Source organism: Fusarium subglutinans (assembly GCF_013396075.1).
Source record: "Fusarium subglutinans strain NRRL 66333 chromosome Unknown NRRL66333_c0000047, whole genome shotgun sequence".
NCBI classification, from domain to species: domain Eukaryota; kingdom Fungi; phylum Ascomycota; class Sordariomycetes; order Hypocreales; family Nectriaceae; genus Fusarium; species Fusarium subglutinans.
The window spans coordinates 1-137,213 of record NW_023502110.1 but is presented as its reverse complement, the minus strand read 5'-3'; the positions used below and the strand labels follow the sequence as shown (position 1 = coordinate 137,213).

Below are 137,213 nucleotides of genomic sequence, written 5' to 3'. Positions count from 1 at the left end.
ATTCCAGTCAATATTCTACGCGAATCACATCTTACTCGCTACCAACAAATAGCCCCAGGGTCAAATGGCTCAGAGATGGGAATACTTTACCTGCTCCAAGACCTCACCTCAAATCCCGATTCTGTCACTGCTGGTCTTGCCGAAGCTGCTCTACGATCCATTGTCTCAGATGCCGCTATACTTGAGGATGAACCACTAACTGTAGCTTGTCAGAAGAGTCTAACAGAGTCTCTCTTAATAACTTCCCAATGGGGCTCGCACAGATCTCCCCCGTCTGACAAAGCCCCTGTTACTCCTTCTTCACCAGATAAGCAAGATGTGTGGTCTGTGGAAATCACTTCGAAAGAATGGCTCCCAAGCCTGAGCGCACACCTTGCCCAATGTGTTCCAGAATCAATCATTCTCTCAGTCCTTGCCCCTATTCTCGCCAGAGTGGAGCACTTTGCGGAGAGTGCGTTTCCCTTCGTTGCTCATCTTGCGCTCTACTTTCCGATAAATCAGCAACATTCCCCTAAGCGACCATTTTCTGTGGCGATCAAGAGCTGGCTGAAATGCACTGATCCTGCAGCCAAAGAAAGTCTGAAGCTACTCATCAATATGCTTCTGTATCTAAGGACACAGCAGTATCCCAAAGAATCTTCAATAGCTGATCGGTCGTATTGGCTCGAGGTGGATTCCGCGACGGTTGCATCAGCGGCGTCGCGATGCGGAATGTATAAAACCGCCTTGCTTCTCGCTGAGTATGTTACTCCGGAAACCTCGCGGTCCTCAAGAAGGTCCTCGGCCGCAAAAGAGGTGGATATAAGCGACACTCTCCTCACGATCTTTGAGAACATCGATGATCCAGATGCATACTATGGGCTACCCGAAGAACCCAGCCTTCCTAAGGTTGTCGCTCGCGTAGAATATGAGAATGATGGTCCCAGAAGTCTTGCATTTCGAGGCGCCATGTACGATAACCACATATTCTATGGAGATCCAATGACTCAGTCAGACGAACAGGCTTTAGTTAGAGCCCTGGGTACACTTGGGTTGTCAGGACTTTCGAATTCACTTCTTCAGACGCAACAAAACCTGGAGTCATCCCCAGCTGCTCTCGAGGACACTTTCAATACTGCTAGAAAGTTAGGGATTTGGAACCTTCCTGCTCCCCCAAGTGATCATCACGCGGTAACAGTATACAAAGCGTATCAAAGTATTTCTGAGGCAGCCGATGTTACGAATATCCGAGCAGCTGTGCATGAGGGCTTCAGCCGCACGATGAGGAGCTTGGCTGCCCTCGATGCGAACGCAACTTCATTGAGGAAACGGCTTGGAGCTTTGGCATCCTTAACAGAGCTTGATGACGTTATAGGGGTTTCTGACACTGCAGAGATGGATGGTCTCATCGAAAAGTTCAAAACTCGAAGCGATTGGATGCGGAGCGGACTGTGAGTATTCCTTAGCATTCGTAGAGTAAGCTACTAATTATCATTAGGTACGGGAGTGTCAGCCAGATCTTATCTTGCCGTGCGTCTACGATGAGCATGGTCAGTCAGCAGAATACCCTTCAAACAAATATCAAGCTTTCCGCGGCTTCTGCACGGCATATGGAGGTAGAAGCAATGATCACCGCATCTCAGATCTATCGCTATCACCAAGCGACACAAGAGAGTCTCAGAATATCCACTGGGCTTACCAAGCTCATCCCGACATGCGCCGCCTTAGACGTTCATGTTGATGCAGCGGTCAACATCGAGACAGCTAATTCTCTCTGGGATTATGGTCAGATGAGCACATCCATCCGTATGCTCCAAGGCATAGATAGAGATGCTTCGCTCAAAAAGCAAACTCTGCCGGTCAGCCGATCTGACTTGCTTTCGAAGATTGGGTACCAGGTTTCTGTCGCTCGCCTTGAAGAGCCACATGACATTCAGAAAAACTACCTGGAGCCTGCACTCAAGGAGCTCAAAGGCAAAGGCCAAGGTCGGCAAGCAGGTGCTGTATTCCATCAGTTTGCCATGTTCTGTGATCAACAACTGCAGGACCCAGATGGCCTGGAAGACTTGAAAAGACTGCAAAGTCTAAAGAAGGCCAAGGGTGATGAAGTGTCAGAATTGAAAACCCTAGTCAGCGGCACAAAGGATACTCAGCTGAAAACAAGATATTCACACGTCTTGAACAAGGAGAAGCAATGGCTAGATCTTGATGAGCAAGAACTGCGGCGAGTCGAGCAGACTCGCAGTGAGTTCGTTCGGCTGAGCCTCGAGAACTACCTCCTGTCTCTTATTGCCTCTGATGAACACAATAACGACGCCCTTCGGTTCACGGCTCTTTGGCTGGAGCGATCAGAAGAGGAGACTACTAATAAGGCGGTTATGCGGCATTTGTCCGACGTGCCAACGAGGAAATTTGCTGGTCTCACGAATCAACTGACGTCCCGACTGCAAGACCAGGACACCTCATTCCAGAAATTGCTGTTGGAGCTGGTCTACAAAATCTGTGTAGACCATCCTTATCACGGGATGTATCAGATCTGGTCTGGAACCAAGGCAAAAGCGCAGCAAAAGGATGACGTAGCTGTTCTTCGTGTCAGAGCAACAGATCGTATTGCGAAACGGCTTGCAGAGACGCAATCTGTTGCCAACATTTGGCTCTCGATTGACAAGACAAGCAAATACTATCATGCTCTTGCTATGGACCGGAACCCGAATAGATACAAGTCGGGTGCGAAGATCCCGCTCAAAGAGTCTTCGCCCGGGCACAACCTCATTAACTGCTTGATCAAATACCGGATTCCATCTCCAACTATGCACATCGAACTCTCCCATACAAAAGATTACTCAAAGGTCCCGATCATCTCCAAATTAGAGCCAACCATGACCATCGCTTCAGGCGTCAGTGCCCCAAAGATCATTACCGCCATTGGAAGCGATGGCGTGCGCTACAAACAGCTTGTCAAAGGAGGACACGACGACTTGCGACAGGATGCTATCATGGAACAGGTCTTTTCGGCCGTATCGTCTCTGCTGAAGCTTCATAGGACGACTCAGCAGCGCAACCTAGGAATCAGGACATACAAGGTATTGCCACTCACTGCATCTTCAGGCTTGATTGAATTCGTCCCCAACACGATCCCACTTCACGAGTTCTTGATGCCCGCCCATGAAAGATACTACCCAAGAGACTTGAAGGGCTCCCAATGTCGTAAGGAAATATTTGGGGTTCAAAGTCGGACGGTGGAAACTCGAATCAGCACCTATCGCAAGGTCACGGAGAAATTCCATCCAGTCATGAGATACTTCTTTATGGAACACTTTATGAATCCAGATGAATGGTTCCTAAAAAGACTAGCGTACACAAGAAGCACTGCGGCTATATCGATGCTGGGACACGTTCTCGGTTTAGGAGACCGACACGGACACAACATTCTCTTGGATCACAAGACAGGGGAAGTTGTTCACATTGACTTGGGTGTTGCATTTGAGGCTGGCCGTATTCTGCCAGTACCGGAGTTGGTCCCCTTCAGACTGACAAGAGACATTGTGGATGGAATGGGGATCACCAAGACAGAAGGCGTCTTCCGAAGATGCTGCGAGTTTACGCTGGATGCTCTAAGAGAAGAGCAGTACTCGATTATGACAATCTTGGATGTGTTGCGGTTTGATCCGTTGTATACGTGGTCGATCTCACCACTCCGACTTGCCAAACTCCAAAAGGCGAGACACAACGACGAAACCCCAATGGACGATGAACAAAGCGAAGCAGAGACGAAGAAGGGCAAAAAGGCTGCAGGCCACGTCAATGAACCATCTGAAGCTGACAGAGCCTTGGAGATTGTGAGGAAGAAGCTCTCGAAAACGTTGAGTGTGACTGCAACAGTAAACAAGTTGATCAACCAAGCTACGGACGAGCGAAATTTGGCAGTGTTGTATTCTGGCAAGTTAATCAGATGTCACCAACTTGAGTTCACAGCTAACAAACCCCTTTTCCTAGGTTGGGCAGCATATGCTTAAGATGTTTGGCCAAGGCTAACTTGAGGCGGAGGGAAATGTAGTGTCAAGTTATCATGTATTAGTTAGCGACGTACCAAGGACTGAATCATAATAGCCGGCAGAGCGAATGTAGGCATATCAAGCGTGGCTCAAGGTGTCAATTGCATTCCAATGTTACCAGTGTACAGCTGAAGACATGGAGATCAATTAATGATACTTCATGAATGCTTGCTATCACTCAGGGAAGTCTAAGCTATCAGAACGTAGATGTAAGTCGGGAGTTGCTAAAACCCAATGATTACCCTAAATAATCATATACTGAATCAAAAGAAGAGCTCAGAGAGTTGAAAGTTATTCAGAAAAGGCTTAGATGGAGCTCGAATGCCAACCTTGTGTTCTTTCGAGGAATATAATCACATTCTCGTCTTGAAACATTATGTATAGTAAGGGTAAGGTACGCAAGTTGTTGCTTTGTTTTTATCACACAAACCGATGACGCTCTTTAAGTCGGAGATAGATGTCGGTAGCTCCAGTTTCTTATCTTATCATGGATTCAATCACCTTCAATCAATCAACACACCCGCCTCATCCATTATCCAGACTTACCATCATCTCCAAAAGCCTTGCCTTGACGCTTTTTCGAGCCAGTTCATTTTCGTTTGATTCAAATCAAGAAACAGCCTGATAATCCACTTCTCGACTGCGTCTCCTCACGATCGAATACTGCAACCAAACACCGGACAGTCCGAGAAACCGAGGCCTGCGCGACAGCTCTTCTTACGGTTGTTCCAGGCCTCGTTCTTTTCTTGATATATAGCCTGGGCTCACTCCATGCAACCGTTGGCGTCGGAAACAACTTCTCCCTCCCGGCGAAGGCCGCGGTTAGACTCATCATCCTCAACATCACCTCCCCTTGCGACCTCTAAGCGGGCGCGCTTCGAAATGACCACCGCTAAAGCGCGGGGCAAGCTCCCCGAGACCATCGACCTGACGCAGACACATTCTGCGTTCAAGCCTTATTCTGGTTCCAAGAAGCTTGTTATCAAGAACCTGCGAGTGCCCACGAGTCGAGATACCCAGGTTGCCGAGTACTATAAACGGACGGAGAAGGAGCTCGAGGATTCCCTAGAAGCTGTCTTTGCGGGCCGGACACCCAATGTCCCCTTGGAGCGGCTGTACAGAGGTGTTGAGGATGTCTGTCGAAAGGGAGATCCCGCCAAAGTGTACCAAATGCTCAAAGAGAGAATTGATGTACACTTGCAGCGGATTGTGCTACCCAGAATTCAGAAGAATGGACATGCTTCGAACCTCGATACTGTGAGGAGCACACTGGCAGAATGGAAGACCTGGAATACACAAACGGTAGGCTGGATGTTTCTATATGGATTTGAGATGCTAAGAACCACTTGCAGATATTGATCAGATCAACATTCAGCTATCTCGATCGAACATACTTACTACAGAAGAATCTTGCATCTATAAACGATATGGCGATTCAGCAGTTCAGAAAGATGGCATTCCCATCCCAGAGTCAAGCCTATAGAAACTCCGTCGGCGTGAGGCTAATCGCAGGTGTTTGCGATCTGGTTGAGCACGATCGAAGAGGCATCGACCAAATCGAACCTGTATTACTGAAAGATTCCATCATGATGCTTTATGTTTTGGAGGTATATGTGAAGCACTTTGAGCCCTACTTCTTAGAGCAGTCTGAGAGATACTTGAAAGAATTTGGCGAAGCTTGGAGCACGTCAAGTCTCAAGGACTACATTTTGGTTTGCGAGAAGTTACTGAAGAGAGAAGACTATCGCTGCATCCAATTCAACATCGACAGTACGACGGAGAAGCAACTTATGGACTCTGCGCATGCCCATCTCATCACCAACTACTCAGAAAAGCTCCTCAACGGTGGCAACCTGGCGAAGCTGTTGGCTGATAGAGAAGTCGAGTCAATGAAGGCTTTGTATGACTTACTTCGGTTATCAGGGATTCAAAAGAAGATGAAAGATCCATGGTGCGACTATATTCGATCAACCGGTTCGGCAATCATCAGCGACAAAGACAAGGGTGACCAAATGGTTTTGCGCTTATTAGAGCTCCGTCGATCACTCGACTTGATGATTCGAGATGCTTTCAATAAGGATGAAGACTTCCTTTGGGGCATGAGAGATTCTTTCGGGAAGTTCATGAACGACCGCAAAGTTGCTTCTTGCTGGGACACGGGGACATCCAAAATCGGTGAGATGATCGCCAAATATATCGACATGCTTCTGCGAGGTGGCCTGAAGTCTCTGCCTAAAGATCTTCTTTCAGACGTGAAAGATCGAGCGACAGCTGAGAAGGAAGGTCAAGCCAGCACGGGCGATGAAGATGCTGAGCTTGATAGACAGCTTGACCAGGCGCTCGAGCTGTTCCGCTTCATCGAGGGCAAGGACGCTTTCGAGGCATTTTACAAGAAAGACTTGGCTCGGAGATTGCTCATGGGGCGAAGTGCTAGCCAAGACGCTGAGCGCAACATGTTAACAAAGCTTCGAGGAGAGTGTGGTGCAAACTTTACACACAATTTGGAACAAATGTTCAAGGATCAGGAACTCGGCAAGGATGAAATGGAGTCTTTCAAGCAATGGCGTCAGGGAAGTGCTGAGCGCAAGAATTCTCTGGACCTTTCCGTCATGATTTTGTCCGCTGCTGCATGGCCAACTTATCCGGATGTTCGTCTCAACCTGCCGGATGAGGTTGCTACACAGATCGAGAGGTTTGACAAGTATTACAAGAACATGCATACAGGACGAACCTTGACGTGGAAGCACTCATTAGCTCACTGCTCCCTCAAGGGCATCTTCGCCAAGGGGCCGAAGGAGCTTCTTGTGTCTGCATACCAGGCTGTGGTTCTGATGATGTTCAACAGCGTGCCGGCTGATGGATTCTTGGCATATGAAGAGATCGCTACGGGAACCGGTCTTTCAGGCGGTGATCTTGATCGCACACTTCAGTCGCTAGCTTGCGGCAAAGCGCGAGTGCTGACCAAGTTCCCGAAAGGTCGTGATGTCAAGCCTACTGATACGTTTACTTTTAACAAAACATTTACGGATCCCAAGTACAGAGTCAAGATTAATCAGATCCAGCTGAAGGAGACAAAGGAGGAGAACAAGGCTACACATGAAAGGATCGCGCAGGACCGACGCTTTGAGACACAGGCGGCCATCGTTAGAATTATGAAAAGTCGTAAGAGCATGGGTCACAGTGATCTGGTGGCAGAGGTTATCAACCTGACAAAGAAAAGAGGTAGTGTTGAGCCGGCGGCGATTAAGAAGGAGATCGAAAGGTATGTGATACGCTACGTCGATAGTACTATCCGGAGTTGGCTAACGCTAGATACAGTCTTATTGAGAAGGATTACATCGAAAGAGAGGGCAATTCCTACGTGTACCTGGCATAAGGCTTGGATAGTAACGCAGACTGGTGAGGCAAGGCTATCAGGCTCAACGCTGAAGACGGCAGTAGAACGATATAGAGGTATAAGGCAAACTGAATGCTGCAACGACACAGACATGTATGTACCCGTACCAATGAATTCGATTTCCATATCAAAATTTGACTTCACCTTGGAGTAAAGGACGGACGGAATCCAAAGAAGCGAAGCAAGGTGGGGCCATAGTCGGCAAGGTAATGGTTGAGTAACACATTGTTGACTGACTGAGCTACTCGCCGAACGAGTAGACAACTACTTTGATACATAGCCAGGTGGTTCATGTCTGCAAGAAGCCATTGATTGGTAAGAATGGTGCCTTGGGGATGATGTGGCGTGGCCTCGTGGGTGTCTAGAGGGCTAAAGTGATATGCTTACTGTTTGCGAGCTTCCTCAGTTCTCCCAAGCTTCCTAAACTACTCTGCGCTTCAGTGATTTTCATATGAGAGAGCTTTGGTTTCCAGACGTGGAACACCGTCAATGGGTTGGGCATGTAGACCTTCTGATCGTAAAGAAATCTTGAGATGGAAACATGCCCATATCTATAGCACTCTTGCAGGGTTAAAGGTAGCTAAGACATAATTGAAACATGAGACTGCGACTGCAGAGCTAAGGGGCTTCAGAGAGCCCTGGACTAAACGATGATGCTGCATTGGCCATGTTTGAAGAAGGTCATTTGATGTCTTGTATTGACATCGTGTGAGAGGAGACCCCCAGCAGATTGCTATGGATAGTGGGAAAGTAAAAGTCCAAGACCAAGTATAGCGTATGAGTGCCAATCTACTATGATGAATCTTTACCAGCACAATAAGCTGTGTCCTCTGAAACGGACGAGTTACATAACAGGGTTAAAGCTGATGGATCGCAATCGTGATAGAAGCTTCCTGATATTCCTAGGGTTATGATTCTGCAACAAGACGAGAATACTCGAAATTATTTCTATCTTTTCCCCTGCTCTGAACAGATGTGCTCTCAGTTTCTCAGCTGAACTACTCGTTAGAGGTGCCTCATCTGTCTACGGCACCAACGCCTCGGAAGATCAAGAAGTGCGTTTTCAAAACTGGAAAAACAGATTGAAAATAGAAACCGAGTCATGGAAGCGGTATTCGTGGCTTCTTGCAGAGAAGAAAAGGCTGACGAACTCGGCCTTAATGAGAATGACAAGGTCGTTGAGAGGCAGAAGGTTGAAAAGGCCACCTAGAGACTCACCGACGGCATTGAAAGGGATAAGAAGGAGAGTCTAGACTCGACACAGCATTCTCCTGGCATGTCATCAGTCATACAATGCTCCGAAGATAACCAGTTTTGGTATCTATTTCGGTCTCTAGACAAACACATCTATAGTAACTGCAGGCTTAGTGGCCTCATGGGACATTGGCAAGATGTTGTATCACTCGAGATCTTGGTGCTTTACATTGGGCGTGTTGGAGACGATATGCGGGTATTTCCTGAATCTCTACCGACTGACTTACCTTAGTCACGGAGACATTGGAAGATGTGGGTGTATCAATTAATGCTCTGATTCTTGGGCAAGTATTCTAAAGGCAAATGATGCTGTCGACCATTGACGAATGTCGCCGGCGTGAACCAATGACCAAGACTTACTTACACTCGGATTAACAAAAAGAGTAGTCGGTCGCCTGCCCTCAGACCAAGAAAAAAGAAAGAGAAAAAGGATAAGAAAAGAAAAGCAAAGCAGAGTAAGTGATCGACCCCTCACGAGGCGTCCACAAGGCAGCCATGTTTGGGCGCCCGGCCAAAGTTGGCAGACATGAACTGAGGGTGTGAAGGAGAAACGCCTTGAAATGTACTGTAGAACAGAACAGAGAGACATGCCCGTTCTGAGTTGAATTCATTCTCAGTGTAACCTCTGTTTGACAGGCGGCCAGTTGCCTCATCATCGACGGTTGTATCGCCATCGGGAAGAATCGATATATTGGACAGGTCACACTACACGGCCACGCGGTAGACACGCCTTTGTACTATCGTCAACTGTATGTATCATTGTGTTGTGTTGTGCTATGCTATGCTTTGCTGTCTCAAATCAAGCCTGATAAACCCCGTATTCATGTCTCAGAATCCAGACACAATTCAGAACGACTCCAACATGAAACATGTTCACTTTCGCCTCATTTTGTTGTCGCATTGTATCTCGACGTATAGAAACCCTCATAGGCCATCCACCATCGATAGCCTGCGCCGCACATGCACTTCTACACTGGATCATTCTACCTCTGCATCCTGCATCCTAACTGAGTTAACATGTTCGACATACTCACATAGACCAGACTTATCTTGTTGCAACTGAACTAATGCGCTTCTGGACCAAACTGCTGACTATATCGTGCATAAGATGGGATGGGGCCGTGACGCGGTGTAAATGGATGGATTGCGTTACCACCATCCAAGTACTAATCTATCTACTGTACACTTTGGACGCACGCACCTCCAAGGCAGGCAATCCAGGCTGATTGAGTCATTATGCCTTCATATCCATTTTCAACCATGTCAATCCCAACTGCCGCTGACATGGCGAACCAACAGACCAAGTACTATGTAGTAGTAATATGTATGCACTTTGGCAAAGCTGTCTTCCTGTCTGCCTTATGAGGACCATATCAACCAAATATGCACATCATTCAGCTCGCTACTGTACATTCTCTGTAATCACTTGCATACCCGACCTTCCCGTGAAGCTATTCCTTAGTGCAAGTCTCAACTTGTTTCACCGATTCCTCGATATGTCCGACCTGGACCTGTCGCTCTCACTTTTCGTGCTATGGCGGACAAGGCCTAATTCCACGATAGAACTACACTTCTAGATTGTGGGCAACACGCTGCGTCTGTGTCTGTTTCTGTGTCAGCCCCCTCATCCTCAGTAGCACAGGCTTCGGACATATCGAGCGACATCAACGCCCAACGAGTTCGTGGTGGTTTTTTTGAGTCCAGCCATGGTGTCTCCGAGGCAATTCTCTGATTCAACAGCACAGCAATGCAGGGCCTCTCTCAACTCGAACAAATGGTTACGCAGCGTAAAAGATCTCCAGATCATCGTGTCAAACTCTCACCGGGCGACCGAGGGCCGCAGAGTAACACACCCAGACACTTAGTCATAGTGAATAGCATAGCATGGCATGGCATAGCATGGGATGCTGTATCTTAGAAACGGCGATCGCCTTCCTGCATATCTGGGCGCTGACAGAACGGGCTGTCGGTGTCGGGTCAGCCTCTCGGCAACTTGCCTCATCGTTCATCGTCGGTCGCCATATCGAGACAACGTGCGGTAACACACAATGGAGGCGCCGGTTGAAAGGGCCATCTTTAGTCGTTGGTTTCTGCCGATTGCCTGATGTAAGTCAGTCTGGCCGCGTCGACCAGGCGAATGGTGCCGTATCTCAGCAGAGGTCGGTAAGGAATGCATTTGCCGATTATTTAGTTCGCTTCGGCTGAGAGTCCTATTGTATGCTTATTCATTCATGATATCGTCATCAATGTGCGTGCGTAGTTGGCTTGCGCCAAGCTGATGTGCTCTTGGTGGAGGTTGATGGGCGAACCACTAACTCGAGCGCAGAACAACAAATGTATGGTTCGCCTTCAACAACAACCTTCAGTTTCTCAGTAACACAAAACTGGCTTTCATCATCAAGATGCCCATCACTGCCGTGTTATGTCGGAATACCAGATCAAGCAACCAACGCCAATACGTACTTGTCTTGAGCAATGCCTGTCCAAGTTCAAATAGACCCTCACTCGCCCTTGAGTTTCCCACAGAGATCCAGAGACACTCCCAATCCAACTCCAACAAACAGCTATTCCTTTCCTCATATCTGCAAGCAAAGCAGACTTTCTCCAATTGCTTGACACATCTGCTTCAACAAGGCTGTACTGCGCCCCTCCTTAGTCCTCAACCTTCCATCCCCCCCTCCATCTTTTTACTAGGACGCATCCCTTTGCTATCTCGACAGCCTCACTTTTTATTTGCACAAATCTTTGGACGCAGGAGATTTCGAATCCCTCCCAAGCTGCGCCCACCCAAGCTCTCCATCTCCAGTCGTATATATCATAGCCCTGTTCTTCCCCTCAATCGCATCAATCTCAGAATTGGAATTCCCCATTCACTTAGCAGATACCAATCACACTATGGCTGGTATTCCTCCTGTCGGGGCTATGCCTCGGAGTATCCCAGCACCAATGCATCATACTCAAGCTCCCCAAACACGACCTTCAATGCCCCAGCAGACCGGAGCCCCTGCAGGGCTTCCTGCATTCATGCCTGCCAACACACGGCCCTATAGCCATCCTCCCCAGCCTCCCATGGATCTGCGACTGCAAGATCACGCTGAGATCAAAAATGTCCGAAGCGGGGAGCTTCCTATGTACAGAGCTCTCCGCCTCGAAAAGACCCCTGTTGCCTCCAGTGGTGGCAAGGCACGGGATACAGAATATGACTGGGAGACCATTACTCGTACAGACAAGAATATGTCCCAATCAAGGATCAAGGAGAGGATCGAGCACTTGGATAGAACCACAAGACCTGTCTCAAAGAAGAAGCAAGACAAGAACGAGACTATCCAGCTTCAGCTCGACAGGGCTCAAGCTGATCTGACCAAAGAGGACCGTGACTTCCGGTTCTACTATAAGCTGGCCCAGATCGAATCAGAATGGCGGGCCGCAGATGATCCAAGGCACCGGGATGACAGAAGTGTGCGAAGCTCCAAAAAGCATAGAAGCCACTCGAAGCGGAGCAAATCTCCTAGGCTCGAGAGAGTGGCAATCAATGCATATTTCCAGAGGATGCCGGCCTCTAGTCGACATAACTCCAGAACTCTCGATACACATGTATCGATGAGACAGCCAAGGCAAGCCCAACAAACACATACCCAGCCACACATGGGAGGGTTACCGCCTGTCACCCTCCCCCAAGGATTTGGGCCCCCTCCTCCTCCTCCTCCTCCTCCTCCTGCTGCTGCTGCTGCTGCTGCTGCTCCTGTTGTTGCAGCCCCTGTCGGGCCAGCGCCTCCTCCAGCGACTGATCCAAGATTGAACGGTCAACTCAGGCCTCCTACGGGGGAACAAAACGTTCCTCGTATGCCTCAAGCGCAATCCCCTCGACAGGGCCAATTCAACAACGCACAGCAAAGTGGCATGCCACCTGCAAAGCCAGGCAATGCGGTCCCTCATAATGCAGGTGTCGTGCCGCCAGTACTAAGACCAGTACCAGCACCAGCACCAGCACAAGGACAAGTTCCAGCTCGACCACCCCCAAGGCTACCAGCGATCAATGTCCCCATCGATCGACCACCACATGGGCCATTTCCAGGGGCGAAAGCTCCTCCACAGATGCCCTCGTCAGGTTCCGGTGCACCCAAGACTTCATATGAGGCAGGCAATCGCTCACCAAAGAAAACGGCACCAGAGCCAGGGTTCAAGTTTGAAGATAAGGTCAAGGCTTATGATAACTCGGGCCGAAGTTCCTCGCCTTCTAATGGTGATAGTGACGAGTGGTCAGAAGATGAAAGCGAGGACACAAGGCCGTCGTCTGTTGATTCCGGCAGCAGCCCGCAACGGGGTCGAGGGCGTAGCCCGAACCCGAAGCGTATGCCTTCCGACCATCACGAAAACATTATCATCCAGGATCCTCGCAATATCAGAAAGGATGCTGAATATATAGCCGATGGCCGCTCCTCTCGACATTCTGATCAGCAGCATGTGCGGTTCAATTCCCCCGGCCGCCGCTACCGTGACGAAAGTCGCTCGCCTAGAGGCGAATATCATTCTCCCCGGGAACAGCCTTGGAAAGGAGAGCCGCCACGAATTATCCAGGCAGCGAGACCTAGTGTCCGTCATGTTCGCGGCACTGCGCCCCGACGAGATGATTCTTATGATATCCGACCCAGTCGCACCGACAAGCCCCTTGAGCGAGCAAGATTGGACGACGGCCATCGTGACCGTGACGTTCGAAGAGACAATGATCGCTTCAAACATCTTGAAGAGGATCTTCGACGGCGCCGTGAACTTAAGGAGAGGCGAGAAGATCGAAGGCCCGACGACTACAAGTACGTCCACCCTGAACCTCGCTGGAGTGATCGACGGGCTCGAGAGTATATGAGCCACAGTGGGCCACGCTTTTCACGACAGCATCATGAAGACCGTGAGGATTTTAGGAGATACACTGGCCGACGAGACTGATAGCATGGGTCGGCAGTCTTCTTTGTTGCAATTACTGTGCTTTTACATGCTGTTTGAATGGGATCAGTTCATTGTACTGGCATACGGAATGGATTGTATAACGTTAAGGTTTGGGAATGGCGCTTTTATCGTTTCTAGGGGATGCAGCTGAGTTGATAATTCGGTATCCTGGAGCAAAACATGAATATTATAATGATGAACAATATCAGTGCTGATAATTAATTGTGCATAGCTACCTATGGTTCATTACCTAGGTATGCTGAGAGGTATGCATGAACGGCATATATATACCACGTGACTGAGTGAGTGCCGGTAGTGCGTTAAGTGAGGGGTGTCGCGCCTGGAACGCGTCTGGTACCTAGTACTGTATTCATGTGAAGACTTCATTCGTCGTACCTGCCCGACTGACCAGGTTCGGGGCCGAGACGCGTCCTTATCTTGCAGGAAATCACAATCCGCATCTACCTAATATGACAGGACCGTGGGGTACGGATGCTTCCTCGATAATCTCGTCTTCGTTCAATTGAGTCTTGCAACTTCCTGCCTCGTTCTTTTCATCCTCGGCTCCTCCCTCGTTTTCCTACCTTACCTGCCGAACCTTCAGCGGTCGCCACCTCACGATATTTTATGAAGGTTGGTATCAACCACCTTCCTTTTCGTTCCTCGCCGGCACGGGCGCTCCTTCTTCGACAAGCTGTGCAACAGCAACGAGTTCAGGTGCACTCAACTGGTCCGACATATTCACCAAACCTCAACGCAATGCTACAGCGTGCAAACAGCCAATACGAGGCCAATGGCCCTCCTCCCCAACAGAGGAGCCAGCCCAGAAGCCAGTCGTTCCTTCCTCCCAGCAGCCCAAGTACTCATAATGCTACTCATAATGCCGATATTCGACAACAACTAAAAAAGCCAAACGCCCCTGCTGTGTCGGCGAGGACCATGCCACCATTCTCCAGACCTCTTCAAAATCGACCCTCTAACATGAACCAACTCTCAAACAATTCTCGGCCGCCAAACGGTGTTGGCGGTGGATCACTGGCTTCTCTTTGTGGAGGGTCAAACTCATTCGGCGGGCAAGCAGATGTAGTTGATCTTACTGGACCTGAAGCTCACACAAAGGCCCAAGCAGCGGTCTTCTTCACGGAAGACGACTTTTGTGACGATGACGAGCTCGATCTGGATTTTCAAGCCCCTTCAGCACTACCACCACTTCCTGTAAATACTCCAGCCAAGCGTATCACCAAGGAGAACATGCCGCCCCCACCGCCAACATCGACACAGACAGACAGGGCTCTACCTTGGTCTTCATCACCCCCCTCACATTTCCTACCACCGTCCCGCAATACATCTGTCACTTCAACGACGGCCAATATTTCAATGAAGCGCGATTCTTCTGGTGACCAAGATGACTTTGATATTCCGGTCCCTAAAAAGGCCAAGAAACGCGTACTGCCTCAAAGTTTCAAGCAGGAAGAACCCGAAGATGAGAGTGATTTTCACCCTCAGGTCGCCCTAACACCGAATAACAAGCGGAAGGATTTTCTTAATCCAACGGCGAGCGCTGTCAAGGAACAGAAGAAGCAATTTCGAACTCAGCGTCAGCAAGAGCAGCCAACGGGCAGCACCGATCTCTCCGTGGATGAGATCAAAGAAGTCACCACTTCGCATTCCAAGGGCAATTTTGCCATATCGCTCAGTGAAGAGCAGAGACATGTCTTAGATTTGGTAGTGAACAAGAACCAGAGTGTCTTCTTCACTGGTGCGGCTGGAACTGGTAAATCTGTCCTCATGCGAGCCATCATCACGGAATTGAAGAAGAAGTATGTCAAAGACCCAGAACGAGTTGCGGTTACTGCCTCCACGGGACTTGCTGCATGCAATATCGGTGGCATTACGCTTCATAGCTTCTCTGGTATTGGACTTGGCAAAGAGGATGCCCCAACACTAGTCAAGAAAATCCGAAGGAACCCCAAGGCAAAGAACCGCTGGCTGAGAACTAAATGCCTTGTCATTGATGAAATTTCCATGGTGGACGGAGATTTGTTTGACAAACTGTCTACAATTGGAAGAACGATTCGAAACAATGGGAGACCGTGGGGAGGCATTCAGCTCATTATAACTGGCGACTTTTTCCAGCTTCCACCGGTCCCAGAACAGGGTGCAAAACGGGAGACCAAGTTTGCCTTTGATGCTTCAACCTGGACCACCTCCATAGACCACACTATTGGACTTACGCAGGTCTTTCGACAGCGAGACCCAGTATTCGCCAACATGCTCAACGAGATGCGCCTCGGTCGCATAACGGAAGACACAGTTCGGGCCTTCAAAAAGCTGGAGCGACCACTCAATTTCAACGATGGACTGGGAACCGCAGAGTTGTTTTCCACCCGGAACGAAGTCGAGATGTCAAATGAAAGAAGGTTAAGAGAACTTCCTGGCACGATCAGGAGGTACGAGGCTCAAGATACTGGCAAAGAAGATATTCGGGACAAACTACTGATGAACATGATGGCGCCCAAGAGTATCGATCTGAAGGTCAACGCTCAAGTAATGCTGATCAAGAACCTTGATGAATCACTTGTGAACGGATCTTTAGGCAAGGTGATAGGATTCTCTGATGAAAAGACGTTCGACATGGAGCCAATTGACGAATTCGATGAGGAAGAGAGAATGGCCAAAGCTCGAAAAAAACTACTCAATACATTCAAGCGCGAATCCGAATCAGGTTCCAGTGGTACCAAATTCCCGGTGGTACAGTTCATGGCAACAGATGGCACATCACGCGTGATTCTCTGCCAGCCTGAGGAGTGGAAGGTCGAATTGCCTAATGGCGAGCTCCAGGCCAAGCGAACTCAGCTGCCCCTGATCCTGGCATGGTCATTGTCAATTCACAAGGCCCAAGGTCAAACTCTCGAACGTGTTAAAGTTAATCTTGGACGTGTATTTGAAAAAGGTCAGGCTTATGTTGCTCTTAGTCGAGCGACTACACAGGATGGTCTACAGGTTCTGGGCTTTCAAAAGTCCAAGGTCATGGCACATCCTCGAGTCATAGACTTTTACAACAAACTCTACAGTGCCGAGGAGGCACTCGGAAAACCCAAGGCTCAATCTATCACTAGTTTTGTATCCAATCGTATTGGAGCGGCGCCCTCGAAAGCCCCATCGCCCAAGAAGTCAGCCCACCAGGTGATAGATTTAGACGATGAGGAAGAGGCTATGGCTTCCTTCGGATATTGAGTTTTCGAGCCGGTGGGGTTGCATTTAGATGCCAAAGAGCTTACAATCTATTGATACCATTGTATGATACGGGAGACACTGTCGAAACGCGAAGTTGCGATAGACGCGCACAACCATGGGAAAGGCGTTAAGGCGTCAAAGGGGCAGTTTGGTCGGGATAGACACACCAAAGGTCCAGTAGATATTGAGACTTGTATGCACCAAGTTATGATAATACAAATGATGAACCGCTCTCTCTAACTGTTATGACATCTGCTGTGACCATTGGGCCTACATAGTAACAAAACGTCTGCTCCGTTGGCTCCTCATTCAGCGTAGATAAGTCTACTCATGAGTCTGAGCATACCTAGCTAAGGTACGGAGTAAGAGAACCAATCTCGTTATCAGCATTCCAATCAAGCGATGCTTACTGTGCTGCCCCGTGGTCGCAAACGCAAACACAAACACAAACACAAGAGAGGCTAAAAGGTAAGGTAATGTGATTTACCTACGTTACCTAAGTTAAGTTGTGACGCACACCGAGGGAACCACCTTCTTATCGATAACAAGATTTGGCAACTTTGTTCCCACGCGAACTTCCCTACCTATTACTAGCTTGCCCCATGTTGAAATGGAAGTTCTCCCACCAAGAACAAGCCCGCATCACACAACATTAAATTACAATACGAAAACCCGCTGAAGGGCCTGCAGTAATACCTGGTCGCATACGGTATAGAAGTCGGAGAGTTCGAGCTTTACAGCTGCCACTTTTCGAACCTCGCGCCATTTCATCGCTGGGCTCCAAGTCTCGATCTCCCCTCGTTTTGCCCCATCCCGCCGCTTCGAAACTCGCCTGTAATCAGTCACTCCGTTGACGAGCCCAACCACCCGGTCCTCTCGCCTCTAACTACTTCGAAACAAAAGCAGTGCTTGTTCGCTCAACAAAGTAACGCATAAATCTTGGGGTCTCGATTCTGCGCGGCTGGAGATTGGTCTTCAAAACCTTGTTAAAGGACGTTCATGACATCTGGACTTTGCCGATCTGCCATATCCAATAATTTGTGCCAAGGAGTACAACCTTTTTCGAGTCACGTATAAACCGCGAAATCTTACCGACCATGGCAACCCAGTTCATCGGTTTGCATATGCGGGTGGTGTTGAGGGACCCTCCCGGGAGCGAACTGACTGGGACAGTGGGCAATGTTCAGGCAGGGAGCGGCTTAACATTGACTAACGGTACGCACTGAATCCTAGCCCTACACTTCCAAGAAAGATGCTAATCCCTGAGTTGCAGTGTTCGTCTCGGATACCAAACAATGGCTTCCTCACTTGCAGGTCCACGCCGCTAACATCGCCGATCTTGCTGAGGTCAAGAACGACAGGCCAGCGACATATGCGCCTCCTCCAGCCGAACCCATCGTTGCGCCTTTGATTTCGCAACCACCACCGCAACCAGCTTTTGTAGACCCTGCGATCCTCAGTCTGGGAAGACCGCCAGCAGCATTGACGCCGGCAGGCTCCGATTCAAAAGGACCATTGGAGGATGTGAGAGCTGAACTACAAGTCGCTCCTACGAGTGCCGCTGCCTCAACGCCGGGGAGACCCACCCCTGATCACGACCTGACTGGTTCTGTCAGTAATTTGGCCATCAACGAAGCGGTCCAAGAAATGGACAATGGCCAGCCAATTGAGGGACAGGCCCCGCGATCCGCCAAGAAGAAAAACAACAACAACCGACGATCTCGACAGTCCAAGCAAGGAAAGGGCCAGCGTGCTGAGGATGATGGTCAGGTTATTGAGGGTTCACCCGCCAGCGGCCGAGGCAAGGGATGGAGGCAAACACCAATTCTGCAGAGTACATCATCTTTCCAACCATTCCATTCTCTAAAAAAGAGCTCCAAGGGGCGTAAAGGCCTCCTCGATAACGGCTGGGCATCCGAAGATGTCACAGAAGAGATGGGCGAGTTCGATTTCGAAAACAACCTGGCCAAGTTTGATAAGCGTACCATTTTTGATCAGATGAGAAAGGAGGATCAAATCGACGATGCCAGCCGCCTGGTTTCTCACAACCGAAAGCCAAAGCCTGGCACAGCTGGCGGAAAGAACCTGCATTACACGGAAAATGTGCTGGACCTGCCGTCCTCAGCCAAGAAGGATGCAGACTTCTGGAATAGTGAGGCAGATGATGGATTGAACGAGGCTGAGAGACTTTCTGGACGGGAAGTTCGGAGTGGCCAAGGTAATAGGAGAGCTGATAGCAAATCGGGTCCCTCGCGAAGATCACAGTCACGCAAGGCGAGTGCTGTTGCAGTATCTGGCGGCCTTCCGCTAAGCCGTGTCAATTCTGGCGTACGTGCAAGCCACTTGTCTCGGTTGTCGATCTCTCGACCAGAATCTCGCAGTACTAACAGTAGACAGCAAGGTCACCCGCCTGGCTTATACCTCGTCCCGTCGCATAAGCGTCTTGAAACCGTTTCAGCCCTGCAGATGCTTAATCTTGAAAACATAGCAGCGAACGAGATCGGCTTAACAGAGCAACTTATGGCCGAGAATGGAGGGCGAGGTATCGCTGAGGTTGCTCTGGTAGCCCTTTCAGACCCTGCTATCAAAGTACGGTTCGGCCTTGCTGGTGCAAATCCCTCCTCCAGTGCCACATTGACGAGTCCGGTGGTGGTGATCCTGGCTGGAAATAACAAATCAGGTATCCGAGCTATTGCTGCAGCTCGCCATCTGCGGAACAAAAACGTTAGTATGCTCGTATGCTTAGTGGGTATTGAGCGTGAGAAAGACTTGCTCGAAGACCTGCGGCAACAGATTCAACTTTACCGAGCTTTTGGCGGTAAAATTCTCAGCAAGGTAGATCTGTTTGAGCATTTGCGCAAGGCATCATCATCAGGATCACCTGTCTCAGTGTCACTCATCATCGATGCTCTTCTGGGCTTGACCATATCGTTTGAAGAATTGCGAACTGGTGACCAGGCTGCTGTGTATGAGTTGATGGAATGGGCGAACCGAAACGAAGCGTTCGTGCTATCGGTCGATGTACCAACAGGCATCGACCCAACTTCGGGTAAAGTGGCAGTGATAGATGGTAGCCGCCTATTTGTGAAACCCCGATACGTTATTGCCATGGGTGCTCCCAAGCGAGGCTTGCTTGAAGCCGTGACACCACCTGATGAGGACGACCCTCAGAAGATGAACAACGCTGGACACGAAGAGGAATGGCGTCTATTTATTGCGGACATCGGCCTTGGAAGTGCCGTCTGGAGGAAGGCTGGAACCAAGATTCGGAGAGGTATCGACTTTGATGAGAAGTGGTTACTGGAGATGAAGTATCGGGACGGACAGCAGGACGGAACCGACTCAGATGAGGAATGATATACCGCACGAAGCCAGCGAGAACATGGACTCATGACATGGGGAAGGGGAGAAGAAACAGAAGAGAGCAAAAAGTTGAGCGATTGATTTACCTGTTGCATGGGAAACGGCCAGTGGGAATATGCATTTTCGGGAATATTTGGCGTTTGGTGGGTATTGTTTGGGCGCTTAAGAGGATACATTATTGCATTTGAGGTCAAAAGGGGACCAAATACCCAGGAGTTCAGTCAAACTAGGATGCTTTTTATATGTAAATAGCTTTTCTGATGGTTCCACTATTGCTGATGTAGCTACAGTGAAAATAAATATTCATAGCTGTGGTGGTTATTCGTGTTTTGATCGAAGATTGATTAACGAGACGAGCCAAGTTCGCCAAGAGTATGGAGAAGGTTGCACAGAGGCCAAGTTTAAGTTAACTAAGCTACGGGGAGAAAACTAAGCTTTGCCAAGCATATTGTGAACTCGTTGTGCATGTGCAGGCTTGGCACTTTATAAAAGCTTGATTAGGTTAATGCCATTCCTGTTATATGACGTGAGAGCTTGTGGAAGAAGGGGGAGGTCAACGGGCAGGTTTATTTTGAGTCACTGTACGACCTAGAGGTAGTGTAGTGCCTAAAACAAACTGGTACGTGGTGTCAAAACAGAGTAAATAGTCCGATATTGTTAGTTAGGTATCTATCCCTATCCGTACATTCATAGCTACATCAATCAATAGCTTGAAAATAGCGCTTCTGATTTTGTTTGCCCAGGGCAATCAATGGTCGATTGATTGATTGGTACAACACGTGGTCGGAGAATTCCTGTGGCCTAAGGTAGGTTCAGTCTTATTTTAGGTTTGTTTTTAGGTTCGGGTTCATCGGCTGAGCCGACGAGAAGCTGGTGATGTTAGATCAGTAGTAGATATTCAAGAGTGAAGACTCTTTGGCCGAGGCTGCCAGGTATTTTTGGTCAACCTCTTTCAGATGATTTACCTGTCTCTCTTTCTCTCTGGTCATCGATTGGCCGTTTCATGGTGTTAAAGGATCACACTATCGAGAGTCAATCTTGATATTTTGTGGGAAACCCGGGTGATCTTTTCCGTACTTATTCCCCAGAGTGCACAGTGCGGATGGCTGTGGTAGTGTGGGCATTCGACGTTGAAAACAGCAGACACTTTCAGTCCAGAACAACAAGGAGCGCTAAAAGAGGCTTGATAGTTACAGTCATTCATTGTCAGTCTCTATTTATTTATTATCACTGATACTATAGCGAATCCTTGTGAGCCTTTTGTATACATTCACACCAGAAAATAAGCATATCTGTGCTTGTCAGCACCCTGACTCCTTTGACATAAAGAGGGGTCACATTGGTTTGACCATTGACTGAGAGAATTGGGGATGAGACGAAAGGGGATAAATTCAGCGCACATCAGGGTATTGCGGTTTGGGGGCTGGAAGAGGGCGAGGGCGGGGGCCGGGTCTTTAATTCTATTCCATTCCACTAAAGCCACAGGGCTGACTGTGTAAGTTCGTTCAGTCAGTCCAGATGCAAGTTTTTGCCGTTGATGATGAACGGTCCGAAAGTTTGACTGCATGACCCGGGAACGGTTGTGCATATGCTTCGTTACAATTAACTTTATCCGACTTCCAATCTCATGATCGGTCAAGTGCCCTTCTCAAAGATCCAGTGGTTTAGTTGTAGACACGTGCCACTGACAGCCCAGGTGTTACTCAAATACCACTTAACAATGGCTGCAAAGGATGCGAGCTGGCTACAAATAGAATCACTACGAGGGCTAGACTTGCCTACCTGATTGCTACTTTAGATTAAGCTGAATCATATAAAACTATCATGGGCTATGAATAAAGTCGAGATCTATATTGCCCAAGGACAGCCTAGCACCTCAGTTTATACAGTGCGCCGCTTTAAGACGAAACATCCATAGCCCACCTCATCCATGGAATGAACCGTCACTAAAATACTCAGAATAAACCAGTTTCCCCAGTATTTCCCCTCTGTCATACTGTTCCACAAACAATCTAACATTGCAATTTCTCAACCACGCGAGGAACGGACCAGGAGCTTATTTCTCTCTACCCAGAGGCCAGACTCAACCTTTTTCTCCTCAGCTTCTTAGCTTCCAATCTATGAGACTTCTTCGACCCTTCGAGATCGCCACCTAACGTTGCCCGATCCCCCAAGACCGGTCTTTCTGCATACCATCCACGCGACAATCGACGACAGTGGGAAAAGGCCAAGACTTCTCGGCGCCCAGTGTCACAGCCTCTGTTTTACAGTATTACGACCACGACCACGACCACGACTACGACTCCAAACTCCCCGTGTCATTCCCAATTACTTTCGCCTAAACAATATTTCTCGTCTCCGTGTCTTTCAGAACTCCCCAACTCCGCCTCCTTAGGGCCCCGCCGTATTCAATCACGCCCCCGACACTACTTACCAGGAACTGGAGACCGGATCCAATCAATCCGCGTTTGAATCCTCCTGTTCCTTTCCCCACGATCTCTCCCCCAAATCGCGCCCCGAACACACTCGTTTTTCTTAACCAACCCATAATCTCCAACAATTACCACGTCTCGTCGAATTCAGGTCCAGACTGAGAGATATCCGAAAATCACGAGCTGCTGCCGGTCGAAACTACTGCGTCGCTTACTCTTCGAAACGTGCCTCTCATGGCGACCGCTTAAACGACCCCCCCCGATTCATAATCCTCGCCCCGACTGAACTTGCGAACCTCGTCGCTCGCGGCTGGCCATACTATTGCGTGTTGCCTCATAGGATAACCGGCCAGCCGCAATCATGGCTGCTGCCGCCGCTCTCGACATGGCCTCCGCGACCATTACGGGGCTGCCTTCGCTCTGCACGACGACTCTTTTGCCCGACAGTGGCATTATGACACTAGGATTCGACGGCGTCCCTGTACCATTGACCGAACCGGCTGTGTATCAAGTCCCATGTCCGACCCCCGATCTATTGCCTCGAGCCGAATACTCCGTGACGGTTGCTGCTTCGGGCGACGAGAGCAGCCTCACTCAGCATGACGCAGCTGATAGCAGCCCCAAATTCTCCGACTTCCGCGATCCCTTTTACGCCTCTACTTTTCCGATATGCTACGCCCTTGCCGCGACTACCGTTACCGCCTACATGCTTGTTATTATGCTATTTGTCACACCGCGGTCGTTTCTGGATGGAGGAATCGTTTACCTGGGCCGACGATCCGCTTTCACTCACAGCTCATCCAGCAGTGTCACGATTGGTGGCCGACCATGGCTACAGAAAGTTGCAGCTTTAACCGTTGCCATCTCGCTAACAATTGCCTCGGCCGACACCTTTCATGCTGCCAAAAGTCAGTACATGTGGGGGATCCAGAACGCGAATCAACTTCAGGACGAGGTGATGAATAGCGTGGAACTCAAAGTTATCCGGCTCGTCTCCGATACCTTTCTATGGTTGGCTCAGGCCCAGACTCTAATCCGACTCTTTCCCCGGCACCGAGAAAAGATCATTATCAAATGGGTCGCGTTCGCACTCATCACTCTCGATGTTGTCTTCAGTGCCATTACCAGCTTCAAATACTCGGAAAATGGCATCAACACCACCGCGCGACCCAAAAACTTTGTTCATCCCGTGCCCGCTCTCAGCTATCTGTTTCAACTCTCTCTTGGGCTCTTGTACGCCGCATGGGTTGTTTACTATGCGCTGATGAAGAAGCGCTATTCTTTCTACCACCCCTTTATGAAGAACATTAGCTTCGTCGCCATCATCTCGCTTATCTCAATTCTGATTCCCGTCGTATTTTTCATTCTCGATATCTCTCAGCCTGATTTCACTGGATGGGGAGATTACGTGCGATGGGTTGGTGCTGCAGCTGCCAGTGTAGTGGTCTGGGAGTGGGTGGAAAGGATCGAGGCTCTAGAACGAGAGGAGAAAAAGGACGGCATACTTGGACGTGAAGTCTTTGATGGAGACGATACACTCGAAATCAACGCATCCGAGTTCCCATGGCTCCGCAATCGCAAGAGCCGAAAAGGAGGCAGCTCAGGAAGTAGTGGCGACGGCGATCGACAGCCAATGTCTTCGTCTGCTGCCAACGGTTGGCCAACTGTTTCCTCTATTACCAACAGATACCGAGGACAGAGTAATGGTGCTTTTGCTGAGACTACTGAACAATCCACACAAAGAGGCACAGGCAGAGGTTTGCGACCTAACATCTGGCCAGCTCGCCCGGCACCTGCTGTGACCCCTATTAGCCGAACAGATACTGCCAGCGCTGCCAGCACGGTTTATGCCGTGAGATATCAAGCACCCTCAGAAACCACGTCGCGAACACCAGACCCTCTACCGCAACCGAGTGTGGTCGATCTGAGTCAACACAGCAGCACTCCCCCAAGCCAGCACACACATGATGAATCCGGTTTTTCAAACCAAGCTCCAGCTTCTGTACAACATGGGCATGTCGTGTCATCACCATCACAACAATCTGCCGATCTAGAAGCAAACTCGACAAACGCGCCAGCTCAGGGCGGTTGGCGAAGTCTCGCATTTGCCGGCCCGGGGTCTGGTCGCTCGGGTGAGGATGCGACAAGGGAGATGACCCAGCAATCAGACAACAATCCAGTCGCGGAACGCGAAGGAAGGGCAAATAGTTCGAGCCGTTGGGATCTGAGAGCTCGCCTGGAAGATTTTGCGGCCAATCAAGCAGAGAAATTACGGGACCGCATGCGCACAGCTCCCAATACTGAGAGTCTTCCTGTAACGGTTATCCCGGCACCTCCGCGAAGGGGAGCAGCGCTGCAGCAGGTGCTCGAAGAAGAAGAGCTAAACACATCCGAGCAGGGCTCGCCAGGTCGGGAACCCTTTACGTCACAGAACAGGAGCACGAACAGTCCTAGCAACGCATCGCGAGACGCAACAGGAGAAATCGCACAACTAGACAGGAGTCGAAGCACGTTCTCGGGCAGCCAGGGCGATGGGCCGATTCCACCGAACAACCCACCACTATGGCGGGGTGTGCGGCCGAGAATGACCCCCGACGAAGATTATTATGATGATTCTGACGATGGATCACTGTCGGGCAGGTCATCATTGGATCATCGGAGGCAAGATTCGGACTCATCGGGTCTCCACCGGACGAGTTGAGGACTTTTTGTGTTGGTAGCTGTGCACTTAGCGAGGCGTTATTTGCTGCTCTAACTATGTTTTGATGAGCATCTGGATGATTTATATGAATGATACCCCAGGAATGAGTGTAGTAGAGTTTTGCGTGTATATATACGGGATGGGAGGTGACAGACATGGGCGCTATGCTTGGGATTTGATCCTGTCTATGCTAAATCGGCCGACCTTGAAGGAAGGCAACGGCATTGATATTGGAAGTATACAGTACATGGTTACTCATAGTCAGGATAGCCTTTTCACGCGAAAAGGACATGCCGAATATGGCGTGTGTTAGTGCGATAAATAGACTATTGCAAGAACAACACGATGAAATCAACGGTTATGCAATTATAGGGACATATGTTTAACAATGGCCAGAAACATGAGCTCTGGTGCCTCTCGTAAGCGGAGGGTGTTGTTTAGAGGTTAGAGGTTACATTCGCTGACGGGTTTGAAAGACGTAGGAAATAACGTTCTGCATGACGTAGTGATGCATGTCAGCTGCAACGTCTGCAAATGAAAATGGACTTTAGACAATCCCGTGCCAAAGCGAAAAACATCAATTCTCGGCAAGCTCGGAAGAGGAGAGGACATGAATCATGGCAGATGAGATGATGATAGTGGTAGGGGGGTAGGGATAGGGGAATGAGAGCACTATCGCACGTTCCTTCACATGTTTACATTGATTGTATCCAATGGTTGTTACTCCGTAGTAGTTAGTAGTTATTATGCCTGGGCACGGAGATTAATGAGAAAAACTTGGATTGACTAATTGATTTTTTAAAGTTTGTATGGCTCCACCATCATTACATGACGATGCTCAATGATCAAGTAGAATCCAGTATCAGACAAATCATGGTACATACATACATAATAATAATATCTACCACATATTGTGAGGAATGATAACTAGTTACTGTGCAACCAACAATGGACTCCGCGGGTCACCGAACGCGACATAAAAGTCAGCTCTGCAGGTAATGAGATCCTGTGAGGCCCTTGGATAATCTCAATTTTGGAGCCCGCGGAGCCAGGAGGCCTATTTCGTTCTCCACATCGTGGGAAGTTGACTGCTTCTACGGAGTGGTCTAGAGGGGGCTGAGGAAGAATTTGAAGCCATGTGCGTGCGACACGAAGAAATATACGAAAATCCGGGGGGAAACAGGTCCGTTTAAACTCTGTTGCAATAAGCTTAAATATGAGTTTCATGTGCATTTATATAAAACAATACAACTATTCCAGTGGCATCCGCATAACAGTACCTACCTTAGTAGGTAGACAGCAGTCAGTGGGTGGTGGTACTGGCTTACAGTTGCTTCAGCATTGAGATGATGGACGGAATGGAGATGGAAGAACCAAGTCCACCCCATATTTCCCAATCTGACCAATCATCAGATCCCTTCCCGCCTCGGCTTACCCACCTTCAAAATCTCCCCCTCCACTATCCACTAACTAGCAACTCCCTCTAATACAACTTTGCTGCACGCGACGATCCCGCACAATCCGCGACTCTCCTTCATTGCTCTTCTTCTGCTTCCCCGTTTTCGTCTTTGTTTCTTCGTTGCATTGAAATACGGGACAAGTGCCGTGAATTCAGCTTGAGCAAGAAACACGTTCCTTCCTTTTTCCTCTCTACAACGACTGGTCACTATTTGCGACTTCCGTCCCCTCCTAAACCGACCTTGACCTATACGCGGACTCTTTGCGACCAGAAAACTCCACTTCAAGGCGTTCAACGAAATAGGGGTGCAGCGTCTACAAGCTAGTCTACCACAGAAATTCTCGGCATCTAATATCTACAATTTTGAAACTGGACTATTCTTGTGAGGAAGCTCGCAGTACAACACCAGAGACGAGACATGTCAGGCTCAGAACCCTTTCCGCTGCTAAACGCGGCAAACGATCAGCTACATCAGCGTCGTCCCGCAGACCAAGCAGATTCCTACGTCAGCAACACCACAGCCACTCAAGACGCCATCAACAACGCCCGGAGGCGACGTAAGAGTAGTCTTTTGGGCGGCGAGATCAGAGGTGACACGGGTGCTCCGGCAATGGCTTCTAGTCGTGCCAGTCTCGAGGCCTCAGATAACCACTCCAATGGTCACGTACGTCACTTTTTCCTTCCCTGCTCTGCTCTACTCTACTCTACTCTACTCTGTTCTGTCCGACAAGAACCACCTGTGCATGCTGCTGTGTACTAACACGTCGATGGAACAGTCCGACGGCCGCAAGCGCCTCTCGAAACGACGCCGTGCTCGTGGCCTCATCGGTCGAGCCAAGCAGACCATGATCAAGCATACTTTCGTCCTCCCTGCCGTCCTCCTCGTCTTCTTCCTCCTTGGATATGCCATCAACCCTACCGAGTCCAACCCTATCCATCACTTCATCTTCTTGTCGTACAAGCTTCCTCAAGATGACCTCAACGAGCCTGCGCAGTATGGAAAGGGACGCTGGGATATTGCCTTTGTTGGTTTCTACATAATTGTCCTCTCCTTCACTCGTGAATTCGTCATGCAGGTGCTCCTGTCACCACTGGCCCGTTACTACAACCTCACCCGCGGTAAGAAGGCCCGTTTCATGGAGCAGGTCTATTCTGCTCTCTACTTCGGTGTCCTTGGTCCCGTTGGTCTCTGGGTCATGAGCCACACTCCTGTGTGGTACTTCAATACTCATGGCATGTACGAGGGCTTCCCTCACCGGACTCATCTTGCACCAGTCAAGTTCTACTATCTGTTTGAGGCCGCGTACTGGGCTCAGCAGGCCATTGTGCTTCTCCTGGGTATGGAGAAGCCTCGCAAGGACTTCAAGGAGCTTGTTGGTCACCATGTTGTCACCCTCGGACTGATTGCCCTGAGTTACCGATTCCACTTCACCTACATTGGTCTGGCAGTCTACGTCACCCACGATATCAGTGACTTCTTTCTCGCTACGTCCAAGACGCTCAACTACATTGATTCTCCCCTTGTCGGACCTTATTTTGGAGTCTTCATGGTTGCTTGGATCTATCTGCGTCACTTCCTTAACTTGAAGATCATTTGGTCTCTTCTCACCGAATTCGAGACCGTTGGCCCCTTTGAGCTCAACTGGGAGACTCAGCAATACAAGTGCCGTATCGCACAGGTCATCACCTTCGCACTCCTCTCGTCCCTCCAGGCCTTGAACTTGTTCTGGCTCTTCTGCATTGTTCGAATTGCTTGGCGATTCCTCAGCCAGAATGATCTCCAGGATGATCGATCTGAGGACGAAGACGATGATGTCGAGGAAGAGGAAGAGATGCCTGCCTCTGCTCTCAAGACCAACGGCAAGGCAAATGGCTTCGCCAACGGACACACCAATGGTCATGCCATCAGCAAGACCCCTGGAGATGCAAAGAAGTAGATGAATTCGCACCTCAGGTTGGCATCTGAAACTAATGGAAGAATGGAAGGGAACTGTTGGAGAAAAGGACTTTGACCTACTTTGTTTCCAGGAAAGTATCGTGAAAACGAAGAGAGGGTTGGTGAGACGAATTAATGGATCAACATCATCTAATGACCACATCGAGCGAGATATGCCACGAAACGGGCGCATAGCTGTATTTCTTCCTCATTTTTTTCTTTTGAGACCACGGAGGCAGCGGGATGGAATGGGAAATGGATGGTAATGGAGTTCAACTGGGAGTGGTTGGACCTCACTGTCGCTTTTGTATCAAACATGCCGGCGTTCCGAGGGAGTCCGAACTAAACGGACTAATTATCTGTTGTGTTGCGGTGGTAGGTTATCTGTCTAGTTGGGCAGCAGACAGCCATACATTCTTCACATGCGTGTGTGCACATGCACATGTTGGCTTGTCGTGTCAACATTGGGAGCCAAGAGGGCTTGATTCAAATGAGGCAGTCGAAATGTCTTTCGACAAACTCGTCGAGCCACTTCGGGAAAGGAGGGTTCCTTACTTATATGTGCAACACTCTCGCTGGCCTCAAGTCACTCACCATCCCCTACCCTACCGCATGCACATCGCCAGAACACCATCTCCCTCGGGCCATGTATTCATCAAGCACCTATATCTTCTTGTACAATCACGCTTGTCACTTTCTATACGAACACATTTAATAATACTACCACTCTGACGCTCGCTACCTCTACTCCCCGACCCGCGTGCTATTCACACTCCTAGCCTCCTTCAGCTAATTTTCGTGTTGGTCGGCATTAGTGAATAGATAGCTTACGTTTTCAGCTAGAAGCCTCAACACGCGTCAACTTGGCGCCTTTTCTTAACATGATCCGGAAACCCGAATACTAACTCGCCTCTCGTGTTGGAGGACATACAACAACAGATCTGACTTATTATGCTAAGCACTCTACGGAGCATGAGGTGGGGATATAGACTAACCCCCAATTCTGCCTCTTATGGATACTCTCCCAGACCCTTAAAAACACCGCATCACGCTGGAGGCGCACGCGTAAGCCGATACGAGCGAGCTCCAATCTCTCCTCCGTACGGTGAGAAAGGCCATGCATGGGAGATAAGTCAGAAATAAAACGTGTACCTATCATTCGCCTGTCTAAGTCGTGGGTAACTCTACTATGTCGCAGTCAGTCCACTTGAATTTCTTAGCGTAGTAGCGAGACTCAAGATGGAGTCTGAAAGAGAATACCTGCACAATGCATGCATGGGCATGCCCCCTTGCCTTGTCCAGCGGGAAGAATGGCAGTTTAAAGTGTACACATCCACTCGGGACAGGGCCTGTATGCATTGCGACATTGATGCAACTTTATATGTGAATACATACATAGCTAGACTATCCGTAGACTACCCTACTCTACGCACACCGTACGCTCAGAATCAAGTAATCGGGCGGCGCAGCACATCACCACAGGAGCAGAATGTGCGACATAGGCATGAGATTCGCGGAGGTTAGCCGCCGGGAGATAGCCATACGCCGCAGACATACAGAGGGCCAGCAACGACTTAGAGGAACCGAGTCTCGGATGCCCCCTACCATTTCCTAATGGCGTCAAAATATATTTCCTTTCAGGGGTCAATACGCTTGTTCCCCCCCCCCCCTCTCGCCCCTCGCCGTGGATCCGTCATCCGGGGTCGCGGGTCCGTCAAGTGGAGTCAATTCTGCCGAGCACAGCCTCAATGTAACGGAACGGAGAACGGTCCGTAAAACACGACAACATCACATTTCCTCAAACGCTTACACGCTCGAAACGAGTTGAAACACGTCGTGGTAACTGTCTTGTCACACATATTCCGGCATACAACGACACGTGGAGATACCAAAGCGAATCACTAACCAAGAGCTAGAAAGAACACAAAGACTTCATTCAATTACGCGCCTGCTATGTATGCTATGCTATGCTACCTAGTCCATACTTCAATATGCTTGACTCGGGTGAAATACCCTGCATTACATACTTTGTTGGGCCCCGAAATAGACATGACTCAGCTTGTTGTCTTCTGTCGAACAGTGTCCCTGCCTCCTCATCCAGAGATTTTAGACCATCGAATGTAAGATAGCAAGAGGTCATTATTTTCTCCTCGTCCTAAGTAGCAACCATTCACCCGCCGCCCCATTCTTGAAAGGGCCAGTCGATTCACAACCGTTTCCCCCCGCATGAGCGGTCTGTTTGTCTAAAAGACCTAGAAGTCTCCTGTGTAAAGACCTTGCATCTCTCAACCACTCATTTGCATCCTTTTCTGAAGATGTCAGATGTGCAATTTCGCATGCTGTGTCGAGAGCGTCGAGCCGGTCGTCGCAGCTAAGAGAAATTCCGATCAATCCATATGCCCCTTATATTCGGCCTAAGCCGTGTCCCATTTCAAAAGCAAATCGTGATATCCGTAAACGCCTGCATATGTACCCTGCCATGACAATTACTGTGCTATATAGCACGTTACAACACAAACGTTTGACTGCATTACCCCCCTTTCCTATTGCCTTGTTGATAAGGTTAAAAATATTCACTCGAGTGCCTCGATGTAGGCTGTTTCGAGATGATTAGTCGGACTCCGATAATCCGATGCATTAAACACTAGAAGCAAAACGCCTCAACACCGATCCGATGCAATCTTGATGCCGAACCTATGGGTGAAACGTCGTAGGCGGAGATGGCGCTTCGTAAGCCAAGTAGATAAAATGATAGCGTGGAAGAGTTGTGGTGAGAATTAAGTTAGAGGGTAGCTTCGTCAATCCCCGATGGTGAAGATGACACGGCGATTGACAGTAAAAGGTTGTGTATATTGGCGAAACACTGGGGTGCTGAGACGTGAAGCGATGGCTTACTTCCGCTCCATCGAGTGCTCCTCGCTGTGGCTCGACTCTGCGTCGGAGCATGACGAAGAGGATGTGTGTGTATCATCCTCATGGCCTTGTGAACCTGAGCCGGATATGCTTCCTGAGGATCCCAGACCGTTGTAGCTGTCAATAGCACCGTCTGAATTCCTTTTTGGTCCCATTTTAGCCTTACGAAGGGCCCTGGCAGCTTTCAACTGCGCTTCACGAGCCACGTTCAGGGCTCGCTCGGCTCGGATTTGCTTCTCCCACATGGAGGCATATCGCCCCTTCGCGGCCAAGAGTTCTTCATGAGTTCCCTTCTCAACAATTGTTCCGGAGTTAAGAACAATGATTTGATCGGCGTGTGTGATCGTTGATAATCGATGTCTGAATCGATGTTAGTAAGAAAGTTGTGGAAGCTATGGAGCGGTTACATACGCAATGATGAGCAAAGTTCGGCCCTGCCCAATGTTCCACACATTATCTTGAATCTCCTGCTCAGTATGGGAGTCTAGTGCTGATGTGGCCTCGTCCAGCATGATGACACGAGGGTCCTTGAGAATTGTTCGTGCAATGGCGACTCGCTGCTTTTCGCCACCGCTCAAACGGAGACCCCGCTCGCCGACCTGCGTGCTGTATTGATCTGGAAATGATAGAATGCGGTCATGAATGCTGGCGGCACGGCATGCTTCATAAACCTCTTCGTCTGTGGCGGAGGGTCTTGCATACTTAAGGTTGTACATCAAGGTCTCATTGAAAAGCGTTGTGTCCTGGGGAACGACACCAATCTTCTCTCTGACTGAGTTGATGGTTAGATCCTTGACATTCTTCCCGTCCAACTCGATCGATCCTTCATCGCAGTCGTAATAACGGAACATGTGGCGAAACAAGGTAGACTTGCCTCCACCTGACTCGCCCACAAACGCTGTTGTGGTGCCAGGCAGACATTCGAAGGAAATGTTGCGTAGCGCGGGTTTTCGTCGGTCATAGGAGAAGCTAACATTGTTCCAACGCACATGACCTTGGAAGTCCTTACCCAGAGGGACAGCATGGGGCGTATCCACTACCGTTGGCTGGATCTTGAAAAGCTCAAGTAATCTCTCACCTGAGATCATCGCCTGCTGTACGGTCCGGTAAAAAGTACCAAAAAAGTTCAGGGGACCCTGTAGTTGTGTCAAGTATGAGACTACCATGAACCAGTCACCAGTGGTGCGACGATCCATACCCATGGCGACTTGCCAGCCACAGACCAAGGCAGCGATGATCCTACCGAGGTTGAAAACAACGGTTTGGCAAATATTCATCATCATCATGCCCATCTGAACCTTTGCCTCAGCATTTTGAAACACTGCAACCTTGCCTTGGTACCGTCTGGACTCGAAATCTTCGGCGTTGAAGTATTTGACTGTTTCGTAACTAGAGATTGAGTCGTTCTTTACTGCTTCCTCTTCGCGGTCGGCGTTGGTCATTTCACGACGCTGATCCGCTCGAGTGGAAGCCATCTTGATCGTCATGTAGAGATACCAACAAGTATCAACCAGGTTAATCTCAGCGTACAGTGGGCCGTAATAATAGTAGAAAACCGAGATTGCGAGGAAAAGATCGAAAAGCATGGGGAAAACCTGGAAGGTTACTTGCTCAAGAAATTGGTTAATGGAAGAACCTTTGTTGAGTGCTGATAGGACCTCCCCAGTGCGCTTAGAGAGGTGGAAATCGAGACTCAGAGAGTGTACGTGGTTGAAAGCGGCTGTCGTTAGTCCCCGATACGAATATTGTGAGACGGGAATCCAAAGAATTGATCTCAACGATCCCAGAAGTCCAGATTGACCTTGAAGAATCCACAAGAGTCCAAGGATCAAAAAGTCTTTCAATGGGAAGTTGTCCATTGAAAGGCGTTCGCCATTTTTAACATCTTTGATCACCTCCTCGAGATCATCTACCACTTGTTTGACTGCCATCGGAACAGCTACGTTGACCAAACGCTGTAGCATCACCAAGATGAAACAGATGAGAACATTTATCTGAAGTCTGACAGAGTCCTTGGGCCAGAGGTAAGGGAAGAAAAGTGAGTACCCCTTAAGATACTCCCACCACGTCTTGTGTGGTAGCTTCTCGGGTCGATAGAAGGCAGCGGGTTCTTCCTTTTTAGGGAAATTTGGTGTCTTGTGTGCGTTTGACATCGTTCTACCGCGCCCACGGCGACCATTGGTATCACGACCATTAGGAATCTGGCCGTTGACCGCTTGACCATTAGTATCATACGACCGGCGGTTTCCGTTAAGTAGTGGTGTTGACTCGGCTGGGTTGGCTTCCTCGGCTTTCTTCTCGTCAGTGTCACGAGCTTTGCGAATCCACGCCAAGCTAAAGACTCCGATCAAGGCAAGTAGATGGAGTATTCGAACGAAATAGAGGACGAGGTCGATCTTCGTCCAGTAATCTACACAGTTTCCTTCCTTGTCTGAGCCGCTGTTTTTAACAGAGCGGAAGAAGTGGCAATCGAAAGCCGCAACTGCAGTTGTAGAAAACATGATGATCTCGCCAATGAAGCCCAAGATCCAGATAATGAAGTGAACAATATTAGGACCCTTACGCCAGTCGAAAAGCGAGATGAGGATATAAAGATAGAAGAAAAGGGACCCGGTAACATGGACCTATGCGAAAAAGTGTCAGTTGTAGTTACGATGACTCTCTCGACGGCTAGAGGGGTAGGTATTTCACATACAACACTCCATTCACCAGCCCATGGCAACCCCTCGTTGGACCATTGGTAAGGATCTTCATACCAGAAAGCATGATAGAACATGAATCCAGCGCTGCCCACATAGGTCATGAAGACAACAAAGGCGAGGTAACGAAAAACATTTTTTGCGGTACGGCCAAAACCCGGGCCGATCTTGCGGTCACCATCGCCTCGGGCTCGCTTCCTCTTGGTTATGGGTAATGGCTTGCCTCCAGGTCCTTTGACGGTAGGCTGAACCAGGTCTTCTTGCTTCTTGGAATTCACGACGCTGTACCAAGCGGCGCAAGATATGAATGCTGTAAGTAGGATGAGGGCGTAGAGGTATTGCGTTTTGCGCAAGATATAATCGGCCAGAGGCAGATCATCACGGCCTGCGCCGCGGGGGGGGATGATCGCGGTGTCGTCGGTGGCAGCCATGATGGCGGACTAGAATAGTTGTGAGCGTCGTTCGGTGTCAAAGAGCGGCTAGCTCATATGTGAACTATTGAATCCGAGAAATAGGACGACGTCGATAGAGGAAGGGAAAGGCCTTCACCGCGGACAAAGCATCGCCCTGCCCGTGGCAATTGACGGGACAGAGGGGCCGATAAACGAGTGAGTGGCGGGGAGACTGCGGAGAGGCACGAGTTGAAGATGTTGAAGGGTTAAAAGAGAGACTCGAGACTCGAAAGACGAGTGCGGTCTAAGTCTTGTCCTTGTCCTGCTTTCTTTGCTTTGAGCCGAACCTACGACTCAAGCAGGTGCCACTACCAGTGCAGGTGCAAGTGCAAGTGCAAGTGCAAGCGCAAATGCAAGTGCAGGGTGCAGGGGGGGGGGGAAGGTGCAAGGTGCCGGGGGCAGGATGCCGGACGCCAGGTGCCAGGTGCAGCAGGGCAGGTGCCCACCTGTACAGATTTGGGCAAGCGCAACTCCGACGAGCATCCATTCGCTCGCAGCGCCAGTCCAGGACAAGCAACCGGTGATGGATGGAAATGGGTGTTGAAGTGCCCCGGTTTCCGCAGGGTGTGCACTCTAATACTGCAGCACAAGCTAAGAGCACCTCAAATCTGAAGCAAGCAATGCTTTGAACGGTCGGTAGTGGATGATTGAGTGAGTGAGTGAGTGCGTGGATGTAGTGAGCGCAGGGCGACACCATCACATCAGCTCAGCTCAGTAGGGATGGATGATAGATGCCCTATTCAGCACACCCTAAGCCCTTCCATCCCTCCAGCTAACTACGACATCGGTCGTCAATTGCCCCTCTATCGGGTCCCCAGCACCAGCCCAGCTTTTAACTAGCAACATGGAAAACCAGCCAGTGGAAGGCAGTGAAGGCCAGGTGCCAGCAGCAGTGCGTATTCAGGCCTTTTGCTTCAGTGTTTGGGGCCCTTTGGTGGGGCAGCTGACTTGGCTAAGTGGCGAAAGCCACCCCGAAGATTGCCCTCCCGTCGGGATGCTCTCTTCTGGCCCGTCGAATGAATGATTGAGATGGAGAGGTGATGAAGGTACGGAAAAAGAATAGTGAATAACGGGTACGCACCTATTAGGTCAAACACAAGCACTGCACAGTGAACCAGCTTGAATTTGAATTCGCTGTCGTAATTCAAAGGGTCCAAGGGTCCTCTACTCTGCGTAATCAGAGTTGGGAACTAATAGCGAGAGTCTGTATGTATATTTCTTGTTTTTATAAGATAGATAGATAGTATGAGGACTGAGAGGTTCCCTGTTGAGGTGTATTTACTCAAACAACTAAATGCACGATAGCAATTCGTTTTTAAAATACTCGTTACTGTGACAGCTTCTGTTATGGACTGTATTGTATGTCCAGTCAGTTTAATATTGTTTTCAAGATTGGATTGCGCGGGCGCCGCCGGTGGGCGTTGCTGGATCGTTGCTAGATCGTTTGTGGCTCGATCGATAACTCGCTTGTTGCTGCTGGCTTTCACTAATTCTAGACCATGGGAACGGAAACTGAGAGCGGGTTTGGCTATAGAAGAAGCAGCTCACATCATATTCGGTGACTACAACATAGACTCAGTAGGCCTCCTGGCCCATCTTGCTCCTCTTATTCCTGTTCTCGTGCTTCCCTTTCACTATCAACTTTGCTCAACCACAAACAACGCCTCTCTTCTAGGCCCTCTGAGCCTCCCGGCGTTCTCCTAGAGGTGGGTACACGCCTCAGGCCTGGGACACTCTGTGGTCCGGCGACACGCCTCTAGCCTCTAGCACACGCCTCTCTCGACCTGGCACGCTCCCACACACACGCCTTCAACAGTGTACCCAGAAGCAGCTAGGGTAGGGTGGAGCGTCCCTTTTGGTGGAGAGAATCTTGGGAAGAGGGTCCTCTTTGTGTCCTTTCTGGGGGGCGGTGGTTCTTGGCTTGGATTCCACGCTTTTATCCTCACGTTGTTCTTGTCTTTGGGTCCGTTGCCTACCTGGAACGGGTTTATCTGAGCGACGGAAACTCGAGTTCAATGCTTGTCTCATTGACCTGACGGGGTCTGTGTATTGTTCTATGCCAAGAGCGTGAATCACTATGAAAGAATGGCAAAGATGATAGATACATGATCCGCAGACTCGGCGCTTTGGGCATTGACAGACCTGACCTGATACCTTATAACGCTGGTGCCGCGGGAGCAGTCGGGATCGAAACGAATGGCAAACTCAACATATAGAGAGGCGGCGTTATTACTAGGACGCGACTCGGGCGTTCAACAATTGATATCTATCTATTATTATACATTATTATATGTATGTACTGCAGAACCCATGCACTGACTGGCTAAGCTGTTGTTTTGCGTGGGTCAATCATGAAGCTCGGCTTCGAATGACACGACATGTGCCTGTCGATGATTGCGTGTAAAGCACACAACTAACAGCAAAGCTTGACGTTCATTGACACTGCAAGGGATGAATATTCTCTGTTCTTTTTTAGGGAAACGGGTCCAATACAACTTCACTTCACCTACACCTTGTCTAGTATGGTTCCGCTTCAGGTGAGATCGGGGATTGTTTGACCAACAGCCAGGTTCCCCCAGATGGCAGGACAAGGTTAGTCAATAAGAATAGAAGTCAAACAATGACAGGGAAATTGGAATTCATCATCATCAAGACATATCGCCGGGTATTTTGTTAGTAGTACGGTTGTTCTGCGAACAACGAACTGAGCTGCCCAGCAAGCAAAGTGATGAGATATACATACAAAAATAGTCATGATGTTCGGCCAAAACACTCTATTTCAATTTGAGTTCCCCTATTGGTTTAAGGGGTATCGTGATAGCGCACCACCTCAGCCTTGAAGATGTCCCAATTTAGACTATGTGTAAACAAAGTCAGCACCAGTCCTATCCAATCCATTCCAACCAATCCATCCCGTCCCAACCCTCTCTGTTCCCTTGTAAAGTTTCGATAATCCGTTGCACTGACCGGACGGAACGCCGCCCAGCGGCTGATGGTGTTGGTTTGTGCGCTTCGGTAGACTACATACAGTAGTCATCCGCTTTACGCTGTTGTACATATCATGGACTCAATTGTTGCTTTTTGGCGCACAACGAAATGACTATGCAGTCCAATGGCAAACCAAGGAAACGAATCCGCATGGGACGTGCCATGTTGATTTGTGAAAGCAAACCAGGAATTCAGAAGACTTGCATGGCTAGTCGTCTAATCGGTTTGATTAAGCGGTGTGTATGTCTCCGTCTTTGTGTCAATAATCATGAATTTCTCTCTCTTCCTAGTGACTTGACGCCTGCTTCTGATTGCTTCACGAAATCCATACATACATGTCTCATCAGCGATCGCATCCAGAACTTTGGTGTGAACTGTCAGGCCGTGTAAGTGGTCACGGTGGCTAAGACGATGGCGATAGTGATGATGTAAGTGAGAGCCATGACTTCCATGTTCCGTGCCTTAGCTCAGTGTAATGGTTGCACAGGAACATGTACCCCGTACTGTACCTCCAACACAACCTGCGATTTCGATTGCTGCCGTTCCAAAGAAGAAGCTGTTGGAGACCTCTCCACGCAGGTCGAATGAAGATCAGGTATTGTGCCTGGCAGGGCTTGTAGGCTGCGGGTACGGTATCAAGAGGCTTGCCTAGGCGTCATGACTATGACCCTGGCAAAGCTTTATTGAGTTCAGTTCATCGAATTTTCTACTCGAATATGATCTATTGGGTAGTTACAATCTCTATGTTATGTTATGTGTCTCAGTTCTCTATGCTGGAAATTGACTGGCCAAGTCTTTACTCCATCCCGTGCCCAGCAGTCCTCCACCATCTTGGATCCCGACCGCCAGATCCCAGCCCTCACCTTGTCTAGGTAGTCCAGGCATAGATGTGTGTACCTAGATCTGAGCTCCTGACGTAGCTTACTCTGCCCCCTTCCCACTTCCACGGCACCACCTCTACTCCGCCGTCGTCATCCGAGTCAAGTCATATGGGAGGCCGAGTCAGGAGGACGTTTCTCGGCCAGCAACGGGGGAAAGGAGCGGAGAGATCTGGCCGGGCAGATCATCGCTGTTGAGTCTTGGCTCTAGAAGTCATGATGGTGTTCTTATTCCCGAGACAATAATTGCTGAAAAGCCGGGGTCGAAGAGGAGGGGTGGGCTGGTCTCCCGCCATAAAAAGAAAAGTGACAGCCCTCCTTCACTAGCGGGCAGGTCGTACATGCTGTGCTGTCGTGTCTTGTCACAAACTTTAGGCTGCAGATGATTGTCTTTGATCTTTCCCTCATTGCGCCAGCTACAGTAGTTTCCTGCATGTAGGTATGCGAGTTGACGCAGGTCCCTGAGGAGAGGAAAGAGAAAACTTAACAGCAATTGACGAATGAGCTTTGGCTGTCCCATCTGCCATTGACTATGCCTATCTTCTTCGTTCCATTGTACGCAAGTCCTAGAATACATCAGGGATCTGTTGGTTAGTGTCAAGGCGCGGGGCGACGCCGAGCAGCGATGCGATACGATATCATGCAGCGAGCAATGCACGGTGAAACAGGTTCTCAGGTATTTGCGATGTAATAAGTAGTTACAGTAAGTGTACCAGCTTACACAGAACACAGAACGAGCATACAGTATGCGCAAAAGCCCCCCATTGTTGGCTCTGTACTACACCAAGCGCTGGTATCAACATTACCAAGCTTGGCCTGATAGTCCCCTCTTTGCTCTCCAGATCGATCGTTGTTGCGTTGGTGGGAAAGGATTGGCTGCAGACTGCAGTGGGACTGTCGAATTCCGTGCTGCTGTCAGATGTCGGATTCGCAAGGTGAGTAATAAGGTGAGATTCAGGTCAAGGAAGAGTGCAGTCCCTGGTGTGCAAGCTAAGATTGGCGATGCACCGTCCGATTCTGGAAAACTGACAAAGATGAGTGGGCGGCTAAAATGGTCAATTATTTAACTGATCAATTAATTTTTGCTGACATCCAATAGCGGATGTACTGGGGGGTTTTGCTTTTGTTTACGAGGGTCACCGTGTCTCCATACCTTCTCGATGGTGTCTCAAGTCTTTCTGTTTTCTCTCTCCACCATTTGTGCCCCAGGTGTCACCACCAAAGACTCATGATGCTTGACTCTCCTCCACTTTGAATATGTGCTGACTCCACAGAGGCTGTTATTTGTTGTCCTGAGGCCTGTTAGCTCGACCCTCTTTCATACAACTGCCGGTGAGCTGTACTGTAGCTGTCGTAATGCGTCACAACTTACAAGTGTCGACTGACTCCATAGTAAGGTACTTCGTATTGTACAACCATTTCTATTGTCTCTGCCAGACTTGGATAGCATTGTCTGTATGTGAACTCTTCATGTGTCTATAATTACTACCTCGGCAACTGAAGAGCGATGACCCCAACATCTACTAATACCGAAGAACAGACCCGAGCTAATTAGCAGCATTTTATATACCTTACTAGCGAATACTTAGCTACAAAGAAAAGGATTCCATTGATCAATCTATTTTATCCACCATGAGGGTTTAATGTTCGGTACAGTAGGTATTCAATATGACTGCACTGGATCGCGGTCAGCGCTAGGATGGAGCTGTGATTTGATCTTCATCAGTCCCAAATGAGATCTGCAATTGCCTCTTGACTGGAACACTCTCGGTGAAGAAGCAGAAAAGCTCGGTCGTAATTTTTGTCTCTTCACCGTCCATACCTAGCTGCAACGCTACCTCTGCTTCATCATGGGATGATTAGCATCTTTTCTCTTTCACCGCTTGCGCTGCTGCATAAGTGTCTGCAGGCAATTGGGCCCGTTGTTCAAACCAAAGCATTGTCGTGCAACGCTCATGCTAGTCATCAAGACACACCTGTGGTCTCTGCAACATTTGCTTGAATAGCTTCGCGTCAAGTTATCCGATTGATGCAAAACCCCGGCGTCTGGCCGCCAGCCAAGCATGGGTGTCTAGGCCGTTGACAGGTCAGTTCATCTTGACTGAGCATGGGAGCCACGAGAACAGTCAGCCTGTGAGACCTGGGCTGCCGTACAATCCCAGTCTTTGTCACTAAAATTCCAGACCCTTTGTCTTGTACAGGATAGTGTCCTTGATGAGGTGGAAGAGTCGGTCGAGCAGACAAAAGACACCTGTCTGTGCCTCTTGTCCATTAGCCATCTGTACATAATCTGTGCTGCACCTATTCCGCCAATCCTCTCAAGGGTTCAGTCCCCCTAGCATTCATTTTATGGATCACCACCATCACCGGCGCCGCCGTCAAAGCGGGACCTTTACTGGTTACGGTACGGAAGCTCAATTCAACTCAGGTAACTTATGGGCAGCAACTCGTCAAGGTGCAGAAATGAGCTGACGGCTAAAAAGAAAGCAAAGGAGAAAACAAAGACAGGCCAGGCCAGGCGAGAAGATAGCGGAACCTAAGTTATGGAATGCTAAGTTCGCATCACCTGTTGTATTTGCTGCTGTGGTACCCCAGGTCACGGTCCCGCGAGCCATATCATGAAATGGGAATGACTGGTTGAAGACTGTGTGACCCGGTCAGACTAAGAGGACAAGCGGATGCGCCCCTCCGTCCTTGCTGACTACGACTGGTAGCTACTAAGGTAGCCAAGCACCAAGGCTCAAAGAGCCGCTCCGTCACGATCCTAGTGTTGGTTTTAGTGAGCCATGGCAATGGGCGATGGCATGGCAGTTTGCACTTGAGCCCAGCTTGGAATAAATTCGAAGCCAAGCCAAATTGACACAACCCTCCATTGCCAACTGATCAGTAACGTTTGGTGTTATAATAAACATGGAAAACGGTATGGATTGACATCCAATTCTGTGTTCGCCAAAGCCAAAGATCATGAAAATGTCTGAGTAAGTGTGATCATGACCCCACCTCCACAATTGATACCAGTCTTCTCGGTGTAAGTGAGGACACCTCCAAAAGGACAAACACTCAAATACCGCTGCTAATGAATGTGAGAATCACCATTCGAAAAGAGTCAAGCATGCACATTCGTCTCGCTCCGACCAATTCAAACCTCACCTTTTTCTTCGGGTCCTGTAGCTTAATCAAAGTGGTGTTGATAGTAGGTATGTGGTTGTCCTTGTGGCTGTGTAGTGGGCAGTGGGTGGTGTCATATCTGCAGACGACTGCATCTAGTCCAAGGGGCTTGGGCCAGGTCGAAATTTGGCAAATGCATGCCCTCTTGATTTCCGTCTTGTAACAGATTCACCCCGAGAGCATATTACTTGGCATCCACATCTAGGTTCGTGTTACCCCGTGGGCTATCTGAGGAAGCGAGAAGTGAGGCCATTCAGGTCAAGTCAGACTTGCTGATGTGATGTGATGTGATCAAGGTAATACGAGGTGCTACCAAGAAATGTGATATATGAGCTACGGGATGCCATACATAATGTATGTATTATGTATGCATAGGTACTTAGGTAAGGTAGGTAGGTAGGTAGGTAGGTGAGTATGCGTATGTATGTATGCCCCGAAGTGAAACTTGAAGGTTGCTGGCATAGAGCTCTTGCATACAATACTTACCTATAGTGGGTTTGTACACTACTACCCAGGAATGAATAGATATCTCACGCAGCAAAATACTGGGGCGCCTTGTTCATTCAGGCTGCCTGCATCAGTCTGCACAACTCAAAACAAGGCGAGCATAGCCAGCGAGTGCCTAATTGACTCAGATGCATATATTGATTTCAAGGATATCCTTTCTAACGGCGCCTTCTTAACTCGCCACCTCCCACCAGAAAGATATCGAGACTCGATACGATTCGATATGCACATCCCCTTCGCTTACCTAACTTGCCTTCACCTACATTATGAGATGTTGCCAGCCGCCGGCTGCAACTCCCAGAGTCTTTGAGGCCAACTGTTACTGTTTCTATTTCTGCTGTGCCTTCCTTCCTTCCTTTGATGTACTGCGCTGCACCGCCCTGCACTCCCGTTTTCTGCGCTGTACTGTACCTTCCTTGTCAACATTTTCAAAACCTGATAGCATCAGCAACCTACCTTAGGAAAGAGTCAGCAAACATGGAAGGACGGGGCCGGTGGGGATTGCCTGCCGGATACCTACCTACTAACCTAGCACCTGAGATTCAATCAAAGCCTTGCCTTCCCTTACCTTGGGTACAGCCCAGCAGATTGAATGGATGGGATACCTATCTCCGTACCTCCTTAGACATCCACTCCGGGCAGCCTCCTTCAGCTTCCCTCCACAACTTCACACCTGGCGGGCTTCATGGAGAATTGCTTGTCCGACAACTCACCTCTCACAACTTCCGATGCTGGCTCAACATGCCTGATCCATGGTCTTCTGCGCCTTATCACTAGCTGCACACTTGTCTAGTGTGTTGTATCTCACGAGCAAAAGACCTAGGTAACAAGAGCTGTTTATACTCGTCAAAGACATTCTGCCTATCGTACCGATCTTGATTTGGTTCCCAAGTGGTGATGCATCATTCGTTCAGCTCTGGCCTTGAGTCCTACACAAACTCCACTGTCCGGCATGAGTAGCTTTGAAGGCTCTTGTCTTCTCTCGTCTATCTCGTTTCCTCTATATTGTTTCTGTTTGACATGCCTTTCTTTGCTTATTGCTTCAGGACTGCAGGTTCACTCATCGTATTGGTCGCTGGCCTACCTTACTCACCTCGCAGTCATCATGTCAGGTTAGGTTAACCACAAGCCTACGCACAGATAACCCTGCCCCCGAAGACCCCTGCCAATGTCTTGTCCATACGGAGTAGACACTCTCTCCTAGCTTATACTGCATTATTGCTTTTTCGAAACTCAAAACCGCCAGCGACTCTATGCAATTTTCACCTCGGCAGGAGAAATGAGCTGTCATTACGAAGTGCCAGTCAGTATTCGGCAGGCATTATGCTTACGTTTGAGTCCTGGCATGCCCATCTCGGGACTCGTTTAGATGCACAGTGCTGCTCGCTCAACACCCTTGGACAGGTTATGGTCTGACCGGTAGTCCTTTGATCATTATGTCGATTCGCCTTCGCCTGTGGTATCGGACTTGACTTTCCTGTTCTGGCACTCGTAAATTTCACATGAATACAGGCCTCAATACTCTGTTCAATGAGATCAGTTCCAGAGACATCCTTCTTCATGCAAACTCCGTTCTATTGGGTCTCGGCCTCGCCAAGCAATACATCCATCCATATGCGGCTCGCCATCGGTTTGTGTTTCATAGGCCCACAAGGAGCTACGCATACGGGACGATACATACGACTGAAAATGGCCTCCATTCGATGTTGCGTCTTGAGTGCTTTTGGCGAGTCATTCATTCTTCTTCAATCTACCAGGATACAACCCCCCGCTCTCTATGTTTATCTCATGTCGAGAAAATGCATGAATAGCATGCAATCAGTGTCACTCGCTGTTCGATCAAGTGGTGTCCCTCATGGCTTGCAACGCTTCTGACTAAGCCCTCGTGGCTCCCTAACGTCACTGCACGTATAATATGCGGCTGAATGCTGAATACGCTTCAGCTGCCTGTTCTAATTTTCTGGGGAAACATGTGCGTGGCTGCAAAGCAATATCATGGGGGGGATGCGCGGTGTGGGACGTTGGCTTTGCGCGGTACTTCACTTGACCGGTCAACCACGAGGAGATCCTGGAGACGGCCCACCACTCTTTGGCTCTGGCTCATTCTTCGCCTAAAGCCTCGATGATCATCCCCCACATCAAAGGACAAGATCTCCAATCCAATACTTCAGCCTCAATCGCGAGGGAGACTTAGCCCAGCTAATCACCACCCTGTCAGCTAGTTTAGGCACCTCGGGTCGACGACATGCATCCTTGTGCATACATGCCTCATGCTATCACCTCAGGTAGATGGCTGCTACAAGACATGGCTCACCGACAAGTTTGTTTGTCGACTAACGGGAAGTTTATTCCAGCAAATGGGGTTCATCCCGAGTTTCGATAACGGTTGCATTGTGATACAAACAAGCTTGCAGGTTTCCGCTCCAATGGGTCCAACCAGCTTCACCGCGAGCCGAAATCATACTCAAACCCTTGCAACAGTAAGTACATAATACTAATGGCATTGCGGGACTTGTCGGGGCTTTCACCGGCTCAATGAAGCCGATTATAGCTCAAAGAAGTGGTCCAAGACAAGTTGTGAACGGTGTCTGAATGACCGAGATTGTTGGGAGATAAGAAACGGTAACACTATTGAAAAATATGAAAACCGGCATGCTACTTGGGCTTGTCAAGTGGGCTGTTTCTCTCTTTCCTCGCCTTGGGAAGCAAGGAGATCTCTAGCTGACGTCCTGCAGCCACTTGGACAGAGACCGGAATATGCAGCTCGGAATCTCAACTCTGAATATGCAGGACGGTTGGTTTACTTTGCTTGTGATAAGTGTCTGCGTTTCAGATGTGACAGTCTGGCCTATCAGAAGCATTTGTTTCATGCACTGGAAACAACAGAACTTCGTTTCGTTTCACTCAACTAAACGGTCATGAAATATGATGGAGATGCAACGTTTGTTCCTGCTCGCCTGCTGCTTTCATGAGTCAATGATTCGCATCAATCGTATGTTAACATCTCCATTGCACTTCCGGCATCATTCCCCAAACTACGATCAGGGCAAAATACTCATGACTTCCCAGATTATATGCAAGTCCTTGGAACCCTCCAGATAGCCAGCAGGTTTCGCATGAAGTTCTTATCTCAAAATCGCTGAGGGAAGGAATAAACCCTTGAACAGCTGTAAGTTGGGGCCTGTCTGACGTGGAAAAAGGAGAGTCCAAGAGTCCAAGAGCTCTCCCTGCTCTCAGCTGCAACTGTGATGGGTCGATGCCATATGGTTCACCATAAGGGCCTTTTTGTTGCTTCTTAGGTGCTGTTCACCGCCTATACAACTATGACCGCAATGTTTGGGGTGGCTACCAGGGTTGGCGAGCTACCGAACAAACAAGCAACTGCCTCCCCCCAACCAAGAACATTCCGTTGACTTCCCCAAGATATCTCATGTCACCGCAGCAAGGGCTCATGTGATGGCTTGGGACAGAGCCGTGCAGCGCGGGGGAGCGAAGCTTCCGGAAAATTATACTAGACAGCTACAGGAAGCTCAATTCCTTTGATTGTGGCGTGCCAAGCTAACAAGCAGGACGAGACGGTGATGTGTCGGTGTGAAGAGTGAGTGTAATGCCTACAGGCTGCAACTGGGAAACTTGACATTACCGGGTATACCAACGGGTCGGGCCGTAAGTCAGTCCAACTCCAGTCGAAAGTGGGATTTCCGGTGAGATAGTTGACATGGATGGACGATTCGGGTACCGCCAGTCTGTGAAGTGGATGCCTGGGGTAAAGTACCCGTCGGAACGCGTTGCATAACCCAAGGCAAATCACTAGCGACGACAGGGCTCAACACCATCGACATCGACCATGGCATAACTATGTATGTCTGTTTATCGTCATGGGCACAAATATCAGCCCGATAGCCACATCGTGCTACCAATGGGCCATGGTACGCCCCGGATGACACCCGCATCGTCCTTGTTGGTTAAGGATGAGGATGGTTGCATGCTCTTAAGGCGCAAAGTTATGCCTAGTACACGGAACGGGGAACCCTTCCCCCCCCGTCAGACGAGCATCTGTTTGTTGTCTGTCTTCCAACGACTTACACAAGTGAAACGACATTTGAGGATGCAGGGTAAGTAGACCGTCTCACATCCATGTTGATGACATCCATAAGGATGGTCAATATGTCCGCTGCCGTCGGCATCCCAGATTAGCCATGGCGAATAACTTTCATTTGCCCCGATGGTGTGACCAGTTTATCGAAGCGAGCGGCCAAACCATTGGCTTGATCGTGAAGCACCTTAGAATTGCAAGCAAGCCCAATGGCGGGGCTTGTCATGATGATACGAGTTTTGCGTCTCAAGTCTGACTCAACTTTACACACATTATTGACGTGGAAGAAAATGGCGTCAGCGACAGCAGTGAGAACAACTTGGGCACATGCTACTGGCCATTCTATGTATTGACGAACGATGTACGGCTGTTGGCTGTCTCTTTTCACATTATGCCCAACAGATACAGTGTTGCCATATATCGCGATATACGACCCCCCTCCAAATGACCTCAACTAAATTCCCAGACGAGCCCGTGTTCATTCATCGCATCCTTTTCTGTCTATTGTCCGAGATTATATATTGTCCTCGAAGCTGATATTGGCCTGGTATATGAGAGCCAGTCACCTGATTTAGGCCCATCGAACTCCTTGGAATAGTCAATAGTTGATAGTGGTGGGCTACAGGGGTTTTTTTTGAGACAACGATTTATTCTGTCTGGTTCAATTAAGTTACAGAATCTCTGACATGCAGTGTGATGTAAGTCGGAGAATTATCCTCTCTATCACTTGCAAAACTGCCGTATTGGTACCAGCCTCCAGAAATTGATTAAGTACTCACATCGAATGAATGCAATTGCCCCATAGAGTCATAAGTCACCTGGCCTAGAATGTTGTAGTACGGACCTTGTTCATGCTCTTCTCGTTAACCTTAAATCTTGATGGTTCAATAACTCTGCTTGTTGCATGAAGTTGCCATAAGATCTAAGTTTCGCTTGATGCCTTGCCATAATGCTGTTTGGAGATGGCGAATAAACATGATAGATAGAACCTATGTTTCGAGCCCGTTGTCTTATCTTCGGCAGGAATAGTACTTCCAATTGTCATTAACAACAGCATTCAGATATGACTAAATGTGTTGAGTTGATGGAAATTTCAAGTCCACAGTGAGATATCACTAAATCTCGTGAGCTAAGGAGTGCCATAAGATCTCAATCTCTTTTAGACCGGACGTAGCCCACAAGATGAGATTGATGAGATTGGCAAAATTCCCTTTGCCATATCTAGTGCGTGGTGTAAATCAATGAACTAGGTAGGGGTCAAAATCGTAAACAAGCCACTGAGCAAGCGAAGAGATCTTGACCGGGGATAGAGAATACAAAGACTCTCTGAATCATCCCTCGGGAAGCAAGAAAACACCACACCTTGAAATGAGGTGTTAAAATAAACTTAGTAAAAGGTATCCTAAGTCTATACTAGACTTATACTAAGTTACCTAAGTCTTTTTGTCACTTAGGATCAAGGTCCTGAGTTTTCTTTCCTCCCCGAGCCTCTGAAACGTACAGTGAGAAATGGCAATGGATTTGGAGGAACAGTGCCACCGTGCTCTACTGAAGCTTCTATTCAACTGAATGAGAAGGCCTGCTGAATGTTTCTACCATTGTCGTCCAGAGCGTGTAAGTGCTTGTTCTAAGTACTTAGTTGGGTATATTGTGTTGTTTATTGTTCCAATATTGGGATTGGTCGATAGGAGAACAATACGTTTCTCCATGGAGCACCGCCACAGCCAGAGTGGAGTCTCGCGCCCAATCAGACACAAATGCACTTCAGCCTTGTGTGCCCTGAAGCTTTTATCCCCAGCCTCAGCCTTGCTACTACATTCTGACGATCAACCTCTATCTTCTGTATCATTGAGTTGACCTCTAGCTATACATTGTCGGTAGGTAAAAGCTCTACTTTGGCCCTTTTCTCAAGCCGGAGAATGCCGCTAATCATACTGTTGCAGTTCAATTGTTATCTTGGCGATAAACGAAGCGATACTCCTGACCCAGCGGGCAACATTCGAGCTTCGGAGCGACCGATCGAACGCTCTCGCCGTGTCTTACACACGATATTTGGCTCATTATCAAGGAAGAGCCTACTGCGATTGGCCAAGAGCCCCCTCAGATCAACACTTTCCGTCTTCTCCCGTCTACGCTCTTCCTCAGCAGGACTAAACTTGATCATCCTCCACCTGCATCGCCATCATGTCCAATAACGCACCCTCTACCCCCGTCAAGGTGCCATCCAGCGCCGCAAACCACACACAGGCAACTCTGGATCCAGATTTGCGGTCACAAATCAACACAGTCCTTCTGCGCGACGGTCACGTCTCAAAGTACGCCCCCTCCCTCGCCAGTTTCTATCATGACATGCTACTAACACACTACCCAAGAATACAAGATGCTCTTCTCCACGCACTGAACTCTCACTCTACAAACTGGCCTACGGCTATCCAATCGCATGCACTTGCTCTGCTGCGCTCCGGCGAAGTAACAACCTTTCCCGCCCTCCTGAGTCGCGTGCTCGAAGATGTCCGCCACGATTCCGCCCTCAACCCCATATCATCGAGCTCGAACGGAACGAGCGCTAAGCCCGCAACAAACGGCAATGCCACGAAGGCTAATGGTGCTGCCGATGCTAAGCCTAGTCTGGCTGTGCCGGAGTCGGTAATCGAGGAGGCTCTTCGCGTCACCAGAGAGAGCCTTGAAGCTGTTTGCGACATCGAGGACGAAGGAACCGCTTAAGATGCGGTTATACCTTGAAACATTCAGAAGGAAAATTCTCAAGTCAAGAGGTGATAGAATACATCTCGTCGCATCAGAAAATATGCCCGGCATTCTGAATTACGACAAAATCGAAGACAATATCTAAACACTGCGAGAAGCCCAATAAGGGTTCGATAACTCGGGTTCTTACCACCATACACCAGCATGTCCTACATACGCAAAACCGGACAAGTCAGGATAAGCTCAAAAGAATAGCTTAACGGGGGCCTTTCTTGAATAGCAAACTAACTCATATTATATATAATACACAACGAACATACTCGCGCAGGTGTTGGAAGGGAGACAGGATCCCGAAAACATGGACACGAGACGATAACTACGTATGACACAAATGAATAGACATTACCTTGATGACAATCTCTGAAGATTTTACTACGGTGACAACTTAATATCTGCGTTTCTTGGCGCCACAGGGCTGATGTACTTGTATGAATATCTCCTACGTGACGGCCAGACTGATGGAGCTGCTTTCAGCTTCATCGTGTTGGGGCGACCGTTCAAGAAAAGTCTTGTATCAAAGGCAATAAACAGTACAGAGGCCAAGCAGGAAGCGCTTATCTCAACCAAGATTTATGGCATTTGCTTAGAGTACAGTCAATTTAGGACACGGGAAACAATCACTTTTAGACTTGACATAAAGCTAAGGGAATCAATTTCATCATCTATCAAACGCAAATCCGTCTCGAGTCACGCCGTGACTACTTTCATGTCCTTCTGGCTCATCAGAAATGCCAGTATCAGGTTGCCGTTCTTCTTTCCTCTACCATTCTACCAACTCCCATTCGAATATCAGCCGCATAGAATGCGTGAGTAGATTGCTCACTAGCATCCTACGAGCCAATGTAGAGATGTGCGAGTGAAATTATTAGAATACAAAGGACTCATGTCCATACAGTCGTTGCCGTCCTTAGTCGTAGAGATCATCATCGTTGCCAGCATCGCCAAATGAGTTACCGCCGTCAGCACCAGCAGCCTCAGCACCGGCCTCGGGGAACTTGAAGAAGGCACCAGGACCAGCGTTCTTCATTTGTTGAGCAAAAGCCTCGTATCGGCGGATCTCGACGTCAGATACTGATCGGCGAGCCATCTGCATGGCCTCCTCGAAGTGGGCCTTGGTCAACTCGGGCACGGGGTCCTCAGCATCCTCGTCGGTGTCCATCTCGTCACCAGCAGCCTCGCGAGCCTTTTGGCGCTCGATATCGGCAGCGATAGACTCCTTGATGGCGATCTTGACAGCACGCTGTGTGATGAAACCGATATCAGCACCAGAGAAACCGTGAGTCTTGGAGGCGATGTAGCCAAAATCGATGTCGGAGGCGATGGGGGTCTTGCGGAGCTGGGCCTTGATGATGCTGAGACGACCAGGCTCATCAGGCAGAGGTACATAGATGAGCGAGTCGAGACGACCAGGTCGGCACAGAGCAGGGTCGAGCTGCTCGGGTCGGTTGGTGGCGCCAATAACGAAAACATTCTTCTTTGACGTCATACCATCCATCTCAGTCAGGAGCTGGTTGACGACACGGTCAGAAGCACCGCCAGCATCACCCATGGATCCACCACGAGCCTTGGCAATGGAGTCAAGTTCGTCGAGGAAGACAACACAAGGAGCGGCAGCACGAGCCTTGTCGAAGATGTCTCGGATGTTGCTCTCAGACTCACCAAACCACATGCTGAGAAGCTCAGGTCCCTTTACGGAGATGAAGTTGGCGGCACACTCGTTGGCAACGGCCTTGGCCAACATAGTTTTACCTGTACCAGGAGGACCAAAGAACAGCACACCTCGAGAAGGAGACATACCGAACTTGAGGTACTTCTCGGGGTGGTCGACAGGGTACTGAACGTTCTCCTTGAGATCCTGCTTGACCTCCTCGAGACCACCAATGTCCTCCCAGCGAACGTTGGGAACCTCGACGACGGCGACCTCGCGAAGAGCGGAGGGGTTGGACACACCAAGGGCGAAACGGAAGTTCTCCATGGTAACACCGAGAGAGTCAAGAACCTCGGCATCGATTGTGTCCTCGTCGAGATCGATGAGATCCATTTTCTCACGGATCTGCTGCATAGCGGCCTCGGAGCAGAGGGCAGCAACATCGGAACCGACGTAACCGTGTGTCTCGGAGGCAATCTGCTCCAGGTCGACGTCATCGCCGAGCTTCATATTCTTGGTGTGAATCTGAAGAATCTCAAGACGGCCGGTGGGATCAGGGATACCAATGTCGACCTCACGATCGAAACGGCCGAATCGTCGAAGGGCGGGATCGATAGAGTTGGGACGGTTGGTAGCAGCCATCACGACGACGTTGGAGCGGGCCTTCATACCGTCCATGAGGGTAAGGAGCTGAGAGACGACTCGTCGCTCGACCTCACCGTTGGTCTTCTCACGCTTGGGGGCGATAGAGTCGATTTCATCGATGAAGATGATGGCAGGGGAGTTCTTCTCAGCCTCCTCGAAAGCCTTTCGGAGGTTTGACTCGGATTCACCAGCCATCTTGGACATGATCTCGGGACCGTTGATGAGGAAGAAGAAAGCACCAGTCTCGTTGGCAACAGCTCGGGCCATTAGAGTCTTACCGGTACCGGGAGGGCCGTAGAGCAGAACACCTCGGGGAGGCTTGATGCCAATAGACTTGAAAAGCTGGGGATGTCGGAGAGGAAGCTCAACCATCTCACGGATCTGAGCCATTTGCTTTCGGCATCCACCAATGTCATCATAACCGACCTCGTTGAGGTTGTTCTCTTCTTCGTCTCTCTGGATAGGCTCACCCTCGCAGTGAATAACAGTATCTTGTGCGACGATACCATACTCGGGAGGGTCGACCTCGACAACCTTGAATTCTACTTGTCTCATACCACCACGGACGATAAACAAGTCTCCTTGGCGAACAGGTCGGTAAGCTTCTCGGAAGTAGGGAGCGAGGAAAACGTCGAATAAGGAACCGGTGATACCCTCGACGGTATCAGCGATGGGGAGAACAGCAATTCGCTTGGCCTGCAGAAATGTTAGAAGCTAATTCGTTTTTGTATTCAGTGATTACTGACGTATTTGATATCCGGGCAAGGGTGGATGGTGATCATATCACCGTGCTTGACTCTCAAATTGTGGCGAACGACTCGGTTGATGCGAGCGCTGCCATCATCAAGTTCCTCGTCAGCAAGAACGATGAGGACGGTGTCCTTTCTCTTCTTGCCTCGAACCAGAACGGTATCACCTCGGAAAAGCTGGAGCTGGTCCATGGTGGCCTCGGAGAGGGCGATAATGCTGTTGTCATCGTTGACGGCATCGGTGACCCTTGGCGATGTCAGTAATTGTATGCAAACTGTACAGCGCAAAGCACCTACATCAACTGGTTAGGCTTCTTCTTCTTCTTGAGGATCGCGGTCGCGACATCATCTTCCTGTACAGAGGTTAGCGGCATGTTGGGGAATCTCATCAGATGCGATGTCACGAACGTTCTTGATCTCGGCGCCGGAAGGATCGCTGTATCTTGTCAGTAATTCCGCTTGCCAAAGAACAGTGATCGGAATAGATCCAGATCTAGGTTTTCACATACGTCAAGTTGACCTTCTTGTGGGGGTGGTGCTCGTCAGGCTGGGGAGCCATGATGGTTATCTGGATGCTTCAGGCGAAGCTGATGCTGGCTCGGTGATGACGAAAGGAGGGGGGAGCTGTGAGTGTTGCAAGGTAAGTGAAAAAAAGCCAAGTGATGGCTCTTGCGTGTGTGATGTGTGTTTAAATAGAAATTGCACAAGAGGAGAATTCGTGGGGAGATGTAGAGACAAAGTTTGTGTTGAACTTTGAGAGATGCAAGAGTTAAAGCAGAGGTGAGGTTGGAGGTAAGGTTCGAGCTGTTCTCAAAGGCCACAGGGCACCTTCCCTCTCATCGGAACTGTTTGACAGCGATTCACTGGCCGACCGCCACAGCTGTGGGCCAATGATATCACCGGATGCCCTGAATCGGGGCGGAACAATGATGTTGCAGGCGTGAAAGTAGCTTAGCTCAGCCGTGCTCGATGGTGGGGCTTTAGGCTGGCACTAGCATGATGAAGCAGAGGCGGGCGCAAGGCGGTAGCAACAGGCAAACAGAGAGTGACGACTACAACGGCAAAACAGGTGGAAGCCAGCAGAAGCTTCCATTGTGCTGGAACAAGGTGAGTTTTGGTTGCAAATGAACATTTTAGTTTTCTCTATAATGATTTTAAATACACCGCGCAAGTTATATTTTCTTACACATATTCGCTCACGATCCCGCCACCTTGTTGAGTGCCACGCAGGAACCTTCGACAGAACTTAGCTCTTGCATTGGTAGCTCGGTCTAATGTTCAAACTGTCTGCATATGGCGGTCATGGTGGATCAAAGGCTTCTATTTGTTGCGCGGCCCCAGTTGCCTACCTGACATTCAGCGTCTCGGATGGCAATACTAACGAGACTTATGGATCAAGTTTCGACTCACTCGCTATTTTCTAACACTGGCCCAATGCTATTTTGCCCATTATGATTTATTCAAGTATCTTATAAATCGTCTCGCCTCTTTGCCATCTCAAATCTCGAAACATTCGGTAACCCACTGCACACTGCTGACAAACATTATGGAACGATCCATGTCATTGAACTTGTCGGCAAGGTGAGGAATGGTGTCAACCGGGGCCGTGCTATGACTCGGGCTCCTCAAAACACTTCCTGTCGACCGTGAGGTACTAGCTGCAGTTGTTCTTCGTCCGAGCTTCGGGCTTCTCACGTTTATCTAACATCCCAGCTACCTAAGGTACCTACCTACCTTACGGAGTACACTGTCTGATGTTACCCTCAAGGAGCAATAAAACTTGCGACATTTCATATATTTAGTCTCATGGCCTACAAGTCAAAACTAAGCTTGTTACGTCTATCTTAAACTTGTTCGAGTTTTTTTCGTTGCTTTGGATATATATCCTAACTTTTCTCTTATGTTACCTATAATGTCTAGTCCGTACATATGCAGGCAGGTATGCCTTTTGATCTAGAAGCTACCCTGGAGCTACAGAACCTACAACCAATCATAAGCTCTGTTGGTATGTTCAACTCATGATTAACACCTGGGTGAGCACATTTGTTTGAATGTACTATACTGATTTCATTTTCTCATCGCAGGTACATCCCGGCCGGAGATGTATCTCAATGAACAATTATGAACTCCCTGGACACGTGAGAAAGCTCATTGTGTCATCATGGAAGCAAGCATCTGACTCTATAGTCACATCAAGCATCACAAAGCCATCACATTGAACCGTACTGGGAGCATTTGAAGTGACGGCACACTCTTTATAGAGATACTAACTACTCATCCTTCTCAAACGCGTCATTGAGATACGTCACAAATGTGTCTCTCAGTCGTGAAGACTTCATATCGCCCACAGCCTCCAATCCAATACCACCTCTATTCAACCCCATAAACGCCCTCCTTAGCCTTTGTAATTGTGGGAGGCCAACCTTCTTGCCCGCGGGTAAATGTATTGTCAGTTCTAAAGAGCCAGACGGTATCCGTACCTCATCAACGTCGTCACCCTCTCGCTGTGCTTCGACTATCCGCTTCACAACATCCGACGTCTCGCGATCCAGGAGATACAAGTAGTCGCCACTTTCCTCGCGGCCGCGCTGTATTGTTGCTTGATTCGGGCGCACAACCTTGCGGGCTTCACCGGCGATCGCGTCCCAAAGGTCGGAGAAGACCTTGTTGGTTTGGGCTTCATCATCCTCCCAGATAAGTGTGAAGAGAGGACTGTCCCACCTGGTCATGGGGTTGGGTTCTTCGTATCGAAAGACCAAGTTGTCCCAATTGCCGGGCTCGTATGGCTCTGTAGAGTCCGCGATCGTATCGCCAGAAGTTGTAGCCGAGGGCGTTGCCTCTTCTTTATCCGCAGGACTGGATGCTCCAGCTTCTCTTTTCTTTAATCTGGCCTCGTTTACCTCCCGTGCCCTATTCACCGAACATCCAATCTGCAGTATGCAGCTCGGTGTGCGCACAGCCTTAGATTCGCAGTGCAGTTGGTATCGCCAACCCTTTATGTAATTTAAGCCATCAAGAATCACAATATCCTTGTCGCTAAGTACGCGCTTCACGGCGCCATAGATTGTAGCGCGGGCATCCTTCTCTGAGGCGTTCGCAGACCTGGTATGAGCTGGGAGACTCGAAAGATCGTAAACGGAACGGGAGATAGAGAGGGACTCGTCAGAGATGAGGTGTAAGCGATATTTCGAGTCGGCGATACGCTTGGAGAGGTAACCGTAGAGTTGTTGTGATCGTGTCGACTTGCCTGAGGTAGGTAGTCCAGAGACGATGATGAGCTGGGCAACGATTTAGCTGAGGGGTCGTGTAAGTTGACACAAAATGGGGGACACACAGGCATCGTCTGGTGAGAGGAAACGATTCAAACTTCCTAGATTGACAACTTCAATTGGAAATAGTACCTAGTGTGGATATGAGGCCTCTTTCGGCGCTGTCGAAGTTGGTATGGAGGTCTCGTTGTTAGTGGAGGAAGTTCTCGATTGGAGAATTTTAGAAAGGCTCGACGTCATTTGGAGGGTTCACTTTGTGTGGGGTTACTTTAGCTTGGTGCCTGCAAGACCCTTGATAGATCAACAGAACAAAGCTCGAGTGACGGCCTCGAATAATGCAATTCGTTATTAGCTAAGCCTCAGTACTTCAAAGAGATTCTGTGGCATATTGCTCTCTTCAGCGGGAGAATAGTTCGAGGCGGCAAAGCCGAAGCAACAAAGGTACCCTGCCTTACCTTAGGTAGTCAGATGTCGATACTTGCAGTTTCAAGAACTTCCAGAAAGAGTAATGGATTGATCTATTCAACAAAGAACTTTCCCTTGCAGATATGTACAAGCCACGATCTTACATGCAGAAGAAGCGTCACTGACTAACATATTCGCTATCGCTTTGGTCGTTCACACGGATCACGGCACTCGAATAGACAGCCCTACAAGGTAAGGTTCGTTACAGCCACAGACCAGAACCCTGTAATCCCATTTGAGCAGATCTCGAGCTAAACCAAATTGGGCATGCGATTCGATGAATGAACCCAGCCTTTGAGGGACATCGCATTCTCATTTTGCATGCGACCCTGTATCTCGGGAATATGATACCACACAGCGGCAAGGTTTATGGTAAAGTCTCTGCTTCTCATGCATATCTGGTAAATGACCTTGTCTCGCTTGGGTAACTGTCTCGAGCTGTCGATAGTCAGTGGGGAGAAACTGAGGCTATGATGTTGCCGTTGTGCCGACTACCTACACAGCATCTCCTATATTCCAGTTAGGAATGTGAGTCGACGGTGACATGTATAAATATGCCTGGATATCTCGAGTTGAGGAAAATAGGTATTCAGTAGACCAGAACAACAATACATTCATCACTTCTTCACTCCATACTCTTCCTCTAGCATCAATTCATTTACAACTCAACTATTCCCCAAGGACCATCCTGATACTTCAACTGACCTTGTACTTACCACACCAAATTCAACTACAATGGCTCGACCTATGGACACTCACGATGACATCGCCATCGCCGAGATTGTTATCTATGCCTTCATCCTCATCGGAGCCCTCTTTCTCTGCAAGACTCATGGCTTTGGACGCACTGCTGGCTGGCTCTATATCTGCATCCTATCACTTGCCCGTCTAATCGGCTCTTCAATGCTCCTTGCAACCATCAATGACCCAAGCAACACAAGCCTTTACGTTGGCTGGCTTACCCTGAACGGTCTCGGTCTCGGCCCCTTGATCCTTATCCTTCTCGGCCTGCTTAGTCGTTGCTTCGATTCTATCAAGCGACAGGGCGGCCCCGTCGTTCTACCAATCTATCAGCGTGCGATCCAACTTCTGATGCTTGCTGCCATTATCCTTATCTCAGTTGGCGGTGCAAACTCGGACTACGAACTCAACGGCTCCTCTCCCAGTGTCAAGTACAACTCCGAGTGCAAGATTGGTGTCATCCTCATGATTATTGTACTTGTCTTGGTTTTGGGCCTGTTCTTCCTTGCTCTCCGTAGCCAGTCCTACATTGCTGATGGCGAGCATCGTCTCCTTATCGCCGTTGGTGCTTCTCTGCCCTTTGTCGTTGTCCGACTTGCCTACACCTGCGTTCTCATCCTCGGCGGCCACAAGCAGGATGTTTGGATGTATCTCGGTGCTGGCATAATTATGGAGATGATGGTCGCGATCATCTGCGAGGCCATTGGATTCACTCTCTGTAAGGCTTCTAAACCCACAGAGAAGAGCCAGGAGATGATTAACATTAAGGACTCGACTGAAGCATAAGCCAGGGATGTCTAAGAAAAGTGGCGGAGAAGACTTTTGAATATATTGTAACAAAACGTGAGAGCGTTCGATTTCACCGGTGCATTTGGGTATAGAGGAGCCTTGATCTACATACAATACATATTTCCTATGTCTAGCGAGCAAATAAAGACTTGATACACATAATTGATCAATTCAATTCCGCACACAAACGTTTCGCATGTCTTTCATCTAGATCATCTAGTCTTTCCAGAATGCTTGACAAGATAAGAGTATCTTGATCACAAAAAAGGAGTTCAGAAAGCCAGAATCTCTCCAACCTCATAATATCGGGGTATAAATGCGTTATAGAAGCATTCCACAAATGGCGACTCAAAAGAGTATATCCAAGGTTTACATGACCACACAGCAGGCCTTCTCCAGCTTCTTCAAAATCCAAGGTAGTACCTGTCCGTCGTCGTCGTTCTGCTGTCCCTGCTGGTGGTGCTGAGGCTGATGATGCTGAGGCTGGTGATGCTTGCTGAGGCTGGTGATGCTGAGGCTGGTGATGCTGAGGCTGGTGATGCTGAGGCTGGTGATGCTGCTGACCACCATGGTGACCACCGTAACCACCAGAGTGCGAGGGAGGGATAGGATCTCCGCCCTGGAGGTTGATGATAATCCGTCCAGTATTGCCCTCATCAGTCTCGTACCGGAGACCAAGTTCTTGGCACAGCTCCTCGACCTTGGGCTTGAGCTTTTGGACACCACCAGCTGAGTGGTGTCCCTTGCCGACGATGGCATAGAGATGTGTCTGTCCATTGCGCTGGTCTGCACGAATGCGCTCCTCAAGAATACGCTCAGCCTCCTCGACGTAGAGACCGTGGAGATCGATCGAGTCCGCCTCTACACGACCAGAGGCGTTGTTCTCACGGAAGATGAAATCGGACGCTTGCTGGTTGTAATCATCCATACGGGCAGCATGTGCCTTGCCCTGATTGGAGAGCTCCTTTGCTCCAGCACCATCGCCGTCTTCATATGCCTGACGCGACTGCAAGTAAAGTTAGCTACCTTGTATTGCCGTCCCGGCCGACATGAGTTGTATTCAACGTACACGCGCGAAGCAATCGTTGCGCTTCTCCGCCTCGGCTCGCGCCAGGTCTCTCAATCGATCGTACTCTTGTTCGATATCGTCATCGTCGTGGGCAAAGGCTAACCAGATCGAACTGTCAGTGTTTGCAGTTTCATATCAAAGCGCCGCACTTCGAATTCTCGCGTTGCCGATTCCGGCGCAAACAACAACTTCCATGTTCTGTGATGACGTACCGCGACCGCCCAATCGATGCATAGGAATAGACATTTTGCTTTTTTCTCAAGTCAGAATAGTCCAATTCCAACCGTTTGCCCGTTTTGTCTACCCAAGAAGAGGACCTTTTTGCCGTTCCCGTTGTTCTGGGCTCTGTCGGTGAGAAAGTTGAAGCTTGGGCTCTGGTGTTGAGCTGGCGATCTGCAAGTGTTGTCAATTAGTGGCGCCGCCAAGCTACAGTGATATGGTGCCAAGACGGGCATAGTTCTTCGTCTACCTATATACGGCACCTATCAACGATTTCCCCGCCGCTTCCTTGCCCTTTGCCCTTTGCCATCTTCATAGACACGAGGCCTCTTTAGAGCACTCCCGGGCCGAGAGGAGCTTGTTTAATGGCTATAGAGATCTAGACCTTGGGGCTCCTCCTATCGCATGCAGCTATTGATCCAGCCACCCAATGGTTCAGATCTGCTTTGCCACCGCAACATCGAACAACCGTGGGGAGAGTGATTTCAGCTTCGAATTCATGAAGAGTGGAAAATTCATGCTTGCCTTGGAAACAGACTTCAATCACCGCCTGAATATGATTGAGTCTTGATCTGATAGCCGGGCAATTGCTTCCAGTGTTATGGAAGTTTTCGAGTCATCAGCCAATCATATGGGCTCTGGATTTCTTATACACCAGATGGACATGGACATAATATTCTTAACTGTGATACCTTTTCTTCACCACAAGCGTCTACTATTCATACAGATCTCAACACTTATCATAGCAATATCTACAAAAAGCGGAGTAATGAACGAATATTCGCTGCCAAGTGTACAAAGGCTCAACTCTGCAGACCTATTCCTACACAAAGTTTCAGCCACTCGACGTCAAGTCGAGGCAGCAGAACAAAGCAATTACAAGGTGTTTTTGACAAGAGCAAACTTTAATAACAACTTGCAGAGGGGTTTGGGAACTTATAAGTGATAGCGGCAGCCCCCTAATAATTGATTTCCTGTTACGGGGTTTGGCTTATACGCCTCCATTCTCAGTCAGTGTCTCTGGTTAGGCTGAGAAGCCTAGGCCTGGAAACAGACTTTCGATCTTCAAGATTGCCATTCCCGACCGATGGCTGTACGGATATTCAAGCTAAGCTCAGTGTCTGACAGATTTACATTGACTTGGCACTGCCCTCTGCCAGGTATTTGGTTGAGAGCTGTATCGCTGAATTGGCCTCAGCCTTGGATAGAATCATGTTGACTCGCATGCCATCGATCATCAAATGACCCAAAAACCGAACCAAGGCTAACATCAACGCATCGTGGAAGTAAATATCCAGAGCTTTTCTCGAAGTTGCCTCGGAAGTAGTGTCGTGGTTTGCTTGGATGGTCATCGCCACATCTTTGTCTGACTATATTAAGTTCGACTTGCCATATCATGTATAACTCAACCGCCTTAACCGTTCTTGTTGGTACAGACTTTAATACTCTGTAGAGAGAGCCGTGTTCCTGTTGCGAGTGCAAACTGAAGACCGTCATTCATCGTCTGCCTGAGAAATCGTCAGAGGCTGAGCCAGATTGTTCCATCCGCACACCAGATTACTGAATCTCCGTTTCAAATTTGACCAAGAATCTGACCGGCTTCAACCATCACTCGAGTTGTGTGATCCGATTTGATCGGGCTTTGGTCAAGTTTGTCACTTGACAATAGCTTTTTCGCCATGTATCCTTGAGTAGATTGTCTGTCCAGGGGACTTGTCATGGTCAAGCCTGGTCTCATCCTACCAAAGTTTCCAGAGCAAGGTCTGATGCAGATCTCTCAACAATCAACCGGTAGTAAGTGAGGATCAAGGAACAATGAGCAAGTGGATATTGCAGAGCTTTGCAACTCTTGTTATGAGAGTGTCTGCGTTGTTGAGTAGGTAGCCACTGTCATTGTGTGAATGTGCTGGGCGTGCAATACTGAAGATCAGTCCAAGATACTAAAGTTAGCAACCAAAGATCATATGTTACATCGAAAGGAAAAGAGAAGCATCCGTAATCTTGTTCCCAGCCTCGGTTGGTTACCAGCCCGTGATGATGCCATTCAGAGGTTGTATTGGAGATGATTTGCATGTTATGGGCATCAGTAGTAGAACAAAAGCGGAACAAGCCTGCCATGTGGCCACCCTGTTTGAGAAAATGGTCCCGTCTGGAAACTTGACAAACTCCACTTCGCTAAATGAATATCGTGCTGGAGCTTGAAAGTTTGAGTGGTTTCGGTGCTGTTTAAATTGCTTTATTTCATCAAGAGCCCACGCGAAATTTGGGGTCCGAGAGCTTCTTCAGCTAGCAAGGATGGGTGGTCTTGAGTTCGATACACGGTATTTCCAGCCAGCGATATCCGCATGGCCGTGGAAAGTTATGACAACATCGATCAAGACGGACGCAGTCGAGCGCCCGTGTATCGTAGATGATGATGATGATCATCATATCGTTCGTGCGCTGAGCACCAAGTTCCTGGAACTCGGAAGCTCAGAGCAAGGATAACCAATCATTCAAAGTGAGGTTGAAGATCTGAGACTTGGATCTTAGCGAATAGATTTAATGGACCGATCACTCCCCAAAGAACGAACAATCTTGAAACAATTCAAAAAAAGCAGGTGGGCAGACATTAAACTTTAGCCGGTGGAATCCGGATAACGCTTTCTACCAAATAGTTAGGTATTGACAAACATGTTGATTCTGGAGCTCAGGTGATGAGAATCCCAGGGACTTGGAGAGGTCTGATCACCAACATGGAGACATCACCAGCCAACCACCAAAGAAACGTGTGGGCCAACACGGAATCGCCTTGAGGCCGACGTCCACTAAACCAAGCTGCCAATTACTGGAATGGGCCAATTACAGTAGAGGGTGTGGCCAAGGCTCTTGGGGATCCTCAGCTCTCGATGTCCATTTCACTGGAAAGATCTATGGCGTTGATTGGATGACGGCCACTTCTACTCCATAAAGGCCAGTAGCTCTCTCACCAGGTCCGCTACTGTACACTTGAGTCAGTCGCGACGATATTACTTACAAGCCTCTTCACAGGGGGCTTGGGGGACAGTGTAATACGGGAATGCTTAACCGGGTAGGAGACACCAGAAACGGACTTTGTAACTATTCCCAGATTGTTTGCTCGGACTTTGTCCATCATGATAGCGAAACTGTCAGTGTCAGTGTCAGTGTCAGTCAAGGAAGACACGAACAACAAATGGTCTGAGTGTCTTTGGTCGTTCGATATCATCGATACCGGACGGACCGTCATGCCAAACTCCCCTGCATCACGCGGCTCCTTGATGATCGACGGAATGTCGCAGCGACACCCAGAAGCTGCCACTTCCTCTCACTAGTTGTAGATCTGATGACAGAACCATGATCTTGAGTGCTGAATAGATACAATGCCCTTTGACCGTTGAGAGGATAAAAAAGATTCGTTAACTCCGACGAGACACAAGGGCACAAAGATGCAAGCTGTGTCGCAAATAAAGTGAGTAGTACGGTGCTAGTGTAGCATGTTCCTGTTGCCAGCCGCACAAGCTGTTCCCGAGTTATACGGTTACAGTATGAATATTACATAGGCGATAGGTTCATAATAGCAGCATGCTAAAGGCCATGGTTCATACTAACTAATAAATGAGCCTGCACAGATCCAACACATCGCTCAGACTGGTGAGTCTTGATCAAGACTGCAGTTCGTGATCGATGGCGCTCCGACGTGGGAGACGAAAGAGAAAAGTAATGAAACAAGGATGACAGCACGGGGATCACAGAAGAGAATTATGGAGGTTCCTCTTCTAGATGGCTTCTGTGCCGAAAAGCGCTGCTGCTAGCGATTGAAGGACCCTGGCGCTTCTCGGGCGATCCCCCTTTAGTAGCGTCTACAACGACCCATCAACTAGGAAGACCCCGGTCAGGAGACGAGGAGCTTGGCAGACTAGCAGTATCATTTGACATTCAGTGGCCTATGTGGAGCGATAGTGACAATGCTCAGCGAAGATGCTTCAAACGGCTGAAACGCTGAGTAGCCGGAGTTGAAGGCACAAAAGGAGCAACAATGCGGAGAAGATGGGTACAGTACGGAGTAGGACACGGCACTATTGGAGGTGGACGATAATACCAAGATAATGCCGATTGACTGCGGGAGGCGGGACAGACGCGCCTCGATGCAATGAGCCGACATTGTCTCGTGCTGAGGAGCGGAAAGATACTACCCAAGTTGGTGTTGTTGACGATGGTGATGATGACGGCATGTGAAGTATCGTTTAACAGGGCATAAAGTGAGAAATGATAGCCAAGCTTGAAACTTCCACTGTAATTAACTTTGAGAGTGTTTGTTGACGATACCTGCCTGCAGATGCTCTGAAAACGAAAACAACTGGATCATGATGCAAGGTACGGATACCATCGTGAGTGACATGGAGCCCCAGCACTTTAACTCTTGTTGCGTCAACCCGTAAGCTGTAACCGCAACTGCTGGCCAATCGCAACATCACATCACACAAGATACCTACTGAGGTAACTCCTGAACATTGTATTAAGCTCAGGGCACTTATAGCACACCTTGAAGGATTTGGAAACCTGACCTGACGTTTCGGGTCAAGTTCCCTGGCCTGTGATGGGCATTGCAGGTTGAATGAAACTCGGATCCGAGCCGAAATGATCATGGCTGCAACTCTACGGCTCTACGGCTTTATCAAGCTCAAACAACAAACATCGAGAATGGGTCCAAGTTCTGTATGAAGGGTGTTTCAACTGCAGAACAGAGCTTCATCAGTATCATGCAGTTGGTCGTCTCTCTCAAGCCTATAGTGCCCAGCTACCTAGCCTTATTAGCCCATCGTGCGGTGTATCGAAGCCATCCAACCATCGAAGAGCTGTAACAACTCCACAGTTCAGAAGGATGGCCCCTATTTATACATATGTATGTACATGTTTCGTTGCCCGCAGATCGGTTGATTCTCCGTACAGTACGGAGTACGTATGTACATATGGCTGCCGAAGTTGAACTAGAAACAGCCATGTTCGCGTGCGGTGCTGCTCTATCAACAACGCTTCAATTGCGATATATGACTGATAACTTACTATTGATATCTTCTGGAAACGAACCGTCAAAAAAGTAATTTCTCGGCCGTGTCCGATTGGCTTTTCGAACGGTAAGGCCATCGACATCGTCATCAGTGTCGTACCTAGGTAGGTCAGTAGCTTCTGCCACTACCTATTCTCTCCCGCCGATGCCCTTCCTGATTCATTTGATCGTCTGCCTTTTGGCTTTCATGATCATCCCGTCGCCGGGCAAAGCGCTATACCCGAGGAGGCCAGGTCTTGTCTGAATCGTGGGACGAACGACAAAGCTCCACTGACTTCCAAAGCTAATTAATAAGTTGTTCTGCAACCGGCCATACATAGAGTAGAGAGCATGGCGATGTAACAAACGACTAGAGTAAGAGCAGGTAGGTATCTTTATTAATTTACGGATAGATAGTACCTAGCGGGTGCCTTTCCCTTTGCGAGAGTCAACAAGTCGCTTCATTACCTTAGCTGATGAGACAGGCTTGTCAATGCCTGCCCGTTCGCTCCAACTTAACTTACCTAGAGACCATGCCATGCCGAGCCCATCTCCCATGGAAACCCACAAGCCAAGCAGATGGCACCATTACTCCACCTCACCGTGGTCATGGTCTGGCTTTGAATGGGTTCCTGGAAAAGGTTCGCTCGTTTGAGGACGGGTTTTAGCATATTGTTCAATTGAGGAATCGGCTCTTTGCAGGTGCTGGCAAGTTTCTTCCTATCGCCCACCATGCAGCACTGTCACAGCAGAATGCGATGATCATCACCATGCATTAAATAAGTGCATTGGATGGCTTTGCTTCCCGTCACGAGCCAGAACCAGTGGGAGCTTTGCTGGGCAACCAACCGATGAATCGACCACTTACGACATGGGGCATGTCCAGGAGAAGCTGGATCTCTCAAGCGATACTGAAGTGGGGGAGGCTCCGAGCTCAAGGCTGCGCTGAGGAATTTACGCACTGTATACTTGGATGGATGGATGCAGGCAGTGGTTTGTGTACTAGTTAATCTTTGTAAGGTGACCCCAGGAATCAGAAACTGCAGGACTTCCATTTCACTTTGGTGAGTAGCCAGTCAGGCCTGCTGGCCTTGTCAGCGACCTGGCGTGCTTTTGATACTCTCCAATCTCCCTCAAAGTGCACTGATGGTGGTGAAATAGAGTGCATACCGAGAGGGTCTGTCCCCTAGAGTCCGCTTTGATAACCTCCAGGATGTTGCTGTAAGTATTGGATGGCTACCAGGGTCCAGAGTTCCCTGACCCTCAATTCAGGTACCGTACGATTTGCTTCGACAGCAATTGTTATCCATCTTTGAGTCAAGAGAGATTCCCCGAGGTATCACGTTATGCGATGGATTCTAGCTGTCCTGTAAAGCATCTCGGTTGATTCAGCGACTCGCGATAATAGGCAGACGGACTGTGAAACCATCTTCCACTCGCCCAATCTGTACATGACCCGGGTAATAAACGAGATCCATGGATCCTAATGCAAATGAAAGTGTCCGGGGCTAAAGCGGTAGCAGAGGACCCTGCTAACCAACTCTAGTAGGTAAGGTAAGGTTTACAAGAAAGGTACCAGATAAACACTGGGGTCTTCTGCAAAACAAGCGGTACCTGACCGGGATAGCTCATCTCATCTCATTTTCCCTTTCTCTTCTTTGGCTTCCAGTGCCAGACCAGTTCCCATCTGGCTGGCTCCAAGAGCTCAAGGCACGCCTCTTTTCAGTCTTCTATCCAATCAGCAGCCGCTACACTTTCATTGACGGTGTCCCCGGCCGCATCTTTTTTTTCCCTCTCTCCCAATTGCGTCCATCCTCCGCCGTCTTTAATTCTGCTTCTGCTTCTGCTGTCTGTTAACTCATTCTCTCTCCTTTCTAAAACCACAGTCCCCCCCCCTCTGTGATTACTGCTTTGTGCCCCTTCCGGCTTATAGTCTGTTTATTTAGGGTTTCCTCTACTGTATTTACTCTACCGGGGCTGTTCGATCCATTCTCATCTTCATTCCCACCCGCTTATCCTATCCTGTCATATCCCAATTCATCCGCATACCCGCCAGCCTCTTTTGCCTCTCCAGCTTCTCTGCCTTTCGCCCTCTGAGCATCGACGTATCATTACCAGTAAAGAGGAGAGAGAACATTTCGCCGCCGTACCAGGGGATCACAATCCAAGTTTGTTACTATCTGACTCAAACGATAACGTCAATTCAGAAGGTCAGTTACCACGTCGCAGTTCCCCACGCGATTGCGCCTGTTCATTTCTTTCTGTTCTGAACTTGATCACCTCAATCCTAGAACAGCATATGAGGTACCACCCGACGATACTGTACACCCCCTGTTCTCCACCCCCCGGGACACCTAAAAAAGCTCCAACCTTTAGGCCTAGGGGCCCCTCACCCCCTGGCCCAGGGGAGGCGCGAGAGATTCCGCCCTGGGCTGGGCCTTTTTGGCCTTTGCTGGCACGACTCGTGTGTCGTGCCCCAAATTGCAGCCTCTCTTCTCCCCCAGTCGTAGTGCACCTTAGTCCCAGTCGTTCCCAGTCCCGGTCCCCAGTTACTGCGCTACGCCAAAAGCTGCTTCTGCATCTCCTTTTCTCTTCCTTCACTCCACCTTTTTACCTTACCTCAACCTTACATCGCCTTCGCCTTCGCCTTCGCTTCCGTCTGCTTTTTCCATCTCATCTCTTTTCTCTTCTCTATACCTTGACAAGTCGGGATCCTTCTACCCTCGACCAGATTGTCTTTCGTTAGAGCACGACTTGGAGCGTTGTTAATCACTAACGTCGACGGCTCTAGATTATACCCATTCACCCACCTATTTCGCGACCACGACGGCACACGTAAACACTGCGTCGTCAACGTTGTTTAATTAGTCCCAGCATTTCCTATAAACCTTGCGAAAAAAGAAGCAAACAGCACAACCGTCACAATGGGTTGCGGAATGAGCACAGAGGAGAAGGAGGGCAAGGCCCGGAATGAGGAGATTGAGAACCAGCTCAAGCGCGACAAGATGATGCAGCGAAACGAGATCAAGATGCTTCTGCTCGGTATGTTTGCCAATTACTTCGGTCACGCGCGATTCTCAACGTAACCAGTCGCGAAGACTGTCGACCGGATCGCTTTCTAATACGCTCATAGGTGCTGGTGAATCTGGAAAGTCAACCATCCTGAAGCAGATGAAGCTCATTCATGAGGGTGGCTACTCGCGCGACGAGCGGGAATCCTTCAAGGAAATCATCTTCAGCAACACCGTGCAGTCAATGCGTGTTATCCTTGAGGCTATGGAGTCTCTCGAGCTTCCGCTTGAGGACCAGCGCATGGAGTACCACGTTCAGACCATCTTCATGCAACCCGCTCAAATCGAAGGCGACGTCCTCCCCCCTGAGGTTGGCAGCGCCATCGAGGCTTTGTGGAAGGATCGTGGTGTGCAAGAATGTTTTAAGCGATCTCGCGAGTACCAGCTTAACGACTCAGCCCGATAGTATGTGCCAGAGGGAAACAACTGCTTTCGTTTACTGACCTTGAATAGCTACTTCGACAACATTGCACGCATCGCTGCTCCTGATTACATGCCAAACGACCAGGATGTCCTTCGATCTCGTGTCAAGACCACCGGTATTACTGAGACCACATTCATCATCGGCGACCTCACATACAGAATGTTCGACGTCGGTGGTCAAAGATCTGAGCGAAAGAAGTGGATTCACTGCTTCGAAAACGTTACCACCATTCTTTTCCTGGTTGCCATCTCCGAGTACGATCAGCTCCTGTTTGAGGATGAGACTGTCAACCGAATGCAGGAGGCTCTTACTCTCTTCGACTCCATCTGCAACTCAAGGTGGTTCATCAAGACATCGATCATTCTTTTCCTCAACAAGATCGATCGTTTCAAGGAGAAGCTGCCTGTCAGCCCCATGAAGAACTACTTCCCCGACTACGAGGGCGGTGACGACTATGCCGCGGCTTGCGATTACATCCTCAACCGTTTCGTCAGCTTGAACCAACACGAGACCAAGCAGATCTATACCCATTTCACCTGCGCAACCGATACCACTCAGATCCGCTTCGTCATGGCGGCTGTCAACGGTAAGTTACCCCGACTGGAGTGTTGTCCAAACTTCAGTATTCTAACAAGTTACAGATATCATCATCCAAGAGAACCTGCGTCTCTGTGGTCTTATCTAAATGATTTTTTTTCTTGCTGTCACAAAACACGAATACCCTCGAACTTAATAACGACACTGCTTAGATGGGCCACGGGGATATGGCTCACGATTTTTTCTTGTACTCGTCACACCGGAGGAGCGAAGGCGCAAGTCAACAACTGCGTGACTCGTTGGGTTGACGACGGTTACTGACGGTCCGGCTCACCCATTACGCCAGATATACTACTAGCTTTGGCTGTGCCCAGGTCGACCGTGGTTCCGTTTCTTTGTAAGGATTTTCCGGTTGAAGGATGGGAGTTGCCTTGTATCACAAAAACGTCTTTTTAAAGGGAGAAGGATTTTAAGAACGGTGGACCACAGATGATGAAGCCGCGAAGGCCAGTGGTCATGGCCGCCCATGACGTCGGGAAGATATGATTTGCCCGTTCAAGAGCTTGACGGACGAGGCTGGAAGAAGGGGTCATTATTTGCATCTAAACAGTACGGGCGATGGAGGATGGTGGTCATCTACTTTGTTTAATTACGAAACTCTTTCCTACCACTACCACTACCGCCCATGCCTTGTTACCCTCCACGTTAGCATTGTATTGTTTACTCACTCGTCACTCGGATGCGGTGTTTCCTCGTTTAATTTTCAACTATCAAAGTATACTGTAAATAATGATTTGGCACGTATTTCGTCTGAAACAAACACACCGCCTGTCGCCAAATTCCGCACTTGTCTGTCTTGTTTGCTCGTTTCGCTTGCGTTTTGACTCACTTTTCTTTTGGCGTATGTCTTGAACTCAAGCAAAGTGCCCGTTTTTGCCCAGAGCAGAGGATGTTAACGCGCGCTACCCACGCAAGTTTCTCAACAGGGATACATCCGGGTCCATCACCCTGCATGGCTATGGAGGTTTTGTCTCTAGATATGAGACAAGCGTGGGAGCAGTCGGATGCTTGCTTGTGATGATTGTCCTCAAGACCGAGATAAACAAAGATCATGTGACTTGACTCAACCTCGTTCTCTTTGCTGGGAGGCAGAATATCGATGAGAAATAGCAAGAAAAGGGAATATTCAACGAAAACCACGCATGTGGCGGCGATCTACTTCTACCGCTCATATCCAAAATGCGTACGTAGCAAATAGTCACATCACATTGCGACCTATGTGTTTCATGGTCTTGTCTGTTTCGGTCATCTCAATTTGCTCCAAGGCTACTCCTAGTAGACTATATCCGACAATGCGTCCCAGAGCCTTTGGTTCATTCTTGCTCGAGACCATTAATGGTACAGATAGTAGTCGATCTCCATCTAGAGCCAACCAAGGCTGCCTGGCCTCCAAGACTACTTGAAAGTTGCCATATACACGCTAGCCTTGCTAGCCAAGCTCTGCCCTTGCTATTAGTTTGTCCTGAATACATGATCATACAAGTTGGTAAAGGAAATAGTCCGGCTGAAATGCACGGATATCGAAGAGTGGCGACATGTGTCTTGAGTAGAGCCAGCCGCGCAGTACTGAAAAAGGAAAGATTCGAAAAATGAAATGGCGGGTGATTATTGCTCGATATGGCGTACACGCTCATAACTACGAGCATGTTGGTTTGGTGCGCAGTTCTCTCATCCAGTGGTGACACAATGCGTATTCCAATAGTAGTCTCAAGACAGAGCATGGCCCGAAATAAGCGGCAAACTCACTCGAGATCACACAATAAGCGAGGGTTCCAAATTCTGGTTTAAGGGAGATCAACGAGCACTGTGACTTGGTTAGTAGAATCCAGTGAACCGTGTGAGTGGACTCACATCACTCGACAACTCTATAGATTTGTTGCCTGGTCTTTTTATTCTTTTGTGTTCTGCGTGTTAGACGCATTGCTGAAGGCCGCCGTCACAGCATTGAGCCTTGCTCAATGGAAGCGTTACGCGCCGGAGGCCTCAATGAGTATAGAACCACTCAGTTCTCATAGGGCGGGGTGTTCAAGAGAGTCAATGTCATAGGACGTGCTTCGACATTTCCCTGAGAAAATCCCTCCTGTGACGAGGTTTGCTGAGCAGACTGATCCTGGGAGGAAGGCTCATAGGAAGAACTATCTTGGGAAGTGTGCTCCTGGTGGGCATTGTTCTGTGAAGAAGGCTCTTGGGAGAGTGGCTCCTGGGTCTGGTTGTCCCCAGAAGAGATTTGCTGGGGACTAGCCATCCCAGAAAGCTGAGACAGGAAAGCAGTACCCTCAGAGGTGGCAAGGAAGTCATGAAGCTCTGCGACGCGAATGCCAAGTTCCTCTGCAGCCCTTTCCACCTGTGCAAGCTTTCGTTCTCCTTGGCTCATAGTAGCGACATTCGAGACAACATTGCCGACCATGTTGTTGGCGGGACCTGGCAGATTCTATCTGCCGGAACCGAGTCCCAAGGTCTGGATCATGCTCATAGCGAACTGGTTACGCATTTGAGGATCCACGGAGACAGACACGGGAGCTTCTCGGTTCATCGGGAGGATGCCCTGGGGGAGCGCCAAGGGATTAAGCTGGGCGTATTGAAAAGGCTGTGTTGGCATTCCCGCGGATTGGGGGTGATACAATGGTGCAGGGGCATAGATGGAGTTCTGATTGTTCTCTGAAAGATGTGAGCGTTGGTTCATGATATCGGTGTGGCATGAGAGTCAACATACCGTGAAAAGTGCATCGAGAACCACTGGCATTGAACCAGCAGTTGGTGCAGCTACCACACATCTGGCCATCGTAGATGATACACTCAGACCAGGGACCATGTCCTTTGGAGCAATTCTTGCAAGAACGGCTGACCTGGACTCCAGTGAGATGAGCCAAGAAGGCTTCGACATTGCTGCGGCGCTCCATATTGAGATCCATGTCAGAGCGACGCTGCCGGATGGGTCGTAGGGATGCTTCGCCGGCCAGCTTTCTGGCGAGAGTGCTGTCGATCACTATTCGGTCGCCATAGGTCTCCAGAGCGACCTCACCAGCTGTCTGAAGGGGCGTGTCTGACCCAGCTCCGTTGTTGGAAGGATTCGATGACATAACAACAGCGTCATGCACCTGAGGATTACGGCGAGGGAGAGTAAGAGTTCCCTCGAGCTGCCCAGTTGGGTGGCCACTAGTGGTATGGAGTAAGTGTCTGGACGCAAGTGTGGAAAGCTCAACATACTCATTGGTGTTATAGCTGCTGAAGCTGCTGAAGGGGGTTCGCCGGGATGAACCACTCGAGTTGTTGATGGTTTCCTGAGAAGAAGAAGGTTCACGAGGAGCAGATGGAACATTCTTCTGGCTCGAACCAGCTCGCTTCGTTCCTTTGGTCTCCTTCTTCGCAGCAATTCGGTTTGAAGCTCGAGTTCCAGTGTTGGGGAGGGGTGTGTGTCGGCGCGTGGTGCGCTCAGCCTTCATTTTACCCATTCTGAAGGCGAAGAGCGAGATGTAAATCTCGAGGTTTGTCGAGGAATCACAAGGTAAGCTTGAGTAGAGAGCCCTTGAGAGGCCGACGACAACTGTTGTATAAAGAGAAGAATATATGAGCAGTGATAGCAGGGAAATTGATATGAGTGCGAATATATTCTTGACAAGGGTTAACAGAATGGGTGACAAAAAGAAGAGAGGGGAGAAGAAAAGAGAGAAGCAGGCCAGGGCCAAGGGTAGCAGTGAGCTGTTGGCGTAGTGACCCCACTGTTTATCGCGTTTTCCACGCGCCGTGCATCTCGCGCTTCAGCACGGTACGCGAGCAGGCGAGGTCACTTACTGTAGGCAGGCAGATTCATTTCTCTGACGTAAATTTATTCATAGACGCGTTCGGTCATTTCTTTGGTGCTGTTAATGATTCACCCTCATTCACTTGCCGGAACGGCACAAGCTTTGGTCAACATGCAGCTCCATGCAGGAGTGTCTCTGCTCAAGTTCACCAACTTAAGGTGTTAAACCCCCATGAAATTGGTGAGCTCAACTCATTGAACTGGAGAACATCCAAAATACCATACAATAACCCTCTTTCCTAGGTATCTGTCCCTTAGTCATCGTTGAATGGGCATATCGATGCTCTAAACTCAGTTCTCCTCAATGTTGCCCAATGGCTTATTCAACGGACGGACGAGTAGATGGCCAATTCACTCTTCAATAGGCTGTTCATGTTATCTAGTTCTGAGGCTCTATTGCCTAGCGCCAGCTGCCTGTTCCCAAATTCCATCTCCCCGTCCTTCGGTGATCTCCTTCCACTGCATCGCAAACTCCATCAATCCTCCCTGGCTACCCATGCTTGCATCTACTACCTCTTTCGGTAGCTTGTGTGCTGAGTATTGGGGGCTACTAAAGTTGTATGCAGCTGGGTCATCCTTTTCTATTATCCTGAACTCGGGGCTCATTTCAGGTCGATACTCGATATCGTCATCCTCCTCCTCACCTTCTGTGACTGTGTCATCACCGCTGACATCCGCGCCGGCCTCATTACTTGATGTTCCATAGAGGGGGTTCTTAACATCCACCTCAAGAAGCTCTTCCCAGCCAAAGAGGAGACTGTCTGTTCGAGGGGCCCATGGGTTAATATCCATTAACCTGACTTTTCCCAGCCCATCTTTCTCAAAGGAGTTTTCTGGAATATAAACATCAAAGACGAAGCTGGCGTCAGGAAATGTGAACCTCAGTTTCTCTCGGAAGAATGTCTTAATCTTACGCCACAGCTGAGGTCGAATCTGCTCTAAGAAATCATAATGATTAAGATCTCGCTGTGTGATACCAATGAGAGTTCTGTGCTTGACGAAACATCGAAATTCTAGGGCCACGTGAGGGGTGAAGAATGGTCTTAGAACAAGAATTGGTGCGTATGGCTTGGTCGGAGGTCTTGGAATGCAGTCGTCGAAGGCGTGATCGAGGTCATGAGAAACAAAAGAAGATGACTTGAGGAGTAGGTAAATGTCGTTTGGAGTGGTGCACTTGAGTGTGTTTTGATGAGGCGAAATCCACTTGGCATCTTTTGGTGAAGACCAGTTCAACTTGGGTGCAACTGAGCCACCTAATTCTGCAATCGTCTCTTTGATGAGATTGTGTGTCTCCGGGAACCGCTGATTAGGAGGGAGCCTTTCAGGTTCATCTTCCTCATCATCTGACGAATCAGGATCCCTAACTTGAGGCCTTGCAGATGTATTGGATGATGCATGCCATTCCTCTTCAGGCTCGTCTTGATTCTCATCATCATCTGCAAGAACTATACCGTCTTCATGGAGATACTCGACGAATGAAGGGGGCAGTGGTATTATGCGAGATTTGAGACACGAGCTTCGGTATTTGGGAAACCAGAAGTCGTAGGAGCAGTTTTGGATGTGATCTTTAGTGACTGGTGGGAAAACGAGCTCAGGCGCATCGCCTCGGCTATCGGCTTCAGCCGAAGCGGCAACGTGAGGCATCTTGGTTGTTGTCGAAGGTCTTTAATCAAAGGCTTATAGTGTGAGAAGTCCTCGGTATCCAATTGTTATGTTGCTTAGGTATGTGAAAAGAACAGAAAGTGATGGACTGTGCTGTGGACGTTCAAATGTTGACTCACTTATAAATTATTATCCAAATATCATGGAGGGGGCGATGATTATTTATCTTATCTTCCGAGAGAGGTAGGCGGTAAAGATTTAGCTGCAGCGGCAGTGGCATTGGTAGAAGGGTCCTACATCATATCCACCCTGGTTGTTGCTGTCGCATCCATCACAGATCTCGATTGTACATAACATTATCTGCGCGCCAACTTATACCAACTGTCCTTTCAACAGTCAAAACACAACACTCTATCTACTATAATGTCTGATAACGTTGGCCTCAACACTCCCCGAGGCAGTGGCACCTCGGGCTACGTTCAGCGCAACCTTGCTCAGATCAAGCCTCGCGACTACGGCGCTCCTTATCCCAAAGACCTCGATAGCTTGCGACATAAGCAACGTCAGCCAGACAAGGGAATCCTGGAGCACGACCGCAAGCGCGAGGTCGAAGTCAAGGTCTTTGACTTGAGGGACAAGCTTGAAGAAGAAGAGTACGGATTTGAATACATCCAATTACATGGCTGGCTGTGCTAACATGATCAAGGGTCGATGAAGACGAGATCGATAGGCGATGCGACGAGCTCCGACAAAAACTCCTCGCCGAGATGAATTCTGGGAGGAGGGGCGGCCAGAGAAAGACATTCAAGCAACACCAGGTGCACGAGATGGCTGATGCCAAGATCAAAGAGAGCGAACGACTAAGGAAAGCATTGAAGATCAGCGCAGATTATGAAGAGGGGGGTCATTGGAAGCGCCAAGAAGAGAGGCTGCGCAATGCTTTGGAGAAGGATGAGGAGAAGGATGAAGGTGACGATAGGAAAAGTGAGCCAAGAGACTAGGTTGACCACCCAACCCAAAACATATCGGCCACTATGTTACCGGAACTTGCGTTTTGAGGGGAAACGCAGATCTTTGGGTATTTGTGCAATTGTCAAGCATTTGGCGGTCTGCCATGCTTCGCCAGGAATTGGTCATTGTTATGGAAGTCGTCCACCCATTGGAAACGTGGACAGCACGGATGACTATAGCACCCGGGTTCTGGATGGTTTTTATGTCATGTTTCTGTTTACTTTCAAGCGGCGCATGGCGTTTAGGTATTGGGACTCACGGACCCAATTTGCATTGTCTAGGGTAGGGCATTCAACACTGGACACGAGGTTTTGTTCCTCCAAACGACTCATAATTATTGCTTGGTTCCGTATTCCCTTATGTAATTAAAATGAATCTGGAGTTTCTTACTTATTATGGTCACTTTGTTTTGTCTCCATCTGCACTCTGTGAACGGTGTTGGAAATACGAACATCAACTGGTCGATCTACTCATTCCAATAACCTAAGTCGCAATACAGTCTTTGATCCGACAGTGGCCGAATTATGTTCAAAGTCCTTAAACCAAAGTACTCACTAAATGTATGTGAACCAAATACAGGTTTTATATATAGTCTGTTTTCAGGAAAAGTCCGGTTGGTCATTAGGTATGGCCTTGTAAGTTGCGACGTGGCTTGGCACATGCTCATGCTACAGAGACCCGCTATAGCTTGAGCTTCCTTGAACCTCACACGTCACTTAAATCACCAACGAAAGTACCAGCCAGAGACAGGAAAGGTCCAGGAGATCGACGACGAAACGAAAATAATAACCATGGCACGACTCTCACATTTCACCTCACATTCAATCAATATAAGCGCAATCGATATTGCATCAGCAGAGCTGGGGAACCTGCTGTTGCGACTACAAAAGACCGTTCTTCATACAGATAGCGACCGCGAACGACGACTACGATCGAGCGAATTCGAAAGGGCACGAGTAGCATCTGTAAGAGCGCCTGTACAGGATTACACATCCGTACACACTGACTCTGAACCATAGAATCTCGAATACGCACGAAACTCTTTGACGAAACTAGAACACGATGCGCTGGGGATTAAAGCGCCAGGTCGTAGGGCTGAAGTGCAAAGCGACTTGAATGGGAAGAGAGAGCTTCTAGAACTGCTACTGGACCGGCTAGAAGACTTGAGACAAGTGAGAAATGGTTTATGGGACAAGGCAAAGGATCGAAGCTGACATTACAACAGGTGGCAATTGAGGAGGACCAAGATGATGAGAGTACCGACGGAGAAGATATCCTCTCAGAAATAATACCTACGCCGAGCGATAGCATGGTCGATTCCATATCAACAGGCCAACCCACTGAAAGCTCGGGGCAAGATGATGATGCCGAGCCAGAGCCCACCGAGCCAACGACAATACCAACGACAACAGGCACAGTGCCAGCGCCAGCATCGACAACACCACCCCCTGACACGCCTACGACATTGCAAGAGCACAAACAACAACCCACGCAAACAACGCAGAACCTAAGATCAAGAGGCGCACCTTCATCTCCATCACCGCCTGCCCATTCAACAGCACGCGCGGCGCTTTTCGCCAACCGAAGCAAACCCTCTCCTCCCCAAACATCAACAGCAACAGCTGAAGCCTTACTCGATCACCAACGAGCCGAACAGGAAGCCCTTTCGGAATCGATTCTTCAGATGGCGAGTGCTCTAAAGTCAAGCTCACAACGGTTCTCAACTACTCTCGAGGCAGATAAGGACGTAGTGGCGCGTGCAGGTGAGGGAATGGATAAGACAGAACAGAGCATGGAGGCGGCGAAGGGGCGAATGGGTATGCTCAAGAGGATGACAGAAGGGAAGGGATACTTTGGGAGGCTACTCCTGTATGCATATATCGCTTTGCTTGCTGTGGCATGCATACTCGTGGTCTTTGTCCTACCCAAGTTGAGATTCTGAAGACCGGAAACAACAAGGAGACTGGTAACAACACATCGGCTTATGTACAAGTGCATCAAGTATAAGCCATCATGAGCATTGCTGTGTAGGTAGCTATCGTTCCATATCCGCCAAGCATACTGAGCGATTGTCCCCAAGTTTCCCAAGATATGCACGTCCCAATCATTCATATGCTGCTCCAACCAATAGTAACCCATTCTTAAGCTCCCTAGCAATTGGGGTTGAGATTCATAATTGATAACCCGAGACCTGGCGCACTAGGTTCTGTCATGCCCAGCAAGATAGCAGGCTTGAAATACCCATAAACTCAAACTAAAGAGACTCCCGAGTCTCGAATTCAAAGGAGATTTCCATCTCGCCCACATCACCAGGAACCACGGCGACACCCTCATTTGCTGCTTGTGAGAGATCTATCTCATCAACAGGAGAAGCCAGAGTAGCAAGAGCACTCTTGGTCTCTGCGTCGCCCATAGATTCATCAGTCGATTTGTCCGCTTCCTGAGCCTTTTCAGACCCAGCAGGTGATTCGGCTTTCTTTTCGCTGTCGAGGGTCTCCGAATTAGCGATAGTTGCCCTTTCATCTTGAGAGTGCTCAAACGTAGAAGGTGGAATCTCTTCCCTGCAGTCCCGAGAGGCCCCTAAGCTGGAGCAGGATTCGTTTTCACCTGTAAGCTTCTCAGGATCAGGAGAAGTCATTTCAATGTCGTCTCCAAGCTCCCTCGGATCTGTGCCAGATCCTTCCACCGGGGCGCGAGGGGAATCGGGAGGTGAAGTCATCACCTCATCATCTTCCTCAGGGGCTCTTGGGCCACCATCAGATTCATCTTCAGCCGAGCCAGTCTTCTCCTCTTCCTCGTGGGGAGTCCACGGTATTCCCCGAATCGCAGCATTGATCTTTCGACAATACTCGATGTCGTGCTTTAGACGTCTCCCAACGGGTTTCCCCCTGGACTAGATATTATTAGTAAATTATCTTCATGAAGAGCAACAGACTTGAGACATACCGGGGGCTCGTACTGAAAATACGAACTGGGCATTGTTTGGGCTAGTGACACCCGATCTTCCCAAGCGATCCCGGTCTTCTTCTTGAAGAAGTCCATAAACAGCTCCATCTCCGCCCGCCATTTTCCCTCGTGAGGACTAGGACGGTGATAGCTGGGCTGGGAGCTGCCCTTTTGTTTGAGGAATTTGGCAGTGAACCGGTACAAGTGAGGTTTAGCGTTGGACTCCCATAACTGTTTGTTGTTAGTATCAAGACATGCGAGAGGCAGACCTTACTTACGCAAAGAGAATACTTCTGTCCGAACTCGCCTGTGAACTCATCATCTCGAGTGATGTCGACCTGGTAGACAAAGTTGAGGCGATCTCGATAGAGGTGAAAGCGGTCTAGTAGAGCTTTAGTTTTCATAAATCAGTAGAACTGCGAACAACATACTTGTGTTGACAAATTTCTCTGCGTTCCTTTCGCCCTTCTCGATCCGAGCCTTTTCTCTCTTCTTTGCGTTCTCCTTTGCGACGAGACTTCTCATGGAATAGTCTGCTTCAGGCAATTTCTTGTTCTTGACTGTCGAATACTCGAACCAGTCACAATGAACAATGTGAATGCCCTTTCCAAGTTTCAATGCCTTTTTGACTATAAACTAATCAGTAGTTGCCGTGGAAAGAGAATAAGAAACAAGTGTTAGTACCTTTGGGAAGTTTCTTGTCGAACTGTTCCTTGGTGCAGAGGAGATGAGTGACAGTCTCGTCAAAGTCCTCGATAAAAACGCCTTTGCGAAGTGAGATCCATCGCTTCAGGTTTTCCACTGTCAACTGACCAGGGAGAGGCCCTGCAGCTGCAATTATACGGTTCTTGAAGATCTGAGCAACCATGTTTGCTGCTGTCTATGCAATCCTGATAAATTGTCGAAAGCTGAAGGACGAGGGCTGTACCTGAGTCCACGACACAGAAGTCCAATGCAGAAAATAAGGGAAACTGAAGAAGAGAGAAGAGAGTAAGTGTTAGGAGGCGAAGGTGAAGATGTCCTGTGGAGTAGGATGAAGACGTTGTTGCTGGTCAGGACCAAAAGTGAAAGGGGATGACGACTTTAGAAGAGAGAATCCTCTGACATAAGATAGAGCGAGGAGTGAGAGTCACGAAGAGGTTTAAAAAGAAGAGAAGTTGATATAAAAGTTCAAGATCAGGGCTTGTTGTGATAAGAGATGAATATGCGAGACTGCGAGTCTAAGTGCATGTTTGATAGCGCCTTGTGCCATTAGAGAGAGTGTGCATAGAATGGGATGATAATGTCTGTACCTTGGAGAAGGGTTACCACGAAAGAGATATTATAAGGACCACCTCTAAAAGGGGACACTTAAAAATGGTTCATAACTCCACAGCTCCAATCAAACTTGAGTGCTCATGAGAGTTTTCTGCAATTGAATAACCTCTATTTTATTCTATATTTTATCGGATTTCCTTGGCAGCCTTTATGAAAGCTGCGATCTTGTCTAGGCTTTGTTTTCCGTCCTCCTCCACACCACTGCTCACATCGACACCAATCACTCGATCAGCCAGAGGACCCAAAGCCTTGACGGACTCAGCCACGTTGTCAGGATTGAGACCGCCAGCAAGGAAGACTCGAAGCTCAGGATCACTCTCCAGAACAGCCTGGACATTGGTGACATTGAGAAGCTTGCCGGATCCAGAGCCAGAGTCAAGAAGAGGAACGGTATGATATCCCCGACGCGCAATTCCGACTTGGCCAGGCTTGAAGCATCGGACGACGGGCACAGGGATGAGGCTTGCCCACTCGATTGGCTCGTCACCATGAAGCTGGACTAGGTCAAGGTCGTATTGCTTCTGCTTCTCCAAAACCTCGCTCAGAGGCTGGTTCTGGAAAATACCAACGAGCTGAGGTCGAGGGCTACGAAGTCTTTGGGCAGCAGCTTCGAAGTAGTCCTTGGCTTTATTGTCTACTGTTGCCGCTTGGGTGTCATATTTTCGAGTGCTAGGATATGTGTGCACTGCTTCTGAGATTGCAAGGGCAGTCTCGTGTGAGATACATCGCTTGGCACCAGGAACAAGGCAGATGCCAACAAAGTCTGCCCCCGACTCGGCAGCCTTCAGGGCAGCCTCAGGACTTCGCGTCCCGCAGATCTTGACGTACAACGATGACGTGACATCAGATTTAGCAGGGGGCTCGGTTCCAGAGCACAGTTGGCTGATAAAAACACTGGCATCAGGGGCTCTCATGATGGCCTCACCAACTAGAACAGCATTGACACCATCCCTCTTGTTCATCAAAACGTCATCATGGGTATTGATACCGCTGAGCGCGCAAATGATTGTGCTTTCAGGCACCATGCTGCGTAGCCGGCCTGTGGTGTTGAGATCAACTTCAAAGCTCTCGAGGTTACGGTTGTTGACACCGATAACCTTGGAGCCCAGTTTAACTGCAGTTGTCATCTCCTCAGCATTCTGAACCTCAACAAGAGGCTCCATACCCAATTGGAGAGAATAGTTATATAGTCTTTGTAGGAGTTCAGAATCAAGCATCTTGACAATGAGAAGAACAGTATCCGCACCAGCCAGTCGTGCCTCAAGGATCTGATACTCGTCAAAGATGAACTCCTTACGGAGGATTGCGGGTCTGTTGGGCATGCCATCCAAGACTTGTCGAACGGCTCTCAAGTCCTCAATACTGCCCTTGAACCACTCAGGCTCAGTGAGCACGGAAATAACACTTGCGCCTGCCAGAGCGTACTTTCGAGCTTGTGCAGGGGCGGAGATATCCAGCGCAAAGATACCCTTAGAAGGAGAACCGCGCTTGATCTCAGCCATCAAAGCAACGTCAAAAGGAGACTGTCGTAGTCGGTTGACAAAAGGAATCTGGGGAGGGGCAGCGTTGAGATCGTACGCAACTTGTAGATCCTCAAATCTTTGGGAAGGAATCTGCTTCTGAGCATCCACAGCAGCCTTTCGGTTGGCATAAATTCGCTGCAGAATGTTGTTCTTCTTGGGCTTGGGTGCAGTCGAGTCGTCACTGTTGGCGGAACCAGACTTCTGGAACTCAGTGTTCTCCTCCCAAGTACCTCCTTGCATGCGGAGGAAGTTTGTGATCATAGCTCGTCCACCTTCAGTTAGGATACTCTCAGGGTGGAATTGGACACCTTCGATGGTGTACTTCTTGTGACGAACACCTTGAATGACACCAGGGGAACCATCAGGCTTAGCCACCCAAGAGGAAACCTCCAGGTCCTCAGGTAAAGTGATGTGGGTACCTGCGAGAGAATGGTACCGAGTAACTGGAACACCCTGCTTGATACCAGAGAACACACCCTTAGAATCATGGGTCAATGGTGAAGTCTTGCCATGGAGCCATTCACCAGCTGAACTGACTTCTCCACCATAGACATTAAAGATGCACTGGCTGGAGGCAGGTTAGAGGAATTGATATATAGTGAAAGACCAACACTTACAGGCCCATACAGACACCAAAGATAGGAACCTTGCCAGCAAAATGTCTAATAACATCGCGGCTCACACCAGAATCAGTCTCGGGGTGACCGGGACCGGGGCTGATGATAATCTGGGTGGGTTTCTTGGCAATGATTTCATCCACAGTCACCTTGTCGTTTCGATAGACAGTAACCGTAGCTCCCGCAAGAACGAGATACTGGTAAATGTTCCAGGTGAAAGAGTCGTAGTTGTCAATAAGAATAAGGTTAGAGGCCGTTGGAATTGGAGGCGAGGGATCAGCCTGGTGAGGCGAGTGATCGATAATATCTGAGGAACCCATTTTCTCTCTCTCTCTCTTTTTATCTTTCTCGAAAATAACAACAACGAGAAGGGAGCGTACTTTGAAACCGTGTCTTCGTAAAATGAGATATTTTACGAGACTGAGAGCGGTGACGTTGCAAAAGGTGAGTCACTTTGAGTTTGAATAGAGTTGAACAAAGAAGCTGTGAATGCGACTTTCGGCCAGTGCAGGACTGACTAGCGCACTGTCGTCTCTGGCAGAGACACAATGGTTCGTACAGTGCTAACTCTATATGGCGAATGGAGGCATAAGGTCCGATATAACTGCCGTCCACTGAAGCACCGGGTAAACCTGGGCTAAATTGGAGCTCTCTAGCTCAGCTCAGGTCCAAAAAGTTGACCAGCCAAAGCTCGATCCATCCATTCGCGACCCAGCGCGTCAACAAGCATCAAATTCAGACTTTCTTCGTATCCACCCTAACTAATCGCCAGGTGATGCGTCGCATGCCACTGTCGCCTTTTTGACGACGCTCTTTGCAATGGCGCCGGTGGCCGATCGCATTTACTTCCCCTCCCTAGAACAATGCCTGACTGGGGAGCGGGTACTGCTGTAAGTTGACTGAATGCCTCTCTCGTCCCTTGGGCTGCCTAGTATCCATTCATCTATGTACATAAACTCACCGCTAACTCACCACTCAGCTCTTGGAAGCTCATCGCAACTGCGCTGTCTGATAGTTCTGGTCAGAGAACTACGAGTTCTGCCGTCATCGAATTTTTGAGCGACGACTATGTTCACCGTCTTCTCGAGGACCCTGCCAGCACCTTCGCACCCGCAGATGAAGCTACGAAAAAAGTCTTTGAAACAAAAACGGCCCCGATAAATGTTCCCGCAAGCTCAGATGGACGACCTGATATCGAGACGATCAAGAAAGATGCCGAATGGCTTAGCAAGAATGCCAAAATTAACCTAGTCGCAGCTTTGCGTGTGGTCGTGATAGAACACCAGTCCCGTCCCGCGCGCCATCTCAGTGGCCCATTATCGTCTCAAGATGCCAAGAACCTGCAGGAAGCTGCCGGCCTTAACAATGGCCAGGGGTCAGGACTGCTCTTGGACCTAGGATCGGCGGCTGCGCTGGATGCTGAAGAGATCTGGACCGAATTCGAGAAGCCCGAGACGAGACAGCGACGCCTGTTCGATACCTATCTTACCGAGCGCCGTTTTTTTATGATGTCTGCGGACTATGCCAACTCGATCAAGCTATACGAAAGGCTGCCGACCTTCGCCAGTGTTGATCTCGACCTAGCCAAGACCTACCGACTGAAGCTTCCCTCACGAGACGACGCCGAGCCCCTACTCCCGACTTACCTTCAAGTTCTCACAGACTCTATGTCTCGCATCGAATCAGGTCTAAAAGCTGTAACGGACGAGAAGTGGGTGACCGAGGAAGTCGAACTAGATTGGCTGCGAACGCTTCTAACAGAAGCTATCCATGCTTTGTCTGTTGTCTTTCAGATTGTTGACAGTTTTGGCGACGACTTTGCACCTTCAAGTGCTGTCAACCAGTGGTTTGCTTTGATGGAAGTCTACAGATTCTTTGACGCTGTTCAGCCGGTATGTATTCCGCGACACGTTGATGGCAGACTTGTACTAATAGTACCCCCAGATCCACGAGAGCATTGCCCCTCTAGTTTTGCCCCTGAAGACTCTTTCAGCCGCCGTGTCCCTGATACTACTCAAGCCAGCTCGCTCATTAACCTATCTTTCCGAGAGAGAAGAGGATGCTACTCAAGCAGATACTTCTTACGACACATACCTTCTCTCATCCGACGTCCTTGAACAGGTCCATAAGAGCATACTAAACGCTGCCGAAGCCGATTGCGAAAGCGCCTCACCTGTCATTTTCGCATGGACGCTTCTTCTTCATCGCATGAATGTTTCTTATCAGAGCCGAACAGAGAAGCGTGATAATTTGCTACAGCAAAATGCCCGAGAAACCTTTGAGGCAGGAGGTGTGATTCGACCAGTTGCAAGACGAAACTCGGCGGGCAGCATCTTCTCCATCGAATCTTCGAAATTCGACGGCTTCCTCGAGAATGCGACTTCATCCAAGGACCTCGTGGTGGTGGAACAGCTTGCAGCACAAGTCACGGCTCAAGGTCGTGTCTTTGATGTCGTGTCTAACATGGCAACATCACTAGGTCCCTCAGATGAGGGTAGCATGACCCCCTTACTCAGTGCTCGTCTTCGCAATGTCTTCCTTGAGCTTCTCAAGGTTTCATACCCCATCGTTGGCTATCAGTCCGAACCAGTAAGCTCCCTTCTTTCGATTCTAAGCGCCGGCCGAAATTACTGGGACATTTCAAACAAGGAGAACCTCTCGGACAGGCAAGATATTCTCGCATCCATGATCAATGATGATCATGCCCTAGAGTTCTTCTTCCAGCAAGCTCTTGACAGATACCCCTATGAATTTCTGCCGTTTATCACTCTCTGCCGAACTCTCGCCAGTGCTACTAGCCTACGCGAGAGCGATCGGTCCCAGATGATCCTTAACCTTTTACGTGCAACACCCACACTCACATTCGTCCTTCCCGATTACTTCCAAGAGTACGAGCTCGCACAAGAAGACGAAAACACCAATACTTTCTGTTTGCTGCAAGATATTCCTATCATCTCGTTGTCCCCTTCGTGGCGAGGAAGACGTGTAGAGGACGATGCGTATCGGATACCAGCAGGCACATATGGACGATTTGTGACGGATACAGGTAGAGTTGTCTCAATGGAGTATCCTCACTCAACTATCTCGCTCCTCGGTCGACGACTAGAAATCAATCTGATGAAGGAAGGCTATCAATCTGAGCTTGGAATGCTCCAGCCAGAAGAAACTGCCGAAGTCATCTCTTTGTTTGCGACACTCATTCGCATGGATCATCTGAACGCCGCCGGGGAGGAGTCCACCGGCGCCTTGGTGCTTTCTGACAATGATATTCTTCATGAGGCAAAGAAACATATTGATGCGGGTAGTGGTAGAGATCTCCTAACAGTGGTCTGCGAGACAATGGACTACTACATGCAGGTTGATCTTGCGGAGAGTGAGGACGTTGTCGTCACTATCCTGAACTCTTGCGTCCAATTCCTCGACGCGATCCTGCCTATTTACCCGAGCAGAGTGTGGTCATATATTTCTCGATGCGAGCTTTTAAGTTCCGAGTCCAGAGCTGGTAAGCTCACTAAGGTCGTGGGAAGCCTCGATCTGGTACAGGAGAGGCTCGAATTTTTACTATCTTGTCTCAGACTATTCTCAAACCTCATTGACACTGCAATGACTTCCGCTGTTCAGCGACGAGCTGGTATTCATACCACAAGCAGAAACAAGTCAGATCTGAATCCTTGGCTGGGCACAGCAGATAAAGTTTTGGCAAAGGTCAGCTACGCCATTGCCCAAGCAGGCGTAGACATCTTTGAGAATACTTCAACCTGGAGATTTGCGTCTGACACATGCCGCTCGTCAGTGCTCCGAGAGGTTGTACCAATCCTGCAAAAGGTGATTATGTATAGCTACAGTCTTGGCGATCCTTCGACCTCCGAGAATCTGACTTCATGCCTACGACCCGCCGCCTCTTATGTTATCGACTGTTTCGTCTCGCCTTCGACTGGATCTCTGCGATTCCAACCTCTTTTATCATCCCTTATCACAGCATTTACAACCGCTGACAGTACCCTCTATCCAAGACGCGTGGAGATGGTACAGGCACAGTTAAATTCAGTACTTGAATTTTCCGCAACACTACTGCGCGTCGCCAATTATCTGGAGCAATCCTCTAGCATGATTGAAACCTACCTTTTCAAAAGCTCCACCCTGCTTGCACGGCTATGCGCAGTATCCGACCACTTCCGCAAACCCACCATGTGGCTGCTTGAGTCTTTGGTTGTAAATGCTGGCAAATCCTCAAGTGAACCCCCGTCCCTGCTTGGTTACTTGGGGCCTCAGATTTCAAAGTCTTTTCTCCAACTCCTATCAACCCTGGGTAAGCCCTTTGAACTCAGGGGCGAGGTCAAGGCTACGTGGAAGTTCTTTTCGGCTATTCTAAGGAACCGACAACAGTGGATGTCCAATTGCCTGCTTACTGGGCAGACCCCCAGGGAGGCGATGAAGAAAGACAAAAAGAAGACGGATGTTTCTTCCAGCTCGGTATTTGCTACTGGGCTTGCCAAACTTGGCAAGTTAAAGGATCTGGAAATAAGCGAAGCCCTGGTTATACTTGATTTTGTCGCCTCGGCCCAGAACTTCTGGCCCTGGACAGTCTTCACACTCCAGAAAGACACCGCTTATCTTGATGGGCTTAGAGAATATGTCCGAGATCTCAAATCATCCAGCATCACCATAAAGTCTGACCCTGTCCGTGCTGCTTTTGAGGCAAGACTGGCCGCGTATATTGCGGAGACATTTGCCATGCAGCTTTACCACTCGCGGCATCTGGGCAACTCTGGCACATTGGCAAAGAGCCTCATTGGCGACCTCGACTACTACTTACGTGATGGGGCTGAGGTTGGAGGTTACAACAAGTCTCTTCACAACAACTTCGCCCGAAACTTCTCCAATAAATACTCAGACTGCCCTGTGGATGACTACAAGCGGACCGTCCTGGAGCCACGGGAACTCGGCAAGAGTTACTACTATGACTTGGAACGCGCCGATCAGATGCTACGATTTGATCCCGGCTGGAAAGGTCGCAAGGACGACGGTTTCAAGACAGAGATGGAGCGCGCAAACACTAACTTGTCTTTAGTTGATGCTCAGCTCGTAAGTGAATGTGCCTTGTATACCATGAACATAGCTAATGATATTATTTCCAGGCCCTTTTCCATGCCTGGGAGTTTCTACTTGTAGAGCTTTCAACATGCATGCCCAAGAACGACACCGTGGAAAAGCAAATGCTGCAAGTTGCCCAACAATGCCTCAATGCGAACCAAGGAATTCCAGGTCCTGAACACATCTTCCTAAAACTTGTCGAGTCCAGGGCGAGCCTCGCGCTTGTGTTGATCCAGCGTCTTGTCAAGTCATCAGTGCCAGTCAAGGACATCAACCAGCTTCTCTCGACTCTTGTTGGTACCATGAACGGAGTCGAGGAGCCCTGGGGCACTGAATCTATCTCGTATTATCGCACTCTTCTTAAGGCTCTTTTCGTTACTCTGCGTGCCTACCAAATCAGTGGCAAGAAAGCAACTGAATCTCAGGATACCTTTGAGGGAACTACCGTGACAGTCACACAAACTGTGTTGAATGTCCTTGACCGGGTTGTGGGCAGGGGCTTCCGCGCACTTGTCAGCCTTATTCACGATAACGAAAATAGTGTATCGCCGGAAGATCTAGGATTGTTAACAGCCATCCTTCAAGCCTGCATAAGTCTGCCCAATATGGATCAATCTCAGACTCAAGTTCTTAACATCATGGCTGAGCATCAAGTCCTCCATGCTGCCTCGTCTCTCTACTCATGGGCAGATAGACTGGCGGATCAAGGCGACCCTATCTATGGCGAGTTGAGCATGCTATTTTTGCTTGAACTCTCAACTCTCCCCATGATTGCTGAACAGATGGCATGCGATGGAATCTTGAGCAACATCCTATCTGCGAATCTGACTAAGTTCATGCTAAAGTCCAACATTTCTCCCTATTCAGATTCCCATGTGGTGCAACGCTGCTATGGTATCTGGGCCAAAGGACTGCTGCCGCTAATGCTGAACTTGCTCACAGCTTTGGGCGCAACTGTTGCTCCGGAGGTTGCGTACGTTCTTAATCAGTTCCCTCACCTACTGGAAGCCAGCGTGGACCGTTTTGAAGCACCTGGAGCCAGTCGTACTCAGTCTCGGGCCTCACCGCATTACCTGACCCTTGTCGCGATATCTGAGGTTCACTCTCTTGCCCTCCTCACGCGAGTGCTTGCTGCTCTTCGTGTGAACAACAACCGGGACATTCCTGACGTGGAATGGGACTCGGCAAACCTGCTAGAGAACGTCGACTTTTGGTTGAGTACAAAGAAGTTGCTAAAGGAACGACTCATGCCCTTGGGTCAGCGAGAAATGGACTGGCGTGGCATGAAGCCTGCCTCAGGGGCATATGATAGTCTTTTGGAGGAGAAAGCGGTGGCTCAATTAGATGCCATCAGAGATGTGCTAAGTGAAGAGGCAGATAATTGAATATGAACATGGGAGCTTAGGAGAAACGATTGGTAATCATCAAGGTGTATATTATAAGTATCTTAGGTGAAGGGCGTTGGAATAGGATGTACGCATTGCGGAATGGCATAAGAGAGACTTGAGTTGATTACGCTGACACAAACCGACCTGCGCTGTGAACCTGCTTGCCGGTTTGTAATAATAGTTGCGGTCACGAAATGCTTGCTACCTTGTCGAGTTGAGTTGCAAGGGCGAGAAGGGACATGGGGAATGAGAGTAAGAATGGGTTATAGATTCATCCCATAATGACAGCTTGAGCGCAAGCGCCTCGTGCCCGTAGCCCATAATAATATACAAGTGCATCTGGTGCCATGAGACCTAGCCACACGGCGTATCATGGTCATAAACAGCGTTCCGTCTTTTCGATCTCATATATAAACAGCACAGGTTTTGTGTGCTGTTCCTCTTGTCGTCCTCCTTGCTAATCGTACAAGTCTCGTCTCTCGAGCCTTTCGCATTTATTTGTTCATCTGAGCTGTGAGCTGGGCGTTGTGCTCTTGGAAGCGGTCGCTGATGCGCTGTTGAGAAGCCATCCACTTCTGAACACAGCGGTTGATGCAGCCACTTTCTCGGGTTGAGATGGCCTTTGAGGTGAAGTCATCGACACAGGACATGAAGCAGTGCTCAACAAGACCACCGAATGCCTAAGAAAAGTTCATCAGCCACAATTCGATCGCGAGATTCGTTGGGGGTGCATACACCCATAAACTCCTTGACCTGGCGCTTCTGCATGCGCTGCTCAAGAGTGCGCTGCTCAGCTGCGGAAAGCCTATGATTGGAACATGTCGATTAGAATTGTGGTTTGGTGACGCGGATTGAGTATGGAGAGGCTTACATATCCATTTTGACGGTTTAAGGAGGGTTGATGTGGTTGATGAAATCGAGGTTATAAGGCTTGTCGAGGTGGATTGACGTTGTCGGTTTGAATGGAGACTGAAATTTTGAGATAAGCAAGCTAGAGAGCTCGGGACTCGACCGGGTTGGGCTTATCGGCGGGATCGCATTATCGTTTTACCCCGGATTGGCTGAGCTCTAAATGCACGACAGCTGTTATTCCCGTTTATTATAAGTGACGCTATTCAGACTCGTGTGATATTATAGCATGTTGATTTCGATCTTCCTTCTGAATTTCTGGAGCAATTTCATTGTTGAATGCTCATTCTGATATTCCAGCGTTTGCTCTCGCGGGAGCTTCTGACGTAGCTGGGTACCCATGATAGTGGAGTTGAGCTTCTTTGACCAGCTGAAGACCTACGTAGGTACACTTGATAACCTGTTTAACAGCCATTACTACTATTCTGGTCATTTACGGTAACTGAGAGGACTTGGACAACCATCCATCTACCTACTGATCTACTGAGAGACTGTCATGTGAGTATCTCCCCGCTTAGCTACCCCTCCCCCTCTAATGTTCTGCAGATTCAAACATCTACCACGTAATTCAGCTGACCAAAACGAGACAGCCGTTGGAGGTAAGCATGGAAATTGCTATTCTTACATTTTCACTTGATGGCAAAAGAACTTGAAACACTGATCGGCGCGGCACCTCATCTGACAAGTCTTGCAGTTGGGCGGGATTGGATGAGGCGCAGTCCATGTATGGCGCCTAGTGTTTGATGTGCAATAAGACAGACGTCAATGACCCAGATATATGCATTTATTTAAAGAAGGATAGAGAAGTTGGAGGTACATGAATTATAAACTGATGTCAAAAAAATCACCTATAGTATAAAATTATACAAGGTCTGTTAACTTACTCGCCGGTATCTACAAAACTGAAGCACGAGATGGGCGACGGATCAGAACACAGAGAGGACTCAAGAGAGGCGAAAGACTGACGTGTGATGGTTGCAATCTTTCAACGCCCTTGGAGATAGAGGTACATGCCAAATATGGAAACATCCATCAATCAGTCGCCAGTCCCTTGTGTGTGTGTGTGTGTCGATGTCAACCGTGCATGCTTCAGTCAAAAGAGAAGTACGTACTGGACGTCAGCGGTCTAAGATTAGTACCTAGGTACTGAGTCTATTAGGTAAACATTAAGCTGGGCCCTTTTCTTACCCAAATTCCATTCTCTAGACAAGATACAAACAGTCTGACTTGTTGGTGCTGGTGCACTGAGTGAGACTAGGTAGGGCCTTGGCTTCAGAGTCGAAATGAAAAGAGGCTCGATTTGGACAGTCAACATAAACAGCCCTGGAGATCGACTCCAGAGCATCCTCAACAGTGGAGGCATCCAACTACTAAGATTAACATTTCTTTATTTGGGAGTGCAGACTGCAGACCATGGATAAGCCAAGTTCTGCTGCTTATTAGTCTAGTGCCGGGATATCATTCATGGTTTATGGTTCGTTGGTGTTGTCGAGTTGCAGTAGTGGTTTCAGCTGAGAGTCCAGGGCCTTTTTTCTTTGAGTGAGTGACTCAGAGGGTTTCTCTCAACAGTGAGTCGAGCGGGTGAGTGATAAGAGATACTTCAACAAGTTATTGACGGGTTATATCCTCCTAGAGCTGTGATCGACAGTACCTCGTCACTGTGGGGAGATCTATTAATTACCGTTGTGACTTGTAGGGCAGAACAGGGCAGATTGAGCGAGCGAGTGATGTGATCAATCTGGCTGATCTTGTTCCAAGCTTGAATCCTGGTACATAAATCAAATCTCCATGCCCACGACGCAATCCAATTGCTTGCGCCAAAAGTATCCACCAACAGCAACCGCTTGCGGCGTTGGAGTCGGGTGGTTGACTCTGTGAATTGATCAATCAATATCTGACTATTCTATACATGACAGTTCTTTTATTAGAGATCTGATACTGCAGAAATAGCGGGTATGGCTGAAGATGGGTAGTATCAGATCCAAAGTGGACGGGCATCCAAGATGCATTGTATACAGCTGCAGTCCGTACGGATACGGATATTCACTGATCTTGACAATGAATTCACGTCTTTCTTCACAACATGTGTCGTTGGCAATTAAGTTTAAGGACGATGTACCTGGGGGGGGAAAATGATATGAGATGGGTCCCGTTACATCATCTACTAATGTTGATAACTATTGAAAGTTTATTATGTACGAACGGATAACTAAAACTCGACCTGCATTCTCATTCTCGTATTTCTCGTCCCCTCTCGCAATCTTGTCTTGTCTCTATCATCATCCTTGTCCTTGTCCATCTTCCCACTCACTTCCCACTTCCCGCTCTCGCTTGTTCACACACATTCACGCTCGTTCGTTCGTTTGGTCACTCATTACATTACACACGTTAACAGAGCTTGTTATTATCCATTGGGTACACTCTGTTTCAGTGCAAATAAGCCCACCCACCAAGTCACTAACTACCTCCCTGCCTGCTCCCACTTACAGCAGACCTTTCACCCTTGTTTCGATACTGGCCTGACATTCGCCATCAAGTATTCGAGAGGCAAAGGCTACTTGCGGAGCTGGCTCGTCTTGCTTCCTGCATATGAATACATAATTAGAAGCTGTGTAGTGCTGCATCTGCATTCTCTTGCAATTCCTATTGCAGCCCAGAATTAACCTCAACTCCACACAACATATCTAACCGATACCCTTATAATCACCGAGTCAGTCGGGTCTAACTTGAAGACTGATAGGATACTCAGCTTTCTCTTGGGCTTTGTGTCTTACCCACCTTACCTTACCTTAGGATACCTACTTACTTAGGCAACCCTTTTGCCTTTGTCCATCATTTCCCTGCGGACAGGTACGGCAAGGTACCCCCAACTCCCTGTATGTACTGTACCTGGACACAAAGACCCAGCACTACTTACGCTACGCTACGGGTACCTACAATAGTGGCTTTCGGTCCCAAGTCCCCCGCCTCACATCAATTGGATTGGATTTCTTTAATCTTACTCCCTCCCATTCACTCGCTCGCTGGCTCTTGATGCCACCAACTGCTCTGATCTGTTCTGCTCTGTTCTTCTCTGCTCCTCTATTGCTACGACGCGACAATCATCGACTTGAGCGATAATTTACAGCCTTGACCCGCTCGAAGCGTCTCTTGCCGTTCCTTTCTTTATCGCCTCACCACCACCATCATCATCATCATCATCGTCTTCACATCGCACTCACTCACTCATTCACTATTTTTGCCTTCACGATTCTTGCTTACGCCCGAAACCCGTGCCTCAGAGCCCAAGGATCTGAATCTGGATTACCAGACATAAGTGAACTGAACCAATCCAGCGCCTAACGCCTTGACGCCCTACACTACTACTGTTGTACCACTCTAACGCCCTTGACGCTACCAATCATCGACCGATCTGTCTCATCCTAGACTGGCGCGCACACTGTTGCCATCGACTCCCTCGCTCGCTTGCTCGCTTGAGCTTCCCCAGCTCAAGGCTTTGATTTCTAGCTCCTGATCTCTAGCCTCGCATCGCATCGCCATTTCTATCCTGCTGTCGCCTATCGGCATCGGTCGAGTCGAGACCTTTTCCTCTCTCTCCCGCCCGCCTCTCTAAACCCGGCCTCTGTATTATAGCACGGCTCCGGGTTACCGCTTCAGCGCACCTTGTCGCCGCATCCTCGCTCGACCTCTATTGAGGCTGAGGCCCAGCCATCGTGACTCTGGCAACTGGGCCGGCCCAGCTGTAGTGTCCATCGTCACCTCAACCTCAACTCCACCTCATATCTTCTACGCTTTCGCTTTCGCAGCCGTCGCTCTCGCTCTTGGCACGCGCAGCCTTTCGCCATGACGTCCGCCGCTTCGAACCCTAATCAGGCCAACCAGCCGGCTCTCCAAATCAACAATGCAGCATCCCCGCCCAGCAAGCGCGATCTCAAATCATGGTGGAAAGGTTTCAAGCTGCCTTCGAAGCACCAGGAACCCCAGGGTAAGATATCTCCCTCCTCCACTCTTCACTGCGCAATCCTGCCGAGTTTCGAGTCAGAACATCATAAAGCAACATAGTTTCGTTACTAGCAACTGTCGCGATACGCTTTTCGACGATTTTGAATGCCTCGGGCTACAGCGCCTATGGCTGATCACAACCGAATCCGTTGCACATGCAATGTTCACAGTCACGAACTCAATATGCACATAGCTTTGCTCCCCCCACTTCTTAATATCTGATCTCTAACTTGCGTAATTTCAGAAACCCGTCCCCAAGGTATCTTCGGAGTGCCTTTGCGGCAAAGCATAACATATGCCAACGTCGCCATCTCGCTCATCGATGAGAATGGACAGAGTTATATCTACGGCTATGTTCCCATTGTCGTCGCAAAATGTGGCGTCTTCCTCAAAGAAAAAGGTTAGTTCTCTTGGCCTGGCTGACAGGGAAATTGTGCTGACGCTTCCTTTCAGCTACCCACGTCGAAGGAATTTTCCGGCTTAGTGGTTCGGAAAAGAGAATAAAGGAGCTTAAGACCATTTTCGACTCACCTGATAGATACGGGAAGGGTCTCGTCTGGGATGGATACACCGTACACGATGCTGCCAACGTTCTGCGACGATATCTCAACGACCTCCCCGAACCCGTCGTTCCCCTCGATCTATACGAGAAGTTCCGCGACCCCCTACGAGGTGCAACCAAGCAAGCTGTGGGCGATGCAGAGGGGCCTCAATTCGTCGAAAATTTCAACGAGAAAGCAGCCATCTTGCAGTACCAGCGACTCATCACGGAGCTACCGCCCTTGAACCGGCAGCTACTTCTCTACATTCTCGATCTTCTCGCGGTTTTCGCTGCCAAGGCGGACGAGAATCGCATGAACTCACAAAATCTGGCTGCTATCTTCCAGCCAGGCATGCTCTCGCACCCAGCACATGCTATGGCTCCGGAGGAATACCGACTGAACCAATGTGTCATCATTTTCCTGATTGAGAACCAGGATCACTTCCTTATTGGTATGCAGGGCACCGCTGCAGATGAAAAGACCATGAAAGAGGTGGAATCCGGCACACCCAGTGGTCCTCTCACCCCTCAACCTACCCGAAAGACAAGCCTGGGCCGATCGGCGTCCAATGCGAGTGCAGGCGCCAACAGTGTGCGACGGGATGGCAAGCTCCGAAGAAACCGATCCGTGTCGTCTCGGAACTCCAGGAATGACGGAAGCTCAACGCCCAATAGTCCAGCCTTGACAGCTACGCCGACGACAGGTGGATTGGCCAGAAGCAATACCGTGCCATCCAAGAAATCTCCTGCCATTGGTGCTGGCCGCTTTCAGAGGTCTGATGGGTCAGGGCCTCGTTCTCCTGCCCATCTTGAGCCTTTGACTCAAGTCAACCCCACAGGGAGCATAGAACAATCTCCCCAATCGACAAAGTCATCTGACTTCATATCTGGCGGTTACCTCACACCAACGAAGGCTCCTGTAACAGGCCGCAGTCACGAGAGACTACTTGAAGTGCCGCCGGAGTCATCCACACCATCCAAGGAGCGCAATATTCCCAACATCTTCCGTAGCACACCCAACATTGATGCCGGTGATAAGAGGCAGCCCAACAAACTGAAGAAGAAGAGGATACCAGGAAGCTTGAACCCAAGTGCTCAGAGTTCTGCTGCCTCTTTGACATACACACATCCGAATGCTGCATCTCCTGGAGCAGAACTGGCTAACCCGATGGAACATGCCCAGCAGTATGAATCTGGAGCTCAGACATTGCCGCACCAACCAGCCCCGATTCTCGAAGAACGACACCGAGAGGCATTGGAGCAGGAGCAAGAACTACATGATCGACCATCACATGGGCAAAACCCCCATCCTCAAGAAACTTCACTCGCACATCCTGCTTCTCTGACGCAGCAAAAGAGTGATGTTTCATCTGAGCACACTCCCAGGGCCTCTCAAGCGTCATCAAACCAGAGTCTGCACCCAGATAATACACTCAAGTCGAAAAAGTCACCACCAACGTCTCTGCACTCATCTTTTAACGAAGGCTCGGACTTGGATCAAATTCTTGACGAGCAGTCTGTCAGCACTGTTGATCAAGCAGAAAAAGAACGAAAGAAGCGTTGGCGGTTGTCGAGGAGTAAGAATGCTGACAACGGCTCCTCTACCGGTCTCACCTCACCACGCCTTGCCCTTGGGCAGAACGACAATGGCGATGTCAGCAACCTATCAATATCGAGTTCCAGCCATAGGCCTCGAAAGAGCGAGAGCTCTGACCGACCATACATGGTGAGCGAGGGGCACGGTAGCTTCGACCAGGGCAGAGAAAGTGATTCCAAGGGCCCCATAGGATGGATCAGGAACAAATACCGTGAAGCAAAAGAGAGTGCGGAACAAAGGAGGAATAAGTCTCCTCCTCCGGCAGACCGTCCCGGCATGGGCGCCTCAAGCTTCCAACCCCGGGGAAAGAGTTTGGAAATAAGAAGAGATGAGCCAGCGCAACATGCTTCACTTGCGGAAATAGCTGGCGCCCCAGTAGTTGCCTCTAACCCTGCTGCAGCTCCTGGTCCAGCAATGGGTCCGGCTCCTACAGCGACACAAGTTCCTCAGACAGCCACGGTTTCAATGGTTCAACCCGAGCCCACATCGCCTGTTCAGCCAACGGATCCTCAAGCGCAAATTCCTCCACCGGCTCAGGTTCAGGTTCAGACTCAATCTCAACCTCAACCTCAACCTCAACCTCAACCTCAGCCGACAACTCCAGCCCAGCCTCCAATTCAAGAGCAGAGTCAATCTCCAGTTGAACCTAAAGTTCAGACCGAATCTCCAAAGCCGCAAAGCCCCCAGACACCTCAGAAAATCATTTCTATGCTCGATATTGACACGCCACCGGCCGCTGCTACTGTAACCACGCAACCGCAAGCTGAGGAATCGAAACACGTTCAAGAACAGCCACAACCCCTGTTGTCACAGGAGCCAAAAGCAGAAGAAAAGCCAGTCCAAGCCACTGAACAGCCGGCGGTGATATCGCCTGTACAGCCCGAACAAGTACAGCCCGAACAAGTACAGCCTGAGCAACAGCAAGTAAAGTCAGAAGCAGAGACACCAAAGCAGGAGCAATAGGAGGAGAAAAGCGTTCTAGTTCAAATGGGAGGAGTATTTTGGGATGGTTGAAGTAGTATCACGGCACGATAGCCTTTTATTTTTAGTTTATTTTAAGGATAATGAGATGGACATGATGATGGATATGCGGGAGACGGGTTTATCGACTGAACCCTACTTAGACTCTTTGCCACCCTTATAAGTCGATTACATGTATGTAATGTAGCCTGGTGTGATGGTGAGCTTTATTTCATTTGAGCGGGTGGAGGAGTATATTCAGGGAGTACAGGTTACTACAACAAAGATATGACATCCAAGCAGTTCCATGGTTTCATGCATATACTGGTTGCTCAGGGCTTACCATCGACGAAGCACGATAATTCTATGGTACAATAATTCTATGGTACAGTCTTGGTATACACTCAATATTCTTACAAAATTTGAACGGCCAATCTACAGCTCCTTCACTGGAGGTGCATTATCGTAAATACCAGTATCCCACACGATCACCTTTCCCGAGCGTCGCCAATCTTCGTGAAACAAACCATTGAAGCCCTTCCAGACAGGGCGTACCTGTGTGAGACCGAGAGCCTGCGCCTCAGGGGTCTTCACGAAGTCCTTTAGCCATGGCTCGATGCCGTCGAAACCGACGATGTAGCGGGGAACAGCAAGAAGCTTTTCTGGTCCAAATAGCTCCAAAGTAAGAAAGGGAATAGGGTCGTCGTAAAAGCGATCAGCCTCGTCACGATAGTTCTCCCGCTCAGGAGTGTTTGGCTCAGTGTGAAGAGGTGGGTCACAAGTGAGGGCGTAAGCCCGTAGGCCAGGGTATACTAGGTGGGATCGCCAAGGGGTGGAATGGCAAGGCATGAGGAAAAGGGCGAATAACTCTTCGTCTTTCTCAGGGTCAACAGAGAAGCGAGAAGTCTGGGCGAGTTGAACTGAGTCTGGGTGGATGCGTTCGTACTCGTGACGGAGGTATGTAAGAACGTTGAGGGGGGCTGGTTGGTGGCAAAAAGATAGATATCCTGCGAGAAAGACGTTGAAGCCCAGGGCAGCCAAGAGATAGTGCTTATTACGGATTTGAGGCCGAGGACGGGGGTTGTTGGTGGTAGCATCTGGCTGGAAAGTGAAGAATGAGGCGGCAAAGGGAGCGGAGAGGATGCTGAGTGCTGGAAGAAGAGGATAGATGAAGCGAACCTCCTTATGAGATATGAGTGAAAGCGCGCCGATAGTTGTGAAGACGGTATATGCGAGTGTCTTGAGTGTATTGGACTGGCTCGTTGATGAGGCAAATGCACTTGGCTTGTACAGAGCCAAAATTGCAAAAGGAAGACTAGTGGTGCAGATAAGAGGGAGACCCTGGAGAATGTAGTAGTGCCATGGGTTGCGGCCATAGAACACGGCGAGAGACTTGGAGAGGTTGAAGTTGAGGAAGTTGTACGCAGGGAATGTCCAGAAGCCAAAGTACAGACGATCTGATGCGATGGACATACCCAAGATCAGAGAACCGCAGAGAATTGCCTCGCGAATGAATGCAAGCACAGTCGAAATAGTGAGCGGCGAAGAGCCTTGTAGTGAGATTCGGGTGAGGGTGAAGAATACAATGGTCGTCCAGATGAGAACGTTGGTCGGTCGAAGAACGACGGCCAATGCTGCCAGGCACAGGGATGCACGAAGTGACCAGAGACTCGTGAGAACAGTCGGGGATTTGGGATTCTCCTTTGTTGTCTGTACAGCAATTACAAGTCCCCAAGGCCAGTAATACAACGCCATGACAGTGAGAGTCGTCTCAAGGGAGTTGGAAAAGGTACGTGTAGAGCAGTACCATTGCCAGGGGTTGAAGAGTTGAAGAAAGAGCTGATCCATCAAGTCAGTCAATGGCCTGAAACTTGGACACACAGGTAACTTACTGCAAAGAAGGAGACATTGCTGTTGGCTCCATAGATAGACACGGCGAGTTGCCAGGTGTACCAGTCACCAAGACCAGCAATCACGGCTTGAAGGGCTTTCGGGGCTGCGACGAGGATGGCAGCGCGGAGGATGCCTATAGGGAGGATGTTGCTGGAGATGAAGTCTGCTATTAGATAGACCCCGGCAAAGAGAGCTGGGTGAAGAGAGGTTCTGAGTTGATATTTCCATTCCTGATAAATTCTGTTAGTGACTATAATCGACTGTGAACGTAGCTGGTATGGTGTAAGTGGTGTGTTGTCACCTCGCAACAGGTAAAACAACCACATATAGAAGGGGAAACACACGTGAGTGCTTCTACGATAGGTAGATACCAACGAGAAGATAAGGAAATAAACATACCCAAGTTAACCATGCACCGCTCTTGGAGCCAAAGGCCAAGTCCCAAGCTGGCTCAAGAGATTGGAAGTACTCATCTGGCTGGAAAAAGGTAGCTATCCACCAAGCATTGATGAGTCGAAGGACAATGATATCACGCAGGAAAACAGATCGATTCCTCTTATTCCGAGTCTCATCCAAGACTTTTCTTGAAGCTGTTGCGGACGACATAATTAATGTCCACTGAGTGATGGCCAGGTATAGCGAGTCTGTCCATACTATAGGGGTTGGCCTATTCTAATGAGATAGCTGTTTATTGCGAGAGTGTGGCTTAGACGCTGATTGGCTGCTGATTGGTTAGTAGCGTTCTGTCATGTGGCGGCATTGGCCACGAGCCACAGTTTAGATGGCACAGCGTGAAGCAGGGAACATGACAAGAAACAAGATAAGCTTATATATATAACTTGATTAACTAGATATCAAGTATGATAAGCATGAGGATTAGACCGTGGGTAGAGTTGGAGCTGGTGTGATTTAAAGATGAATTGTATGTACTACATGTACAACCGCTGGCACCAATTCTACTTCGGTACAACAAACACCGAAGACATATAGGTTTTTACTTGTAAATAAAATAATCTACCTTTGTAAACTCATGACATATGATCTTTGGATACATCATGAAACGAAATATTACATATGTAATTCTGGCGGCTCCGGCGGAACCAAGACAGTTCCGCTGATAAATGGCGGAGCTGGCGGAACGGGCGGCATCTGGCGGTAAAGGATAAGACCAGAGATTTGGCCGAATAGACGTAAACAGGGAACGCACTCGGAAATGGCATTGGTTGGTTCTCTACCTACCTAGGTATCTAACTACTCCATCGATATCAATTGGCAGGTTGGAGGTCACATGAGGATGAGAAAGTTGTTACTCAATAGCAAGCAAATAGTTTGGATTTGGTTGCGTGTGGCACTTTTGATGGCTGCAGTAAAAGAACCGAGACAAACTCTGTTTTCAGAGAGGAGATACTCTCTGTCTCTCTACGGTTAATATTACACAACAGGTACCTACCTATATAGAATATAATGACATAGATCATCATCTGGTATGATCACAGTAATAGAGAGTTCTTTATTGGTTATCTAAGAAATAGGGTCGCTGGTCAAGTCTAGACCTGCATTGAACCCATGTCAGCTGGCCCTAGAGCCCCTCATTCCCCTCATCTCTCCCCAGATTCTGTTGTGACTGAGTTCACAGAACAGAGCCTCTTTTACTCATGATGGATGCACATCATGTCCAATGAAATGGCGGCGTAGACCAAATAAAGTAATTCGACGTGTTCGGAATAGATACCTACCACGAAAGGGGGTGATCTGGATTTGGAGAAGCGACACATGTACGTACATCCATTGTTTTGAACTTAGCGATGGATGGCATGCCCGTCTCCATCATGTCATGACAAGACATTCACTGTATGTATCAACTGAACACGGGCATCTCGACCGGTGGCGGCAGGTCATCCGCCTAATTCCGCCCCGACCTCTCAGGCTCTCACCCAATCAGCTCCGTCACAATCTCAACTTCGCAACACTACGCCCGTACACTCCCACGCTTGGTCGCTACCACTTGCACTTAGGGGTATAGTGTCGACAAACAACTCTAGATGTAGTCTTGGTTTTGCTGTAATAATTACCTAAGAAATCACATCTTGTCTCTTTTCCTGTCCGCAACAAGCCTCCGCCTGCCGACAACGGTCAACCCGCTATCGGTCCTTAAAGAGCAGCCATGTTGCCCTCAAACTTTCAATTGTTCTTGTCTTCTCTCTATTCTATTCAATTCACCAACAACAAGTACACTGACTCACGATATTTTCACTCTCTACTCTTGTTGCTCTACTTTACCAACTACAACAACTCCAAATTGACGTCACCTCCCAATCACAATGTCTCCCCACGCTGAAAAGGCCGTCTCTCGGTTCCATGCAACCTCTACCGAGAAGGCCATCGCCATTGAGGAGGAGTACGCCGCTCACAACTACCACCCTCTCCCCGTAGTCTTCTCCCGCGCCGAGGGCATCAACGTCTGGGATCCTGAGGGCCGCCACTACTACGACTTCCTCTCTGCCTACAGCGCCGTCAACCAGGGCCACTGCCACCCCGAACTCGTCAAGACTCTTGCCGAGCAGGCTGGTCGATTGACCCTCAGCTCCAGAGCCTTCTACAACGATGTCTTCCCCAAGTGGGCTGAGAAGGTCCGCAACGTTTTCGGCTACGACATGGTTCTACCCATGTGCACTGGTGCTGAAGCTGTTGAGACCGCCATCAAGATTGCCCGCAAGTGGGCGTACAAGGTCAAGGGTGTTCCTCAGGAGAAGGCTTGGATCTTTGGTGTTTCCGAGAACTTCCACGGCCGAACCGTAAGTTCTCATGTCCCCAAAAAGTAGAAGCGACTTGCTAACATGCTCCAGATGACTGCCATTACTCTGTCAGTCGACCCCGAATCGAGAGAAAACTACGGCCCTTACGTCCCCAATGTTGGTGCTTTCAACCCCACCACTGGCAAGGCCATCCGATACAACAACATTGCCGATCTCGAGGAGGTTCTTGAGGCTCACGGCAAGGAGACTGCTGCTTTCATCTGCGAACCCATCCAGGGTGAGGCTGGTGTTGTTGTCCCCGATGAGGATTACCTCGCCAAGGTCCAGGCTCTCTGCACCAAGCACAACGTTTTGTTCATCTGCGACGAGATTCAGACTGGTATCGGCCGAACTGGACGCATGCTCTGCTCCGAGTGGGCCAACATCAAGCCCGACCTCGTTACCCTCGGAAAGGCCATCTCTGGTGGAATGTACCCCGTGAGCTGCGTTCTCAGCAGCAAGGAGGTTATGCTGGTCGTCGAGCCCGGCACTCACGGTTCTACCTATGGTGGTAACCCTCTCGGCTGTGCCGTCTCAATCCGCGCTCTTGAAATTATGGAAGAGGAGGATCTTACCGCCAAAGCTGAGAAGCTCGGTAACATGTTCCGCGATGGTCTTAAGGCTCTCAACACCCCTATCCTCAAGGTGATCCGAGGAAAGGGTCTCCTCAACGCCGTTGTCATCGACGAGTCTGCCGCCAACGGCCGAACTGCCTGGGATCTGTGCCTGCTACTCAAGAGCAAGGGCCTTCTTGCCAAGCCCACTCACGGCGACATCATCCGCTTTGCGCCTCCTCTGGTGATCAGTGAAGAGGAGCTTCAGAAGGGCCTTGAGATCATTTCTGAGGCTATCAAGGAGCTTCCCAATGTTGAGAAAGCCCAGGGCCACTAGACGCGGTCTAAACTTTTTAAGATATGGATATGATGGGAAAACGAGGGAAAACGGCGTTTGTGATTTATAAATAGGCACCTGGGTATCATGCCCGGAAAACATAGTGGGATGATTGACGTATCTTGGGACTGCATAGCCAGAGAACAGCACTCTGGCAGGCGTTTGGGATTCCATGTCGGCTAGAAAGCCTTGTACAAGTTGAATACCCCGATTGAATAAAAATACTGAAATGACTTATACGTTGCTCTGCTGTGCACGGTTTTATCCGTAGATAATTGATAAATGAAAGACTTGGCTAGCAGAGCTCTAGGTGAGGAAGATATGATGCCCTCGGCTGCCTTGTCATGGCCACAAACCTATCATTGCAACATATTGCCATGAGACCAGACCGGCAGTTGGCGCTATGCGCAACAGCACTGATCTTTCCCCAAAAGTGTTCCCTATGTGGCTCAACACGGCAGATCCATCAGCCATGAGATCGCCGTTCCATCATGAGACAAGTACAGGCAGATACATGAACAATGTTACATACTTAAGTTACCTGGCAAGACATCTTAGAATTCCTGGATATTGATCCTTTGTCGCAATCGACAAGGACGCCGACGTGTGGGTAACAGCTGACTGTGCCGGCCAATGTAGATATTGTCTTGGTATGCTTCTCTAAGGCACGTCTCTGACTCGCTACAGTCGATTTACCATGAGACGACGTAGTCACGGTTCTGCACAGTAATACTTTCATGACTCGCATTACCGGAGAAAGGGGACATTTCTGAAAACCTAACATACGATAACACCTGTAACAGTGAAACCCATGATCGGATCCGAGGCATTCGTCCGGTGGATCTTGAAACACGGCGGCTACGGAGCCCCGAAGCACGGTGAAAGGGCCGGTATAAAGCCGCCGATTTGACGGATCCTTCGGCGGCACTTAGAGCGGTAACAAGCAGCATGCATCCAATTGCAATTGACGCACGAGGGGCTCAAAGGGCACTCACTCAGTCACTGTAACGCAGCAGCCCTTACGAATCATGCACTGTATTTGTTGAACGCGTGGCATGCGGTATTGGATGTGGGGATGGCTGGACGGTCATGCTGGGTGCCTGTTTGAGGCCTGATACATGAGGTATCGCTCGTATTGTTGGTTACTTGAAGGATACTACGGTAGGAGATGGTGGGGGACGAGGCCATTCGTGATAGGCAGAGACAATCTCGCACATTACAGTGTGTGTCTGGGCCGATCGTATGTTGACCCGATTGATAGAAAAGACGTTGTGTTACGGGAGGATCATTGTCTCGTGAAACTCGCAGAATGCGACTCGATTGAGCAAACTGCAGGAGGTAGAATCACATACATGGATAATTGGTACTGCAATGGAGAGAGAAAGTGCATGTATGTATCGATCCATGAGTGGCTGCTTCAACGTTTGAGGGATGATGAGAACGGTTATTGATGAGTAGTAGATCCACGTGTTTGGAGTGTGGTTGGTCGACTGTTTATAGGTAGCCAGGCACACAAAGGGCAGAATGATCGTGGGGGTCAATAATGGCAGAAGACTCTATTCAATTCGAGGTCGTATTCTATCGATTCATGAGAGCGCATTTGGGGACTTTGGTGTGTGATCCTAAATTCTCGGTATGCCGAACTGAGAAGGCACATGTCCAACACGTACATCCATGATAAGAAAAATATCGGGGTTCAACATGAGAGAGATAAGAAAGCAATGGATCGATCACTTCTCCAGGTTTTCACTAACTCGATTGAGATGCATCGGGAACGCCAAGAGATAAATATGTCGAAGCGTATCTATCAGACAGGAAACTTGAGTGTCCCAGCGCATTCATTATGGACCTAAAAATTCGAGGCTAGGCTAGACTGCCCATGTCCGCGTCACTACTCCGTATTCCTTAATTCTTTATTATTCTTTATTAATACATAGTAATATAGGAGATGCAGCACATGATGCCTTCTTTTCTTCTTCTTTCTTTTTAAAGTTGACGAGGCAACATGCTCCCTTGTTCTAGTGGCTTTCAAGCAGCCAGTTGGTCAAGGAACAGGGGGATAGTTGCCGATCTAGGACAAGAAGATGACGACATTTGTGTTTGTGTTTGTATTTTTTTTTTTTTTTTTTTTTTTTTTTTTTTTGTGTGTGTATGTGTGTTTAGTTAGCTGTCCTGTCCTGTCCTCTCCTGGATGGACTCGGCTGTGTGTACTCTGTACCTCTTTTTGCTTAGGAATTATCACGACTCGTGTGTTCAGTTGACGTGATAATGGAAGTGGGTGAGTCATAAGCACTCACCGGGAGCGGGCACTGGACACTTCTGTTCCTGACTTATCGTGTCTACTAATGCTACCATGTCTCACCCAGTTCAATGCCATCATCAGTATCGGGAAACCTCACTCTCACCATGATCCAATTAGTTCAGAGGTTGCCCACCCTTTCTTAGGCCCGAGTCCTACAGTTGCTAGCTACTACGGTAACTAACTCAAAGGTCGGGGAAAGCTAATGGGCCTCGTCTGCCTGGTTTCCAAAAAAGGAACACAACTTGCATGGGTACTGTACCTCTATGCGGCACGGGCATGATAATGATAATGATAACGCTCTTTGGCCGGGCGAATTGATACCTACCTACCTTACTTACTGTCTATTTATACAGATAAAACTATGCTGCGGTGCATTATCGAGTTAATGGAATGCCTCCTATGGCGAGCGAGTAAGTATCCGCTGATGACATGCGCTTTGCGTTACCAATCGAATTACAGTATTAATAACAAATATTTCGCCATCAGAGCTCTCTCTCAGCCTACGAGCACGAGCTTGGCTCTAACTTGGATCTTGCCCAAACAAGGGAGGTCAAGATTTATCTGCGACAAAGATCAAAAGTGTTGGTTCCTTTGCCGGACCGGACCTTGTCCTATCTTTCTTGTCCAGACTATCAGCGACGATCAGCCAATGTTTCTCACTGGGCTGTTCGCACCTCGTGGCAGGGAGCGCTACATAGCGGGCCATGGCGTAGATGGAGAAACATGCCCGACCAGTCTTGATTTGATGGGGGCTGATAGCAGTCAGTTGAGGTGGTGAGAGCATGAGAACGCTTAGTACTTGGAAAGTACAGTCAGTACATGCAATAGTAGCTTGATTGCGATCGATGTTCAACGCTTTGGAGTAAAACAAGCCAATTCAGGGTTGTTCAAGACTTGATTGATATTGACATGTTTCATCCTCCACTTTCCAGGTCCAGGTTTCAGAATATGGAGCTCTCAATTCCTGGTAGAGCTTCCGGAGAAAGTGGACGTGCATGCGTGAGAGAGACGCTCAGTGGGGCCGGACGACCTCGGCATCTATAACCTAACCTTGTATCCGTCCGTGAGGTGGCCGCCTCAGCGCGGGTACAGACAGTATCTGTACCTCTGTACCTGTGCCTGTACCTGTACCTGTACCTGGTCGTAACTCAAGCCAGCCTCAAGGCTAATAACTACCAACTTAATAACAGTTGCTACAGCCTACGATGACGGGATGTTTTGCCCAAATTGAGTTTGAAAAGAGGAGGCGTCTTGTCTTATTGTTCATAGATCAGATGCATCACATCATCGGGCTCAGGCAACAACAACAACAACACCACCACCTCCTCACGAGGCACTCACAGCGTTGACAGCAGTTGAAGGTGGTTGAACTTGGCCCGGAATAGCCTAGCTCAGCGTGTATTGCACTTTCAGTTTATCGTTATCATGCACCGCATGATTCCTCGTTGTTGTTTTTTTAGGGTGCTTGTTGGGGATGGAGAAAAGAGGCTGCGGCGGTTGTCGGTTGTTTTCCCTTTCTACCTTAACGTAAAGTGAGTGACTTGACTGACTCACTGACTCACTGATTTATCCATCCTTTCACTCATCGCTTGGCTCGTCCAGGTTTTGTCTCTTCTCATCCCGCTCTTGTCTTTGATCCCCTGGTCTTGTTTTGGACTTGGGTGTATCACGGGGTCACCCAAAAGTGATCCAGTAGCCTCTAGGTCATCCCCCGCAAAACAGACCCTCTTTGATTATTGTCTCTTAATTATTAGAAATGTCTAGGTATTGCAATGTATTATCATCTGCTGTTAAACAGTCAGAGTCACTTACTCACTGTTTCTGTAATCTCCAATAATCCCCCCCTGCGTGAATGTAAAGTGTGTCTCAGTCGCCCACACCTACTTCGTGAGGCTGTCATTCTGAGCAAAGTTTAGAAGTACTTGCGACTTGAGGCTGATTCCCACACAGATCGCATGTGCCCCCTGACACTCAGCATCCTTGTCAATTGGAGATTCTCCAGGACCTTCTGACGCCTGCGGCAGTTCACACGCTAAACAGGTACTGTACTCAAGGGTTACCTTACTTTGAATGGATGCAAGCTTTGGAGCTTGGAGCTAAGTATCCTGGGCTGCCTGAGGTAACGCGCCCCCTACAGCCGGGCTAGTTACAGGCTACCGTCCTAGACAGCCACTGCACGCAGCCATTCCCCATTTTCCCCCTTCTAGAAACCCGACCTTAACTGGGCTTGATTCGTACCAGTCATTCATTCACTTCACCTCTCATCATAACTAAGGTATTATTCACCTTCCACTTTGTTATCTCTATCTTCCTTTTCCCCATCTAGTTTTCTCTGTCTCTTTTCTTTATATGGCCTTTATTTTGTATACCTCAATTAACCTTCTGCACTCTGTGTTTTGTTGTTATTCTTGCTCGCACAGCATCTGTTCGACCATCGCCTAGCTCCCCCGTGTAGCTACAATACAATACCTAGTTACCTAGGTGCCTAAGGTTGGTAGTCGGTACCAGAGTTGCGTCTAGGGTGTGTGTGTGACGCAACCCCGATCAGCCTGCCCCGACCTCTTGACTTGGAGCCTTGGACTGTCTCTCTCTGTATTCCCGTCTGTACCTACAGCACGGAAAGGCACTACACCCTATCCAGCAACACGTACGAATCATCAACCTGCATAATTCTCGACTCTAGGCATTGCCAATGCATTGCCAATGCATTGGAGGTGCACGATAACATCAAACCGTCCCATCCCTTCCTTCCATTGAGTCACCGCTGTCGTCCGCCTCTCTAACCGCTCTATCCGCGCCCACGGTTTTGGGGGGCGATTATCTCCGATCACGCTCATCCTCCTCCTCCCTAAGTCAAAAACGAGTACGGACGGTCCTCGACTCAGGTCAACGGTTGGCGCTCGTATAACGTCTCAGATTGGATCGTTCCCAAAGGACCAAAGCTTCGCTTCAGTGCCGCGTTAGTCACCTGGCCTGGCCTGGCCTTTAACATACCCCCCGGGCTTGCCAGGCTTATCGGTATCCATCCAGTCAGTGTCAGGATAGCGTCCAGTTAGTCCTAGGTACAGTACGGTATGGTACCCTGCCTATTCCTATCCCGTCGCATTCTCTGTCCTTCACTATCCTTATCCTGCCCTGTCGCACCAGCATCAAGCACCCCAGCAAGCCCCATCTGGCAATGACTCTGGGTCTTCTCTTATGGGTGCTGGCTGTGCTTGTAGGCTGTAGCCTCTAAGGCAACGCAAGGCAGGGCAAGTGAAGAATCGCTGGATCATACCCGTGCAATCCAATCCCAGGCCGTGATCGCCATTGCTCGTGCCGTCACCATCGCTTGCTGTCACACGCAACCCCCGTAGCTTCTTGTTCGTCTTTCTCCCGTCCGTCCCTTTCTATTCCTCTTGTCCTCTCTTCTTCCTTCTTTCTTCATTGCGAACGAGCCCTTGGCCTCGAATCCCATCAGTTGTTCTACCAATACACATCCACTAACTCTCGTGTTTGGCTCGATATAGCAGTGCAGGCGCGCAGCGAGTCAAGTACCGTCTATACTCTACGCACCCTTTCGGATACCTACCTAGTTACTACCTACCTACCTACCTCTCAACCTTGCCTCTGAGCTAAGGTCGGGTAGTATTGTCTCGTCTCGTCTTATCCCATCCGTCTTCGGCCGTCCACCCATAGGGGTCCTTCGTCCTCACCGACCACTTGATACTTCACCAACCATCAGCGCAGGTTCTCGCCTCTGACCTTTCGTTTATCGCCTTCCGTGTGGTTGATAATCATCCACATCCTCCTCTGTCCCTTCTCGCCTCTTCCATCACACCCATCGGCGCTTGCGACAGCTTGGTTCTATCGATTACATGACGACCTGCTCTGCGACACACACCTCACCCGATTTTTATAAGCCTTAGGGCTGCAACGCAGTCCGACTGTCTTCCTGCCATCGATAACAATAACCAGGAAGCCATGGCGGCCCGGCAGGAGTCCTCGACCTCCTCGGGGTCCAGGAAGTCGGGCAGTCGTGCTGTAGTAGGACAATTTAACATCGGCTCAGAGATTGGGAAGGGTAGTTTTGCTCAAGTGTATTTGGGTTGGCATAAGGTACGACAAAGCTCCCATCTTTGTTTTGACTTGCTTCTCTGTCATCGTACCAACTTGCGTTGCTTGTTTGTTGCTGCTACATGACTGGAGTGGCTTGTCAAACTCCTACTTTTGGTACCACAAGTCACAAAGCAATTCATATCATACTCTATCCTAGACAACCACTAACCATCTTGATAAAGGACACTAAGGCTGCCGTTGCCATCAAATCCGTCGAGCTTGAGCGTCTGAACAAGAAGCTACGAGAGAACCTCTACAGCGAAATACAAATACTCAAGACATTACGCCACCCACACATCGTCGCCCTCCATGACTGTCTCGAGTCGACAAGCCACATTAATTTAATTATGGAATACTGCGAGCTTGGTGATCTATCCCTGTTCATCAAGAAACGAGAGAAGCTCGCCACACATCCTGCTACGCATGATATGGCCCGCAAGTATCCAAGTGCGCCGAACTCCGGGTTGCATGAGGTTGTCATTCGACATTTCTTGAAACAGCTGACTAGTGCCCTCGAGTTCCTACGTAGCAAGAACTACGTTCACCGAGATGTCAAGCCCCAAAATCTGCTACTGCTACCCTCACGACCTTTCAGGGACCAAAGAAGTCGCCCCGTCATGCAAGCCAGCCAAGACTCGCTGATCCCTATCGCTGGATTAGCATCTTTACCTATGCTCAAGCTTGCCGACTTCGGCTTCGCACGTGTGCTTCCCTCCACTTCCCTGGCTGATACCCTTTGTGGATCCCCCCTGTACATGGCCCCAGAAATTCTCCGATACGAGCGATATGATGCGAAAGCCGATCTTTGGTCAGTGGGAACTGTGCTCTATGAAATGAGCACAGGTCGCCCTCCGTTCCGGGCTAGAAACCATGTCGAACTGCTGCGTAAGATTGAAGCTGCCGAGGATGTTATCAAGTTCCCAAGGGAGGTGACTATCAGTGCCGACCTGAAAGCTCTAATTCGAAGTCTACTCAAGAGAAGTCCTGTCGAGCGACTGAGCTTCGAAAACTTCTTCGCACATCAGGTTGTTACGGGCGAAATCCCTGGCTTAGTAGAGGATGATATTCCAAAACCAGTCAGGCAAGAACCTCGGGAGGTGAGGTCAGCTTTTCATGGGGGCTCGCCTTCATTATCGTCACGAAGTCCCCGACAAACCGGTTACGAATCGCCACGAGACAGCATTGCTTCGAGGTCTCCCAGAGATCAGCACTCAAGGTCGCCACAAGCAGCAAGTCCGGGAGAAGGTCGGTATTCTCGGCAATCGCATGACAGTCAACGACCAACGGGAAACTCTCCTCGCGAGGTCGGTGAGGGTCTTGGAATTCGCCGCCCAGTTGCGCACCACGCAGCGACTGCTCCGGTTCAGCAACGTATCCAGGATAGGGGAAATGGTCGGGATGGGGCCTCACCTCCTACATCTCTTCTGAACCAGGCACGCAGGGACAGAGCCTTGAGCAATCCATCAATTACAGAAGAGGAGAAGGCGGCGCAAGATGTTGCCTTGGAGCGAGAATATGTAGTTGTTGAGAGACGGCATGTTGAGGTCAATGCTCTGGCCGATGAACTGGCAGCGAATGAGCGATTCGGTGACTCTTCCTCTCCAAGAACAGGACCCATGACTCGACGATATACTCAACAAGGCGCACCCACTTCCACATCAGGAGCAATTGCCACTCCGTCTTCTCGCAATGCTTTGGTGACCCAGAGCCGCCATGACCGGAAATCATCGTACGAGAAGGCTCTCTCTGCTAGTCCAGGATCAGCCTCTAGTGCTATTTCTAAAGCCATCCAAGACGCCAGCCTGCGCCTTTTTGGCTTCAAGGTCCCGCCTCTGCGTGGTACACCAAAGGGCCCATCGCCTCCCCTGTACCAAGCTTTCCCGACATATCCAACTCCTCAGGCCCCAGTCGGACTTTTGGGTGACGGCAAGAACAGTCACGGAACCGACGAGGATGCACGAGCCGCACAAGTCATTGAAGAGTTCGCAACACGCAGCGACTGTGTCTACGGTTTCGCCGAAGTCAAGTATAAACAGCTTGTTCCTCTAGCGCCGTCCGCTGATCATATTTTGGGCGGTTTTGAACCTGAACAATTGGAAAATGAGGAAGACGGCTTGACAGTTGAAGCAATCGTTTCTCTCTCAGAGGAGGCTCTTGTTTTATATGTGAAGTCGCTCACTCTTCTCGCTAGAGCCATGGACATAGCTAGTGTCTGGTGGTCCAAAAAGAGCCGGGGAGAGACAGGCACCGGCCTATCGGCTGCTGCTGCTCAGAGCATTGTTCAACGCATAAATGCAGTGGTTCAGTGGGTTCGACAGCGATTTAACGAGGTGCTGGAGAAGTCGGAAATCGTCCGTATGAAGCTCACGGAAGCGCAGAAGCAATTGCCTGAAGACCATCCCAGCCACCCATCTAACCACGGAACCGAATCGATCGCTTCCTCTGCAGGTGGCGCGACCAAGCAGGTTTACTTGACCCCTGGACTAAGCGCTGAGAAGCTCATGTACGACCGGGCACTCGAGATGAGTCGCGCTGCTGCAATTGACGAAGTTACAAATGAGAACCTCTCCGGATGCGAGATTTCGTACATCACGGCCATTCGAATGCTTGAGGCTGTTTTGGACAACGATGACGATTCAGGTTCGGACGCAAGAAGGTTGTCGACGGGCAAAGAAGATGAGCGAGATGCTGTCAAGGAAACTAGCGGTGGTGAACTTGATAGCGACGAGGAGGCCCATGTTCGAAAGAGTAAGTCATACACGAGTCTGTCATTCTGGACGAGGGCTAATAAGACATTAGTGATCAAGATGATCACAGGGCGACTCGCAGCTGTGCGCAAGAAGCAACAAATGATTGCTGAAGCCAACAGCAAGACGTTACAGTCTTATCAGCAGTCGACACGTCGTCGAAGCGGTGATGTCACACCACGCAGTGTACCTTCGCACGCATCCTCGTGAGCTGTGGACGATGAAACTCGTAGCAAAGCGTCATGACTTATACAATGATACGTACCATACCATTCGGAGATCTTAACGATCTCATGTCTTATCTCTATCATATTTGGATTCCAGGCGCTACGGAGCTCGGCATGCGGCTCACAGAAGCACGCCAGCAGACAGTCATTCAGTACAGGATCTATATGGAGCCGGCGTCCAGGATTTTTGTCATTTGCGCATCGCCGGGAGAAGCATCTCACAAGTCGGCGTTTTTGGATTGCTATTAGTTATTACTTTCTTCTACCGTATTCTTTTATTGCTATTTCCAGAGGACCACCTCTGCTTCTTGGATTCGGGGCTCGCTACGCCCAGACCTGGAGCTGCAGCAGCTTTTCAGGTGGAAGATAAGAGGAGGTATTTGGGTTTATGTGGATTTGAACTGGCATAAGGGCTATTCATTATAGGTTGAGAGTGGGAAGTTTTCAGACATACCATGCTATTCGAGAGTGGAGAGATGTCGAACCCAGGGAAAAGGGTGAAAATGAGAATCAATAACAATCAATACCTAGGTCTTCCACAGTGAGCCCTGGATTTACACTTCTTTGTCCGTCTTGTTAGTGAGGCTTATCTGCATGAACTGGTAGGAGGCTGATTCGGTTCTTTTAGTGACCTTTGAATTGTTCGTTCCAATGGCTTTGTCCGTTTCAGCACCAAGCAATGTTCTCGCAAAGCTTCTGCTCGTTCAGTGATACGCTGTAGTACAGCGCATCGTTCTTCGCCTTACCTCTGCACAATTGCTGACCATCCGAGTGGTATATATACAGAAAGGCGCACACGGGAACAGCACTAATCATATTCGAATTTCAAATTTACTTAACATTTGAGACAGCCATGACCGAGAATTGCGATTCTCCCAATTCGATTCTATCCGACGCCTGTCAGGATCTCAACCCCGAGGCACCACCAGCTCCGCTTGATTTGCTCTCAACCGTCTCATCCGTTTTTTGCCAACGATCAGAGAGGCTCCAGCGAGAAGCCCTTGCTCGTACAGATGCAGAGATCGAGGCTGGGTTCGTCGCTACTCGAGAAGCACGGATTAAGGAGAAGCTCGAAGAATTGGAGGAGTTGGACGAAGAGTTGGAGGGGGAAGAGGCATCAAAAGACGAGTGGGACCAAAATGAGTATGAGGATGAAATTCCTTCTAGAGAAGACGTCGAGGCTTTCGTCAATGGCGTGATTGATAAAGAAACCACAGGCTCCGTTCTTGACCGTGCAATAGGAGAGACAATAGAGGACCATAGAAAGCGGATCAAAACTCTTGAGGACCGCATCCAGAGATATCAACTCTCCAAGTTCGTGCTCGAAGACGTGCGGGGAGATCCTCCAAGGTACGTGGAAGGGTTTCCAGTGAGCCTCGTCAACGCCTTTTGCCGCCTGCGTCCTCTCATTCCTGTGAGGAATACGGGGATGTTTGTTTGTCTTCAGTGTCAAGTCAAAAGGAAACGGTGCTCACGAAACATGAACTATTCACCCGCCTGCGAGCGATGCAGACGCCATGGAGACCTCTGTCTAGTCAAGGACTCTAAGCATCCTATTGCAGTGTGTTGGCGGTTTCCCGGGGGCCAAGAAAGCGGTGATAATGAACAGGTGGAACTAGAGTGGTGGTTGGAGAGGCTGACGAATAAGGGTCAGGCAGAGGGCGTCCAGGCTTTGCCCGTGTGGCATGAGGTCGATAGTAACCCAAGTAATAACGGTGGTGAAGAAGAGGAGATGCCCCAAAAGTGGCAAGACTTGTTGAAAGGATCTGCCAAAAGAAAGATAAGTGCACAGTAAAGCGAAAAGGGCGGCATTCATGCATTTATTCTTGGTAATTATCCCCATCTATCCCATGTCAACCTTCCCCCGGCATCAATCAAAAGATCCAGTGCCATCTGTGGTCATAGGCAAGTTCCCAGTCAGAAGCCGCAATCCCATCCGCCCAAATATATGAACCCCGTTTCTCTCAGTTGTGTAGTTGATGCACTTGAGTGAAGTTGTGATTCCCGATGTTTCCTTTCCCATGAAATTCGCATAGAAGAAAGAAGTGAGGCACCAAAGTAACTCCACAGACCCAACCATATCCCTTCATTTTCCACCATTTCTTGACCATCTTCAGCGGAATGTGAGCTGAGGTGGGTGCCGCATATTGGCTTCGCCCGATTCCTTTGGCCTCACATCACGCTTGCTCTTCCGTTTCTTAGGACTTGGTGGTGGAACTAATCCATTGGCAGTGAGAGCATCTAGAGGAGTTCTCGAAACAGGAGAGGTGCTGTCTGTAAGGAACTTTGATTTCGTCCTCTCGAGAGCCGAAAGAACGTTTTGCCTATAACGAGGATTAGGATTGTTAGGTGATCTTAAGTGCCTCTCTAACCCAGGGAGGGGAACACTCGCAGTATCATGAGTCCTGGCTCTTGGGACTCTCCTGCGTTTTGATGGGAATTCAGTGTTCGCTGAACCGATAGGATTACGAAACCCTTGCCAAGGAGGTTGAGGCTTCTTGAGATTTGTCGCAGACTCTCTCGGAGTTCCGCATGGACGCGGTGGCACCGAGAAAGACGTAGTCTTACTAGTGGCAGTTCCTGTGTCAGATTCTGTGGCTATCTCCAGAACGCGGTCTCTAGTCTTTTTGGTCGTAATTTCAAAGCGCGTAGGTGTCGTCGTAAAGTATTGGCTGATCGATGAGCCTGGGCTTCTTGTAGGTGTTGGTGGATTGCTTGGGGCAAGATCAGGTAACACCCAAGGCATCGGTTTGAGCTTATCTTGAGGTTTCCAAGAAGCCAGTGTTCGACAATCCATTCGTTTGAACAATTCCCGATTCTTCTTCGGAGGACAAAGCCATGCATGCGTCTTCGCACCATAAGCATTGATTCTCTGTAATGGGTCGACTTTCAGACAGTTCCAGACGAATTCAATCCCTTCGAGAGAGGGTTTTGTCTGCATTCCATTGAATAATTGAGCGAGATATTCGATTATGTCTCCTTGTTCCATCTTGTTGAGCTCTGTGTCATGGTTATCAGATGCAAGGAGGAGCAGTGCAACAACACCCAAGGACCAGATGTCGACAGCTGCAGTGTGAGCTTGCCCACCCGCTGCAAACTCCCTATTAGTCTCATTAGCAAGTGGCTTGAGTCCAAACTCTGTGACGTACGGCGCTTGGTATCCTGGTGTCCCAGCATTTGTGATCATTCTGCTGCGCCGAGGCACAGCAGAATTGCCAAAGTCTGAAAGCATGACTCGATGATACGCAATCTTAGGCGAGTACGCCAGGAGGATATTCTCTGGTTTGAGATCACGGTGAACAATATCTTTCTCGTGGAGATAGCCAAGACCACGGACAACTTGACGTATAATTATCCGTGAGTCGAGTTCCTTGACCGTGCCATGGCGCAGGATGAATGACATGAGATCACCACCCGATGCAAGCTCTGTAAAGGTATAGCTAGGACCATCAGTTCATGTTTCCACAAGCATCTAAGTCTCACTTACAGTGAGTGTGGTGATGAGATAGCATCCACGTAAGGAAGGATGTTGGGCTATTGCAGGTTAGCAAGACTCACAATACCAGCGCAAGTCGACTTACATGTCTCAGCTGGCGCAAGATGTCGGCTTCCTGAAACTTGCGGCGGATATCCTCTTGGGAATTCTTTCCTTGAATCTTGTCGAGATTGATCAACTTGCAAACTAATTGCTTCTTCGTCTGGGCATCGTTTGCCAGGCAGACGACTGCTTCCGCTCCTTGCCCTAGGCAATGGCTACTAACGTGATACTTGTTTGCGAACAACTAGGGCAGTTAGTTCCAGACCCCAGTCGGTCAGAGGGATCATTCAGGCCAACCTTGCATTCCTCCAGTTGTAAGGAAGTTAACTCATGGCGAGGAGGTGGCTGATCTTGTAAGACTGTAAACTTCTAGTAAGGTCGAATTTCGATCACATCGCCGCTCTGTAGTAGGTAGCCCGGGCTTATATCCGGACCAGAACCAATGAGTTGGCCGTTGACAAAGGTGCCGTTTGAAGACTTTCGGTCCCGCACGTAGACATGGTTGATAGTTGGCTCATACACCACAACGTACACTTCACAGTGGTTTCGAGAAACTGCGAAGTCGAGGTCATTATCAACAGCCAACGTGCTGTATGCGTGAGCTTGTGTGACATGCGTTCCATATGGGTAAATGCTCACTTTGCACGCGGGTCTCGCCCGATCTTGAAGATTTCTCGTTCCCACACAGGAAACAGTTCTGAGAAGAGGATTAGAAAGAACCAGAAGAGGTGAAGACCATATGAGATCTCGAGGGCAGGGTAGGGCAGGGTAGGGCAGGAAGAGCGTACGCTGAGATTGGTGTTCGCTTCTGGCATCTACTAGATGAAGATATGCGGCTGGACTTTCTTGCGACGCGCGAGTGGTATCCTCTTCCATATTGAGGCTCAAAGATTTTAAATCTGGTTCATCTGCTCAGACGGGTAGTGTAAGTGCTTTCTTCGCTGGGTTAGTTGGTATAGTAAGATTTGTGTAGCAAGATCACGAAATCGTTGGCTTAGATGGCGATGGTGGTTGAGTAAAGTAGTGGAAATTCTTCAATTAGTGGCTAATTTTCTCGTCGGTTGCAATTCCTATTGTCGCAGTTGAACAATTGCAACCGTTCCTTGCCTCCTTCCTTCCTTGCTTTCTGCTTCAATCGTCGGCCTGGGCTGGCACTGGCACTGTATGTGCAGGACAGTGCCCCACTCTATTGGCACTCAGGTCGTCGCCCACCCAACTTTTTGGTGGGGCCTGCCTTCCAACCGTGAGATAGAAGGAACGATGGGGTTCAGTCACGTGCTGTGAATGGGGCTGCATACACAAAATCGTAATTCTGGCCTCCAAGCTTCAGAAGTTTGTTCCTTATCCCAACACGATTCTCATCCACGAAAGAGTAAGTTTACGCGACCCGACCCTGGCCTACAGCTTGTAGTTTGCAGGCATAGAGCTTGAGCTCATGCCACTGCAAGCTACTTGTCTTGTGGACGACATTTCGCATTCGCGCCACAGTTGCTAACGTCTTCTAACAGCATCGTCAATCAAGATGAGAGCCAAATGGAGGAAGAAGCGGGTTCGCCGCCTCAAGCGCAAGAGAAGAAAGATGAGGGCCAGATCGTAAGTTGCATCGCTGTCGTCGACATGTCGACAATCGCTAATCGTTTTCACAGCAAATAAACACCTCGCACCTCAACCTGACTTAACTCATCTCTCATAATGTTACGACTTCACACGCACAACGATACTCTGGCCGAAGCTGCGCACGCTACCTTGACACCTCTTGGATGTCCCGCGACGTTATGAGCTGGGATTTGACTTTGGGAACTACGTCACGGTGGTGGAACCCCGCACTTGAGCGGCTGTTGTGCACACAATGAACATTACGGGGATGGGGATTATGACAATTGGACGGTCGGGAACCAGGCGGTGTTAGGATCAAAGACCATCAGTCATGCTCGCAAAAGACGATGCAACCAGAACTTGAATGGCAGTTCTAAGACAAAGAAATACAGAGTATTCCTCTGACAATTTGTGCTTCGTGCTTGTGCCCTCGTGACACCAATTAGCTTCCAGCTGGAGGTCGACCAGGTTATGTCGCGCGGTAGCTGTCGACCAACTCCTGGAAGTCCCGCGGTCTTACGCCAATTGCTCTACCCATAATATCGTAATCCAAGTCCTTTCAGATGCGATTGATTTCGCCGTTCTCTAATTTTAAAATTGATGATATGGTTGTGCGTGACGCTCTGTCGCATTCAGCTCCAACGTCACAAACAGAGTGCCTAGCGCTAAACCTCTGTGGAGCTACCAGGTAGGTACATACCTACTTGGTGGGTGGCAGACATGGAATGCTGAAGATATGGAAATTTGGAGATGCTGGAGCTCAGCGAACCGCATCAACCATCAATTGAACTGCATACTATAGTATATTGAATCGCTATTCTACAGCTCTTCCATATGGCTCTCATATATTGAATCCCGAACTCAATTCTTCCACATATCTCGATACAAATGCGAGGTATGTTCTCGTCCCTCACCGCCTTCCCTGTCGGGCCGGCTAAACGGCGGACCCTCTCTTTCTGCCGCTGAGAGTCAAAAAATTTCTAAGACCTTGTCTGTATCAACAGTACCTGTACTCAAGATTACATACGAAATCGAGAATCGGCCATTCAAAATGGGGAGTGAAAAGCGCAAGAGAAGCGGAGAGTCTACGAAGCCGAAGAAGAAGGTCATTATTGATGCGCCTCCTTCATCAGCGACCGTCTCTTCTGTCCTCAGACCCAAGTTCTGCCCTCCTGTAATAGGTACCAACCACCACCTCTGCTTGGGCGCGATGCGACAGATGTTGACTGATCTCAAATAGCGACGGCTGTTGGTTTTCAAGTGCCAAAGAACATTCCCTTTCACTCTTATGCGCCCAAGAATGGCGCCAAGTCAAAAAGCAAACAGCCTGAATCGGCAGCCGAAAAAGATTTCCTGCTGCACTCGAATGCGCATCGATCTATGGACTACACGGTCAAATCGGACGAGCCAAGAGGGAAAAAGTCAGCATTAAATCACTTCCTCGGAATCTACGACCCCAAGACAGGAAAACTTGAGGTGGTTGAGGCAAAGAAGATGACAATGCGAGCTTCAGTACGAGCAAGGCAGGGCGCCGCTGCTACTTCTAGTCAGCGCGATAACACCCAGGTACGCCTACATCCATCTACTCTAGAAGAGCAACATTTTAACCAAACACAGACCATGCTACAGCTCAAGACCGACCTCGGCCAGACATTTGGTACCAAAAAGGCCAAGAAGGCCATCCAAGAGAACGTCTTGAACGCTATCGCACCGCAAAAGAATGCCGGGGAGGAGCCTGCCAAGATTGATGCAGCAGCACGTGCTATGCTCAACTCTGTCGGAGAAGTCACATCGACCATGTCATCGAGAGAGGAGTTACAAGCGGTTGTGGATGCCGCCAAGCCTGTGCCCATTGCCAACATGGAAGCGACCGAGATTCAAGACGTTTACGATCCCAAGAAGATCATCGGAGCCGACATCCTCAAGCTGGTCCCCGTTCGAGAATGGCAAGAAAAGGTACAACACAAGGAGAACATTCAAGTACCGTCACGCTTTGTTGCCGCTCGGGTGAACCGCGTGGCAGGCAACGAAGAGGCCGTCGATCGACTGCGTGTACTACGTTACTTCTACTTCGTGCTTCTTTTCTACCTTCACAGCAAGCCTGGCAAGGCCCGTGGCACCCGAACTATCGCGCCTCGGGACAAACTTAGAGAGTTCCTTGCTCCTGCACCCGAGGCTGTGATTGAGAGCATTCGCCGCAAGTTCTCCGACCGTGGCGAGATGCGCAAGTTCCACGTGGATCTGCTGATAACACATTGCTGTGTTTTCGCAAGCATCATCGACAACTTTGAGGTTGACACACAGAACCTACGTGACGATCTGAAGATTGACCAGAAGACCATGAATGCCTACTTCCAGGAGATTGGCGGTCGTATGAAGCATGTTATAAATAAGGATACGAAACAACAGGTCAGCGTAGCCCGTCTAACGCTGCCATTGAGCTTCCCCAAGCAGAGGCAATTTGCCCCGAAACGCCGATAGGAATGGCGTGCCGGAGGCGCCCGCAGGTGTGAAGAAGATGATTAAGGGGAAGAGTGTGAAGGGACAGTGTGAGCGGGTGGTTATTGTGATGATTGAAAAGAAATTGCATGCTGAATCTTTCGGCAAAGGAGTTTTGCGGATGGACCGGAGATGTCAATGTACCTTACTTGGGCTTCAGTAATTCAGTGCCTACCAAGATAACGGGCGTAGCTCGAATGAATTATTTAAACACGTTATATATACTTCTTTAATCGAGATACTTGTAGCTGTTTCGTGATTGGTCCGTGATAATTCAGCATGCTCTTGAGTTGTAGACAGCAAATACAAGGTATTTAGAGCTTGATGAATGCTGTGTAATAACTCAAGCATTATGCAAATTAGTTATCGATCTTCTTTCTACCATCTATTTCACAGTCGAGCCAGCAAAGAACTCGTGCTATAGTGATCGATCTTCCACTGTAAACCTGGCTCTAGCAACATCTCCGCCTCTTATGCCGAGGCATCTCGGTACGCCAACCGAGTGAGGAGACAAGATCCGGGGTAATTCAATCACCCATGTAAGTACGTAAAGTAAAATACAAGAAGTCAACTCGACTTCTCCTGGTTATTCTTTTCATCATTAATCTTACAAGTCTCTTCTCCTCCGTTCATCGGTCGCGTCATTTCGAATACCCTCCATTAGATCGTTTATACTACAGCTTTCATCATGGCAGAAGAGTCTACCCTGCAACTCGAATATCGTGGCCGTGTAGCCATTCTAACCATTTGCAATGAACGAAAACTCAACGCCTTCAACTCAGCACAATACTATGATCTCGCTCAGAAGATGCGAGAGATTGCTACCCACGACGAGGTCTTCATTACGGTGATCCTGGCAAAGGGTAGATACTTTTCAGCGTGAGAACCTCTATATAGAATCCTGTCCATGAATGCAGTCCACAGCATCTTTCAAATGAGGGACAACTAATATAAGCATGGACATAACTAACTGTTCGCAGAGGAGCTGACGTGGGAGTATCTCGAGAGATAGCCGGAGATGGGAAAGCAGTCCATAAGCAAGTCTTGCAGGGCTTTGTCGCTCAAAACCTCAACATAACCCATGCCTTTGCAACTCATCCCAAGGTTCTCGTCGTAGGCCTCAATGGCCCTGTTGTAGGCCTTACAGCTGCGCTGATTGCGTTTGCTGACTTTATTTACTGCGCACCATCGACTTTCCTCCTCACACCTTTCTCATCCATTGGCCTTGTTGCCGAGGGTGGTGCATCACGAGCACTCGCACTGCGTCTCGGACCTGCACGAGCGAACGAAGCATTGCTCATGAGTCGCCGCATTGGATCTCAGGACCTCGAGCGCTGTGGATTTGTCAATGCCATCTTCGACGAGGGAGATGATGTCAAGTTCAGGGCTAGAGTGATGCAAGAGGTTGACGAGAGGCTGGGTGACCACCTTATTGGGGACAGCTTAATCGGAATTAAGAAGCTGATCAGGAAGCCTGAGTTGGATATTCTGCATACACAGAATGTCCATGAGGTATTTGCTGGGCTGGAGAGATTCATGACGGGTGTACCTCAGGAGGAGTTTGCAAAGCTTGCGAGCGGTGCGAAGCGACACAAGCTGTGAGGATTTACGCTGTATTATCTATACCACAGAAGAGAACATGAAGTAATAAGACTCGACTCGGACATTGGCTCTCACCTCATTATTCCGTGTTCTTGTCTTCCCCCCTCACTCACAAAGTACACCGCGAAGCCAAGGCAAGGACTGACAACGGCGCACAATATCAGCACAACCACGTAACATATAACAAAAGCGATTATACAAGGACCAAAAAAAAAAACATACAACACTGGGGATTCGCTGGTCGTCACCGACCCAACTACTAATCCAGCGCTTCGCAGCTTAACTAAGGGGGAGCAGACGGGACCCCGTGTTCTCTACGAGCTGTGGTCGTATGTGATAAGCGGACAAGTCACAATGCCCTATGGACAAGGCACTGACACTCGTATACATACTATCTTTGGTGCGGACAGCACAGTTGAGTTGATAGTGTCTTCATCAGGAGTGTCATAATTGGTAGGTTGTAAATAGTCTTCGATTGTCAAGTGTTGCGTACTCCCTATGCTAGCAGACCAAATAATAAACTGACTCGTTGCCAGAAGTCGTTGGATGACTTCGAGATTCGGTGTTTTGCTGCCTCGTCTAACTTGGAGTGTCGGTAAACATTGTCCTCGAGGTTCTGGAACGAGCTGCCTGCTGACTCCGTGTTGCCGATGCAACGCCGTACGAGGGCAACATCAAAGAGCCATTGTGTGAAGACCTCTGTCTTCTGCTCGGCACTGAGGCCAGATTTCTTCTCTTTGGTATCATCTCCAGGCTTTGGTGACTCCTCCTCTGCACTGGCCTTCTTTTCACCGGTCTCCTCTGTATCATCATCGTCCTCCTCCTCCTCCTTAGCATCTACCTCGTTTGACTTCTCGTCTTTGATGTCTTCCTTATCGTCAACTGAGTACTTCACCACTGCTGCCTCCCACACTTTGCATAGTTGCTCAGTCAGGTGCTTCTTCAACACAGATACAGCCGCTTTGGTCCAGAGATCAGCCCCCTCGTCCGACATAGACAGTGATAGTGATCGTAGTAACTGGAAAACCTCTGGCGAGGGCTGATTAGGTAGCGCCGGCTCTCCATCCCAAAGAGATCTGCCCACTACAACTCGCTGTGAAAGTCCTTGCCTGGAAAACTCTTCCAGAGTAGACTGCGAAACTGCCAAAGCCACCTTCTCATGCATTGAAGGAACAGCCTTCAGGCCAAAGCTCTTGATGGAAGGGCGCTCTGGTAGCTGATGTCGGATATCTCTTAAAACACGGAGGAAGTACATGGCCACTTTACCGTTGTGCGAGGACTCAGCCCGTTCTTCCCAGAGAATCTGGATTTGATCTTCAAGCTCTTTGAAAGACTTATCAAGCGTAGCATCCAGCCTCTCTTGCAGCATCTGCGGATCTGCTTTGCTTAAGAGTTTCTGTCGAGCTTCGATCGTCTCCTCATCCTCGATCTCGTCGTAGTCATTATCCCAGCGTTGCCGTCTCAACTGTTCAACAACCTCCTTGACATCATCGATGACATGATACCATGATTTGTAAGAATGCGCTGCTTTGGAAACAGCATCATTCCGTCCATAAAACCGAGACACGACCTTTTGCATAAATGGGGCAGCGCCACCCGCAAGAGCTTCATCGTAACCTTCTTCGTTCCAGATGCTCACATGTTCATCGGTGATACCATCTTTCCATCGTCCTAGGGCTGCAGAGATCTCTGACCCAACTAAGCGGAGCTTGCTGACCTTTGTGTCGAGTACTTCGAGCATGCGTGAGTTGATGGCTTCACGGAGAGAATCCTGCATTTCTGATGGATCGATACCTCGGGCCTTCCCGCCGTCTCTAATCCAAAGTTCCAAAACTCTTGTTCGAAGCTCCATAATCGACTTGAATTCGGACATCGTGTCCAGCGTTTTCTTCAGTCCGTCGAGGAGAACCTCTGATCCCCTTTCGGACCATGCAGCTAGCATCTCACGAGCTTGGCTTCCATCCAGGTCGTCATGTCGGACAAAGGGTGTGAAGTACTGGATTTCTTCGTCACACCATCGTTCATAAATGTCTAATCGTAGCCCTTCAAGCTGCTTGAGGCTGGGGTCAGCTAGGAGAGGGTGGCTCTTAAGACTCGAGAGCGCCAATGACAATCTGCCTGGTACTAAAGCTTGCACATCGAGAAGAGTTCTCGAATAGAGCCGCAAACTTTGAACAACGTCATCAGCACTTCCCTTCCGATTATTCTCTTCCACCTCAAATGCTAGTCCCATAGCTTCCGCTCTCACGTGTAGAAAATGGCGGAGGACGTCTCTTGCTCCAGAGCTTGTTGCTAGGCTGTACGCACATAGTGCCTTTTGCACGTTTTCCCTCTCAGTCTCATCGCCAGCTCTCTCAAAGACCTTCTCGACGTTCCTGAGCAACCTTCGTCGTAGCTTGCTAATGGATACTCTCGCGGTTTCAATGGCTTGGTGACTGCCAGTGTCAGTCGCATCGTCCGAGAGGCTCTTGATCAGAAGCCGACTCAGAACCAGGACCTTTGTAGAAAGTACCAATCGATCCCCCTTCTTGACATTGTCGCCCAGTCCACCACTGCCCTTAAGTATTCGCCCAACAACTAAGACACAGGCGTCGAGGAGCCTCAATCGTGCTGCGATAGAGGTAGCGGATTTATTCTCCTTCGCGACGAAATTTGCGAGACCCGTAGCTTTGGCGCTGATCACAGCTCTACCGCATCGGCCACCCATCTTGCCTAGAAGCTCCTGAATGACATCGTTGTCATCGCGCATGTGCACGATAGTGTCCGCTGTACCGAGCAGATCGCGATAAGAGCTTCCAACCTGAGTGCGCAGGCGGGTAGACTTCTCTTCGATTGCGACATGGAGGCTTTTGTGAATAGCTCGGATCTGTGGGAGGGTGTTATTCGCAGAGAAGACCTGGGCGGACGAGGTGAGCTTGGAAGTGTCGATATCGGCCATTGTTGCGCGAGAGTTGTATATCGTATAGTATCGGTGTTACTTATCGATAGGCATCTGCCCAATAGTTTGTCGCCCCCAGGTTGTTATTGTCGTTGGAAGGTTAAGGAGAGACGTTGGAAGGTTGTAGGTTTGCTGAAGGGAAGCTGTTCAAGCAACGTGGAGTTTGGCCCCGCCATACAAGGGTCGACCCGCCATAAAATAGGTGATAATCAGGGGAGTTACTCCATACATGTACATACTATAGTAAATTGCAGCAAGTAAATGGATATTCACAAAATTGGAAGAATTCTTTCTTTGATGACGCTATTAACCAAGTCCTTAATGAACTTAAATCTATAGTCTTGTGCTCTTGACAACTGCTGTGTTGATACCTGACAGCTCTCCTTGGTATCCTCCTTTGGGCTCGCCGCCTTGCCAAACAGGCTTCATGCTCTTCAACTTCTTTTGCTTTGCCTCGTACTGCTTGCGCTTCTTGACTCTGGGGTTCCTGACGTCCTTGCTTCGCTTGGGCGCTAAACCCTTGTTCTTCTCAATGGCATATGTGATCTTACGCTTGCCGTCCTCACCAAGCTCCTCCTTCTCGACAACTCGATCTGCTTTACTGGCAGCTGCGTATGCTGCGTAGCGGGCGGCCTTGTCCTCCTTGTTCTTCTTTGACTTTTGTGCCACCATATCGTAGTACTCGTCCTCGTTGTCACGAACAGTCTTGGCTGTAGTGGTGTCCTCATCGTCACTATTGCCATCGAGGTCTGCTCCAAGCTTGGAGTTCTTTTGTCCACGTCGCTCAGCCTCAGCGTTGAGACGCGCCGCACGGTCTCGAAGTCGCTCGCGGTGAGGAATATCCATATCACCACCGGCATCCCTTCCAGCGCCAGCACGCTTGTTCGCCTTCTGTACGATTTGAGATGTGTAGAACTTGAGACTCTTCTTGCGGGCGGCCTTCTCAGCTGCGGTTCGCTCATCAAGAACGTCCTCTTCACCAAAGTCGGAGTTGTCATCGTATTGTTCGATAGCAACAGCCTTCTTGGACTTCTTGGATTTCTTGCCGGGAAGAGGTAGATCATATAAGTCAGCAACAGCAGCTTCTCCAGCCTTGATTTTCTCCAGCTTTCGTGCCAGTTTCTCAGCAGCAGCCCTTTCTTGTTTCGACGACTTCTTGCTCTTCTTGGTTCTCTTCACCTCAGCCTCGAGATTCTCAACACCCCGCATCAATGCATCATCGTCGATATCCGAAATAGCGTCACCATCGAAACTCTTGGTTGACTTGAGATCCTTGGTCTTCTGCCACGCCTCTCGACAATTCATCAAGGTCTCCATGACCTCGTGGTCCCGTAGCTCGGTAGGATCAATGGTTTTCTGCACCTTTGCGTTATCTCTTGCTGGAGAGGTCAGGATGGCAAAATAACTCGCGAGAGCAGCAACGTAACAGCCGGCCACCCAGTACTTGACAGCTTCTAATGATTGACCCGAGAGACCCTGAGCTGATTTTTGCAATTCCACCAAAGTAGGTTGCAAGTTCTGGAATTCCTTGACGAGGGGCTCGAATTCGGGATAACGGTTCTTGAGAATTGTATATCGCTCTTCGGGGCTCATATCGTCGGTGATCTCAACTTCCTTCAAGACTTCTATGACCGTCTCTTCGTCCTCGCCATCTTCTTGGCCCTCAGCTAGCCACTCATCCCCATCAAAAATGAAATCCTCCTCTGCCATCTTGGAAAGCTTCTTCTGTTGAAGACGCTTGGCTTCCACTTCTTCTTCGAGAGCGTCGGCCTCGGTCTCGATATTGTCGGCATTGTAGTAGTCGTTTCTTGAGGATCCCCACCAACCAGAATCACCTTCCTCCTCTTCCTGACCAGCTTCGTCATCTGAGACTGCATCTTTGGATGCTGAGCCCTTGTTTTTACGCGGTTGATCATCTTGGTCGTCCTCCTCTTCTGAGTCGGAGTCCTCGTATCCAAGAACCTCTTCATCGGACAGCTCGATATCGTCATCTTCTTTCCTTCGACGTTTTGAATCTGGCGCTTCGTCGAGTAGTATTTGGTCTCGGTTCATGAAGTACTCGTCTTCTGAGTCGGCAACATCCTCATAAGTAGTGATAGGTCCAAGGCGGGCTTCCGATGGATCAAGTTCTTTGGGGCCTGAAGCCGCATTACTGCGCCCTGATGCCTTTCTCTTCTTAGCCATTTTCGCGGGTCGTAGGGAATTCGAGTGGGTAGAAAGAAGAAACGTCTAAAGTTTTGCGTAGCCAAAGTTGCGAAAATAGCCCGTCGCAGTCGCAACTTTTTCTGAAATTTTAGCCGATAAGAGATAAGAGTAGGCCACCCACCAGCCATAGCCACATTTACGCCACAATCTCAGCCATTGACGGAAATAAAATGATCAATTTGGCGCTTTGGCTGACAATAAAGTTGACATGATGGGAACCAATTGCAACACATGGCCAGTCTCAGCTTACATGATTCAGAACACACATGATCATCGGCCGCGTATGTAGTTTCATACACTCCAGATCCAAACAAATGCCTCGTTTGAGGGGCTGATCGAGCATTGTTTTTGCTTTGTAGCTTCATCACCAAGATATCTTGTAGATTCGTACTATTATCGGCCAAAGCCCGAATGATTCGTGGGATCCGGCATCCCACTTCCAAGATCGTCTCCCTGATATAAGCCCTTGTCAGAACCACTTCGTCAAATGCGTAGCATGTTACTTCGGCTACGGCACATGCAATGGCAATGGCTTCGCGTAACATCGAGTTCAGGTCTGTATGCAATATGCATGTATCGCCGTCCTTTCATTTTATAGGTACCTTAGATGACATAGGTAGAAGCACTCTGATATCAGAATCAGAAGAAGCAACTGCATCTTCCATTTTAATCGTTCCACGCGCACCAAGCGCTTAACGCTAGCCGCCTACGGTAGAAAGTGGACTTCGCTTGAGTCAGCTACCTAATCCTTTGGTGGGGACCCTAGAGCACAATGACGAAATGCCGAAGGACTTCCCTCGGGTAGTGACAGGTAGGTACTTTTGAGTCTGACCATAACGCGTAGACCGCTCATGTACCTCCAGAGTGCATGTCGGCGGGTGCTCTGGTGGCTGACCCCTGTATTCTTTATTGCGTTTCATCGCGTCTGTGATATGCCCTTTGTCCCTCTTGAGTCCGCTCGCCTGGGAACTTTGGATAAGGTAGAGAAGAGTTTGTTGTTTTGTAAAGAGAGAGTGGAGAATACTCTAGAAATGAGAGTCCCTTATTAAATAGAATTTGGACTTGGACGGGTAGGTGGGTTTGATTCACCGTTAACGACGATTCGGCGCATTTGTTACCGAATGTGGCAGTTGACAGTTGAAGAGACCAATAACAACGAGAAAACAACCTTAAGTTAGCACTCCTCGCTCCCTACAAACCTTGATCTAGCTCCGATCATCGAAGAGAATCTTCCTCTCTCTTCTCCATCCCTCGATTCTCCGTCCGTGTCATCGTCGTCAGGCGGCCTCTATTTATACCTGATCACCCCCCGCCATCTTGATTTAAAGTCCAGTCACGCTTGGCGCGCCTCCACACTCCCGCCAACGAGGGTCACCTGGACCCTGAGAACGGTGACGGTGTGACAACCAACGAACCATCAAAGTTCATCCCATTCTGGGACGAAGCACGGGCACGGGTGTCGCGATATAGTACTCGGACCAGATCGTCCTTGTGTCCCAACCTCTGTTTCACTTGCTGCTGATCTTTATCTTCTCTTTATCTCCAGACCAGACCAGGCAGGCGCCTTGCTTTAAAGCTCGTATCGCCCTGGGAGCTTGCCTGTCACTCCACTCCCTGCTCCTTAAACTTCAACTTCATTTCCACTGTAGTTTCATTCCATCATGGCGGGACAAGAAGCAGAAGGCTCCGAGCCGCCCTCACCACGGACTACGCGAAGACGGAATCCTCTCCAGCGGAATGCTTCAACAGGAGAACTTGACGAGCGAACCCCCTTGCTCACAGCTTCAAGGTCGCGCATTCGTATCAGTGAGCAAAGCTCAACTCGTCAGCAAAAAGGATCCTTATCACGGGACCACAGCTACATAGGTGCGCTCTCCAGGGGTATACTAATTCTGACTCTGGCTAATCATTTCTGCGTCTCAGGTGCCTATCATGGCTCTCGAAATCATAGCCGGCATCCCTCGTGGAGCTCAAGACTGGTTAACGCCCTGTCTGACCGCCATGAGTCCTCCATGGCCGAATCGAAAGGCACGATTTTCCCCGATGAACGCATGTGGTACGATCAATTCACCAGTACCGACTGGGTGCATGACGCAATCGCCGATTCCTACAGAGTCAAGGAGCTACGAAGTCGTAAGGACTTCTGGGGCAGGGTTCGCATTATCTTTGATGGCGCCCAGGGCTGGATTCTGAGTGCTCTCTGTGGGTTTCTCGTTGCATTGATGGCATACACAGTTGACGTTGCCGAATCCACTGTCTTTGATTTCAAGGAAGGCTACTGCAGCAAAGCTTGGTACCTCAGCAGAAAGGTCAGTACCCGATTCATGATGCGCACATTCCTCAGTTTGTTCTTGTCACGAATGTAGGCTAATATTGACCTTAGAGATGCTGTGCCGAAGAAGTCTGTGAGGACTGGGTCAGGTGGGCACATGTTGTGAACAGTCCTTCCGGAGACATCTGGAGAAGCTTCGCGATTTACATGGCCTTTGTTCTCACCCTTGCTCTCATTGCCTGTTGGATGGCACTGTGGACAAAAACAGTTGTCCCATCTGCATATCAACTGACGACTCTAGACGAGAACCTGGCTGTTGATCAACCAACGCAGACATATGACGACTTGAACACAAGTGAATCTTCAACCCCTCAACCGCAACCCGATCCAAAGCCAGAGAATCCCCCTATGGTCTACTATTCTGCAGCCGGCAGTGGAGTTGCCGAGGTTCGCGTTATTCTCAGTGGCTTCGTATTGCACGGTTTCCTGGGTGCCAGGACCCTGATTATCAAATTAGTAGCACTGATCCTAAGTGTCGCTTCTGGCATGAGTCTTGGAAAAGAGGGCCCGTACGTTCATATGGCTGCCTGCGTTGGCAACATCCTGTGTCGATTATTCTCCAAGTATGATCGAAACGACGGAAAGCGAAGAGAGGTTATTTCAGCAGCTGCAGCCGCGGGAGTCGCCGTGGCATTTGGTGCGCCGCTAGGCGGAGTACTGTTCGGCCTTGAAGAAGTTTCATACTTCTTCCCTGCAAAAACGCTGTTCCGAACCTTCTTCTGCTGTATCGTCGCCGCGTTGTCTCTCAAATTCCTCAACCCCTACGGTACACACAAGATCGTTCTGTTTGAAGTGAGATATCTGGTCGACTGGGAGTATTTCGAGCTTGGAAGCTTCATATTTGTGGGCATCATTGGCGGTGCACTGGGAGCGCTCTTTATCAAAGCCTCTAAATACTGGGCTCAATCCTTCAGAAGGATCCAGCTGATCAAAAAGCATCCTCTGCTGGAAGTACTGCTTGTAGCAATGGTAACAGGATTGATGAGCTATTGGAATCCTCTGACAAAGCTCCCTGTTGCTGAGCTGCTTCTCAATGTCGCATCGCCGTGCGAGGGTTCCAGCACTGACTGGGACGAACGAGCATTGTGTCCTGGAGCCATTGATGAGATTCCCCCTATCCTCTTTGAATTGTTTGTGGCTCTCTTGATCAAGGGCTTCCTCACTGTTATCACTTTTGGCATTGTAAGTTTGTTTCAGAACGAGCTATGACATAAACTAATATACCCAACAGAAAGTTCCTGCTGGAATCTACGTACCATCTATGGTTGTTGGAGGCTTGATGGGTCGGATAGTCGGCCATATGGTGCAATGGGCTGTGCTACGTGTCCCGGACTGGGCTATCTGGGGAGACTGTGCTTTCAGCAGAGACGGCTCGTGCATCCAACCTGGTGTGTATGGTCTCATTGCAGCTGGTGCCACCATGTGTGGTGTGACGAGACTGTCTGTCACACTCGCAGTTATCTTATTCGAGCTCACCGGTAGCCTTGATTATGTCCTGCCCTTCTCTCTCGCCATCCTCGTATCCAAATGGACAGCCGATGCTATCGAGCCCAACAGCATCTATGTGAGTCTTTCATCTTTGGTCAATGTACCGAGCAGCAACTGACCTGTACAGGATCTTCTCACCAGCATGAATTCATATCCATTCTTGGACAATAAGCATAAGCCGATCTTTACGGAAGACCTGGCTGACATTGTGCCTCGGATTCGAAAAGAACGAGTTATTGACATTACGAATTCCCCAGTTGTGCCTGCTACGAGCTTGAGAATCAAACTCGAACTCCTGCACAAGGCTGGCGAACTCGATGGAGGACTGCCAATTGTGCGACATGGTATTTTGGTTGGGTTGATTCCCGCACCTGATCTTGGATATGCGCTTGATCAGTTAGAGGACGAGGCGACGAATCTTTGCCTCATGGACCACGTTCCTAGCATTGACGAAGATGAGGGGGAGCATGATCCCACAGACTTTACACCTTACATAGATCCTGTGAGCATTCCACGATATGTGCTACCTCGCACACCACTGATGAGTATAGGCACCTGTTGCACTGGATATCAGATCACCAATGGACTTGGTTTATGAGCTTTTCGCGAAGCTCGGACTCAGGTACATTTGTGTGCTGAAAGACGGCAAATACGCTGGAATGGTAAGCTTTCACTGACTACTGCTTGAAATTGATGTTCTCTTTGTGATGCTAACATAGCTACCAGACCCACAAGAAGACCTTTGTCAGATATATGCGAGAGCATGAGAAAGATGTTTAACTTGCAGGCGAACCAGGAGTTTTGGGCATTGTGGGCGTTGTTTGTTTCTGTGATACAGGCATGGCATTGGCATTAGCATTGCATTTCTGGTAGCGAGTTCTTTTGGGCATCAGAATCGGACGCATCGACATTATGGTTAACGCAGTTGATAAGGATGGAAGAGCCGCGGCTTATCCAACTTATAGATTGGCATTGTGACAGCATGAGAGTTTTATGGCCGCGCGGAGAATCGAGGCGACTTGTTACTCTTGAATGACTAGAAAGATTGGCCAAGGTGGAAAATATTGTTTTCGACTCATGTGATTGTTATCGTGTTCCAATGTTTATAGACGGACGAACTATCTAGGCCATGGATTATAGCCTCCAGTCTCCCTTAACCTGCCCAAAGGGGTAGGCTTCTGGATGTCAAGCGTACTAAAAGCAACGTCTGACAGCCGAGAACTCGGACGGCTCCGAGACCGGAACCGGTCCGGTGTGTGGGACGGGAAGGACGGCTGCCATGCTTGGGGGTGTACATACGCTGTATGGGAGATATGCTGCTTTTAAATGGCAGATAAATACCCACTCGATAGAAAGATCTCCAAACAAAGTAAGCAATCATGTCTGAAGGTGAGTTCGGTGAGGAATAGTGGTCGGTATTTCTGACTAGATTGGTGCAAGTACTGTAGCTAGAAGGCGTATCAGGATCTGAGCACCGTTTTATACCAAGTACCCCAAGATACCTAGGTACCTACCTATGGAGATACCTGTCTTACCCCGCGCATTGACGAGTTTGGTGGATTTGGATTTGGAGAGCCGGACATGGAATCAGGAAGGTCAACCCGTGAAAGGGCGAGTTTGATTCTGTTATCAAACAGTACGGATACCAGTGCCTGGATGTATGTGAATGTGCAGTGGCTGGCAGCCGGTCACGGGGTGTACTTGAGCGTGAGATAGGCTGCAATGATGGTTGGGCAATGCATCCATGGATGTTATCGGTACGTATTTGTGTATGTAGTATCTGGCCCCTGCACAGTAGACATGTCGGCACTGCAGTCTGTTATCGAGATCTGGGTCTGGGTTCACCATGGGTAAGGTGAAGGTGAAGGCGGAGGTGAGGCACGGGCCTTGAGACCAAGAAAGAGTGAGGTTGAATTGGAAAAGCAAATGGTCTCGTAGACGACGTTAAAATCAACAGTATTATCCAAATAAATCAATGGTGTCTTGCAATTTGATATGGAGGCTAGGTTAGAAGTCATGACAAGAACCCAATGTCAACTGATAACTAGCGGAGAGAATCAGAGGAGCGAGAGATGTTGTAAGCGAGCTGGGGCGCTACAGCTTCTTCCCTATTACGGCAAGTCTTCAACACGTCTAACTTCACCCCTCCCTCTTTCCTGTTTGCCTCCGCTGTCTCTCACAAACTTCCGCCCTCCGCTTGGTCAATTTCTTGAGAGCAAATGCGGGGAAAGGAAACATTTTTAGGTGGTAAGTACATACTAGTTAGACCTTAGTAGCTTTCAGTTGTAGGTAGGTAACGGACTGGGACATCATGGCGTTGGGCAGGTGAGGTGAGAGCCGGGTCCGAGTAAGGACCCTTCCTTTCCTTTCCTTTCTGAAGTGAGTGATACATTATAAAAGGGCTGACGACAACCTCCCTTCCTTCTCTCCCCTCCTCTTCCATATCTCTCTGATCTGTGTGGCATTCTTCCATCTTCAGAGCTTCTACCTTACCTCAGTAGCTTGACAAGAGTGAGTTGCCCTCTCCGTTTTTGGCTTCTATCATGGCTGCATCTCTTGACATTGTTTGCTTCCATATCATGACGGCACGCTTTCATTTATGCTGACGTTCTGTCCTCATTTAGCAGGCATATCAATTTATACCTTACCTCACGGTCGAAGCGCTTTACAAGACACTCACACTCTTCATCAATTGCAACCCTTAGTCATGTCGGCTTTCCGCGCTGGCATGGCCGCCCGGCCAGCTGTTCGAGCTGCCCGAGTTACAGCTTCCCGCTCTTTCGCTACTTCGCGCAGCATGCGGATGGCTGCTGTTTCTGAGAAGACCTTCTTCGCTGGCGAGCCAGACGCCCCTACAGTCAAGACAGCTATTCCTGGCCCTAAGACCAAGAGTCACCTGGATGAGCTCACCAAGGTCTTTGATACTCGCAGCGCAAACATGCTTGTCGACTACACCAAGAGCAAGGGCAATTACATTGCCGACCCCGATGGCAACGTGCTTCTCGATGTGTAAGAGTCAATTGAATGCCAGCTTCATTACCTAACACTAACGAACAAAATAGCTTTGCTCAGATTGCTTCAATTGCTGTCGGTTATAACAACCCTGCCCTTCTCAAGGCCGCCTCCAGCCCTGAGATGGTAAACGCCATTGTCAACCGACCTGCCCTCGGAGCTTTCCCTTCTCACGACTGGGCCGATCTTCTCAGGTCTAGTCTTCTTACTGTTGCTCCCAAGGGTCTGGATAATGTCTTCACTGCCATGGCTGGCTCGGATGCGAACGAGACTGCCTACAAGGCCGCCTTTATGTGGCGCCGACAGCAAGAGCGCGGTGGCCCTGAGGTTGATTTCAGCACTAAGGAACTCGACAGTGCTATGGATAACCATGCCCCCGGAAGCCCTGATCTTTCTATTCTTTCTTTTAAGACCGGCTTCCACGGTCGTCTCTTTGGGTCGCTCTCTACTACCCGCTCCAAGGCTATCCATAAGGTCGACATCCCCGCTTTTGACTGGCCTCAAGCGACTTTCCCCAAGCTCAAATATCCCCTCGAGGAGAACGTGGAGGAGAACAAGAAGATCGAGCAGGCCAGTCTTGATGAAGTCGAGCACCTTATTAAGAACTGGCACCTGCCTCCTTGCGCCGTTGTCGTCGAGCCGGTGCAGAGTGAAGGCGGTGACAACCACGCTTCGCCTGACTTCTTCCGCAAGCTGCGAGCCTTGACCAAGAAGCATAACATTCTGCTTATTGTCGATGAAGTCCAGACTGGTATTGGCGCTACTGGCAAGTTCTGGGCTCATGACCACTGGAACCTCGAGACACCCCCTGATATCGTGACCTTCTCTAAGAAGGCGCAAGCTGCCGGTTTCTACTATGGCGACCCTGCTATCCGCCCCAACAAGCCTTACAGACAATTCAACACATGGATGGGTGACCCTGCTCGCGCCATCCTGTTCAAGGCCATTGTCGACGAAATCAACAAGAACGACCTCGTCAACCACACCGCGCGAGTTGGTGATCGCCTCTTCAAGGACCTCGAGTCTCTTAGCAAGAAGTACCCCGGTCAGATCGAGAACCTCCGCGGCAAGGGTCAAGGTACATTCATTGCCTTCGACAGCCCCAAGCGTGACCAGTTCCTAGTAGAGGCCAAGAAATTGGGTGTGAACATCGGTGGCAGTGGCGCCAGCGCCGTTCGTCTGCGACCTATGCTCATTTTCCAGCAGAAGCATGCTGATATCCTTGTGGACACAATTGAGAAGATTGTTAAGCAGTAAAAGGGGGTGCAAGGGGGACATCAAAATGGCCATTTAAGGACACTGGAGTTTGGGATTATCTGAATAAATCAGAAAATGTATTTAGCGAAGACCTAGGGGATCCAGGTATTTCTTTTTATCTCGAGGCCGAAATCTGGGATGGACTAGGCACACTTGATTGGAGGTTGTGAAGCCAAGGATAATGAGGGTTAATGCAATCAACATAAGCGTCTTGCTTTCTTCATACACTTTCTTGTACCTGCTTGAGCATTATTGTATCTTTTATCGTGACATGTTTCTCTCGTCAATAAGCAGGCAGGTGTCTATTTTCATTCGTCGAGGAGATATGCGAATTGTATATAATTGCGCTTGAGCAAGGAGTGCAAGTTTATGTCTCACTTGAGACAATTGTTATTAATTCATAACTCTGTCTATTGATGCCCGTTTACAGTCCTGAAGATGTCCTGAATTTCACACCTGTTAGTCTCCCTGCTTTATGGGTTATGTGAGAGTCAAACCAGCTGCTCTCTTATCATTGGCCTTTGTCTATGCCGTCCTCATCAGCCTTAAACCATCATTAAGATCCGTCCCTGGCATCATCGTACGAACTATCCCACGAGTAGTCGATGAAGCTCCTTGTTCTCCCTCGTTCGCTCATTCAGCAATGTTGGTGTCATTTCCCTAAGTCTTTCTCTGGTGTCGATTCGTGTTCTCCTTATCCGGTTTTGTTTTCGTTTCTTGCATCTGGTCTGGCGCTCTGCTTTGTATTATGCGGCTTTGGTCATCAGTTCCCATCGGCTGCAATGAGCTTGATCGATTGTTTGGAGAACCTTCTTGTTTTTGCACACGCGGTACCGCTTCACTAAGGGATCTCGGGCGGTTAGACATATGTTCTCCATGCTATTAGAGTATTAGCTAACGCCCAACAGACGAAATGCGATTACCTACCGGTATATTGTCTAAGATTCCTACTGCCTGCTTTGGCTGAGGCATCCCGGAGGACGGCATGATAGAAGGCTGGTAAGAATCCAAATTCCTGTGGGTATTTTGAAACTCTCCAGGAAGTGTGCGGCTTAGACCTTTGTATTTATTATGCAGTGATCCCGGGGGCCGTGGCGGAAGAACAGCTTGAGGAGCCGGTGCAATAGTGCGAAAGCCCGAGTGGGGATTCTGTAGAATGTGTGCAGATGGCTTTGGAGCGATAGGTCGAGGATTAAAAGGTCGCTGGCTAGTCACGTCCCGGCCTGCATATGCTGGACGACCCTTTTTCTTCTTGGGAGGCTGGTCAGTTCGCTGAGGTTGCTGCAAATGGGGCCCAGGAGCCATAGTGGGTTGGCGTTGGAAGTTTGCCGGTGAGTTCTGCGCTGGAGAATGTTGAGACAGAAGAGGCAGAGCTTGGTTGCTGTGAAGTTGGCCGTCGTTGTTGTTCTGAGTGCTCGATTCTTCTTCGCTAGCTTTTCGCTTTGTCCCACGCTGTCCTATGTACATGTTCTGAGCTGTCTCCATACACTGAGCCATGTTGCGGCCTATAAAGGATGTTTAGTTCAGGAGATCTGGATGTGGTGGCTAGGTAGGTATTCATTCTACTTACCGTTCGGGAGTTGCATTTGCATCCAGTTTGGCTCAATATGACGAACTAGATTCTCCAAATATTGGACATCTAATTGACTGTGTTTGATTATTTCGGCAAGGAGATGCCGCTGGAGTGAGTCTGGTCAGTTGAAGAATTCAGGAGGCTAGTATGGCGAGATATACCTTCTCCTGGTCATTAAAGGGCTCCATGCTGAGATCTTTCCTTGGAAACTACCTTGGTGAGAATGAGGCTTGGAATAGGTCCAAAAGTAGGTGTTGATGTGAATTCTCATAAAGTCTCAACCACGGGAAGAAGTGGAAGTCCATCGAGGACTAGACCCTCGTTCTGCGAAAGTCTTTAGAAAGCGAAAGTCGTCTTGGGCGGTTTCCCTCGATAAACTCATTGGGGGTTGATGGCAAGACGCGAAAGGATCGAGGAGTTTGTGGAATCTTGTAATATATTGCATTTAAGGGCCACGATATAGCCTATCGATGGACCCAGCCAACTGGCTTGGAGACGTCGGGTACGACGAAAGGAAGCGACTCGCTCAAGATGCTGCGGTACATGTGATAGCGGACGGATGAAGAAGCGAGGATTGCTACTTCTAGCCAGACGCGGGAACACAAGGTCTGGGCTGAGATTCTCTCTGTGCTGGAACCTATTGAGAGAAAATGAAGAGAGCCCTTGATGATTCCTGAGTAAAGTTGCAGGTTCTGAAGGAATATTGCCTGGTGTAGTGAGATCGCCTTATGGGGTGTGTTTTCGACCGGTTCTTAGGGTGTCAAGTCTATTCTCAAGCGGAGCGGGACATGGTTCCGCTAACTTGTGAAGTAATAAAGGTGAGTCTTGGAGAGATTCCCTTGACAAGAGATGGTCGTTTGAGTGAAGGGCAGATCACACTGACGATGTTAATATAACAGGAACCGCCGTGGTGACTATACCTAGGTAGTAGGTAGGTAGGCAGGTTTTGGTGACAAAGCTGGCGCAAGTAGGCCAATGGGTGAGAAACAGATAATGACAGACTCAATGTCAGTGTCAGACCCTGGATGCCTCCTATAAGGCAGACAGAGGGTGCACAGAGACAACAAATAGATAGGTAGGTAGGTAGGTAGGTACCTAATTCGGATGGAAGCCACCAAATAGGTAGATTAATCGGCTTTGCCCAATATTCAAGTACCGCCTCAGCCCGTTTGTAAACCTGCTGCTGCACATGATATTGGATAGTAGCTAAGGTAGATAGCACGGGAGTGGCCGACAAAGCGATGCATGCACAAGATGCAATGTGATTTAGCACCTTTCATCTCATTATCCCCTGATGAGATGAGATGAGGTGAGGTGAGAGGCGTTGCGATGTAATGAGATTGTGCATGCGCAGTGCATGTACATGTGCGTGTGTTGCGTGGTACAGCTTAAGCCGATTCCTGGATCTGGAAATCCTCCTATCCATGTTTGCGAGTGAGGCGCTGATCTGATATGATTGTGAGTATGACTACCACCAATTTTGGATGGCAAATCAAGCTGACAACCCAAAGGCTTGTTGAATTGAGCAATTGCGTCGAGAGGCCTCTAAATGTCTCACTTGGAGAGCTCCAATTTGTCCATGGTCCCTGTTTTCTTTAATGACTGTGACCCTGCCATGATGCACCACTGCAGCACTCACTCCTCGGACAAAAAATAGGTGGATCAGGACGGGTCTAAAGAGAACTCAAAGGACCAATCCCGCTAGAACCTGGAGGCGCCTGACTCGGAGTAGGGGGCTTATCGACTTCGTAGACGGTAGACACATAGTCTACTCCATGTCCCGTGCTCACAGGCTCAGCCCATGGATACACACCAACATGGATTTGGCGATATTCCATTGGCTTCTCGCGTATGCGGCTGGTGCCGTATTTGTCCTTGTTCCATCCATGCCCATGATGGATGTGTGGCCACCAACCAGCGATGAGTTCAGCCTGGTTCTGACTTATTAATGTACAGTCGTATCCTGTGCAAGGCAAAGTCAGCGACTATTAATCAAGAATTGCCAAGCTACTTACCGTCAGGGTTGGGCAAGGGGCTGTTGGTGCAACTCTCTGGAACCTGAAGAGATGAGCTGAGGCCTATTGGCCAGTTGGCGACGGGGTCCGTGGTTTCAAGAGTTTGTTGTCTCTTTGTTACTGTTGGAGAGAAGAATGACTGGTCATTGATTTGGCGGTCGACTTGTCGTATGTCGCCAGCGTAGCACTGGCCAACTGTTCATCAAGACTCTAGGCCAGTCGGTACGTAGACTAATCTGATGTAAGTTCAAAGACTGCATCACTTCAACTTTCAAGTGACAGTCCATCATTGCATAAAAAAAGGAATAGACAGGGCATCAATCAACCGCTTTAGACAAGAGAGCACATCTCCCTTTTATAACTAGGTCCAGCCACGGCGTTGATCTTGTAGACAGGCATTAATGCACAATGAGCTGGCAACGTCTGACTGGGCCCTATTCGAAATACCTTAGTAGGTAGCTAAGAAAAATAGTCATGATTATGATTCAGGCTATAATACCAATATATCAATTGCATCGTAGGGAGCAGAGTTTTTAAAAATAATAATTAAACAGCTCGTCAAGTTAATCGATCTCGTCAATTGGCGTTGATATCACCTGGATAGTTGGGTATAATATCACGGACTACTCCATCTTCGCTGATGGAATAGCCCACCCACCGGATGGTTCCGACAAGCAGATCCAAGATCAAGGGCTCCACGATATAATATCCTCTCATTCTCTCAAATCCTCAGTTCTGATCCATCAATATTACACCCTAATTCAATCATGCAACGCATTGTCTCGAGTTCCATGCACGTGATACAAGCTCTGACAACAGGAGCCTGTCGACAATTTCATCATCGCTCGTCCCTAAGTAACCTGAAAGCTTCAATGTCCTCGGTATCCAGAGCTCGCGTAGCTGTTCTTTACCAAAGTCTCGACCCCCCCCCCCCCCCCC

The 137,213-nt window shown here is 49.1% G+C and overlaps 37 protein-coding genes across 37 annotated transcripts in view; 21 read left to right on the top strand and 16 right to left on the bottom strand.

Moving 5' to 3' along the window:
* The window catches only part of FSUBG_5101 (serine threonine kinase TEL1), a gene marked incomplete at both ends in the record, with an annotated part of 9,187 nt that extends 5,192 nt beyond the window's left edge, over nt 1-3,995 (top strand). Inside the window, 2 exons of the mRNA XM_036683162.1 lie at nt 1-1,430; nt 1,478-3,995. The exon at nt 1-1,430 is cut by the window's left edge and continues 3,032 nt beyond it. Of these exons, the coding sequence (XP_036539408.1) occupies nt 1-1,430; nt 1,478-3,995 (3,948 nt within the window). The remainder of the gene's footprint in view (nt 1,431-1,477) is intronic.
* A 921-nt stretch (nt 3,996-4,916) lies between these two features.
* On the top strand, nt 4,917-7,410 carry FSUBG_5100 (cullin 4A; the record flags this gene model as incomplete). The annotated part of the gene is made up of 3 exons (XM_036683161.1): nt 4,917-5,336; nt 5,387-7,296; nt 7,353-7,410. 3 exons carry the CDS (start codon nt 4,917-4,919, stop codon nt 7,408-7,410), a joined length of 2,388 nt encoding a protein of 795 aa, XP_036539407.1.
* Nucleotides 7,411-11,580: 4,170 nt separating this feature from the next.
* FSUBG_5099 (uncharacterized protein) lies at nt 11,581-13,629 on the top strand (the record flags this gene model as incomplete). Its single annotated transcript, XM_036683158.1, has 1 exon — nt 11,581-13,629. One exon carries the CDS (start codon nt 11,581-11,583, stop codon nt 13,627-13,629), a length of 2,049 nt encoding a protein of 682 aa, XP_036539406.1.
* A 759-nt stretch (nt 13,630-14,388) lies between these two features.
* Nucleotides 14,389-16,866, top strand: FSUBG_5098 (DNA repair and recombination pif1 mitochondrial; the record flags this gene model as incomplete). Its single annotated transcript, XM_036683157.1, has 1 exon — nt 14,389-16,866. The coding sequence occupies one exon, from the start codon at nt 14,389-14,391 to the stop codon at nt 16,864-16,866; it is 2,478 nt and encodes an 825-aa protein (XP_036539405.1).
* Nucleotides 16,867-17,963: 1,097 nt separating this feature from the next.
* On the top strand, nt 17,964-20,223 carry FSUBG_5097 (uncharacterized protein; the record flags this gene model as incomplete). Its single annotated transcript, XM_036683156.1, has 3 exons — nt 17,964-18,081; nt 18,140-19,194; nt 19,264-20,223. The coding sequence occupies 3 exons, from the start codon at nt 17,964-17,966 to the stop codon at nt 20,221-20,223; spliced, it is 2,133 nt and encodes a 710-aa protein (XP_036539404.1).
* A 2,799-nt stretch (nt 20,224-23,022) lies between these two features.
* On the top strand, nt 23,023-25,362 carry FSUBG_5096 (pH signal transduction; the record flags this gene model as incomplete). Its single annotated transcript, XM_036683155.1, has 1 exon — nt 23,023-25,362. The coding sequence occupies one exon, from the start codon at nt 23,023-23,025 to the stop codon at nt 25,360-25,362; it is 2,340 nt and encodes a 779-aa protein (XP_036539403.1).
* A 1,877-nt stretch (nt 25,363-27,239) lies between these two features.
* On the top strand, nt 27,240-28,758 carry FSUBG_5095 (acyl dependent ceramide synthase; the record flags this gene model as incomplete). The annotated part of the gene is made up of 2 exons (XM_036683154.1): nt 27,240-27,485; nt 27,598-28,758. The coding sequence occupies 2 exons, from the start codon at nt 27,240-27,242 to the stop codon at nt 28,756-28,758; spliced, it is 1,407 nt and encodes a 468-aa protein (XP_036539402.1).
* Nucleotides 28,759-31,648: 2,890 nt separating this feature from the next.
* FSUBG_5094 (vacuolar membrane HMT1 (heavy metal tolerance)) lies at nt 31,649-34,800 on the bottom strand (the record flags this gene model as incomplete). Its single annotated transcript, XM_036683153.1, has 3 exons — nt 31,649-32,030; nt 32,082-34,294; nt 34,366-34,800. The coding sequence occupies 3 exons, from the start codon at nt 34,798-34,800 to the stop codon at nt 31,649-31,651; spliced, it is 3,030 nt and encodes a 1,009-aa protein (XP_036539401.1).
* Nucleotides 34,801-48,642: 13,842 nt separating this feature from the next.
* On the top strand, nt 48,643-49,182 carry FSUBG_5093 (uncharacterized protein; the record flags this gene model as incomplete). The annotated part of the gene is made up of 2 exons (XM_036683152.1): nt 48,643-48,773; nt 48,831-49,182. 2 exons carry the CDS (start codon nt 48,643-48,645, stop codon nt 49,180-49,182), a joined length of 483 nt encoding a protein of 160 aa, XP_036539400.1.
* Nucleotides 49,183-50,131: 949 nt separating this feature from the next.
* Nucleotides 50,132-52,825, bottom strand: FSUBG_5092 (cell division control 48; the record flags this gene model as incomplete). Its single annotated transcript, XM_036683151.1, has 5 exons — nt 50,132-52,213; nt 52,264-52,513; nt 52,564-52,619; nt 52,675-52,702; nt 52,776-52,825. 5 exons carry the CDS (start codon nt 52,823-52,825, stop codon nt 50,132-50,134), a joined length of 2,466 nt encoding a protein of 821 aa, XP_036539399.1.
* Nucleotides 52,826-54,536: 1,711 nt separating this feature from the next.
* FSUBG_5091 (KTI12 (TOT4)) lies at nt 54,537-55,606 on the bottom strand (the record flags this gene model as incomplete). The annotated part of the gene is made up of 2 exons (XM_036683150.1): nt 54,537-55,544; nt 55,601-55,606. 2 exons carry the CDS (start codon nt 55,604-55,606, stop codon nt 54,537-54,539), a joined length of 1,014 nt encoding a protein of 337 aa, XP_036539398.1.
* Nucleotides 55,607-56,735: 1,129 nt separating this feature from the next.
* Nucleotides 56,736-57,527, top strand: FSUBG_5090 (uncharacterized protein; the record flags this gene model as incomplete). Its single annotated transcript, XM_036683149.1, has 1 exon — nt 56,736-57,527. The coding sequence occupies one exon, from the start codon at nt 56,736-56,738 to the stop codon at nt 57,525-57,527; it is 792 nt and encodes a 263-aa protein (XP_036539397.1).
* Nucleotides 57,528-57,899: 372 nt separating this feature from the next.
* FSUBG_5089 (nuclear WD PRL1) lies at nt 57,900-58,845 on the bottom strand (the record flags this gene model as incomplete). The annotated part of the gene is made up of 4 exons (XM_036683147.1): nt 57,900-58,149; nt 58,199-58,536; nt 58,600-58,711; nt 58,808-58,845. 4 exons carry the CDS (start codon nt 58,843-58,845, stop codon nt 57,900-57,902), a joined length of 738 nt encoding a protein of 245 aa, XP_036539396.1.
* A 7,944-nt stretch (nt 58,846-66,789) lies between these two features.
* On the top strand, nt 66,790-68,045 carry FSUBG_5088 (guanine nucleotide-binding subunit alpha; the record flags this gene model as incomplete). The annotated part of the gene is made up of 4 exons (XM_036683146.1): nt 66,790-66,907; nt 66,999-67,341; nt 67,390-67,946; nt 68,002-68,045. 4 exons carry the CDS (start codon nt 66,790-66,792, stop codon nt 68,043-68,045), a joined length of 1,062 nt encoding a protein of 353 aa, XP_036539395.1.
* Nucleotides 68,046-69,959: 1,914 nt separating this feature from the next.
* On the bottom strand, nt 69,960-70,364 carry FSUBG_5087 (uncharacterized protein; the record flags this gene model as incomplete). Its single annotated transcript, XM_036683145.1, has 1 exon — nt 69,960-70,364. The coding sequence occupies one exon, from the start codon at nt 70,362-70,364 to the stop codon at nt 69,960-69,962; it is 405 nt and encodes a 134-aa protein (XP_036539394.1).
* Nucleotides 70,365-70,388: 24 nt separating this feature from the next.
* On the bottom strand, nt 70,389-71,400 carry FSUBG_5086 (uncharacterized protein; the record flags this gene model as incomplete). The annotated part of the gene is made up of 3 exons (XM_036683144.1): nt 70,389-70,615; nt 70,671-71,113; nt 71,165-71,400. 3 exons carry the CDS (start codon nt 71,398-71,400, stop codon nt 70,389-70,391), a joined length of 906 nt encoding a protein of 301 aa, XP_036539393.1.
* Nucleotides 71,401-72,152: 752 nt separating this feature from the next.
* Nucleotides 72,153-73,403, bottom strand: FSUBG_5085 (cell division cycle; the record flags this gene model as incomplete). Its single annotated transcript, XM_036683143.1, has 1 exon — nt 72,153-73,403. One exon carries the CDS (start codon nt 73,401-73,403, stop codon nt 72,153-72,155), a length of 1,251 nt encoding a protein of 416 aa, XP_036539392.1.
* Nucleotides 73,404-73,784: 381 nt separating this feature from the next.
* Nucleotides 73,785-74,362, top strand: FSUBG_5084 (pre-mRNA-splicing factor CWC21; the record flags this gene model as incomplete). The annotated part of the gene is made up of 2 exons (XM_036683142.1): nt 73,785-74,014; nt 74,068-74,362. The coding sequence occupies 2 exons, from the start codon at nt 73,785-73,787 to the stop codon at nt 74,360-74,362; spliced, it is 525 nt and encodes a 174-aa protein (XP_036539391.1).
* Nucleotides 74,363-75,163: 801 nt separating this feature from the next.
* FSUBG_5083 (uncharacterized protein) lies at nt 75,164-76,314 on the top strand (the record flags this gene model as incomplete). The annotated part of the gene is made up of 3 exons (XM_036683141.1): nt 75,164-75,337; nt 75,392-75,544; nt 75,598-76,314. 3 exons carry the CDS (start codon nt 75,164-75,166, stop codon nt 76,312-76,314), a joined length of 1,044 nt encoding a protein of 347 aa, XP_036539390.1.
* A 312-nt stretch (nt 76,315-76,626) lies between these two features.
* FSUBG_5082 (uncharacterized protein) lies at nt 76,627-78,186 on the bottom strand (the record flags this gene model as incomplete). The annotated part of the gene is made up of 5 exons (XM_036683140.1): nt 76,627-77,265; nt 77,319-77,549; nt 77,597-77,700; nt 77,750-77,947; nt 78,003-78,186. 5 exons carry the CDS (start codon nt 78,184-78,186, stop codon nt 76,627-76,629), a joined length of 1,356 nt encoding a protein of 451 aa, XP_036539389.1.
* A 574-nt stretch (nt 78,187-78,760) lies between these two features.
* FSUBG_5081 (anthranilate synthase component 2) lies at nt 78,761-81,095 on the bottom strand (the record flags this gene model as incomplete). Its single annotated transcript, XM_036683139.1, has 2 exons — nt 78,761-80,726; nt 80,776-81,095. The coding sequence occupies 2 exons, from the start codon at nt 81,093-81,095 to the stop codon at nt 78,761-78,763; spliced, it is 2,286 nt and encodes a 761-aa protein (XP_036539388.1).
* Nucleotides 81,096-81,594: 499 nt separating this feature from the next.
* Nucleotides 81,595-87,254, top strand: FSUBG_5080 (nucleoporin; the record flags this gene model as incomplete). Its single annotated transcript, XM_036683138.1, has 4 exons — nt 81,595-81,665; nt 81,755-82,667; nt 82,720-85,860; nt 85,914-87,254. 4 exons carry the CDS (start codon nt 81,595-81,597, stop codon nt 87,252-87,254), a joined length of 5,466 nt encoding a protein of 1,821 aa, XP_036539387.1.
* A 497-nt stretch (nt 87,255-87,751) lies between these two features.
* FSUBG_5079 (mitochondrial import inner membrane translocase subunit tim9) lies at nt 87,752-88,136 on the bottom strand (the record flags this gene model as incomplete). The annotated part of the gene is made up of 3 exons (XM_036683136.1): nt 87,752-87,937; nt 87,993-88,062; nt 88,129-88,136. The coding sequence occupies 3 exons, from the start codon at nt 88,134-88,136 to the stop codon at nt 87,752-87,754; spliced, it is 264 nt and encodes an 87-aa protein (XP_036539386.1).
* Nucleotides 88,137-92,009: 3,873 nt separating this feature from the next.
* On the top strand, nt 92,010-95,269 carry FSUBG_5078 (Rho GTPase activating; the record flags this gene model as incomplete). Its single annotated transcript, XM_036683135.1, has 3 exons — nt 92,010-92,151; nt 92,413-92,568; nt 92,622-95,269. The coding sequence occupies 3 exons, from the start codon at nt 92,010-92,012 to the stop codon at nt 95,267-95,269; spliced, it is 2,946 nt and encodes a 981-aa protein (XP_036539385.1).
* Nucleotides 95,270-95,701: 432 nt separating this feature from the next.
* Nucleotides 95,702-97,765, bottom strand: FSUBG_5077 (GPI mannosyltransferase 3; the record flags this gene model as incomplete). The annotated part of the gene is made up of 3 exons (XM_036683134.1): nt 95,702-97,105; nt 97,159-97,389; nt 97,559-97,765. The coding sequence occupies 3 exons, from the start codon at nt 97,763-97,765 to the stop codon at nt 95,702-95,704; spliced, it is 1,842 nt and encodes a 613-aa protein (XP_036539384.1).
* A 1,715-nt stretch (nt 97,766-99,480) lies between these two features.
* FSUBG_5076 (ornithine aminotransferase) lies at nt 99,481-100,845 on the top strand (the record flags this gene model as incomplete). Its single annotated transcript, XM_036683133.1, has 2 exons — nt 99,481-99,954; nt 100,006-100,845. The coding sequence occupies 2 exons, from the start codon at nt 99,481-99,483 to the stop codon at nt 100,843-100,845; spliced, it is 1,314 nt and encodes a 437-aa protein (XP_036539383.1).
* Nucleotides 100,846-107,110: 6,265 nt separating this feature from the next.
* FSUBG_5075 (ULK ULK kinase) lies at nt 107,111-110,202 on the top strand (the record flags this gene model as incomplete). Its single annotated transcript, XM_036683132.1, has 3 exons — nt 107,111-107,245; nt 107,428-109,993; nt 110,045-110,202. The coding sequence occupies 3 exons, from the start codon at nt 107,111-107,113 to the stop codon at nt 110,200-110,202; spliced, it is 2,859 nt and encodes a 952-aa protein (XP_036539382.1).
* Nucleotides 110,203-111,072: 870 nt separating this feature from the next.
* On the top strand, nt 111,073-112,014 carry FSUBG_5074 (uncharacterized protein; the record flags this gene model as incomplete). Its single annotated transcript, XM_036683131.1, has 2 exons — nt 111,073-111,569; nt 111,732-112,014. The coding sequence occupies 2 exons, from the start codon at nt 111,073-111,075 to the stop codon at nt 112,012-112,014; spliced, it is 780 nt and encodes a 259-aa protein (XP_036539381.1).
* Nucleotides 112,015-112,332: 318 nt separating this feature from the next.
* FSUBG_5073 (CAMK kinase) lies at nt 112,333-114,633 on the bottom strand (the record flags this gene model as incomplete). Its single annotated transcript, XM_036683130.1, has 7 exons — nt 112,333-112,543; nt 112,592-113,320; nt 113,369-113,659; nt 113,707-113,753; nt 113,801-114,001; nt 114,055-114,116; nt 114,192-114,633. The coding sequence occupies 7 exons, from the start codon at nt 114,631-114,633 to the stop codon at nt 112,333-112,335; spliced, it is 1,983 nt and encodes a 660-aa protein (XP_036539380.1).
* A 1,771-nt stretch (nt 114,634-116,404) lies between these two features.
* Nucleotides 116,405-117,834, top strand: FSUBG_5072 (DNA-directed RNA polymerase A (I) chain; the record flags this gene model as incomplete). Its single annotated transcript, XM_036683129.1, has 3 exons — nt 116,405-116,534; nt 116,594-116,919; nt 116,971-117,834. 3 exons carry the CDS (start codon nt 116,405-116,407, stop codon nt 117,832-117,834), a joined length of 1,320 nt encoding a protein of 439 aa, XP_036539379.1.
* A 706-nt stretch (nt 117,835-118,540) lies between these two features.
* Nucleotides 118,541-119,454, top strand: FSUBG_5071 (delta3-cis-delta2-trans-enoyl isomerase; the record flags this gene model as incomplete). Its single annotated transcript, XM_036683128.1, has 2 exons — nt 118,541-118,731; nt 118,833-119,454. The coding sequence occupies 2 exons, from the start codon at nt 118,541-118,543 to the stop codon at nt 119,452-119,454; spliced, it is 813 nt and encodes a 270-aa protein (XP_036539378.1).
* A 496-nt stretch (nt 119,455-119,950) lies between these two features.
* FSUBG_5070 (uncharacterized protein) lies at nt 119,951-122,392 on the bottom strand (the record flags this gene model as incomplete). The annotated part of the gene is made up of 1 exon (XM_036683127.1): nt 119,951-122,392. The coding sequence occupies one exon, from the start codon at nt 122,390-122,392 to the stop codon at nt 119,951-119,953; it is 2,442 nt and encodes an 813-aa protein (XP_036539377.1).
* Nucleotides 122,393-122,725: 333 nt separating this feature from the next.
* On the bottom strand, nt 122,726-124,576 carry FSUBG_5069 (SAS10-like protein; the record flags this gene model as incomplete). The annotated part of the gene is made up of 1 exon (XM_036683125.1): nt 122,726-124,576. One exon carries the CDS (start codon nt 124,574-124,576, stop codon nt 122,726-122,728), a length of 1,851 nt encoding a protein of 616 aa, XP_036539376.1.
* A 1,682-nt stretch (nt 124,577-126,258) lies between these two features.
* Nucleotides 126,259-129,197, top strand: FSUBG_5068 (uncharacterized protein; the record flags this gene model as incomplete). The annotated part of the gene is made up of 7 exons (XM_036683124.1): nt 126,259-126,463; nt 126,521-126,906; nt 126,981-128,111; nt 128,161-128,493; nt 128,545-128,919; nt 128,969-129,079; nt 129,144-129,197. The coding sequence occupies 7 exons, from the start codon at nt 126,259-126,261 to the stop codon at nt 129,195-129,197; spliced, it is 2,595 nt and encodes an 864-aa protein (XP_036539375.1).
* Nucleotides 129,198-131,124: 1,927 nt separating this feature from the next.
* Nucleotides 131,125-132,686, top strand: FSUBG_5067 (4-aminobutyrate aminotransferase; the record flags this gene model as incomplete). The annotated part of the gene is made up of 2 exons (XM_036683123.1): nt 131,125-131,426; nt 131,480-132,686. The coding sequence occupies 2 exons, from the start codon at nt 131,125-131,127 to the stop codon at nt 132,684-132,686; spliced, it is 1,509 nt and encodes a 502-aa protein (XP_036539374.1).
* Nucleotides 132,687-133,545: 859 nt separating this feature from the next.
* Nucleotides 133,546-134,447, bottom strand: FSUBG_5066 (uncharacterized protein; the record flags this gene model as incomplete). Its single annotated transcript, XM_036683122.1, has 5 exons — nt 133,546-133,565; nt 133,614-133,682; nt 133,745-134,191; nt 134,257-134,365; nt 134,421-134,447. 5 exons carry the CDS (start codon nt 134,445-134,447, stop codon nt 133,546-133,548), a joined length of 672 nt encoding a protein of 223 aa, XP_036539373.1.
* A 1,485-nt stretch (nt 134,448-135,932) lies between these two features.
* Nucleotides 135,933-137,213, bottom strand: FSUBG_5065 (uncharacterized protein; the record flags this gene model as incomplete). The annotated part of the gene is made up of 2 exons (XM_036683121.1): nt 135,933-136,222; nt 136,275-136,461. Coding segments are annotated over 2 exons (477 nt in total), but the record flags the coding sequence as incomplete, so codon positions are not given.